The sequence below is a fragment of the Drosophila pseudoobscura genome, chromosome X, assembly GCF_009870125.1.
Source record: "Drosophila pseudoobscura strain MV-25-SWS-2005 chromosome X, UCI_Dpse_MV25, whole genome shotgun sequence".
Taxonomy (NCBI): domain Eukaryota; kingdom Metazoa; phylum Arthropoda; class Insecta; order Diptera; family Drosophilidae; genus Drosophila; species Drosophila pseudoobscura.
Window position 1 is genome coordinate 10,077,645 of NC_046683.1, and position 113,713 is coordinate 10,191,357.

The 113,713-nt window shown below is 45.8% G+C and overlaps 1 protein-coding gene and 3 long non-coding RNA genes across 5 annotated transcripts; 2 read left to right on the plus strand and 2 right to left on the minus strand.

Annotated features, from left to right (window-relative positions):
- Positions 1-4,335: 4,335 nt before the first annotated feature.
- LOC26533051 (uncharacterized) lies at positions 4,336-5,775 on the minus strand. The gene is made up of 3 exons (XR_001452856.2): positions 5,597-5,775; positions 5,261-5,530; positions 4,336-4,350 (listed from the first exon to the last, which is right to left on the minus strand). It is a non-coding gene; the product is annotated as an uncharacterized lncRNA (long non-coding RNA).
- On the plus strand, positions 5,288-7,167 carry LOC117184931 (uncharacterized). The gene is made up of 2 exons (XR_004470402.1): positions 5,288-5,417; positions 6,792-7,167. It is a non-coding gene; the product is annotated as an uncharacterized lncRNA (long non-coding RNA).
- Positions 7,168-15,544: 8,377 nt separating this feature from the next.
- LOC26532033 (uncharacterized) lies at positions 15,545-16,045 on the minus strand. The gene is made up of 2 exons (XR_001452854.2): positions 15,882-16,045; positions 15,545-15,817 (listed from the first exon to the last, which is right to left on the minus strand). It is a non-coding gene; the product is annotated as an uncharacterized lncRNA (long non-coding RNA).
- Positions 16,046-27,995: 11,950 nt separating this feature from the next.
- On the plus strand, positions 27,996-78,025 carry Lim1 (LIM homeobox 1). Of its 2 annotated transcripts, XM_001354948.4 has the most exons (7): positions 27,996-29,145; positions 45,388-45,583; positions 46,957-47,183; positions 66,088-66,278; positions 66,439-66,657; positions 76,536-76,797; positions 77,394-78,025. In XM_001354948.4, the coding sequence occupies exons 1-7, from the start codon at positions 29,103-29,105 to the stop codon at positions 77,741-77,743; spliced, it is 1,488 nt and encodes a 495-aa protein (XP_001354984.4). In that variant the 5' UTR covers positions 27,996-29,102; the 3' UTR covers positions 77,744-78,025. The 2 variants fall into 2 exon arrangements, with proteins under 2 accessions (XP_001354984.4, XP_015041855.2); XM_015186369.2 differs by lacking the exons at positions 27,996-29,145; positions 45,388-45,583; positions 46,957-47,183 and adding an exon at positions 49,611-49,699.
- Positions 78,026-113,713: the final 35,688 nt, after the last annotated feature.

Below are 113,713 nucleotides of genomic sequence, written 5' to 3' on the forward strand. Positions count from 1 at the left end.
GGGGGGCATTACAGCAGAAACCCATCGGAGGAGAAGGTGGCAAAAAAAAAGAGCTGTATATAGGAACTGACAAGCCGTCAAACTGACAAACTGACAAACTGACGAAACAGAAGCCCCCACCCCTGACTTGCAGCCGCCTAGTTTAACATATTTGCACGGGTCATGGGTCATGGCTGGATGGCATGGGGATCGAATGTGGGCTGTCAATCGAACGGGGACGTTCTTTGGTTATCGGTTATATCTGTTTTTTTTTTTTGTTGGCGGTACATACATTTTTTAGCTAAAAACAGGAAATATATTCAAAGAACTACCTAATAGGGGCATTTCCAGCGAAAAGGTCCACCATGCCAACATATATTTTTTCTCTATTATTAAGAGTTAACTAATTTCACCAAATGACATATCATTTCCTTAACTTTGATCTAAAAACCTTTTAAAATAAGCAAAAGTTTGCTATTTCGGTATTTTTAAGCCCCTTCATGGACATGTTTTCCTTTACTATGATCTCCTATAAGAAAGTTGATACTTGATTAAAGTTTTTCCTCTAAGTCTTGATAAGATATTGCAACTTCTAAAAACAAACCCAGAAAATTGGCACAGTCTCGGCTAATGGTAGATTTTTCAACTTTAATTACCATGGAATTCGGAAAAAAACAGGAAAGGTTTTTGCATTTAACAACTTAGAAAAATTAAGGCTCAATACTTCAGATATTATCAGAAAAAATGTATTACAGATAGTCCTAAGCAATTCGCAGAGTTTTACAATTTTGTACCCCAACCTCAGAAACCACTTCTGTTTTTTGTCAGGTCAAATTTTGGCTTATAAAAGATGGTATTACTGTAATTTTTTGGATGAACATAGGGCTATCTAATTACTAATGAACTAGGATAATATTTATTCCGAAATTCGACTTGTTTGCGCCTTTTGAATTGGGATTGGAAGTGCTTGTATCTGTTATTCCTTTGGTACAGAGAACCGTTGTGTCGCGGCACGTTTCGCGGCTCGACTTCAAACGTTTCGAGAGCATTGAAAAGTCATCTATATCCGGATCCGGTGTATAGCACTCTTTTATCTGTCCAATAAAATGCATTTGATGTGTGTATAAATATTTTTGACCTGTGAATCTGTTTGGTTCGGGGTTCGGGGTTCGGCGTTGTAGGGCCTTGGGGGATTGTGAGATTTTGAACGCGGACTAAACTGTCAACTGCAGTTTTTTGCAGGGTTTCGACGAGGCTTTCAGGCATTTTGGGACGGGGTGTTCGAACATACATACAGGAAATTATCAAAATGCAATTTTCAATTAAATGCCAAGAAAAACACGCAAAGGAAAAACAAAAGCGGAAACGGAAACAAACAAAAATCGTTAAAAAAAGGAAGAGGATATTTGTATGAAAAAATACATTTAAATGGAATTATATTCCATTGTGGCCTCTGCCTTTGACCCCCGAGGTATATGTATCTACATATATTGAAAAGATATATGTACATTACAAACAGATCAGACAGTAAGAGCATTGAAATGACCAAGGAATCGATGGTACAGCTTTTGTTAAACTATTAAAAGTCATACCTTAAAGATTTGCGATGACAGAAGCCAAGGAATATCATGGGCTTTGAAAGAGAATTATTATACTCGAATGAAAGAAGTGTAAGCCAATAAAAGTGTTCAAAAAATTGCATATCTGTATCTGACGAAGCACCTGACAGTACATTTCATTGACCTGCAAAAATAAGGCTGCAAAAGGGGACTTTTAAGTACTCCTCCTCCTCCTCCCTGAAACACATGCGTATAGGTACGACTCGTACGATCCAAAAAAAAGGCATGAACAAAGGGCGTAAGCCAAAGCCGTAGATGAAAGACAGAACTGAAGCCGAAACGCGGACAAAGAAAACGCTGAATCCGCGCCAGAGTGGATTTTGGGTGGCAAAGCCGACAGCTTATAGGCCCAGATGTTGCACTTTGTACCTGTGCCCCGGTGACGACTGTAGGTGCAACTGCAACAGCAACGACAACTGAAAGTGTGAACGACACAGTGTGTCCCCTTTATTGTTGTTGATTCTGAAGGTGCGCGTGCGGTCGGTCGGTCATCATCATTTGTCGTCAGGCAAAACGGATCCGATCCGATCTGATCCGATCCGATGGGTATCTTAAATCACAACTGATGCCGCCCTCGGCCTCACTTTCATTATGTTTTTCAGCGGGGGATTCTCATTTTGACTCTTGGGCTGCCGCAGTGCCACAGTCAACTGGTTGCATGCCGCATTCAAATTCCTATAAATGATAGATCATTTTTTGCAGGTGCCTTCAATGGGTATTTTTTTCTGAGAGACGTGCGAGTTGAAGCTTTTTATTTGGTCTTCTTTCCCAGTGCTAAAATATTTATTTATATTCAAGGCTTTATGCTCATTACCTAGGCCTTCCATTCACAAGAAAATGATATAATATCTTGAAGAATTCGCCTCATTTCAAGCCCAATCTTTAGTTGGCAGATGCAGACCTTCTCTCTGAGAAGTTAATCACATTTCGAATATTCCATATGCCGGAGATATCTGAATCCCCACCCTCATCGCGCTCTATCTCGTAGGTATATCTCGTGTATCTGTATCTATCTTGCTCAAGAAATTGTGTTGCAAGAGCCAGAGCCGCGCATCAATGCACTTGGGAGTGTTGCCGCCGGAAGCGAGACAGAGGACCCAGGACCTTTGGCAGTGGCTGTGGCTGTGGCTGTGGCAACGGGGGATGGCGAGTCCGGGCTCCCGGGGGGAAGCCAGTGTCAAGTGTCAAGTGTCGACATCTGACGGACGCAAGTGTCAGCCATTCTGTAGAGGAAGGGCAAATGTCGTCGTCTGAAGCGTCTTCTGCTTTCCACTTTGCTGTTTCTGCTGTCTCCTGGCGATGTTACAGGTCACCGCCCACTCCCGGGCGGGGGGGAAGGGGGGGGATGGTAGGGCTGGAGTCCTGCGGCTCCTCCTTGGCTACTGACCATGGCAACGCACGCACACGAGCGCAAGTAATCATAATAAAGGACCAGAGAGGACCTCTCTTGCCGCTAGGAAAATCTTATTTCACGCTGCAAAACCACAAGGGAACGTGCCACACGCACACACACACACCGCAACAGCAGCAGCAACAGAAAAATTGCCACAGAGATATATAGAGAGAGAGAGAGAGAGAACGATAGACAGGACAACGACAAGGACAACGACGACGACGACAGGCGAAACATGGTGACATTGTAATAATTATGCCAAAGATTATCCTTAGACCCTGCGACCCTCCTTCACACACACACACACACCCACCCACACACCCACACACATACACAGCACAGCAGGAGGAAGGCAGAGGTGTGAGGGCGGCGACTGTTTGTGCCGCAGGACAACGACAACGACAAGGATGACGACAACGATACGATGTTGCCTGCCTGCCTGCCTGCCTGCCAGCCGCCGCGAGCAAGCGCGTTAAGTAGATGAGCTTCAATTTGTGTGTGCCTCCCGTACCTCCTTCCAACCATCCATCCAGCCATCCATCCATCCATCCCTGTCCCTACCTATCCACCCACACCCACACCCACACCCATGTACCTTCCGTTCCTTGAGGTGGTCCCTGTGGATGGGGCGGATATCCTGTAACCAGATTTGCCCTATGTGATTAAGTAAGTCATTGAGATGGTCTCGTCCTCGATAAGCCCCTAACCATTTCTATCTTCTGTTCTTCTACACCCCCCCTCTCTCTCTCTCTCTCTCCCTCTCTCTATGTGGCAGAGCGAGTCGCTTGGTTTTCATTAGGTGTTGGTCATACCCCCAAAGAGGACCAAGCCTGTGAAGACAGGTGTACGAGGCTTAATTAGTGACTGGACTCCACCATCGTGTGGCTTGAGTCCACCATCCACTATAGTTTCAGGATCTTTCCATAGAAGTCACCATCTTTACCCTTACTCCCCATTTGGCACCACCATTTCCATCAGAAAGTACGATCAGACCTACCTTCAAGTATTCAGAAGACTCTGAGCATCTCTGAGTATGTGTCTTGAGTCCACCATAAAATATATTCCAATTCCAATCTTCCCTCCTTCTTCTCTCGGATATCCCTCATGCAAGTAGCTTCCGTTGGCAGCTCTTTGAGTCCCTCCTCTGTTCTGCCTTATGGGAAGAACACTTTGATATCTAGGGTATCCAAAACGTCGGCTTCTGCCCCCTCTCCAAGAACTATCTCCACTTTCTTGCTCCTTGTTGTTGTCATGCTTGTAAATTGCTGTTGTGGTTGTTGTTTCTGTTGTTGCATGTTTCATGATGACGATGACGATGATGTTGCCTCCTTTTGGGGCCTGTTATCGCCTCTGCTGCATCTTCAGGTTCACGAAAAACAAATGGTAAAAAACAAAATATACAAAAAAATAAACGGCAATAGATTTTTCTTGTGATTTTGGTTGGTACCGTTTTTAGGGCCACGTTTTGTTGCCAAGGCTAATTAACAAGCGGAAAACGCAACAGCAACGGTGGAACAGTGGAGCCACACCACAGCTGTACTGTCACAGCTGTACTTGGTCGATTGCCCCCTCTTTTTGTGCGGTTTGTCCCACTGTGCACTGTGCGCATTTCCGCAACGACCGACGACCGACGAAACCAATTTCGCGACATTGTGGGCGTGTCACAGGAGGCATTGCCTTTGCTCTCGTGACAAAAAGATGGACAGCCCCGGCAAACAAATGTCGAGGAGACAGGACAGACACGGCCGTAGTGCGGAGAGTCCCAATGGGGGGAGAGTGTCAACGGTTATGCCAGGGCCCGCTTTTTGTGTTTGTTTTAGATCGCAATCCCCAATCGCAATGCCCTCCATGCCACAGAAACACACTGAAAAAAGACCGAAGTACAGGGCCAACTGATGGCGCTGCTTGAGTGACACGGACACGAAACTAAACTGACACTTCAAACGACAGCCTGCAGCATTGGAAAATGGGTAAAAACCCAGAGAGAAAATGAAGCGGAAAAACTCATCAAAATCAAAATCAAATCCAAATTCAAAACTCAAACCAAAAGTCAAAACGATGGCCAAGCTGCCACACATTCTTTTCTGTCATTTTGCTGCCTCATTTTTGGGGAATACTAGAATATTTCGTTGGATAATTGAATTTTCCTCGGAAGAGCCGCCTAATCAAGCGCCATCTGACATTCAACTAATTTGACAGGCACACAAATTATGTGTTTGATATTTTTGGAATATGTTTCGGTAGGAAATTTCGGAATTTATATTGTTACCTTTGAATGTCCTTTGCAGCGAATCTTATTCCATTATCACTCTAGAATCAATGGCTTTAGATTTAGGCATTAAGAAAAAACAACTCCTCAAAACTAATTTGATGAGAAAATTCCTTTATTTTGGTATCATATTAGTTGTGTCTGCCAAAGTCTTCTGGTAAGTGGAGATCCTGCTGTTCATTCGTTGGGTCTATGGTGGGGTCTTCATTCATGATTCGTGAATCACATTCGAAACTGCTTTGTGGCCGTGGGAAGCTCCAGGAAAATCAGCTGGCCACATGGGGGAAATCAAATTAGAATGAGAACTAGAGTGAGTCCTTACAGTGCTGTGCATACCCGAGCAATGCTCAAATTTAAGCGCCTCAAGAAGGAACCCACATCGCGCACCAATGAAACCAATTTATGAAATTTAGCCATATTTTTGGTTCAAAAATTTAGAGGGGTTTCCAAAAGGCAATGTTTTTGTAGATTGACGAATGTATAGAGTCCTATAATGACATTGCAATCGTGGGTATTTTTATTACTATTTTGTACTTTTTACGACTCAGCATCAGATATGTAGTATCTTATCTAACAGATTGGAGAAACTCGTGGCGATCGGCTCTTTGAACACCTGGCCTTAAAGTAGGGCCGTGGAGTAGGGATACTTCTATGGATTGTGATTGTGCATCTTCATTGAAAGCCTGTCTTTCCACTCTTTGGTTTTCCATTTTATATGTCTGTATGTCTGTATATTTAGTGGTTTCTTACTCCCAATTTGACATATTTCATGGTGAAGTGAAACGCCTCCTCGGTGCCGCTGTTACGTCTGGCAGTGTTTGGCTTCTGTTTTCGTTTTCGTCTCTTCGCTTGCTCTTTCGCCTGCGCCTCTTTGGCATTTAATTACAGGGTACCCTATACGGTATGCTGCTGCTGCTACTGCCTGGCATCGGTTCGCGTGCCCCAGCCAGCGATTAGATGTGGCCAAAAGATACGCGCACGTTTATTAGATTCCATTAACTGATTGCCAGAGTCCGAGAGAGGCATATGCACGGCCATATCCCGTATGCATATCCCACAACACATGACACGCCCCATTGTTGTACGGCTGCTTGTTAACGCCCCCCCCGCAAAGGGGGGCACAGGGGGAAACGAGGGGGGTTGGGGGATAGGTCCCCGCTATCCGAAATCTATTCAATTAAAATGCAAAAGTCATAAATCTCATAAATTATTGCATTTTAAATGGCCTTCCATTTAGATATTGTCGTTGCTTTGGCGCTGCGTTGTGTTGTGTTTTGACATTTTGTTGCTTAGGCGTTTAATTTATGGAACCAATCGATTGGCAGATAGGCCCATCTATCGGCATCTATCGATTGAACGCCGTCACATCACGAGTGATGTTTCAATGCTGTTTGACAGCCTTTCCTTGAAGTGGAATATTTTTTGAATGATTTATAAATGAAATATTGTCCCATTTGTTAAAAATGAACATTTTAATGGAATGCTATGATTTAGACGCTATTTTTTTGTTGCTATTTTATCTCTCTCACAGTCGAATAAAGAAGAATGAAGAATTCATGATGCAACGTTGACATGTGACTGGCAAAAACAGACAGATGATAGCCTGCCCAAGGCAAAAAATTAATGGAAAAATGTACGAGTATAACTGGAATGTAGACCGTCTTTCCCGCATTCGGAAACACTTTTTGAAATTTGATTGAGGGATTTTCCATAGAACTTTCCACAACGAATCGATTGGCAATTGCCATTCCGCTTCATTTATAATCGGGAATAATTTAAATATGGAAAATCATATTCGAAATTAAAGTAATGGCAACAGCAGCAAAAACAATATAAAAATGAAACACTTAATAACTTTAGCAGCATGAATGGTTTTGTTATTAAGTAATAAAGTAATTACAATTTAATCCCAAAAGCGCACGAAACTACCAGCTACAGCAGCACATATTATGTATGTATGTACCAGTATATACCAGTATATGTACATACGTTCTAGATATATTATTGAGTTGTGTGTGTGCGTTGCCACATACCACATTTACATGGCCAAAAGCCTCCCGAACCGAACTGCAATCGCATATGGAAATCACATAATCGCGTCCGTAGAGAAGCAGCATTTAAGGGCATAATCCTAGGCAGACAGATGTATGAAAAAACTCTGATCCGCTCTGTTTCTTAGAGGAAGTTTAGATCTACAGAAGAGTGCTCAATAGATTCTATGATCTTTAAAGGAAATCATACAGCCAAAAAGGCTTTTAGACAGGTTTTTCTTGTTGGAATAATGGATCGATAAATAATGTCTTCAGGCTTGAATACTTGGATATGGCATATACACAAAAGAGCTTACAAATTTCGGGGTTTTTCGAGCTTCATACGATCTTTAGCTTGGGTATTCGAAAGTCAAGTCAAAGCCTTAATTCAAGGTAGAAAAAGATTGGGAAAAGTGTGCAAAATCTATATGTATGTTTTCGAGGGAATGTTCAGATGTTTTCGTATATGGCATATGCTTAAAAATTCAAATATTTACTGAACGGAAAGGAAAGGCAGCGCAAAATATTTATATTATTATTATTATTGTAAATGTAAAAAAACAATTGCAGCTGGAAAAAAAAAACGCTGAATAAAAAGTAATTGCAAAAATGGGAACAAAATGAATGGCTCGACATCGGTGTTACCCAGCAAAATATACATGGTATGGCGATTGGAATGAAGGGAATCCCGATGGATGAAGCCGTTCAGTGAGTGAAAGAGGCCATATCTATGGCCAATTCGTGCTTATCCTCGGGGCCGTGACAGCCACGTAGCTTGTAGTCCAGGGTAACAACAACAGCAACAAGATTGCATTGAAAAAACATGGCACAAAAAAACATGTAACATGCATAAATATGTTTTTCTTTGCCCCTACCCTACCCCACCACACACACACACACACCCACCGTATTCGTATTATTATTATTATTATAATACTCGTAATTGTTGTTGTAGTTGTCGTCGGGTCTGGGTCTCCCATCAACAACGAGTGTCCTCCCCATTGTCGCCAGTTGTCGTTAATTCAAATATTTTCATATTGCTTTTCTTTTTTTTTTTTTTTTTTTTGCTGTGTTGTGTGTGTGTGTTTTTTTTATGGGAATAATGACAAAATACACTTTTTGCCCATCGACACGATGGCGAAAAAAAGACGGGTAGGGGGGGCAGTGGGATGTATGGGAAAATCTATGTATGGATGGAACATCATAAATATTGCATATAATCGACAGAATGGATCCAATGGATATGAGGAAAATGTAAATATTTTATACAGCAAAAAAGTAAACATGCCACAAATTATTATTGCAATTATTTATGTTTTTTTGATGAGGATATAGAAACGGATAGAAATAGGTGGAATCACCTCCACTAGGTAATCATTAAAGGAAACTTTAAAGACAGAATTTAGATATAATTTACTTTCGTTCTTCTAATCCTCAGTCCTCAATTTTCGATCTCAATCTCAATCTATCCCTTGATGCCCCCATCAATTTCGAAGGGGTGGGGATTGTCGCTCGATTTGTACAAATGGCAGTTGACTTCCTCCCCACAATTCCCACATCGAGCGGAACAGGTCTCTGCCCCATTGCATGAATGAATGGATCATGTTTCTACAGCAGCAGCAGCAGCATCTCAACATCAAAGAGGAGGCAACACTCCTCGACTGACATAATCGAGAGACAACAACACAGGGCAGAGCAGGCCAGAGCAGGCCAGGCCATGCCAGGAGTTGGCTCCAACTACAGCTACAGCTCCAGCTCCAGCTCCAGCTCCTGCCTTTGCTGGATGATGCTCCATTGCAATTTCATTTTAAAAGAAAAATTAACGTGAATTATAAAAAATAACTTGAAAACGTAGCAGCAGCAGTGGCAGTGGAGGCCAAGGAGGTTGTGCCGCATAGTGCAACCGGCAACAACAAATAATTGGTAATCTTGCAGATATAATGATAATCACAACAACAACAATAACAACAACAAAAGCAAAAGCAACAACCAGCAGCAGCAACAATCCACAGTATTACCAGTTTTCGAAGCGAACCCAAAGCTTGAACTTAACGTGCGCCTGAATGTCCTCATTGAAGTGATGGTAAAACAGAGAGAGAGAGATAGGGTGAGAGAGGAAAAACAACAGAAACAGCAACAGCATGAAAATGCAACAGAAGAAAACAACAACAACAAATGGCAATGGCCACGGCAACGGCAACGGCAGCCAAACGGCAACGTGCCTCTTGGATTGGACCTGGACCTGGACCTCTCCGACCGAGTCTCTGTCTGGTGCTGCTGCTTGGCTTTTGCCTGCACCTCCACCTCCGCCAGCGCCTCAGCCTGCAGCTCGACCTGCCATCGCCATGCCCCATGCCCCATGTCCCATCTCCCATCTCCCTTTCCGACCGCGAATGCTGCTGCTGCTGCTGCTGCTGCCGCTGCTACGTGAGCAGCACACGCGGTGGCGGCAGCGGTGTGATTACCAGCGGCGACCGGGCGGCGGTTGCGGTTACACCTGAAATGCTGAAAGCTTGAACAGCAAAAAACAAAAATAAAACTAAAAAAACTAAAAACAAGAGATACAAAAAGCAGCAACGGAGAAACAAAGGTACAAATACTCGTAACTAAAATCTGAAAACTGAAACTCAAGCTGTGGCAGAGCACAAATGGTTTTTAGCTGCCCATTTCGAAGGCGTATCGACCGGTGGGATTACCTTTAAATTTGTGCACGAAATTTGATTTGAAAGTCAGTTTTTCGGGGCATAAATTTTATTTATTTTTCATCTTTATGTACTTACATATTAGATATTTTTAGTTTTTTTTTATTTTCTTTAATATTTATTCGTTATTTTTACCTTTTTTTTAGTATTTAGTATTTTTAGTATTTTCGACTATATTTTATTTTAGTATTTGCATTTGTTGTGTTTTTTTAATTGGTTTGGTGCAAGTTTTTTTTTAATATCCTTATAGTATTATCCTTTTTGAGCATTTAGTATTTTTGTGGTATTTTTTAAATGGTTGATTATTTCAGTATTTTTAGTTTTTTGCATAGTTGCATTTTTAGTATTTTTCAGTATATGCATTATTATTTTTTATAAATTAGCATTTTATTTGCAGATTTTTCTATATATGTATGCTTTTTATTTGTTTTAAATTAGTATTTTTTAAATGCACTATTTTCTATAACTATAACTGTATAATGGTGCCCTCAATATTCCAATTACTAAATCAAATAAAATCCCTCTCCAACCGAGGACATCCCTTGGGTTCAATCCTCAAACTGATATACCCTTCGATTGGCTCGGAATGGCGATTGAGTTGAAGCTGGTGCCCCGTACAACTGCAGCAATTGCAACTTTTTGTGGCGCGGATATAAGAAGTGCCATTCAAATTCCCCCTCCTGCAACTCCTGGCAAAGTCCTTTGTGCCGCACTTGGTGGCACAGCCACAGGCTCAGCCTCAGCCCCATTGAGGCGGCAACCAGCATCACAGCCATAAACATAATTCTGGCAAACCGGGCAGCATATAAACTATATATATATATATATATATATATATATAGTATATACCTGATTCAACCTCTTGCGTATCCTCCAGTGGCTGGTGGGGGGAGTGGCGCGAAATCAAAATAAAACGATGGGCGTTTATCGTTATGCGAACTGAATAACTTCTGGAAGTTTGCTTTTTTTTCCTATCCCTCCAGTGGAGCACCTCTCTGAACATTGGAGCATTGGGCATACAAGATTGGCTGTGGCTTTGGCTTTGGCTTTGGCTCTGGTCATCCTCCGCCCTTCATCTGCCTCGACGACTGCTTTGGTTGCCTTAGAGATTCTTGAAGGTATATTCGTTGACTCCATGGCAAGTTCTTCCTCTGAGAAGATCTCCTGTTTCTATTACTATGCGTATGCGTAGCTCTCAATCCTTTGGTGCTGTTTCCACAATTAAGTTCTTATGTCGTGTTAAGCTTCTTCTCCAAAAAAAAACGATAACCGAACGACAGAGCAGTGCGTTTCGAATCTTCAATTAGTTTGCTTCGTTTTTTATGGGTAGGGGAACAAAAGGGGAGCCCTCTCTCTCCGTGTTGCTGCCTCTGGGGTACCTCTTTTCATTGCCTTTTTTGGTCTGTCGTCGGTCGTCAGTCGTCAGTCGTAAGTCCTGGGCTTTGAGCGTTTTGCCTAATTAGCTTTTCGGTGCGTGCGCCGTGCGGTGGCAGCAGCACAAGCAGAAGCAGCAGCAGGTTGCAAGTAGCAGTAGGTTCTCTTTTATATTTCTTACTGCCGTTTGGTCGTCTAATGAATTTTCAATTGTTAGTGCCTCGTTTACGAGGTGTCCCGTCGCGTCGACGAGCACTTTGTTGCGCAACGACGGCCCTCTCTCCTCCGCTCGTTCGAGGCACTCGTGGAGGGACAGAACTCTAATTACAAATCACAAATGGCCAAAACGCTCCGAAATGGCCCATAAAAACGGTAGCCATTGGAGCGCATTACGCAAAACGTTGCCGCCAATGCGACATGCAATATCAGCGCAAGGAAACCGGGTGAGGCATGGGGCAACGGGGCAACAGGGCACCGGGACGACAGCGTGAGCGGGGGGAGTGAGAGTGGGAGGAGGTAGGGGCACAACGGACTGTAGAACATTAGCGGAAAATTGAAAAACCCACGGGCGATCGACAGTCGCACAGCAGTTCCATCATAAAAACCAAAAACTCAAACATTCAGGGAAATCTCCTCAAACATCTGATGTACAACGAACTGCTATATACTCTATAGTATTTCAAGCTTTTTAAGTTTATTTTTTGGATCAACAAATGATCCTCTAAACAATATATCGAATATGTGCTTGCCATAGGAATTCTTTCGAATTAAACTACTAAAAATACTAGAAAATATTAAACACTTAATTATAATTATTAGTAAAATAATGCAGTATATTGAATGCTTAAGATACTAGAAAATACCAAAAACAAAAACATAATTAATTAAAAAAATACTTAAATAAAAACTAGCTGCAAAATACTATACATAAAATACCAGAAAATACTAAAAAAATTAAATTACATACTAGTAAAATGATGGTTTAGTAGAACTCTCTCTGTAGCGAATGTACCCACCGCCTTCGGGTTTGGGATTAACAGATGGTTTTTTCTGCGTCACATTGTTGTTTACCCTTATTACGCATACGCCATGGTGTTATTGTTGTTGCAAGTGTTGTTTCTGGTGTTGCTTCGGCTTCTGCTGCTGATGTTGCCGTTGCCCCCGACACAACGACGTCCACGACGATGACGATGACGATGAGGCGTCGGCATCAAATCACAAATGGCGCCAGTCCGACACAGCAGCAGCTGTTCTCAGAGAGAGAGAGAGAGACAGGATAAGAGGGAGAGAGTTGGTTAAGAAATGAAAGAAAGAAAGACAGAAAGAGAGGCAGACAACATCGCATCGCAGCCGCACGTGACCAAGAGATTGGGGCGCAGCTTTTGGTCAAGTTGCAAATGCAAATTGCAACTTCCGTTAAATTGCAGGCAGCTGCAGAACCTAGAGAGAGGTCTGGGTGTCTGGCTCTGGATCTGGGATTTTTTCTGGTACTCGTACTGGTTCTGGTTTCGGTTTCAGAATCTCATTCCCTGCATCTGTGAATCCTCTCGGTAGCCGCCCCATTTTGTTGTTGCAGCCTCAACCTTTTGCCCCCTCAACTACACAGTGGAAACCACAGTGCACTCCTGGATGCGCTCTTGTTTCACTACCACTCCTCCCGCCCCCCCTAGCATTTGTGGCAGTCAATCACACGTAGGCAGCTTCTGCTCGTCAGGCGGCCCCCACGTTGATGAATTATGGGGCTATCCAGCAGCTCTTGGAGCCTTCATCTCTCTGTCTACCTCCTGGGATTATAGATTGCTTCTATACCCTGTTTTCATGCCCCTTTGTGGCATCTTTTCATAGTGTAATGAAATCGAGGAGGGACGAGGGAGTTGGGCGGAGGCACCTAAGCGGGGAAACCAATTTCTGGAGCTACCGATTCGAATGGATTATGCGAATGCTCTGGAAGGAAAAAAAAGGGTATTTCCTCGACTCAATGACCCCTACAGATCCGATATCTAAGTTGATTTATGGACTTGCTGAGATTTTTAATGGCACGTAACGCTATTAATGTCCGTGCCCCCGATCCGTGTATGGTTTGCCGCTTGATTTATAGAAAAAGTTGCAGCCAATAAATGTCAACATAAACTTTGGTCTATCCCGTGTGTGGCCCCCTTGGATCCTGGACCCTAAACTTTACACCCCATAACCCCATGCGCCATGCCACATGCCTCCGCCGCCCTCTCTCTCTGTCTCTCTCCTCGTTCGCTCCCTCTCTGGTTTCAGTGGCAAGCTACATTTTCTAATTACAAAACTAACATTTACAATGTTGAAGGAACCGAGAAGGAAGGACGACTGGACGAAGCGGTTTGTGTGCAACAAGTTGCATACACAATTAGCACAGGGATACAACGAGTGGGATATATGTATGTACTTGCCACACAGCTTGCCACACACATGCCACACACTGCCACAGAGCAGCAACAGCAACAGCAACAAGCCCTTTCGGCCATGGAAGCGTCTGTTTAACTTTCAAGTGCCGCCGCCTCTCTACCGCTCCACCGATACTCATAAAATTTCCTCCAGGTAATTTTCTGTCATGTTTCGACTTCTGTGTGGTTCCACTGGACTTCCAGAAAGACCGAGAGAAAGAGATAGAGACCCAGAGAGATTGAGAGAGAGAGTGAGAGAGAGCTGTGTGCTTCCTTTTGACTCTTGACAATCCTTTGGGGCCCCCTCTGTGGACCCCAAACTTCAATCACATTGCACTTTTGGGCCACTTAAAGCTCCTCCTCCGTCTCGTTGTTGCTATTTGGTTATACATACCCTGTCCCCAGCTATAAAGGCAGGACATTTGGGGACTTGCATACGTTTTGGAACCACAAGCTTCTCTGCAAACAACACCCTCTAAAGATCCCCTAAGAAAGCAAGGGCTAGTGCCGCTCTTTATATACTACCCAACACTGGTAGGCAAAGAGCGCGTCATACAGCAGCTCCTCTCGGTTTCTGCCTGAGATCCGCGCATGTGAGCGCTTGGATAATCTTCCCTTTTTCCAACACTACGGCTCCAAATTAGCTCCCCAATTAAAGGGCATCCCATCTTCGCTTCATCCCCCGAAAAACAATAGCCCCGGGGCTCTGGCAAGCATCAAGCATTGTCCTTGTCCTTGCCGCGTGGGTTGTTTGTTGTTGATTCTGTTGCATCTCCTTGCCTCCGCTGCTGCTGCTCCTTGGCACATGCTCCATGCTCCTGCTGCATCCCCCCGTTTTCCAGCTGCATTTAATGAATACTGTCCGCCTGGGCCTGGCGTTGCCTGCCGTCCGGAAAATTTTGTCAAACGCATTAAAACATTATTAAGAGCAGGCTTCTGAACCCCGGAACCCTGGAACCCTGAAGGCCCCTCTGGCGGGAAAATACTCTCGTCCTGCTGCGTATCCTGTGTGTGTGTGTGTGTGAGCTTGTTGCTTTTAAATATTTAATTATATTTAGCTGCCCAAAGTACTTACAGTTCTGCGCTCTCATTGACAGATGTAGAGATACATTCCGTACAAATACAGATGCAGATACATTTACGGTGTATCTGTGTGTAGCCTTTGCCTCCTCTGCTTTTGCCTCCGCCTCTTGCCTGTCGGCAACAATTTCTTCTGGCCTGCTTATCTCTTACGCAAGAATGCCTTTCATAATGGCCAAAAGACAAATTGCAAATTCGAAAACCAAAGACCAAAAGATACAGATACAATATCCACGTAGATACGTACATATCTGGGTATCTCTGAGAGAGGAGGAGCCTCTCTCCTCTACTGCATTTTTCCATAAATAATTTTCATAAAAACTTGTTAAAGTTCCAAGACAAGTAAGTAAATAAATCGAGAGAGAGAAAAATCCATATGTTTTTTTTTTTGTGGCAACGGAGTCCATGCAACCGACTTTATGCCCCCAAGCGCACAAAGTAAACACTTTTCGGTGTCTCCTCCTTCTCCTGCTGGCACCATCTCTTTCTCGCTGCCACAAGTGATGTCTCCGTGGTGCTGTCTCTCTCTTTGGTACCCTGCAGAGCAACCTTTTCTTGAGGTATATCGGCATTTGGCAACGAGATCTGTGAAATTTGTGTTTCCATTGAAGGACCTTCTTCTATTGAAGGACCTTATTGCCTAAGAGCCTGGGAATGAGTTCAATATAGACGTATTCTTTGATGTCTATTTATTTTTAGATAATTTATTTCTATTTCTATTTAGTTGTTCTCCTGTCGGTGCGCCATCGCTGTTTGGCAACAATCCCCATGGCCATAGTAAAGACACGAATGTAAGGCCAGGAACTTATCAAATATATGAGCATCTTTGGGCTGTGTCAGATCCTTCTTTCCCTCCAAAGAACTGGCTGTGGTTTTCCTCAAATTTGGGCTATTACAATCATGATCTACGATTCAATCATGGTATTGCTGGATGCTTATGCTTGGTTTGGCTTGAACCTTTGCAAAAAATAAAAATAAAGAAAAACATTAACATGGCCAAAAATTATAGAAAAATACTAACAGATATTGAACCTTCGAATAGTTAATGTACATCTTGAGACTGTTGTATTTGAATGAACATAGTAAATGTGGTGATTTTTGGTTATTGTTTTAGACAGAAGAATTTAGAGAAAATAATTTTGATGTTGTTGCGGCCAGATGTGAGATATGACTGAATGTTTCCCAGTAGATTCCATGACATTAAAATTCTCGGTCTACTTCAACTGAACAATTTCGTCAAATATTCGATTTGGTGTAACTATTGTTTTAGTATTTTTAAGGAATTCTTGCGCAGAATTTTCGTACTCAAATTTAGTTTAATTTGCAGGAGTTTTTTGTAATTTTTAATGGTATTTTTCCAGTAAAAAAGTTTGAATTTTAACAGTAGTTTTGTATACTTTCTACCCAAATCGGAGATATGGATCTTGGACCCTCTGGCAGAACGATGCACTCTCTTATGCTCTGTCTCTATCAGTGTACTGTATATGTATCTCCTTCTCTTTGGCTCTCTATAGGCCCCTGTCTCTCTCCTCGAATATCCTTGGCTCTCCCCTGACTTGTGCTCCTCCAGTGGAATATCCTGTCGAGCGACTGTGTCCTGTGCTCCTTATGCTTCCTGATGCTTGGCTCCATTTCATCCTGGCTCACATATTTCCTTGCCCACTCTCCTGCGGCTGGGGCCTGCCACTGAGTGCCTGCCATGCGGGATACTCAGAATCTAAAATTTTGTTTGGTATTTTTTTTTTAAATGTTGGCTATTTTTTGCCTTTTAGTTTTCGGTATTTTTTGACTTCTTTTTGGTTGCTTCTGTTGCATTTGTCCGCTGTGTTCCGTTCCGTTTTGTTTGGCAACTTTTCGTGGCCATAAACACGTACGACGCGTTGCCATCGCAGTTTCAGCTTTTTGGTATTTTATCTCTTTCCCGCATACACACACACACACACACACACACACATACACATGGAAGAGGATCGTTGTTGTTGGGAAAACTCAATTTAGCTTTTTGCAACCTTCACACACACACGAATGCGGAAAATAAAGGGAAATGGGGGCCACAGCAGAGGCACCAGCAGAAGAAAAAAAAAAAAATAGAGCCAAAGATGAAGGGAAAAATGAAGCGAAAATCGTATTTTTCTCTCTCTCTGTCTCTGTCTCTTTCCCTTTTTCCCACCATGTCATTTTAGTTGGAGTTTTCCTTGGTTTTCCACGCCAAAAACGAGAAAAATCCACTTGGATCCAGGAGGCACATACTCTCGAATCCTCGCACATATATACACACACTCACACACACAAAGGGAGATGGGGATGCGATACCTTCCATGCATGCGAACACAACAACAACAACGCCATCAAGGCCCCCTGTCAACGTTGGGGCTGGCTGGGGGGAGCATCAGCAACCCCTCTTTTGGCACACCATTCGAGAAACCAGAGACAGGGACACAACGAGAGAGATAGCGAGAGAGAAAGAGAGAAACAGAGGCTTTCTTTCATAGTCGAGGCAGGTGATACGCTTAAAGATATTTTTCATTTATTTTTTTTAAGCTTTCTTTGGTTCTCTTCATTCAGTTTTTGGGTTTTTATACTTAGTCAATATTTTTTGCAAATTTTAGCCATTTTTCTAAAATTTAATATTTTGTGGTATTTTTTCCAACGAATTTTATTATTATATTGGTTTTTTAAGCTTTTTTTGTAAGCTGGTATTTGATAGTGTTTTTTGGTATTTTGTTAGTATATTTTTTGTGATCTCATTTCATTTACATGTATTCGCTTCAGCCTCAAATGAAGAGACCTTTTAGAAAGGGTATATACAAAAAAAAAAAAACAAGAGCCTCCAAAAATGGAGAGAATTCTTTTGACTAGAAATGGACTGCATTGCCCCCACACACATGCCTCTGCCACTTTCTCGCCCTGTGTGTGTGCCCCTCTCTACGTGCTGCTGGGTGTGTGTCGTACGTGCCTCGCTTGCCGCTTATTAGAAATCAAATCCCATAAAAGCCACACTGAGCCACAGAGCCAGCACCAGTAAGAGGTGGGTCCTTTGGTTCCAGAGAGAGAGAGAGAGAGAGAGATGTGACATTTGGCTGTGGAGAGGGAGTATAAAGTAGAGACCAGTACCAGGACCACGACCAGGACCAGGAGCATGCAATAACGTTTAACGGGCACTGGGAAACTCCCAAACCAGTGAAAAATACTGCAAATAGCCCGAAAATACTACATTCGTTCATATTTTTGAGAATTTTTAGAATAAACAATATATCCTGAAGCGTATAAATATATTTTAAAGTGTCTCAAAGGTGCAGCTAAGAATTTTAACATTTTTTTAAGGGAGAAATAAGAGCTGGCCCTTCATAAACTTTTTTTCTACAATTCCCAAATAGCATTCCACTGTCCCCATTGATGCAACAAAAGGTGGAGCTGTAAAAGGCCAGCAGAAAAGCAGAAATAGTTAGTCAGGCCGTTTATCTGCGGGCAGAAAACAAAACCCATCCATACATATAAATATATTCAACTGAATTTTCGGTTGGATTACCATTATTTCTGGGACAAAGACTTCCTTTCGGTTGGGGATTGGGGATAATAAACCTATAGATCAAGCCGAATAGTGTCCATAGCAGATGTTGTTGCCATATATGCATCTTATGTTCTTAAAAAAAGAGAGTAAATTTATAAGAGTCAGGACTCTGTAGAATATTGAGAAATGGGAGAAAAGATTCCCCCCTTAAGGTGTATTACAAAGTTTTTGGTTGTGCCTCAATCTTTAAAGTATCTCAAGCTCTAAGAAAACAGCCTTGACATAAACGATTCTCAATAAATGTAAGACCATAAGTATCTCTAAAGGTCAAGAATATTTATTTTTTCCTAATTGGATTAATATTTGCACTTAGGTTTGTATGACACGTTTTTATGTAAAATTTATGAAGGTACGTATCTTCTATCCTTCCGTTGTTACTTCCATTTTGATTTTAGTATTTTCTGAAATTGATCAGCTGGGATACATAAAAAACAATGCCTAAAAATCAATAGTTTCTTCATCGCCACTATCCATTAGAGTATTTTTTCTGTATTTTTGTTGTATTCAAAAGTATTTTTTTGGTATAGAATTTGTTTAGTTATATATTTTTGTTTTTTCTCCGTTATTTTGTAGATACCTTTTTCTGTATATTGTTGCGGTTTTTAAAGTATTTTTTTTGGTATTTTTCTGTTGTAATCTTTGGAATTTTCATTGTATTTTTTAGTTTTTCCAATATAGTTTGATTTCTCGACTTCGAAACGCTTTGTAAATCGGAAATATTATGTGTGTGTTTCCCGTCCGAAAACTGTGGCATGATACGCAACCACAAAAAAGAAAGAACAATGCTGACGCTGCACAGAGTTGTTGCCACTTAATACCGAAACCGACGCACACCGTGGTGCGGATGGGGGTGATGCTCGGGGCAAGGGGACAAAACTGACAGACAATCCGCACTCAGCATGTTGACTACAGGACCCCTACAACCCCCGCCAGCCGGACCTACATACGTACGTACCGAATAGGGAGCAGATCCTCTCTCTTTCAACCGCCTGGAGCCTCCCAATGGAGTTGCCTTTCACCCCGCCGCTCCTGTATTCCTTTGATGGCCCCCTCTCTACTGGTGCCCCGCTCTGTGGCCCCCATTTATGCCTCCCATTCTCTGTGGCTCCGTTTCTACCTCCTGGCTGCCAGTCGTCCATCGGCCTTCGTTTTCTGTGTCTGTGAATCCCACAAATCCCCAATGCCCCCAATGCCCGCCCGCCCCCGGCGGCCCCTCGGCTGCCGCTCTGCTGCCTGTGCGGCAAGAGGCAGCAGCAGAACGAGAGACGACAGTTGCCATTGCCTTTGGTCTCTGCTTGATATTTTGTCATTTGTGTCACGTTCGCCATTCATGATGATTCCTCGTTTGCGTTTTGTTCGGTTTCATTCGCTTCGTGTCTCTGCCTCTGCCTCTGCCTCTCCCTCTCCCTCTCCTTTGCTCTTTCGGTCTTTGTGTGCTCCTCTCGCTTGCACACGCTCAGAGGTCCGGGTCCAGGTCCTTCTGTCTTCTTTCATCTCACTCTCACAGTATCTGTGTGGCATTTTGTGCGCCATTTTGCCGTTTTTATTTATGGAATGCAGCCACTCCAGCGTCCTGCCAGCCCCCCCCCCCCCCCCCCTGTGTGTCCAGTGTGTCCTGTTTCCCTCTGTGCGGTACGTGTGTTATCCTTTGGCGCTCATCCATTCCTAGAGCGCCATTCCGCCTGCCACAATAATTCCCACGTACTCGCCCCACAGCTCTCCCCGCCGCTGCATCCACTTCTTTCTCTCTGTATTTTTTCCTGAAGCATAAATTTCAAGCATTTTTCTGTTTGCCAAAAGACCGAGAAGCAGGGGAGAGCGAGAGGGGTAGGCAGGGATTTGGATAAGCTCAGATAACGTCCGGCAATTTTCTATAACATGCCAAGTGCTCAGGGGTTCGATCAATGAGTTCTAACAGAACCAATATTTATATATATGAAAAACGGATAAAGTTGAAAGGAACCGAAGGAGTTTTTACGGAAATTCTATAAAGATAATAGTTATCCATCGTTTTTGGGGATGTAAACTGAAATAAACAATGTATATTGGCTGTAAAAAAAGAAGATAAACAAAATGTTCCCATAAGGGAAAGGATACTAATAAAAATTTCAACCTTAACTTAACTTAATATATTAATATACAACCCAAATGGATATGAAAAGAAGAATCTTAGATTATAAATATTCCCATAAGCGAACGGATACATAATCAGAAATGCTTGGCCTAAAAATCCAAGGAAGCACTCCACAAGCTATGAAACTTTTACGATTTTTGAGAGGAATACTGGGAAAATATAAGACGAAATGAAATAACGAAATTAGCCATTCACATGGAACGTAAGGCCTGAACATTCCCCTGGCTGTACCGTCATCCACGAATATGAATATTGTTTGAATGGATCTATGATATTTCTTTGGAATTTCTCGGGGGAAAAATTATATTTATTTGCCTAAGGATTATATTTTGAAGGATGTTCCTTACTTTCATGTGCCTCATGGGTTATATTTGTGCGCTATTCATGGACTTTCTGGTGGAAACACTGTTCAAAAGAAAGGTATCCAGAGCCATAACTATTCGAATGATTCACAACAGAAGTGGGAGACCATTTGCGTCATGGAAGAACTTTTCGGACATCTCTCGCTCTTGCCATTTTCCATTGCCATAGTTTTGCTCTGTTTTCGCAGCTTTTCTTTATTTTTCAAGAGGTACTTGTGGGCTCTACTCGATTCGTGCTCCAGTATCCAGCTCCTGGTGCGACTCCGAGGATGTTGTCAAGTTTTTTGGAAGGGATTTGCATTGGGACAGTCGAAATTTATGAAACAAAAAACCCGAACGGCAGTCACAGCGGCGTAAGGATGAAAGGACGAAATATTTGACAAAATATTTCAGTTATTTACATTCTGTTTTTCTCTCTTTAGACAACTTTTAGGCTAACAAGCAGACAAAAACCAGCAGCAAAACATAAATCTTGGCCACATTTATGCTCTCCGGCTGTAACACCTTCCATTCCACTATTCAGCCGGGGCTCCACCGTCTCTGTGTACCCCCCCTTAGCCCTGTTACGGTGTTGTTTTAGCCCCATTTGCTGTTGGTCCGGGAGTCCGTCCCCAGCGTAAAACCCAATGAAACTTTATGCATATTAAACTTTTTACATTATTTTTTGTGTTGGTCAGAAAAGTTGAAAACAACCGACAAAACAAAACAACGAAGAAAATTTTGCAAAAAAAGAATTGAAATAAAATGAAAATTATGTGAAATTCGGATACAACTTTTTCGTAACTCTGTATGTGAAAATGAACGTGGAATATGACCATAGATTGTGTGGAAACAAATCAATGGGGATTTCAGAGGGATTATCGATAGAAGGACATTGTTTTCGTGGCAGGAATTCTAAAAAAAAGTTACAAGCTTAGCGCCTTTTCTTCTTTACGCACCCTTTGCTGCTAAGCCACGCTGTGAGTGGAAAGCAATTAGGCACTTAACCATTTCTAGATTCCTCGCCTTTTTATCAACCTTTGCTGCTAAGCTACACTGTAAAAGAGGCTTCCTTTGCTCTTGGAAAGAATTTCAAATAATTAATCGAAATGTATCTTAAAAATCACATCCTTAAAAGCCAGAAGTAAGCGGTTTGCCGTCGTCATAAGGGGAATTTTATGGAATATTTAAGCAGAAGATAGATCTGTTGTCAGAGTCAGGGCTACTAGTGCTGCGATATGTGTGTATGTGTATCCAGGAGATGCAAAGAGATACAAAGTAGGAGGACCTTTTGGGAAAATCATTTACCACATTTCATATTTTCATTTAAAATCTGGATGGAACCACAAATCACGAGGCAGTGGCAGTGGCAGAGCACCGGCAGAGATGCAGGAGGCATGTTCGCAGTTTAATTTCAACAAAGCAGATGCAAAACCAAAAGATACAACGATACAGATACACATATGAGCAGAAGGAGGAGGAGGTGGCGTTGCGGTTGGAGGTGGAGGTGGAGGCGAAGGGGCCACAGCAGCAGTTTGCGAATGTAAATGATATGAAAGATGAGAAAGATACTCAAGACAGCTACTCGTAAACCAGAAATGCATATATTCTCTTATGTAAACCTCGTACATAACACAAAAGATACAAGATACAAGTGCATTTTGGTATCTTTTGGGTATGCATGTGCATGTGGCATGTCATAACTATCTTAAATGTCCAGAAACAACAGTTCCGGCACACAATCCCAAAGCTCTGAAACTTTTTCAGATACTATTTTCTCTTGCGGTTGCAACGCAAATCAGGGGCAACAAAAAAATCTAACTGGAAAAACGGAAAACCATACGAAAATCAATCATGAATCTCGACTAAAAGATACCTTGGGAAATATCTAAGAAATCAAAGGATAACAGTTCACCGATTCATTTGATTTCTGGTTTTGGAGTTGTTTCTGGAGTTCTTATGCTTTGAAAACTCCGCATATGTTTATTCCCAAAAGGAATCAAAAGAAACTGTTTCGAATTTCCATTAGATTCCCATGATTTTTGGTAAATCGATAGATAATGCTCTCATATATATTGCCACAAAAATTAGAGTTCTTAGCTTTGAAATTGTGGCCACTAACACAGAATGCATCCTCCCTGTCTGCTCTATAAAATAGGGTCTGAAAGGGGAACAGTGACATGGTAAAGGGGAGGGCGGTAGGGGGTCTTCACATGCATGTCACAAAGAGACAACGAGAAAAACTTGAAACTTGCTTCTGACATTCCGTGAAGTTGACAACATGTCAGAAATAGAAAAGATATCCCTGAAAGATTGGATTGGATGGTTGGCAGAGGAGGGGCAAGGGTAGGAGGTAGGCGATAGACAGAAGAAAGAAGAAACGTTGGCAAAAACCAAGTGACAAAACATTCATGTTGCCAAAGCAAACAAGCAACAGAAAAGAGAAGAGAAGAATGAGGGGAAGGAGGCAGAAGAAGGGGCTGCACAGAGGGTGAGAGGGTGCACGAAACGGTAGCGTTGTAGAGGGCTTCTGCATGGAGGGTGGCCTCCATTTTTTGGTTAAATCAGAAATCGCATAATATTTGAATAAATGTAAAGGAAAAAAGTAGTTTTCCCACCAGAAAGTAGTCCCCCCCCCCCCCAAGTGAGAGAGAGAGAGAGAGCAAGAGAGGTAGAAGGGCCCTAAAAGCTCCTTCTCTCTCGTGTAGCCCCCTTAAACGGGAAAACAAACAAATAAGAAAAGGAAATCACGAAAAATTTCTTTCAACAATGCAATGGGGAAAAAGTTTTTCTAGATGGTAGAGCAGGGTATCATTATGGGTATATGCATAAGTACACATGTTATACATAGGTAGGGTCTTGGAAGGATGCAAAGGCAATGTAAAAGAGGGGCTGAAGATGAAGAAAATACCAAAAAGGCATGAAGAATAAAGTATCTAGAGACTTAATGGCAGCACGTCATGCAGCACTGCCCATCGGTCTGGGAATCGCAGGGGATAGGGAATGGAAAACACTTGTAAAACTACAGTCCACTAAAATCGTTTGAAAACTGAAGGTAATCAGTATCGACATAGATTTTTCTATCGGTTTTCCAATCGATTAATTGTGATTCTTTCAAAAGTCTTCAATTTTTCCTCTCATTCTACCCTCTTGATACCCCGTATTTCCCCGCCTGACACCCTGTACTCCCTCCAACCTGCTGTGTGTGCACTTTCTACATACAGACACACACTGCTTGCAAAAAGTATTCTCCCAGCAGCAACAAACAAGCAAAAGTGACACCGAAACACAGCAGAGATTTCTGTGCTGTGCTTTGGCTTCGTGCCACTCCCCCTCAACCCCCTTGTTGTTGTTGCATGCAGCAGTTGTTTTTGTTGTTAGTGTTGCATGCAGCACCACCGCCCGCATTAAGGCGTGGCCACCCAGCGAGCATCGACCGCCCACATGGCGGCATAGCATTTTTTTTCCTTTCGTTTTTTTCTTAGATTTTTTTTAAAACTTTTTCTTGTGTGTTTTCATGGGTGTAGTGGTGCGAGGACGGGGGATATGGGGGTTTTGCTAACGCGTGTGTTTGCATATCAGAGCCCTGCGATCGACCCCACTTCCCACATCTCTCTCTTCCTCTGTCTTTCGTGCCCCTCCTTGTGGCATGTTGGCGACGTCCGTTTGCTGTTTGTTCAGTTCGTGACTGGTCGCAAGGGGGGGGGTCCATCGCCATCGCCTCCCCCTCCCCTTCAGGACTGTACATGGGGCGGGGTGTAGTGTAGTAGGGGGCTGGGGGGGTGTGTGTACAACCACTTGACTCCCAAGGACTCCCGAATATCCTTTGTTTTGGTGGAAGGAGGCCATACAGCTCCCTACCCCTCCCTCCTCTCCTCTCCTCGCTTCTCCACCATAGTGCCTGCCAAAAGTTTATGGCGCGTCGCAAAGTTCGTCGCGCTTTTCTCTTTGTGTTTGTTTTTGTTGCTATTGTGGCCATCGACCCCCCAACCCCTAACAACACCTTGCACCCCATCTCGCCGTTCCCAAATACTGAGACAGTGGGCGTGGCACTTTACCCCACTTGTGTGTCTGCAAATACCCTGTCGAAGAAGGGTATTGCGGGGTTTCGTTGAGATAGAAGATATAGAAAACGAACCCCGATGATCTTAAATGATATGGCTACCATTCTGTTTTGTTTTTGGAATATATCTTTTGTCGAAAGCACAATTCCTGTCATGACATTCTAATGCCACAGCATACTTTTGACTCTCTATAACAAATTCCCCCGTAAATACTAGTCCTGGAAACATACGCAACATCAAAGTCAGTGTAAAATCAGTCATTATATTCAAAATTCAGTCACATTGATACGCTAGATACGGGCAGGAGTCTGGATACTATTATATTATACTTATCCCCAAAATATTTCAGCGGTGCGTATTGGAATTTCACTGGCAATGCATAACTCCTACATATAGATATTGATCCATCCAATAGCAGAAAAATAAACTCAAGATGAAGACATCCCCTTTCCTAACGCGCATTCGTCCGATCTGGATCATGACCGGATGGTTGCGTCACGAGGCGGCGGCCGCCGGTTGCATGATGGTGGTGCGTCGCCAGGAGGAACAGTCGTCGGAGCACAAGGCGGCGGCAACGGCTGCGGCTGCGGCTGCGGCTGCCGCTGAGGCGCTTCAGCCCCAAGTGAGTGTCGATACCGAGGGAAAGCAACGCATAGTGCGCATTCTTGACGACTACATAGTGCCCTTCGAGTGCGGTTTTTGATCTGACTGTACTTTTTCTTGCGTTTGGTGTCAATTATTATTTTTCCCCTTTTGATTGATGGTGTGCACACACCGCTCAGAAACTGGTTCGAGTGCCTTTCGATATCAATAACCGCACATCATTAAAACCCGACAACCAGTATCACAGCCGAGCCAATTAAAATTAAATGTTGATGAAAGTTAATGCAAATTTTAGACAAATTAAATGTTATTAAAGAAAGTTTTCAAAACAAACATTTTTTGGGTTTCTATATCTCGTTTTGTATTGAGAATATCCTGGAGGGCATCCTCGTGTATCATTTAGTCAAGGATTAGTGGTGGATCTCTAACGATAGTGCTGGTGAACGGGAACGGACCTGACTAGTATTTCCAAACTTCTGTTTTGTGAAGAATTATTCCAATTTGACGTGACGATAGGCTCTTCATAATGTGTGATACATTTTGCTGATGAAGGCGTCCATTAAGACCTCTCAAAACGAATTTTTGCCTAAAAGCTTTGAATAATTATCATTAGTTTACCCACAATTTTGGCAATTTGTGTGGTAAACACCCTTTCAGAAGAGGATCCATCACTTGGTCAATAGTTCCGTTGCTTGGTTGATGAAACTTCTTAAGATTTACACTCTTAAAATGTGTATATTTCCATTAAAAGAGTAAAGAGTTTTCGGACCCCCTTCGCCGATGATTTCGGTGAACTTTTGCACCCTCCAGAAAGTCAACCCCCCATAAACCCCTTGGAATAATGAAGCCCAAAAAATTGCATCCTCATAAAAGTTTGTTTCACAAAAATAAAAAGTTTCCTTCAAAATGTTTGCCACCTCTGTGTCTCTCGCTCTCTCACACCGACTCTGTTTGAATTTGGGGCAAACTGTTTTCAAGGCCACAGGGCTACACCCTTCCTCCCACGTAGCCCCCTGCACCACCACGCCACAGAACGGCGTAGATCAACTGATTTCGATAGCTTTTCGATAACAAACATAGACAGCACGTGTCACAGGGGCGTAGTGGGACAAGAAGGGGAGGCAGCGGCAGCGGCAGAGACAGTGACAAGTGAAACGTCAGACAAATGAGAGGGCCCTCCCCCACACAGCCACACAGAACGACAGACAGGAAGAGAGACAGTGCCGTAGAGGGTGTGTGTGTGTGTGTGTGTGCGTGGGGGGAGGGGGGTCACAAGCACTTCACAGCTTAACACCCTAATGTGCAATACTTTTGGACCCCACCCCCCTGCCATCCACCGATACAACCCCCTCAGCCCCTCCAAAGCACACCCTTGTCGGCAGAAGATGCTGCCAGCGAGAGAGAGCGTGAGAGAGACAGAAGTCGAAAGCATTGAGAGGGCGCCACCCACTGCCCACACTCTGTCTCTCGCGCTATCTATCTCTCTCTCTCTCTCTCTCTGTCTCTCTCAGCTGCTCACTCCTTCTGTTTTGTTCGCCTTCTTTCTTTCTTTCCTTTCGTTCCTTCGTTCATTTTTATTGCGCTTGATCTTTGGCTTATTACCATGTCCCGTTTGAATGCGAAATGCGAACGACGCAGCCGGCATACAAAATGCACACATAAAAGCAGAGCAGTAGGCAGCAGCACCAGCGGCAGCAGCAGCAGCAGAGGCCGTAACAGAGCAGAGGCTCAAAATCGCCAAAGGGGCGTGCGTCCCTCGCAGCCGTGTCGACGCTCTGCCAACGACGCTGCTAACGACAAGTGGCCCCAGCAACAATTGCAGGCTGTCAGCAGAGGCTGGGCAGCATCAGCAGTGGCGGGCAGCAAAAGTTTTTCTAAGGATAACAACACCAAAAAAAAAAGAAAACTTTTTTTTGCGACCAACAGTTGACAGTCGAAAAGCATTTGACATTTTACCTTGAGAGAGTGTGAGAGAGAGGGGTGAAGGGAGCGAGAGAGAGCCGAGAGCGAGATAGAAACTGTAACAAAAACAACACAAACAAAAAAAAGAAAAACAGAAAACACACAGAAAAAGCAAAAGCAAAAAGCGGACAAATGTCACTTTGAAAAATGCCATTGGTTCCTCCTGCCAGAGCCCGACCCCCGAAGTAAAAAAGTTCTCTACCGTCGTCGCCGCCGCCGCCGCTGCGCATCGTCTCGTCGATGCGACCGAAAAACCAGTTGCTTAGCAACGCCCCCTCTAACCGCAGCCCAAAGTCAACTGCGACTGCGACAAATGTCAGCAACTGCTCTTCTGACTCCATTGCTATTTCGTGTAGGCAGCGGCATTGAGTGGCAGCAGCAGCACCAGCACCAGAGCACGGCAGAGCAGAGCAGCGCAGCAGAGCGCGCTGTCAGCAGATGGCAGCAGACAGTCGGCACCAGCTAGTGGTCTCGCTCTGGCGCGAGTGTTTGCCTTGGAGAGCGAGAGCGCGCGTGTGAGTGCGCGCATGCGATCTCACTCTTCGGTTGGACTGCCATTCGTCGTTGCTTCGTCGCTCGTTTCGCTCGTCCGATGCGAGGGCCGAGTCGGTCGTCTGAAGAGCCGACGACGACCTGCGTGCGTTTCGCCTGGCAGCAGCAGCAGCGCGTAGCACTGCTCTGCCTCTGCAGTGCCGTCGCCGTTTACAGTTTTTGTTTGGAGTTCGCGTGAAGCGCACGAACCGCCGCACATTGAAACGCAGCAGCAGCAGCAGCAGTTAGCAGCCGCCGCCGCAGCAGCCGCCAACAAAAAGCGAGAAACAGAGTCGCCAAGTCCGTTAGCTCCCAGAGAATTCTCGCGTCAGCTGTTTTCTGTTTTCGTCGCGATCGGATCACCGTGTACCGTTTACCGTTGGTTCTTCTCTTCTTTTTTTTGATCGACGCGCCAGAGAGAATCCAAATAGTTTTTTTCAAGTGTGAAGCGAATGAAAAAGGAATAAAAAAAGGAAGGAGAAGGCCGAAGAAGTGTCAAGTGGATAACACCAACAACAACAAATACGAATACGAATACCAAAAGAGAGCAACAAAAAGAAATACAAAAAGTTAATTAAACAAACAAAAAACAAAACAAAATAACGCAAAAGCAAAAAAGGCAATCGGCGGCCGCTAAATTTTTGTTTTTGTTTTTGTTTTTTGCCGCCGGCACCGCACAGCCCCTCCATACACGTGCTCTCTCTTGTTCTCTCTCTCTCTCTCTCTCTCGCTCGTTGCTGTGTGTGTGTGTGTGTTTGTGTGTGTGTGTGTGTGCGTGTACCGTTAATCGTTGTCCGCGGAATATCGTTCCTCGCCGATAGAAAGGGGCCAAGCAGGAGGCTCCTCCCAACCACCAGAAACACCCCCCACCACCACCAACACCACCTCCTCCTCCTCCCACACGGACAAGATATTCAACAACAAAATTCTCACCGAAGCCTCCAAAGCGCCCCTCAGGGCTGTCGCGCTGGCGTCATTTCTGGGCGACGGTTTTGCCGCCCTCGGTAGTAGCCGAGCACCGCCGGTCAAGGATCTAATGGCATTCGGTGCGGTACTACACACAAATCAGCACAGTATCGGTAAGTGTCCTACCATCTATAGATCGTATAGGGGGAGATCTTTCATCTCGTCTATAGAGCGGTATCCTATCCCCTTATATTGGGTTCTTAAAGCGTTTCCACATGTTTGCCCTGGGTCCATCACCATAATCCTTGGGATCTTGCTACTTTAAGACTACTGAAATCTCCAGCAACACCACCGGTTTCATTGGGTTCTTTTCCTTCCTTGGATGGTTCTCGGTTCTTCCTCATTGGTTTTTTGGGGACAATATCATCTTTTCTCATTGAAGATTGTCTATGTAGATATCTACGGAGATGTTTGAAAGGCAACCATATGATAGGATTGGTTTTTGTAGGGATTCCCAGTGTACCCAAAGTTTCCTATGAGTTCGAAGGAGTTTTTTTTAGGTGTTGAGAAAGTGTTTCGGAGATGTACTATTCCTGCGTTTAACTTTCATTGGAATACATTGGAATACAATTGTTTGGGGTTCCTAGGAGTTCCTTCTATATTTTCTTGATTTTTGTTAGCTTTTCTGTAAATAGACGCATATTTTCCTTGATGGGTCCCACAGGGTTCTCTAATAATATGAGGGTTCTATGAGGCTCTTCAGAGAGTCCTCTCCGCGTCTGTTGAGGTGCTCTTTCATTCTTGGGGCTCTGTTAAGGTTTCCCATGAGTTTTGAAAAAACTGCAACCTGTTTGGGGTGCTCCAATTGGAGCATTCGATCAAATGTCTTTCGTTTGATTTCAAAGAGGCTCTCCACAGGTTTTTGGATTATATGCATTTTCCACAATAATTATCCCTTATATTAATCCTTTTAAAAGATATTAACCATTAATATATATTTTTTATTAATTTTTCAATGGAAATTGACTCGGATCTTCATCGGTGGGTTTGGGTTGAAAGGCTCTCATGGGTTAAGCGGCTGTGTGACAGTAGCGGGTTAATGGGAACGGGCTACGTTTTTGGGGCAGCAACACCAACAGAAAAAAGTTTTTTCTGCACTTTATGAACTTTAGTTTTCCTTTTAAAAGGGGGGTTCCCTCTATCGTTCCAATGGCGTGGGGCGTGCGAGGGGTCTATCTCTCTCTCTCTGTCTGTATGGCCCTGTCTCTTTTCCGCGCGAGACCATTTTGTATGCTTTTTGAAAGTTCCTTTTTTGCACTTGTTTTTCTCTCTTTTTCTCTCAATTTTTCCCTTTGTTTTTGTTCTTTTTCTTCTTTACTGCTTCTTTATCTGTTCTTTATTTTTTGTGTTTTGTTTTTTGCCTTTTTTTTTTTTTTGGTCGACAGAAAGTTTTGCGCAGTTGTCAAAGTTTTTCTTCCGCTCCTTCTGCTTCTCCTCCTTCCTCTTCTTTCTGTCCCTGTTCTTGCTTCCCCTCTTTCTGCTTCTTTTTCTCTTTCGTGTTTTTCCTTTTGACTTTTGTTTTATTTTCATTTGCTCTCATGTCAAATTTTCACTTTTGCTGACGAAAAAGTTGATCAAAATAAAAGAAAACTTTAATTTCTAACAAAAAAAAAAGAATCAGCAAAAGAAGGGGTATTTATAAGCTCGAATCGCCGAATACCCTTGAAACTCAAGGATTGAGAAAGAGAATCATGTAAAAATATAAATTTTTAAAGGATTTTTAACAATGCGGCTTTTCAGTTACATTTTGTCATGTTTTTTGGATGAAAGGATATTTTATTCTCTATTTGTTCCTGTTTTCCTGTACTTTTCCAAGTGTTTGATCCATCAGAACGATGTGGCATTAATATGAAATATTTCTGGAATACTTCTTCTTTTAAATATATGATATCTTGGGACGAGTTTCAGACTAATTTATGAAAAATTTAGTTAGAAATTTGTAATCGAAATATGATCGCCTGGGAAACAAGTGTCTCTCTTGTCTCCCTAAGAAGCGGCTCTACCAGCACCACTTGCCCCAGAGAAGTGGGAGACACCAGGGCAGGAGGCTCTGCGTTCTCCTCCGCCTCATTTTTCTCCTCATTCTCCCACGTCTTTTCCCCCATAAATTGCCAACCCAAAGACCAGGAACAAAAGGCGGAGTCGGTGGCTGTCAACATTTGGCCACAGAAATGGATGTTCAGGAAGCCATAAGTCCTCCTCCTCTTGTCTTTCCACTCCCGGGGAAAACCCATGAAAATCTCCGACAATATGCTCTTTGAGTAAAGATACTTTTTGGAAGGATCATGCAATATTATGCCTTATAGATTCTATGACTCTTATCTGCCCAAGTGGCATCGGATTTTCGTGTATTTTTTTTGTGGTTGTTTTTTCTTATTTTATTAGAAAAAAATAGAAATTATTTTTGTTTTGATTTTTATTCAAATTTCGTTCGATTTTCCTTCATATTCAAAGGGTAACCTCTGTTCGAACCTCTTTCTAGAGTGTTTTCGCTGACCATTTGCTCATGTTTCTGTCTCTCTGTCTCTGTGGCACATATCTTGTGGCAAGCATCTTTTCAATTTTTATGAACCTTCGGGATGGATGCCACATGCAACAAAAGCTCTCAGAGGCAACGCCTTTAACAAAAGTTCACGCTGCTGTTCATCAACATTTATGACTGCCACAAACAGCAGCAGCAGCAGCAGCAGCAAGCGGCATGCAACAGCAGGAGCAGTGGAGGAGGCATGATCATCGACTGTGCAACAATATTTCCGTTGCAACTGCCTCCTTCTGATGCTGCTGGTGCTGGTGCTGGTTCTGCTTCTGCTCCTGCCTCCTCCTTTTGCTGTTCCTTTGAACATGAAATGTGATTTTCTTGCCATTTTTTAAGCATTTTCTTTCAAGGTTTTTATGATCTGCCTGCCACAAGAAGCATAGAAGGTGCATGCCTCCTTCATCATCATCAGTCGTCGTCCGCGTCGTCTCTCGCTGGTTCGTTTTTGGAGGATCCTTTCATTGATTTATGGAGCAGAAAGCGTAGACACACGGCAGCTGCTGCCGCATTTAGCACTGCTGCTGCCCCATCCACAAAATGCTGCGTTGGGGCTTTGTCTAGGCTCTCTGCGAAGGGGGGGCGGGGGGGCAGGGAGGGCGGTTCCTGCCCTATAAATTGCCATGCATAATGAGGCGTTGAGTTGTCGCGGGGCTCTCTCCGGTGGCCCACAGAAAGATCCGACGGGGGACATCTTTGAAACCAAACCAACAAAAGATGCCCTTAAAAATCACTCGAATCAGAAGGGAAGATACAGATATGTACAGAGATCTGAGAGGTTCGTTCCAGGAGGAGGACCACAAAAATCTCTTGAAGGGAAAACTAAATGTGCCACCTATTCCGCGTTGACATGTGAATGGCAGTAGAATTTGCGTGCTCCTCTCAAAAATCTTTAAAGTTTCAAGAATTGTGGGAGTTTTTGAAAGCAAAACATTTCGGATTGTCCTTTCGCCGATGGGAACATTTTCGTTTGGGAATAGAGTTTTTGATTCCGTGAACTCTTTAGTGTACCATTTCGCTTATGGGAACATTTGCACAGCAAGTAGACGTGACGTGGCGTCTGTCCCTCTCCCTCTCCCCCTCTCTCTCCCGCTGTCTTGCTGTCTCTGGCTCTCTCATGGCGGCTCCAGTGGCCCCCCAACTGTTGGGAACTTTTCAATTTCTGTTGCAAAATTCTGGGGCTTGGCTTTTGGCTTTCTGCTTCGGGTTTGGGTTTGGGTTTGGGGGCAACGTCGTCGCCTGTCTGACAGTGGAGCCGACCTCTCCCTACTGCCCCTGCCTCTGCCTCTGCCTTTGCCTCTACCTCTGGGTCTACCCCCCCTCTCTCTTCTGCTCATTTTGTAGCCGCTTTTAGGTCGAAAACTGAAATAGTAATTCACATTCATGGCCTCTGTCTCTGGTGTCTCTCGCGTCTGGTTCTGGTTCTCGCTTCGGTTTACTTTTTCCCTTAGTTTCAGTTTCAGTTGTTGGTTTTTTTTGCTTATTTTTCTTCTGCTGCTTTTTGCTGTCTTTTTTTTATGATTTCTTGGCCATTTTTACGATTATTTTAAAGCTGTCAATAGTCCGGCGAACGTGTGAGATAATTTATATGCCATAAATTTCATTTGGCAAAAACTCTCGAGTGGCGGGGGAACCCTGCCTCTGCCTCCGCCTCCGCCTGCGCCTCCGCCTGCGCCTCTCCTTCCACTCCTGCAGTAGTTTCTCCAGAGAATTCTCTCTGTCCGTTTGTGTCTAGTATTTTTCGGTGGCTTATCGCCTTCTTTGGGCTTTTGATTTACTGCCGAGGAACTCAACAGGTTAAAGACTCGAAAGCCTTAACCCTAACCTAGTCCCCACTCCTGCACTCTCCCACTACCCCTCCCTCTCACCACCCTCTCCCCTCTTTGCTCTTTGGTCTTTTCTAATTATAATTTACTATTACACCGAAATTCTCTTCTCTTCCACACACATTCTCCTCCCTCTCGCTGTCTGTGTGTGCGCCTCTGCTTTTCATCCCGAAACAGAAACCCAAGAAAAACGGTAGCCAAAGCCTCGGGGATTGATTTATAACCGAAAGATTGGCAAAAAGCGCTTCCAAAACATTGAAGAGCGGAGGAAAAGATGAGAGCTGGAAGCCCCGACTGAAGCGGCTAGTACTTCTAGCTGGAATGGGAATGGATAGAACCCAGGCATACCCATTAATCGATTTATAGGCCACTTTTTAGGGGTTTTCTGACTTTTAAACATTTTCTATTCTAAGGAAGAGTTTCCGAACAATATTTGGATATGTATTTTTATTTTTACACCATATTCTTACGGTAAAATATCTGAAATTGCAATGATTTTGAATTTCATTGGAATATGTTCCTCCACTTCATTTATTTATCGGTATAGCACCTCCGATTGCTATGATATTGGGCATTTGGGCAGACCCAGCCATTATCTAGGCATCTACCAAAGATCATTCGTTAGACACCAAAGCCTTCCAGCCTTCCGACAGAAAAAACCCACAAAATTATTCAGAAATGTATATACCCCATTGATGGGTACTGTAACGAGTGGGAATCCATCCTCCTCCTCCTCCTTTGAGCAGCAGCAGCAGCCACTTGATGCTCTCTCACGCGCAGTGGAAGAAGTAGGTGGGGCACAGACGGACGGACGGACAGACGGACGGACGCTGATGCCTGATGCTGCGGCTGACCTTTAACCCAAAATCTCAAAGTCAAAGCATGAACTCGCACGCGAGAGAGACAGAGAGAGAGAGAGAGGGAGCTGGAGAGACTCTGGTGCCCGTTCGCCTGGAAACAAAGGCCCCGATCGCGGAGCAGATGACCGCAGCCAAACGTCGATTCGTTCCGAGTGCTCCAGCAGCAGCAGCAGCAGAGGCAGAGGCAGCGACTGCAGCGACGTCGCTGTGTCAAGTGAAGCGTTACCCCCAGACGGTGGTTGCACCTCCGCTCCACCGTCGGCGGCAGCGGCAGCGGCGGCGATCTGTGGCCACGGTTCACGTGGAGGTTAGGGTCCATGTCTCCATATCATCAATAACCGAAGCGGAGAGAGAGACAGCAAAAAGATACGAAGAGAGAGAGAGAGAGAGAGAGAGAGATCGGAGAAAGAACAGAGAAACGTCGTTTCAACATAATGATGCGTGTAATGTGGCTGCTGTCGGCTGCTGCTTCAACAATTTCTTACACTCTGAAAATAGAAGAAAACGTCGGGAAAATTTAGAAGACTAAATAAGAGTTTTGGGAGAGAAATGAATTCGTTTTCCGGCAGGAAAGCCTCTTCGAAGGTCTTGATTGAAGAAAGACACTTTTTATAGACATTTTCCCAGTAATTTTGAGCTTTTTTGATTCGCGCAAAGATTGAATGGAATAAAAGTTGGAAAGTAATGGGAATCTATCAGTTCTAACTATGAGAAAACCCTTAAATAACTCGAGCCTAGGCTGTTCCTCTCACGCAACGAATGTGGCCTTTCATTTATGGGAAATTTTGTAGAACAATTCCATGCCATCGCATCTCTCTCTGTCATTCTCTACGCTCTCTTTTCATGCCCCATTCCTGGGCTCTCATCTCCCTTTTGTGCCACCAATTTGTTATGCATTTTTATTGTTCTGCTGCATTTAGGGGGGAGGGGGGTGGAGGGGTGGGGCCCTCTTCTGCTACTCTCTTTCGAGGGCGCCAAGAAATTAACGCAGCTTTTACTTTTTATACCCGTATGCAAATTAATTAATCAAAATCTTCAGCATTTACTCTTCCACGTCTCCACATCTCCACATCTCCACGTCTCCACTTCGCCACTTGATGATGGCTTTTGTGGCGCGGTGTTTGGCAAATCATTTGCGGCAAACATCAAAACGCTGCGGGAGCCAAGCATCGGTGGGGGCTGTGTGTAACGATCTCTGGAATTGGCGCTCAGCCGCCGTCGTCGAACCATGACCAATCGAAACTAAGGCCAAGGAAGCGGCCAAGAAAGCGGCCAAGGGCTGAGAAAGCGACTTAAATCGATGCATCTACATGTATCTTGTAGATACAGATTAAGTCTTTCCTTTATAAAAAGGAGCTCCTTCACCACTTAAACGATTCGGAGCTTGAAATCCTTTAGAGCTTCATCGAATACTCTCAGAGTCTACACTGGTTTGCTTTCGGCGGGGAGTTTGGAGGAGATACTTGTTTCAAAACTCTATTGAAGCCACTTTGAAATACAATTTAGACCTCTTTAAGCACTTTTTACCTCATTTTAAAGGGCTATAATGATTGGAAATTCGCTGAAAGTCTGCGAGCGTCACTCTGGGGAAAATCTTCTGCCAGCCATGAAATACCATTCAAAATGCTCAAAGTTTTACCCAAAAATGTCAACCATTTCGAAAGCATAAAAGTCATAAAACTCCACAGAGGAAAAGTCGCAAGAGCAACAGAAGGAAAAAAAAAGGAAAACATATCCTGCCCTGGAGAGGGGGGTGGTGGGCGGAGGGAGGGTACTTCCGTTTGCTCGGTTTTTCTTATCGCAGAAACAGACGCTGGCTGCTGGCTGCTGGCTGCTGGCTGCTGCATCCCCTGCTCCTGCCTGATGCTGGTCCACTGATAAGAGTCCTTGTGTCAGAGTTGACTTCCTCCCATTCGAAAGGACGACGAGGGTTGCCGTGCCAGGACTACGTGCATTCGCATTCAAGGTTAAACGGGAGAAAAAGAGAGATTTTCCCGATAAAAGCGAAATTTTATGTTTATGTTGCCATCAGAGGGGTGGCGAGGGGGGAAAACGGGGCATAAATTCTAGCTTATCGCATGAGCCAGTGGCAAGGGGCACGGCAGTGGCAGGAGGAGGTGTGTAAGCCCTAAAACCCTAACCGCAAACAGCAGCAGCAGCTGGCAACTCTGGCAATCCGAGTGCCAAGAGATTGTTTATTATTAATTGCATTTGCCGAATGCTGCCACTGCCACACAAATGTGCAAGTTGCAACTTGCAGTTGCACAGCACAACACACAAAGTGCAATAAATTGTGCAAAATTAATGCGCAAAACCAATTAAAGGACAATTTCGCCTTCGATAGGCAAAGGGTCCCTTCTGCTGCTGCTGCTCCTTCTGCTCCTTCGGCTGCTGCTGCTGATCATTATAATATGCATAATATTATGCTTGTCTTGGGCCCAAAACTCTTGTCCCGTCTCGTAAATGCATCAAAAGTTTCCCATCTTCGGCTTCGGCTTGAAGCTAAATTTTGCCAATCAAAGCAGAATATTTAGTGGCAAACGAGGAAGAGGACACGAGGGATACGAAGGATGAAGGGGACACGCAGGATGAAACCGCCTCGGTTTGGGGTTTTCCCAAGTAGTTTCAGGGTTGCTGCACGCTCTACGCCGTTCGCTTTATTTGGCACACATCTTTAAACCTTTAATCGCATTAAACGCTGACCGAAGAGTCATTCAGATGGTGAGAGATAGACGGCGAGAAAGGAGACAAAGGGGAGGGCGCCATTTTAATAGATGAAGGGAAACGAGTGAGAAGAGGGGAAGGGCATGCTGAAGAGGGGAACGTTAATGTAGATAGAGAAAAGAACGAGGATATCTTTTAAAAAAATACTAAAAATACTAAGGAAACTGAAAATACTAGAAATACCAAAGATACTAGACATACTAAAGAGACTCGAAATACTAAAGATATTAAAAATAGTACACATACTAGAAATACTAAAGATACCACAAACACTAAAGATACTAGAAATACTAAAGATAAAAGAAATACAAAAGCTACTATAAATACTGAAGATACTAGAAATAGTAAAGATACTAGAAATACTACAGAGACAAAAATCATACTAAAAATACCAAATATACTTATAATACCAAAAAATAATTAATTACAAATAAACCAAAATACTAAAATATATACTGAACTTGAAATACCAAATATGTTTACTAAAATAATAATTACATAAAAAACCACTAGACGGAAAATTAAAAAACAAAAGTATTACAAATTTAATACCACTAAAACTTGCCACTAAACCACTAAAATAAAGTACCCAAATCATAATAAAAACTATAAATATAATAGGATATATTAATAAAACAGCGATATGGGTACAGAGAACCCAGCAAAGTGTTGCGCGTCATGCGGCAGCGCCACTCGGGTCGGTTTTTGGCCTGGGCGACATCCCAATTGGAGATTAAGAAAGTGTAATAGCTGTACATACATATATGACACGCACCTTTTAGCCCACTCTCTCTCGCGGCGATTAACTATCGCATGGGAGAAGTCGAACCATCTCTCGCTTCATCAAATATTGAAAAATGCAAAATTTACAAATACACATAAATTTTGAATGAATCGCCAACACCAAAAGCATTTAAAATCAATCAATGGCTCAAAACCAGGGCTGCCATCAGACGCACACACAAGTGGTGGAGAGAGGGATAGGGGCGAAGGAGGTAAGGGAGGGGAGACCACATCAAATGAGGCCAAGAGTGGGAGCGTAGGGGGAGTGTCGCAATATTAACAAAATAAACAGAGACCCGAGACCCCCGAAACCTCCGAACAAAACATGAAACGATAAATCCCCACAGCCAAAACAGGGAACGGGGGGAGCACAGGGATGCACAGGGATGTCCTTCCATCCATCCATCCATCCAGGAGGGGGCTCCTCTGTGGGGAAATGTGTTTTTTTGGGAGGTGTTCGTTTTTTCCCCTATTATCGACTGTCTATTATGAGATTTATCGATCAAATCGATATTTAATATGAAAATAATCGATACAAAACCCCAATTAAAACAGTTTCCCTTGTGTTCTGTAGCAATTCTTTGCCTTTGATCATCTAATACGGGAGGTTTCGGATATTTTTGCATATTTTCATCATTTGATTGAGACAAATGGGAATTGGACGCTTGTCCCAATCCTCGCCATCCTTTTTCGATGACTCTTTCTGTCTGCAAAGGAAATCAGAATTCAAACAGACCCCTTGAGAGGTCCTGTGGGGGGTTGGAACCGGGTTGGCCGTGGCCGCACATCGAATGGGAAGCCTGCCACAGAAAAACAAAAAAAAAAGTATGCAAAAGAAAAGCCAAGAAAATGCAGAGTGGGGAAGGTGGGTGCGGTGCGCCTCCTGGGAGGGTGGTTCTGGGTTCTGGGGTTGCGTGGGCGGGTGGGCCGTAGCCGTAGCCATAGCCCAGGGGGAGGTTGTTGTCCTGTTGTTGGCTCTCGTGTTTGTGTGTCCATGCCACATGCCACATCACTCATACGCTAAGGCTTATCATTGGCTATCTGTCTGCTGACAAGCGGCGCAACCCAGAGACCGAGGCAGTGGCAGTGGAGATGGTGGCGCCCCAACCCCCATGACGACGAAGGAAGAGCCACTCGAGAGTCGAGAGACATTTCCATCCACCCGAAACGAGGCGAAAGCGAGCAAGTGAGTGAGCGAGAGCTTCGCTGTGCCCTGGCCCTAGCCCTAGCCCTCGCCTCCGCCCCCGCCCTCGCCATCGCCCTGGCCCTGTGTGCCCCATGTTGGGGCAGAAGTGTGATTTTTATGGGGCGACAAAAGCGAAAGAAAACGAGAGAAAAACGAAGTACTGCGGACGGGGGCTCCATAAAAATCTCTGCAACTGACGACAATGTTGATGATGACGACTATGGAAAATGGAGATGAGAAATGAAGAGGCATGGGGAATGTCACGGGCAGGACGGAGCATGGAAGATGGAAGATGGAGATGGAGATGGAGATGACTATGAAAATGGTTGATGAGATTGAAATTGAGATTGAGGGAATCTCCAGAGCCGGAACCATTACCGAAACGGGTCTCGATGGGGAAGAGCAGGCCTTAGAAGGACCTCTCGTTTGGGGGCTACGTCTTCAAAGCGATTGTTGTCTGTTGCATGTTTAATCCATGGCACCGCCATTCGTGTGTGTTGCATCGTTTTCTCAGCCATTTTTGTCATGTAAATTTTTCGTTTTTATTTTATTTATATTTTTGCAACAGAAAGGGAGGAAAAAAAAGAGAGATACGCCTCCTTTTTGCTGTAACCTCATGCATATAAAGTATCTGGTAGATACACAGATACACAGCAGTGGCAGCGGCAGTGGCAGTGGCAGTGGCAGTGGCATGGACTGGATACGGATGGCAGATAGGCGGCAGCCCAGAAGCCATCGACGCCGATCCGTTGCCATCGTCTCGCATCATGAAATTGTTGTTTACTTTGCCATTATATTCTTTTCCCAAAAAAATACAAGAAAATAAAAGGCAAAAACCAGAGGCGGCTGCCAGAACCTCCTCTCTCTCTCTCTCTGTGCCTCTATCTGCCCCTGCCAGCCCCTCAATCCCTCATCATCATCGAATCCTGGCCAATATCGCTTTTTGCCTATCAGAGGAGCCTCTTCTCATCTTCATTTTGGTATTTTTTTTTGTGTTGTATTTTATGGTTGGCCTCTTTCATATCTGCCTGTGTCCATCGGGACTTTGTTTCTTGTTTCCAATGTAGCTTCTTGGGCCCAAGAACGGTGAAAAGAGGGGCAAAGCGGAAGAGCAAGAAGTGGTGTAACGAATGGCAATGGGATATGCCAGACGGAAGAAGGGAGAAGCGGAGACCTCTTGTTGATACCAAACGCATTATTCAACACTGTTTGTGGGCCACAGTGTTGGTTAAGAGAAATATTTTATGGAGCTTTTGAATGGTTGCTGTTTTCCTCCACTCTCTCCTCACCATGCCGGCGACTCTCCACCACTCTTTTCGCCCTCTGCGAACTCTCTCCTCCACTCTTTTCGCCCTCTGCGACCTCTCTTATCCACTCTTCTCGCCTTCTGCGACCTCTCTTCTCCGCTCTCCCCTCGATTTTTGTGGATGCTTCACTCCAGAAATAGTTGGTTACTATTTTTAATGCAATTCGTTGCGCCTGATTTGACAATTTTGATTGCATTTCCCCAACCAGAAGGCAGAAGCCAGAAGCCAGAGTCTGCCCCTTCCCCCGAATGAATGGGAAATGCTTGGGGCCAAAGTTCAGCGCTGTCGCTGTCGTCGATCTGCCTGAAATATTTAATATAAACTTTAACACCTATTTCTGGTTTTGCTCGCGTTCAAAACTTGTTAACATTTTAATTACACAAATTAGCGGCAAAAAGAAAAAAAAAAAAGAAAAAAAAGAGAAGAAAAAGAGAAAAAAAGAGAGAAAAAAAGAAAAAAATTAAGAAAAAAAAACGAAACAAAATTTAAATAAAATGAAACACAAAAAAAAAGGCATAAAAAACTGGAATATTAATGAGATGTCGACACAGAAGAAAAAAATTATGAAAGAACAGAAATATTTGGTGGAAGGATGAAAAAAAAACACTTGATAAATACAGAGAAAATTAACTGAAATATATAGGGAAAACCCGGCCAGAGATTTCTTTGGGATCTAAAGATTTTCTCAACATTTTCCCCTTTAATCCCTTTTCGGTCTGCCTGGCAGAAAGTTTTCCTTCTGTGGGCCATAAGTTTTTCTGGTCTTCTTTTTCTGTATTTTTTTTTGTAGCCATTTGTTTGGCTTTTTCCTACTGCATTTCCATCTGGATTTTTGCATAAGATTTGCAACAAAAAAAAAACCCCACAAGAAGCAGCAAAATAGAGGAAAAGCCTGGAAAAAGAAAAGGAAGAAGCAGCTGCAAAAAAAAAGAAAGAAAGAAAAGAAAAAATGATTGCGCGGCGGTTGTACTGGGGCTGGGGCTGGTGCTTTTCTTTTGCTTTGTGGCTTTAACATTTTAGTCACGTTTTCAGTTCAGGGGCGTGCCCCGAGAGGCGGGCTGGGGTGTGGGGCAAGGGGAGGCGTAACCAACATGGCGCAGCAGCAGGCAGCAGCAAGTGCTTTGGTTCGAAGCTCAGTTTTTATTATTTCCCATTTTTTGTTCGCTTTGCTTCTCGTTTTTTTTTTGTTGCTGTTGTTGTTGTAGTATTTTTTTGTGGCGTGTACGATGTCGAACGAATTTTTCACAGTTTCTGCCACAGACGGAACGACAATGGTCAGAAGTTTGCCCCTGCCACCGCCCCTGCCCCATAGCTGCTTGCTTCTGTTGCACAGACAGGACTCACGATGAAGGATGCCAGTGTTGCCCCCCCGAATCATGCTGCAACTAAATCATCTATGAGATTTACCGAGTGGTGCCCCAGTGTCTGGGCTGTCCACCAACTGGCTGGCCTCACTGTACTGCTGTGGGGACTGCCGGCCGGGCTGCTTGCAGAACAGAGTTTCAGTTCATTTGTTATATTTTTTTTTTCCTCTCTACTTTTTGTGGGGCTGGTCTTTGGGGTGTTGCCCGGGGACCAGCCCATCGAGCCATGAAGAAGCTGCTGCTTGCTGCTGGCTGCTGGTTGCATTATAAATGCAGTTAGTCCATGGATTGTCCAGAGGAGCTCTCTGTGCTCTGTGGAACACAATTATAATGCTTTGTCCGAGAGAGAGACAGCAGACAGAGAGAGAGAGAGAGAGAGAGCGAGGCTGAGAGACTGAGAGCGCGGAAAATGTTGTGCAAAATGCTTTGTACGTGCCTCGGTTGCAACTTTGCACTTTTCTCCGGACTCGCAGCTTCCATTCGCGCGGTCAATGGCTGCCACAGATACAGCGGAAAAACTGCAACAGCGACACAGAAAGGGGCACAGATGGGGGCACAGAGAGGGGCAGAGAGAGCTTGCCCAGAGCCTTGGCTTGGCCTGGCCTGGCTCTTGGCTCTTTGGCTTTGGCTTCAGCTTCAGTTCGTTCCAGTAGCCGGGCAATTTTTCACATCGTTACATAAATTTCAGCGCAAAATAAATGGCCAACGGTAGCCAAAAGTGCACTCAACAATATTTAAATTGCGACACTTAAGCGGCAGCAACAACAAACGGCCACATCAGCATCAGCAACAACGTTGTCGGCGTCTGCAAACAACAATTTGTCGCTTTTTAAAAACGCGCCAGAAGGCACAAAAATAAAGTCCACGAAGGTCCCACCGCGAAGCGAAGGTGCCTGACTGACAGCCCAAAAAGAAGAGGCGCACGAGGCAGAAGAGCTCGCCAGTAAAGCCCCGAAAAACAGTCGAGGAAACGGAGAAGACACAGGAGCCACCGGAGCCAGCAGTAATCGCTGATGGGCCCAGCGGGCATGGCTGCGTTGGCGACACCGAATGAGAGATGCTCTTGCTCTTGCAAACATTACCACATCTCCTTTGCGACTTCAACAACTGCATTTCGTAGACATTTTGAGAAAAAAAACATCAACAGTAGGAACATTTCAACAAAAATACGAAAAACTACAACAGGAGTTTACAACAAATAATCCAACAGTGTAAACATACTTCACCAACACGATTGAATGTTATACCAATAGTAAACAACTACACCAACAGTTAATAAAACAACACCAACAGTGTATACAGCTGCTACAATTTCCAAAATTACACCAACAGTATATAGTCCAACACCAGCTGTATAAAAACTTCACCAATAGTTTCAACAATTTCACCAACGGTATGAAAAACTACAAAAATAGCCACCATTTTTCACCATAATTATAAGTAGCAGAGAAAACAGTTTCAACAACCACATCAAATGCCACACCAACGAAATAACCAACAAATTTAGCAACGACATCATCAACTACTCGAAAAACATGAACAATTACAACAATCAATCATGAATATGTACACCAACGGCAGCAGCCACATCACAAGGAGCAAAACAGCAACACGAACAGCGTTTAACCCGACTTGAAAATGCTTTTGCTTTTGCTTTTGTTGTGTAGTTCATTGAGCCTCAGCTTCAGAGCCAGAGCCAGAGCCAGGCCCCAAACTAAAGGCAGAGAGGAGTCGTCGCAGTCTCCTTCCACTGGCAGCACTCCCTGCGATTCGGTTCCGTTCCGTTCCGTCTATAAACGTCTATAACCTTCATTAAAAATTGTCTGCAGCGGCATGAAATGATTGATAACATCCGTCAATTTTGACATATGCGGCAGAGGCACAGGCAGAGGCAGAGGCAGGGGCAGGGGCAGGGTCTGGACTTGAGACTTGCAACTTTGCCACTTGCGATGATGTTGCCTCTGCCCTGCCTGATGTTGTTGGGTGTCTGCTGTTGCTGTTGCTGGTTCCTGTACTTCTCTCTCTGTGGAGGATGTTCGTTCGTTATAATTCCTTGCAGTCTTGGGCCTTGTTTTTTTTGTTCTTTGTATTTTCTGTTAGCGAAAATGAGTCAATTCGTCAATCAATCAGTGTGTCAGTTGCTCATTTATAATGGCCAAGAAGCACGGCCCCACTCTGCCGCCCGCACTCTTTCGAGGGGCGGTTCATTCATTCATTCATTTATTCGTTCGCTCGTTCGTTGGGGATTCGCTTGGGGCTGCGGCTACTGTCCATCGGGAGCCAGTAGATAGGGGAGGAATTGGGGGGGAGCATTATTAATGTGGGTCACTGTGGAGGAGCAGGAAGGATGTATGACAGGAGGTTAAGACACAACATATATGATCCTCTTTCTGCTCTTCTATCCTCGCTTTCTACTCTGCTCTTCTCTCTCATTCTTCTCCCACACCTTTTTTCTCTCAATCTAAAATCATACAATCCTCCTGCCTCCTACCGCTGCTCCTTCTTCCCATTAATCCACCTCCTCTGCTTCCACTGCTCCCCCTTGTGCCTCCTTCTCACCTTCATCCTCGCCCCCGCTTCCCCTCTGGCTCTTCCACATGCCACAAAAATGTGCACAGAAACTTTTTGAATGAAAATAAATTTTCACACACAAAAGTTTACTTTTTATTTCGAACATCCTCCACCTCCACCTCCGCCTCCGCCTCCACCTCCTTTTGTGTTCTGTTTTCTGTGGCTTCTCCTTCTTTTTATGGTATTTATATTTTGTACCTGAGACACGCCCCCAAAAACAACCATGCAACCGACGCCCCCCGCCCCCCTGCACCTGCCCCAAAAGAACGAAGCACAAAAGAGGCGAAGGCGGAGGCGAAGACAAAAGTTTGGTTCTTGTTTTTTTTCTTTATGTTTGGTTTCATGCCACAACTCCATTGACTGATTGACTGCGAAAGGAGGAACCTTCTTCCTACTGCCCCCTGTCGCTTCTTGCTCCTCTTTCTCCTCCCTTTTGTGGCCCTCCCCCCTCCTCCTGCTGGCGGTGGTGGTGGTTGCTGCTTCTCAAGTTTCAGTCTCAGGCCCCGAGGGCTCTCCATTTTGGGTTGTGGCCTCTATCATTATTCGGTTGCAGTTGCCCCATCTGCCTTTGCCTGCTCACACATCTCCTCTAACATGAAAAAAACCCTCTATATATCCATATATCCATATATATATATATATAGATATGCCACGCCTTCTTGCAACGCCTTCTTCGTCTTGTGGCAGTGGAGAAGAACTACTAACAAGGTGGAAAGGAGAGCGCTCTCCAGCAATCATTGAAAAAGGTGGCTACCACATGTGGCATACGGCAAGAAAGTGAGCTGCGGTGGGGCCAGGGGTGCATGCCCCCACAGGGCGTATGCGTAGTGCAAAACGTGCAACGTGCAAATTGTAATTCTCAAATGTTTACCATCCGTCCAGTCCGGTCCGGTCCGGTCCCAAGGCCACGCATTGCTCATTGCTCATTTATCTGCCCCAGCAACAGCCCCACCCAGCCATCCTGCCATCCTGCCACACCACCTGCCACTCTGCCACACACACACACATGTGCAAACTTAATGAGGCAACCAAAAGCGAGGTGCTAATTTGCGCCTCGAAGGATTTTCGACGGGCACACATCACACACACATCACATAACACAGACACACACGAGTCCCCTTCTCTCCCTGCTGCTCCCCCACTCCTGGCGAATCTTTTACCCATGAACTCTCTTTAATCTCTGTATATCTCTGTTTTGTAGGTCGCAGTGAACCGCCTGTCGGCGTGGGCGATCCCTGTGCTGGGTGCAATAAACCGATCCTGGACAAGTTCCTGCTGAATGTCCTCGAACGCGCCTGGCACGCCTCCTGCGTGCGATGCTGTGAATGCCTCCAACCGCTCACCGACAAATGCTTCAGCCGCGAATCGAAGCTCTACTGTCGCAACGATTTCTTCAGGTGAGAAAACACACATTTTGTTCACATAATGTTCCCATAAGTGAGCGGATACATTCGTCAAGGATCCAATATCAATTCCCAATCTGTCTTCCAGTCCCCATTCAGAGAGAAGAGAAGGAACTTTCAATCAAAAGTCGCTGACCGAAGAGCGAACTGAAAAACGAAAGAAAAAAAGAAACCAAAGCAATTAAGAGCCAAGTTTTCAATCGGAGCTTTGACTCTTTGGCTTTTGTTTTGCTGCTGTCCGCGCGCGTGGTTTTCATTTGATTTCACTTTGGATTCCGCATTCAGTTCTATTAATTGAAAAAACAAAAAAACAAAAAGCAAAAACCTGAGGGAATCAAAGGAGTAGAGGAGGAAAAAATGCCAGGACGAAAGCAATTAACATGCAAAATACCTGAGCAAATCAAAATGAAATCAATTCCTGCACACAAGATTCTCCCTGTCCTTCGGTTCCTTCGATTCTGAAGAGTGCCAGAGCGGATGGATGGGTGTCCTATCAATCAGCGACAGGATGATGGGAGTGTGGGGCCAACAAAGGCATTCCATAAACGGAAAACGGAGGCTTCCACTGATGTGTGTGTGTGTGTGCGCATACTTGTGGTAGTCACTGCCAGTCCCTGGGCCATTGGCAATCAATTGAAGGAACTACTTAGAATACGAGTGGTAGAGGGTTTCAATGGGAGGCTTCCATAGATTGATCTTTTGTTTGCAATTTTCTAATAAAGAATGTTCCAGGAATAGAAACTGAATTTAGAACGGGATTTCATTTCCTTGGCAGTGCTTTTGAGGTCTTGCCAACATAATTTCTCTTGGAATTTCAGTGTTGGAATATCGGTTTCGAGTATTTTTCACGTTGTTATAAGTTTCAAGAGCTGTTCATCACTAATAGTAAAGTAATGGTATGAAAGAGTTTCATCCCAACAAAGTTCCCTTGAAGTTGCAGTGTTGTAATGGCAATTTTGAGTGTTTTCTTTGGTGGAACAGTGCTTGAATAATACTTTTGAGTGATTTCCGTATTGGAATAGTAGTTCTGAGTGTTTCCAACTCTTATTACAAACGTATATTTCCCATGAGAGAAAGTAAATAGTAAACAGTAAAGTAATGGTATGAAAGAGTGCATTCCAACAAAGTTCCTTTGAAGTTGCAATGTTGTAATGGCAATTTTGAGTGTTTTTTTTGATGGAACAGTGCTTGAATAATACTTTTGAGTGATTTCCGTATTGGAATAGTAGTTCTGAGTGTTTCCAACTCTTATTACAAACGTATATTTCCCATGAGGGCTTTCCAACATAGAACTCTTGAAGTTTAAGTGTTGGCATAACTGTGGATAGGTCATAAAAATGATCCTCGTTTCTTTTCTTGTGTTGCAGACGCTATGGAACCAAGTGCAGTGGCTGTGGCCAGGGTATTGCGCCATCGGATCTGGTGCGTAAGCCGCGGGACAAGGTTTTCCACCTAAATTGCTTCACATGTTGCATATGCCGCAAACAGTTGAGCACCGGGGAGCAGCTGTACGTTTTGGATGACAATAAGTTTATCTGCAAGGACGATTATCTGCTGGGCAAGGCGCCATCCTGCGGCCACAATTCACTGAGCGGTAAGTACCATCCCAAACAATCCATTCACACGACACTAATCGGGGTGGGGCTGGGGCTGGGGCTTGGACTGGGCAAGTCATAAATTCTGGGCGGCACAGCTCTGGGGCTCATCTTTGCTCATTAGAGGAGAGCACTCAGAAGAGGAGATTGCTGGTCTGCTGGCTGTGGTATCTGCAATTTCCATCAGCAATAAATACACAATTACGCACATGCTTTTGGGTATATTTAGGCACAAATTTGTGCCCGGTTGCCCTGGTCACACCACCCGAACCAGCACCTTCACCAGAACCAGCACCAGCACCAGGCCAGACCATACCCACACATCACGCACGCAGCCAGAAGAATAACAATAACATGGCATTTTTTCTACAAATATTTTAATTTCTAACGCAGTTGTTTGCACTAATTGTTTATCGTTTGCGATAGAAATATTTGCCATTCAAATTACCGTGGGAATAAAAGAAGCACCGGACCGGCCATTCTTGCCTGCCATTCGCTTCGCCTTCTCTCTCTCTCCCTCTCTATCTCCCTGTGGATTCTCTCTTTATTTGTTGTTGCTGATAATATGCCCATTGTTGATTTTTGGCAAAGTTTTTCCTATCATTCTCTGTCTCTCTGGCCGCTGCCTCTCTTTCGCTGTTTTCTTTTGTAATCCTAAAAAATATTTGCTACATTTTTGGGTTTCCGGCAAGCGAGGAGTCGCTTTTACAAACCCACACACACACGCACAATTTAAAGACAAAAGTCAGAGGCTAAATGCTTGGCAAATATTTACACAAAACGCATAAATAAAACACGAGTCGCATGCATAAGAAAATAGAACACGCACACACACAGTCAGAGAGAGTAAAAGGGGGAGAGGCAGTGAAACGGTAATCTTGAGCTCAAGTTGTAGAATCGCTAAGAAGTTCAAGAATTGATCTAAGCGCCACACAAACTGTGGAAATTGCCATAGAGGCGACTTGCCCTCTCAAACATTACATTTTACCAACACTGGACATTTGATTCATTAACCAACACTGGTTAAAGGCACTAAGTGGTTAACCAACACTGGCAGAAGTTTTCCTTAGTGGTCTCTAATAAACATTGACGATTCATACACAATGTTCCCTTTTTTTTTTTTTTGGTTATTGTGCCCCACAGTTAAAGCTTTAGTGGCGTCCATTTCCCTTTTCCACACACATTCCTCCCGAAAAATTCAACACACAAATGAAATGAAAGAATGAGAAGGAAGAGGAGCAATAGGAGCAGGAGCAGGAGCGGGAGCTGGAGCAATCGGAGGAGGCCGACTGATGGAAAAACGCATTAAAGCCAAAAGCAGCTGCAAAATGCAAAAACCCCAAAGCACATTCCCTCCATCCACCGCTTGACGGCTTTTGTTTACCCTTTTTCCATTTTTTTTTGTGTGTTGTTTTTGTTGCACTCGACGGGCAAAAAGTTTTAAAGGATATACCACGTACGCGCGTACCAGAGGCCAAAGGATGTGCCAGTGGATGCCAGTCTGCCTGTATCTGTACCTGTGTCGGTGTCTGTGTCTGTGTGAGGGATGTGGATTAAGCTTTAAAGTTGGCGCTGTGTGGCGCATAATTATTTCAAGTTTTCAAGCAATTAAAGAGCTTTAAATGGCGGCATGCATGATGGGTGTACCATGTGCATGACATTCCTGTCGTCGTATGGTGGCTGTCATACGCAGCAACGCCTCGTCTCGCCACGCCGCTTGTTGTGTGGCTTCTATTTCCACTTTTTGGGATGCCATTTCCCTTCTGCTTTCTCAGTTTTCTCAGTTTTGGGGACGAAAAGATACCGAAATGCGGCAAAATATTTTCGTAGCATACTTAGCGGCGTTAAATATTTCAACGCTGCCATTTTTTTTCCTGCTCCTTCCTCCCACACGAAGACAGAGAGAGAGAGCGAGAGAGAAATAACAAGAGAGACAGGGAGACAGAGAGCGGGCAAGCGACTGAGAGCGAGAGAGAGAGAGAGAGAGAGACTCTCTGCAGCTGCGCAGACTGCCGACTGAGACAGCGGCAGCGACAGAGACAGCGACAGCGGCAGCGGCAGAACAAAATGGCAGCCGAAGAGAGCAGCCAGTCAGGCCCTTCCCCTGCCCAAAAAAGTAGGCAATACTTTTGCCAGCTAGCTTTTGCGGCTCTTCGGGCCTTTCCACCAATAATTATTAATAATAATTATTATTACCATTTATTTACCATAATTTTTCGCACACAAAGAAGGAGAAACCCAAAGAAAAATCTACGGCCGGGTCTGCTGCCGCTGCTCCTCCGCCGTCGCTGCCGCAGCGGCACGGCAGCACGGCAGCACGGCAGCACAGCAGCGTCTCGGCCGCTGTTGCTGTCGACGACGACGACGCCTGGCGACGCAGCCGAGCAGCGCAGGTCATTAATGTTTTGATTTTAATTGCGTTAATTACGTGCAACGGATTTTTCACTCGTGCCCCAAAAAGACACCGCTCGGAAAAAAAGTGAAAATCCCCCAGGAAAAACGCGTCGGCAAAAGTGTTAGTGGGCCCCACGGCATCGGCGGGGCGGGGGGTGGCGAAACAAAAAAAAAAACAGAAACCCTACAAATTATGATGGAAAATAACTCAACGCAACGAGAATTTTCCATAAGAAAACACACACAATTTTCTTTGGCATTTTGTTGTTGTTTTGTTGCTGTTTTGCTGTTGTGTGGCGAGGCTTCAATTTATGGCTTGTCAAATAAATTAAACTGTTTGCCGTGCGATAAAAAGACGCAACAATGAAGTGGCGGAGCGTGGGGGCACCGGGTACCAGGGCAGAAATGGAGCTTACAAAATGCGACATAAATCATGCCGGAGGCCATGGCAAAAAGTGCAATGAAGTACAACATTTCCGATAAATGAAGGAAGCCAGCAAATAGAGGAGTAAATATAGAGAGAGGGAGAGATAGAGTGAGCGGGAGAGAGTAGAGAGAGAGAGAGAGCGACAGTATAGAGAGTGTGAAAATCTCTTAAAGACGCTTGTACTTTGGACTCTCGAGAGCCATACCATTGAAATCACATAGAATTTACTTGAAATACATAAAATGTGCATGGAAACCCACCCTTTTTCATTGCTAAGTCACACTGGGAGAGAGAGAAGCAATGCAATTGACAGCACATATCCATATGTACTTCATTCCTTTCCCTTCCACGCTTACATGTGAATGGCAAACAGCTGTTTTTCTGTCTACAGGGAGGAACACAAACGAATGCCAATGATTCATAGGAGCGTAAAGAGTTTTGACCACGAGGAAAGGACTGATTACTGGAGGGAAGAGACCTCCTTCTATGCTCTGATATCCATTTCCTTATCCGACATTCAAATGTATCCCTCCTTGCTTCGGCTCTCACTCTCTCTTTGGGTCCTAAACTTTCCTGAGTTATCATCAACACTTGAAATGACTTACAGCCTCTGGCCTCTCCTTCTCCATTTTAGGGATAAACACTTATTATAATCGTGCGAGTGTTCTCTGTTTCTGTTCCCCTACAATTGGGGGGGCACATAATGACCCTTAAACGACCTTAACTCTTCGAGTTTCCTTTATTTTGGAAGGGATACTCATTTTCTGTTGTTATTTTTATGATGCCCAAAATTTTTATGAACCACAAGGGCTGCTCTTTCTCTTTCTCCTGCTCCTGCTCCATATTCATTTTCTCTATCCTGTTCTTTCTGTTGCTTTATTGCTCTTTTATCGTGCGTAGTCCTGTGTTTCATTTTTGTGGCTCTTACGCCTACTTTTTTTTTGCCTTAACAACAATAAAGGCTCCCAACGCTCTCTCTCTCTGGCAAAAGTTTACTTCTTTCGAGTGGCGAAAAGATAAACAGATGTTCCATTCCGACATTAAAGACGGCTTTCAGAGGCAGGCCTCTCGTGGGCCTTTGATTTTTTGATCGAAAATGCCTTTATTAATCGATTTTTAATCGATTTACAGGCCTCTTCCTGATGCGGTGTGCCATCATCAAAAGTACTATCTGTTTGAACTCCACTACCCCTTCGCCCCGCTCCAGAGGGGCACTGTTTGTGGCTGCCACATGTAGCATATATGCCACAGATTTACGGTTGTCATTTTGTCGGCTGGTCACGTAATATAGTACTCTCCTCTTCAATGCCCTACACCGTAAATCGGTGTGGTTTTGCTGCTACGCCCTTGGCCACACGGTCATGCCTCATGCCTCATGCCACATGCCACATGAAACCTCCTCCTCCTCCTACCGCTGCTGCTGCCTTGCGGTTGCCCATTTCTTCTTCCCTTCTAGGAGTTTTTATTATTTTTTATTTTTATTTTTATTTGCAGTTTCTGTGTGTATTTTTTTTTCTTTTTCTGCAGCGATGGCAGTTTTTCCCTTCTGTTTTTCCTCTGTTTTCTGGTCGAGTTTTTCGTTGTGTCTATGATTATATACATATTTATATATATACATATATACCAGATCCGTGTATATATATTTTTATTTTGTTTTATTTTCCTGTTTTTTTTTTCTTGTTTTCTTTTGTCAGAAAAGTTTATGGCAACTGGCTGCTGGCTTGTGGGGCCTCTGGGGTGGGGGGCTGGTGGCTGTGGTCCAATCTGAACCTCTCTCCACGCCCCTGGGTGTGTGTGTGTGTGTGCGTGTTGACCAGGCCAAAACAAAATCAAAAAAAAAAATAGGAAAAAAAAAGCGAAAACCGTTAAAGTTTATTTGACATTTACTTGGGCTATTTTTTATTTTTATGACTCTTTGGGTCTCGCTTTTTTTTCCCCGAGACGCACATTGACTGACCACAATGCCACACATGCCCCCTGCCACATGTACCGCCTGCCCCCCACCCCCCCGCTGCTCTGCAGCCTCATTTTTTATGATTTCTCTCTCTTTGGATCATAAATTTGCGGCTATTTTGGGGCCACGAATTTAATACCCTACCAACCGTTGGCTGGGGCAAGGGGGGCGGGGGGCAAGGTGCATGCCTCACAGAGAGCTTTTCGGCTTCTAACGCCTTTTCAACGCATTCGTAAATCATTCGGTCAACTATTTTCCATGATTTGTAGAGGTGGACAGGGCGCCGAACTTTTGGCTATGAGTGTGGCAGAGACTCTCGTCTGGGAGTGTGTGTGTGGCAGAGACTCTCGGCCGTGGCAGAGACGGCGGAAGTGTCGCCATTTTCGGCTACCGGAAGTAAAGGGCAAAGAGGAGCAGGAAGGATGCCCATAAATCAAGTGAATAATCGAATGCGTACGAGTGAGTGTGTGTTGAATACCAAATACCAAATGAATGCCCAGCGAAGAAAAGGAGAAGGCCAAAGAAAGCTGTTTCCAACGATTCCTCAGAGTGGAAATATATTTTTTTCACCTCCAAGATCGATTGAATTAAATACCTTTGCTTTTGGCATTCATTCTTTTCGATTCATTTCGCGCATTCAAAGAACATTTCGAAGAAAAAAATAAATTCCAATCATCATCACCAATCGACAACAACCTGTCTCGTGCCCCTGCCCCATATCCCCTATCCCCTGCCACTGCCACTGCCACACTTGTCGCTGGGATATGGTTTATGGGGCATTTGCCGAAGCGAACGACTGGCGGGTCTTAATGACAAAACTCGTAACCAAAACACAAAACAAACAACACAAAAAAAAAGGGTCTCTCCCCAAAAACATTTTAATGTCTAACTAAAACGAGGGACAGAGGAGGCGGGTGTGTGGGGGGAGGGGGGGGGGGGCAACGTGTGTTTTGATGATGTGTTGGGGCACAAATTACGACGAGCGACGAGAGGCGTTAAAACTAGAGCAAAGAGCGACTCTTGAGTGACTCTTGACTCTCGGAATGAACTCTCGTAACTCCCCGCCATAAATCTCCAATCAAAAATTGAGTGCCCCGTAAACTGTTACAATGGCAAACGGGCTGGTGGGCATGGGGCATGGGGCATGCGGCAGGGACAACTTTTTGATGAGCAAACAAAACACGCCGAAGAAGTCTTTGATAATGAGAGAAGAAAAGAGAGGGAGAGTCTGGGAGGGGCGGGTGGGGGTGGGATATCCTCATAAAAATAACCTTTAAGTGCCGCCACTTTAAGGAGTTTTCGGGAGACAGAGAGAGAGATTTATGGGTACTCCCAGCCCCCCGTCCACCCGCGGAAAATCGTGTCATATTTCAAGCTTGGTCAAACATTTTTCACCAATAAAACAAGAGCGAGGGAAAACCCCAAAGAAAGCGAAAGAAAAAGCGATGCCAGCGGGAAAGAGGAGCAGGAACAAAGTAGCCGCCTTTGGATACTCTTTTTGGATGCGATCTATGGCTACTTTTCCTACTCCGCGTCGTGCAGCAGTGCCCCTCGGTCGAAGGAATGGAAACGAATTTGTGGCCTTTCCAATAGGAACATCCTCCACGAAGAGGGTATCCGAAAAGCGTATCAAACGACAGACAGAATGAAAAGCGAAAAGAAAAGCCCCACCGCGAGGCGTGGATGCCACCTCCAGAGATGTCGCTGACAAACATGGCGCACCAAAAAACAGAAACGGTGGCAAGTGGGGCGGCAGAACAACCCCTCCTCGAGGGCTCCATCGAGAGATAAGCAGAGAGACAGCGACAGCGACTGCGACAGCGGCAGCAGGCACTCGAAAAAAAAGGCGGGCCAGAGGCAAAAAAGCAAGCGAGATGGCAACAATCGAAGCCAAAAGAGAGACAAACAGAGAGCGAAAGAGAGAGTTGGTCTGTGAGAGAGAGGGGGGCACCATCATTCTGGGGGATGGCTTCCTTTTTTGGCGAAGGATTTGGCGGCGTTGGCGGCTCACTGAGAAAACAAAAGCCCCACAGAAAAAAAAACCAAGAAAAGCAAACAGAAGAAAAACCAGAAAAGCAGAAGAGGCGAAAAACGAAACAAAAGAAAAGAAGTGGATGCTGAAGTACAGCGGGGGGGATGTCAGAGGGTTGTGGTTGCCGGCTGGGGGTGGGGGAGCGGGGGGGTTTTCGGGGGAAGGCACAAATCCAACTGTCGAAACCAAAAGCACGCAAAAACTGCTGCTGCTGCAGGTGGCATTTGCCCCAAAGGGTGTGGGGGGAGGGGGAATGCCACATTTTTCGGGGGTTGGCTCTGTGACTCTTAAGGGTGCGACGTCGACTGTGAATTGAGGTTATGTATACAAAACGGAAACGGAAATGTGGCAGAGAGTGTGGAGGGCTTTGTGTGTCTGTGTGTGTGCAAAATGATGTCTGCGAAAATGCCAGAAGGCAGAAGTATAGATGCCAGGGGATGGCAGGGGGTGTGAAGCAGACGGGGGGGCGGCGGAGAGAGAGGAGTGTAGGAAGCAGGCTTTTCCTGACTGTCGAGGGACTGGCTTAAGGCTCTCTCTCTGTCTCTCTCTCGGCCTCAAAAAGCTTAGAAATACTGAAATCGATTTCGATTCTCTTATTGTTGCCCCAGCCCCCCAACTCCCCGCCCCTCTTTGGCTTTTCTTCTGGCTTTCCTTTTGGTTTCCCCCCCTTCTCTGTCCCCCTCTCTGCCATAAATAACACAACAAACAGTGGGGAAAATGGCGAAAAATGGAATCTCTCTCCCGCTCGCTCTTTAAGTTTTTTTTGTTGTTGTTTTTGTATATTCTGTGGCAACTTTAAGTTTCGCTTTTGGGGTGGATTCCGCCTCCTCCTCCTCCTCCTGCTCCTGCTCGTTCCCTTTTCTGTTTTTTCTTATCGCCTGCGTGGAGATCTTTGCCATTGGCTCACAGACACATAATTCATATATAAATAGGATGTATACTGGCACTGAGGGGAAAAGGACTGCGGAGATGGATGGAAGAACTCAATCCCTTGGAAAACTTGGGATTTGTTGATGATTTCGTTGAGGATTGCAGTGGCTTTTGGTTTTGGTGCTTGTATTGGACGGTGTTTCACTCCACGAATAGGTATCCCAATGCTGAGGTACGTGAACTTCAACGCAAATGGAGGATCTAGTGATTTGCGGGTGTCGGGGTCACCACTTCAGAGACACGATGGAAACTTTCTTTAGCCAAAAGCGAATTGAACCCATCGAATATCTGAGTATCTGTTCGTATCACCTGCCACAGCCAGCAGTCAAGCGCAACACCGAAAGACCGAAGCGCACTTGTTGGTTGGCTGTGGGGGGTGGGGAGGGTGGGGTCACCAAATGGTGCAGCAAATATGTGGCACTGACACTGGCACCCCCGCCCCCACCAGCGGCGCGTCTCTTAACCTGTTCCACTCGCAAAGTTTACGACTATCGCGGCGTACACTCGTAGTACTCCAAATTCGAGGGGTTTTGCTGTCGTCTGTTGTTGTCTTGAAAGCCCGCACTTGGTCGAGCATTTAATGTTTATTTTATTTTTAGTTTGGCTTTATTTTTTTACAGCCACTTCAAAGCTATTTTTAATGGGCTTTTACCCAACAACCGCCGACCAGCGACGGCAACGACGACTGCAGTTGGGTTTTTGGAACGGAATGGAGGATGGCGGATGGGGTTTCGGAAGGGGGTCGGTGTACGGGAGACGAGGCCAAGACGAAACACACACACTTTTTTTTTCTTCTTTTTGTTCAGGGCTGACTTTGGTTGTCGTGGCACCTCTCTCAAAAGGTTTGCGTAATGCGCGTGAAAATAAAGTTTTTTTTCGCTTGAAAAATACGTTAAACAGGCGGCTATAAATGACATAACAACGCAAGCAACAAACACCTTCAGGACCCGAGATGCGAGAACGGCGAGAGAGAACTTTTCCACGCATGAATCACATTGGAAACCGAAGCCGTAGCTGAAATGTGACTCAAAGATCCATTGCATCGCTGACTCAGACACAGACTCAGAGCCAGAGCCGGAGCCAGACGACTCCATGGTCTCCACGATAAGGTCTCGTCTCTCTGAAAACCTCTCAAACGATCTGGGCGGGGCGGGACTGGGCGGGGCAGGGCAGTGGGCCAAATGGCGAAAATGAAAACTGGGTCAGGCCTCAAATGAATTTTCATGCCACAACGAAACACGAAACACAAAACTGCGACAGAGTTCTGTTCTGAGGAGAGATCGAATGATGATTACTGCGGTCGCAGTCGGTGGCTGGGAACTACGTGAATCATCTGATGTTTTCTGATCTTAGAGAATAAACACAAGAAAAAGGTTATCCACAGGCAGGGTGAGTGGTGACCCCGATGCAGTAAATACTTTAAATGATGTTCCACTGCACTTTCGATTGGGATTGAGTTAATGTTTAATCTTTTCAATGAAATGAAGTAGGCAGAACTTGTTATATAAGTTACGACGATGTGTTGTATGGCAAAAAGTAAGAAAATCATGGGGAAAACTCCGGAAATACCATTCTGTCTTGTCTTTCTGTGTTCCGGCAAGTCGAAAAGTCTCTGGCTCCACTCCATTGCCCACTCCTTTTGCAAGTGGCAGCCACTTGCTGTTGCTGCTGCTGTATCCCCTCTCTGCCGTTGGGGCACAGCCACAACTCCCCATCAAATGCACAATTCATTCGCGCATAAATTTGCGCAGAGATTTTTACAGCTGCAGTCGTAAAAATCACGAAGCTGTGACAATTTCACGGGCGTTTCAGTGCGCCATTCCCTGTCCCAGTCGCAGTCCGTGTCCAAGCGTTCCCCGTTCCAATGCCAAAGCGTTTCGTTTCCTTTCGGTGCCCACGGGCCGGCGCTATGCAAATGTCACAAATGATAAACGCAATAAACATAAATAAATAAAAGCTTCAGGAGAAGAAAAACGAAAAGAGGGAGCCGCACCGCACCGGCCATAAAGTGTTCGGAGGAAGATGAAGTTGAAGTCGGGGAATTATGAGGAGGAACAGCCTTTTGTTGCTGCCTTATTTATTAGTGTCACAAATCGTTGGAGTTAATGCCCCTTCCCCAGTCCCCAGTTCGCCAATCCCCAGCCCTTTCCCTTTCATCTCTGGAGGAGGCTCCACTGAGGAGGCTCTACCCTTTTTTCGGGCAGTTTTTGCCCTACAAAAAGAGTCTGAGCCGAGGAGTGCTGCTGCATGACAAGCGCAACGTATAAATGAAGGGAATCCCAAATGAGCTGTGGTCTCAGGGGCCACCAGTTTGCTCAGAATAGTCGTAGAAAATATCGCGCATCTTTGAAGCGATGCCATCCGTCCCCAGTGGCTTTGGCGAGGGTATCTGTGTCCTCTCGTTCCGTGAAAGGTAAATGCACTGCTCATTTTTGTTCCTCTCTCCGTGTGGGTCTGCACGAGTCTTATGTGTTAATCGATTTTGTTGTCGCTGTTGTTTGTGTGCCGGTTATTGTGGCTGTTATTTGTTGCTGCTGGTCAAGTTGTTGTTACCCCGTTGTTTATGGCCCCAACAATAAATTGTTTGTGGCCCCTTTGTGCGTTTTCTTCCGCTAACAAATTTGGACTGTGATTTATAATTTTGAACTTTGCCTCTCGTTCTTTTTTGGAATTTTTTGCATGCAATCCATCAACAAAAAAAAAGAACAAAAATATGTCAGAAATCTAGCAAAAGAAAACACAAAACAGGCTGACAGACACACAATTTATGGGGCAAACAAAGAGAGGGACACCACGGCAGTGGGAAAAGGTCGGAAAATTCGCTTTGAAATTGATATTTTTTTGACAGCAAACCCAAAATATCACAAAAAGAACACAAGAAGGCAAAGAAAAATCAATGGAAAAAAGAAAGGGGAATGGGAACGGCAACCGAGGAGCACTGCTGCATGATGCGCAGCAAGTATTAGGGAAGGAAATCTATTTAGTCTTGAATATTAGCGAATATTATGATGGGAGTTCATTCAAAAGATCATTTTCATGGGGGAGCATTCGCTGAAGATCTATTAACTCTCCAATACTAAGTATCGTATAGGCTATGCCTCTGACAACTAATTTACTTTCACTTTTCACCCACACACCGCACCGCAGAGCGGCACCGCACATTGCAAAGGCAAACGCGTGGCGGATACTACATATTTGGATAATCCCTAGGCCCCGCTTTTGCGGAAGATCAGTGACAGACAGATCCCGAGCCCGTTCCCGAGCCCGAGCCCGTTCCCGATCCCGTCACTGGGTTTGGTCTTCTGGCTCGGCTCTCAATAATCAGGGCCCTTTGTCATGACCACAAAATCCAACCTCAAGAGTGGCTGCTGCTGCCGCTCGTTCGGTTTCTGTTTATAATCCGTAAAAAGATCTGTTTTACAAATCCCCTGACGGTATGGCTGCCTCGCTGGATGGATGGATGGATGGCTGGATGGCTGGATGGATGCATAATCTAGGCGCGCTGATCTCTGATCTCCCTCCGATCGCGTGGGCAGGTAGACAACGAAAATTGTGTCGTTCGTCTTGGGTCTTGTGGGTCTTGCGGGTTTTCTGGTTTTCTTGTTTTCTTTTTTTTTGGGTTCGATGTTCGGCTTAGGCTCGCTTTTCGACACTTTGTTTGGCACGGTTTAAGCCAATTGTTAATCGCGGAATGGCAATGGCATTGCCAATGGCTGGAAAGAGCAGAGCAGCCCGGTTTCAGACTCACAATTCAGCATTCAGATCCAGAGGCAGTGACAGGGGCAGAGGTAGGGGCAGTGACAGGGGCAGAGGCAGGGGCAGGGGCTATAATCCCGATTGACAAAAGTCAACAAAGCGCATCAATTCATTTGCAATTCATGCAGATGCCACACTGTGCGTCGCTGGGCCCGGCTGTGTGTGTGTGTGGTCGTCGCGGTGTCAACATATTTGTCAGGAACATGACATGTCCCATATAGGATAGGGATTGCTGGGACTGCTTCTTGAGGCCTTGGGCTCTGATTTTGGTCATTTAACTATAAATTGGCTATTAAGATGAGGCCGAAACATCTTCGTTGCTAATGGAAAGTATTTTCAAGGCTTCCAACTTGATTCTGGCAAAAATTCATCACAATTACACGAGAGTTTACCATTGAAGAAACTCAAAGATGACGCAAACTGCTCCTTTATGGTGCATTCTTAAGGTGCATGCCTCCCCTAGGGTCTAACTTTTCCGCAATAGAAGCAACGACACTTGTAAGTTCTTTAAGGAATAGATTTCTAAAGACTTTAAATTGAAACTGTGTAAAACTCATCCATATCGTATGAGAGTTTACCATTGTAGAAACGCATAAATGAAGCCAATGGCTCTTTTGGACTGGATTCTTAAGGTTAAAGAGTCAAAATGTTGATGTTTAATAAAATATCCCTTAAATTTGTGTACAAATTGTGGTCTTGGGAGTTCTTTAGTTGAAATTTGTATAGCTCCTTCCTGCAAATTCCTGCCATTGAGGAAATAAACCAAAATGAGGTAAAACCAGCGGCCTTCTTGTTTCATTTGTTGCCCTTTGCCTGTCTGTCTTTTTCCATTCATTTGTGGCCTTTCCATTCGTTCTTTTTCTTATCATTTCTACTTCCTTCTGCTTCTGCTTCTCCTTCTCTTTCTATTCATTTCTTCGTTCCTTCTTTAACGACGCCATTTTGTTGATGCCCTGCCTCCTTCTCCTGCTCCTCCTCCTCTACTCTGTACTGTTGTTGTTCCTGTCAGTTGGTTCGTCGCTCAGCAAAGGAGTTCCACCTTTTGGCTCCTGTGTTGCACGGGGTCCTGGTCCTCGTCCTGGTCCTGGTTGTTGTTGCTGCTGCTTTTTGTGTGGCAGGCGCGTTGAAATGAAAGAATAACACAACAACACAGAGAGCCACAGAGCCCGAGAGAGAGAGGGAGAAAGAGAGCTACAAAACACAATAAAAATAAAAATAACAAAACGCTTTTCGAAAAGGAGCCCCTGAAAAGGAGGCAGGGTGTAGGCCTTTCGGGAAAAGGCGCAACTTTGGTATCAATTTCAGGCGCAAAGGAAAAAGGATATTGTGTGTGTATTTTTATATATAAGAAGCAACAACAACAACAACAGCAGCAGGGAACACAGTTTTAAATATAAAACAGGAGCAGGAGCAGGAGTCGGGCAATGGCAATGGAAATGGAAATGGAAAACAGTGATCCCCGGATCCAGGAGGCGAAATCCTTTTTGGCACAGCTCAACGCGTTCGACGGTGGTGTGCGGCCGCCTCTCCGCCCGGCAATCCTGTTGCTTTAGGCAGGAGATACAACAACAACAACAACAACACCAAAAGGACCAAAGAACAAGAGAAAGGGTCCTTGCCGTGGGTTCTGGATTCCTGTGTTCCTGTAAAACCAACAACACAACAAAAAAAAAAAGGATCACTTTACAAATGCCCACAAAATGCGGCCGGTTTTACTTGTCGCTTGTGGCAATGGCCCCTGCCCGCCGCTTGTGGCATGCAACATCCACACAACACAGGCGGCGAGGTAACAGAGCGTACTCTCCGTTTATCCAACAACAGAAAACCAGCCAACCAACCAACCCCTTGGATGCCCATTCGCTCGTTTGAGGCTGAGGCTGGGCCATTCATAAGATATTCAGTTTTTTGTTGTTGATATTTCTGCGATGGTTGGAATGTTTTTGTAGCCGTTGTCTTCCGTAATGCCAATCAAAACAAAGAGTTTCTGTGGCATTATGGCAGGGGCAGGGGCAGAGGCAATGTCTTCCATTCGATACTTTTGGCGGCGGAAGGTTTATTCGCCAAAAGGACCATGAAAACGATGAAGGGAAAACCCAAAGCAAAAGTGTCTGAAAAACTTATGGAAATTCCCTGAACAGTTCACATTGTAAAACCTTGCCGACTCCATAAAGCGTCTTTCCCTCTCTCCCAGTGTGGCTGAGCAGTTGAGGCCCTGTACCGGGTATCCAGATGTCGCGGTACGTGTGCCTCTACTCGTTGTTTTTTGTACATTTCAAAGTCCATCAATGCTTTGGAGCGTCGTATGTCTGTGGCATTTAGTGGCACCGCATGTCAAGGTCACAGGGAGAGGGAGAGTGGGAGTGGAAGCGGGAGTAGGAGTAGGAGACGCCCCTCGGGTCATTGGTAATGAGTGTCCGAAAGCTGTCCAAAAGTTGCTGTGTTCAAGTTTCTGCCTCATCGTCGTCGTCGTCGTCGTCTTTTGTGGCAGTTTGCACTTAATTTCTATTTGTGTGTGTTGCGTGCACAGACATTTAAAATTTATAGACAAACACACCCTCCCACCCGGAAACCCCTCCCCCCCCCCCCCTACCTTCATTCTTGCCGCAACTCCTTCTGCTCCCCGTGCCCTGATTTCGTGCTGCTTCATTCAGTGGAACTCTTGCCCCTTCGGTTTGAGACTCTCTGGCCACTTGGCATACTGCTCAGTCAAGTGGAAACACACAACCCCCTGGCTGCCTCAAGCCACAGACCACCCCGCCCCCGCCCCCCTTCCCCCCCAAAAATGGGGCTCGGTTCCTGCCACTGCCTCAAGCTGGAGTTGAACGAGGACAGAGGGTGGGACGACTCGCTCTTCATGCTTTGATGCGGCATTACAAATTGTTGTGGCATTTGCTGTTGTTGCACCCTCGCAAATAGTTGCACACACACACACTGTCACACACACACACACACCCACACAGGCAAAACATTTGTTTAATTCATTTGTCGTTGCCTTGGCTTTGGCTTTGGGCTCCCAAAAGTTTCCAGAACCTCTCCTCACGGGATATCTGTCTCAGGGGATTCCGTCGGGGTCCGCTGCCACCGCCGCCGCCGTCGCCACCGCCGCCGCTCAAAGTGTCAGAAACAGTTTTTGAGTTGAGTTTTTGTGACTTTGACTTTTGATGATGTTTTCAGTGGATGGAAGGAGTGGCAGGGGCCGTAGCAGGGTCTGGAACTTCTTATTGTTTGGCACTTTTGAACTAAACAATAAACTTCGTGAAGTTCCTACAGTTTAAAGAAGGCAAATCCTTGGGCAACACAAGAGGTGAAGCGAAAAGGGATAAACTTTTCATATCCGAATACTAAAGATCAATTTTTAAATGCCCTATATCTCAAGTACTGGACCCCTTAAAGAGTTGAACTCTTTTTGGTTATGGTTTTTATCAAATCCAGTTTTATTCGAGGCCTTTTTCGTATAGATCTATAGTCGTTTAACCATTTAAACAATTCTCAAATGAGGTTAAGAATGTTTCAAGTATAAATGATCAAGGGAATATTTGTCAGACCATAAAAATAAAAGTACGGATAAAGAGTACGGTTGAAAGAAGGCAACACCTTTTGGCTGCGGAATACTTAAAGTATAGTTTTCGCAATTCCATATTTTGTTTTTTAGATATCTTCATGAGTTGTACACCCTATAAATGGGATTCTAACATCCTTTTGTTTGATTATAGAAATTTTCACTAGAATCTATGGAGATTTAACCGTTGCCAAAAGCATAACATGCTGTTTAGATAGGGCTTTTGCTATAGATCTATAGAATCGTTGGAATCGCTGAGGATTTAAGCACTCCCCCACTTCCTTTAGCCGCTGAAACACTTGTCAATCGGTTATGGGATGTCCAGAGATGGAATTGCATAACATTTTTGCAGCCGATGACACTTTTTGCTTGCATAACTGTCATGTGTGGCAAAAAGCAGGCGAGAGAAGAGCTGCAGACAACGCTCAGATATTCACGAATACTCGCACATGAATGTGGGATGAGAGACAGGCAGTCAGGGGATTAGAGTCGTCGTCCACTAAGCCGCGAGATCGGGGTGCGGCAGCCTGCATCTGGTGGATGGGAGACTTGTGGCAGCGGCAGAAACGTCAGCGAACGTCAATGCGGATGGCATTCAATGTAAATCCCACAGCCAAGACGGAGACCAAGAGTATCTCTATCTGTATCTGTATCTGTATCTGTATCTGTATCTGCATGTGTATCTGTGGCTCTCCTCCTCCTCGCTCTCTCCCTCTCAATGGCTCTCATGCATCGCGTCTGTCCCGTGTGTGTGACAATTCAAATCAGCAACGCACTGACAGGAATTAACCTAATTTTACAGCCAACAAACTCGAAGAACTCCTCTCCGGCTTCCACTCCACTCCACACACTCCCCACACTCCCCGCACTCCACGCGCGTTGCATGAATGGAAGAGGCAGGAACGATGCGACGGCAAACGACTTTCAGAATGCGCTCATGTAGAAAATCCAGCGATCTGTTCCACGTCCCATGCCGCATTTTTCATGCCGCACTACGTTGTGCACTTAATAGTTGCCCATAAACACGAAGGAATCCCATTGCCTGGCTGGCTGCCTGCCTGCCTGCCTCCTTGTGGCATGCTACTCTGTGGAGCAGTCGCCAGAGTTTTCTTTTCTTTTCTGTTTTGGGGGAGAAGCAAGGTTCGCAGTGGAGTCGATTTTTCTGCATCGTGAACCACATGATGCAAAACTAATTCGAAATTAATGTGTGTGCGCTTTGTCTCTGTCGATTGGGGGGTGGAAAGCAGGGTGGCTGTGCCAGTGGCAGTGGCACCCTCTTCACCCTCACTGCCGCACCCAGAGGAAGCTGTTCCTGCCGCAATGACAGGTAGATTCGATTCACGTGACACAACTATTTCCGCGTGGGTGGAAGAGCGGGTGCCATCCTCGGAAGCCAATTGGATACGAGCCCCAGGACTGCCCCATGGGACACAAAAGGGAGTCAAAGCAAGACCTCTTCTAGAGGCTCCCATCGAAGCTTAGACCTCCCCTCCTCAAAGAGAGAGAGAGGCATTGCCGCCGAAAACTGTTGTGTCGCACTTGCGGCTATGCAAACAGCGAGGATGCCAGCCAAAGGATTCCCAGGGCTTCCGCGGGGGATTCCATGGGTCAAAGTGATGGATTCATGCCACCAGGCCCTGGCAGGCGCCTTTGTTTACTTAACTGCCTGTCTGTTTGCTCAACTGTCAGTCAGAAATGAGGCTGGGACTGGGACTGGGACTGACGCTGAGGCTAAGGATGCTGCTGCACTTGTTCGTCTTCCTGTCGCTGGCTGGGATGTTTGTCTAGGACAAACAGGACAACAGCACGGTACGGGGCGCCCCCGCAGAGGTTACTGAAATATTTTTCTAAGCGGAAAAATGAGTGTTTGAACTTTTGTATGGCTGCCACTGCCACCCCCTTTTCGGCGAGGGTTGCTGCTTCGAATGGCATAATTGCTATTGCTACAACAACAATTACAAACAACAACTGCTTGTGGCACAAGGCACAGGAGGGGCAGAAGGGGCTGAAGGGCGGGTGTGGCAGGAAGGCAGGAAGGTCTCTCTTGCCGCGCCGTTCCTGTGGCAGGAACGGTTTTTGTGGCAATCAAATGAAGTGTTCCTGAATGGTTTTCAAAGTTAATTTGAGTGATGCTCTCGAGAGCGACGAGCCGCTGCTTGTTGCAAGCTGTTGTTGTTGCTGCCGCTGCTGCTGCTGGTAGTGACAACCCTCCACCACCCCCCGCCACCCCCCGCTCTGGTCTCTGGGTCGCTGGTCCGCGTGTTTATTAACATGTGTTTACAACACAACTTGAAGCGTCCTGCCCCCTCCCATATGGAATCGAATCGAAGAGCACCAGTGGCAGTGGCAGTGGCAGTGGCAGACGCACCATTTGGGGTTGGGTGGGTTGTGCGGCATGTGGCACACGCGAGCAAAGCTAAAGCGATGCTGGTAAACACTTGAAATTTCCGTTTCGTTTGTTCCATCGGTGGTTGTCGGTCGTCTGGTCTCTCTGCGGGTCAATTGTCCCAACACAAAAAGCGAGGACTAAGGGACTTGTGGCAAGTGGCCACAGAGCCGCCATCTGATGCACAACTCATGCAAATGATTTGCCACAAGACGGGGGCACCCAAAAGGAGTTTAGGAATGGAACTGGGATTGATCCAAGGTTTTCTTGGGGAAATTTTTGGAACGTTAAAGCTCGCCAAGCCAAGCCTCTGCTGGAGACTCTGGAGATGATGCCCCAGCTGCCAGCCTCAACGGATGATGATGGTGATGGTGACTGCCAGGCAGGATGATGACTGTGCCTCATCATCATTACGATTATGGCCATGGTCATCATAGCTCTCGACTCGACTCGACTCGTCTCGTCTCACATCAGCCTCATCCTCATCCTCTCATCTGTGAAGCTCAGAATGCGTTAAGCTTTGGATCTCCTGGCGCTAGTTTGACAGGTGGCAGGAATAGGAATAGGAACTGGAATAGGAATGGAGAGAGGCACCTGGGTCTCAGTTTAATGGGTTTCTGTTTCTGTTTCTGTTTCTGTTTCTGTTGCTTGCAACCTAATTCGCGGCATATGCCCCTTCAGAGCAAGCAACCCCCTGGTGGATGGATGGATGGATGGGATGCACATCGGTCTGTCGCTTGGTCGCGTCTGGTGCGGATTAGATTATGCATAATAAAGTGTAATTTATTTTTGGCAAGTGCCTGCCAGAGAACTGTCCCAAGGGGTCTCTCGGTCTCTTGGTCTCTGGGGCTGTCTGTCAGGTGTCCCCCCGGGGACCAGTTGCGTGTGGCTGAGATTCGAGGGTTGTGTGCTTCGATGTCTGTGACGCAAGATAAAGACAATCGAATCGAGCGATTTCTATGAGTGACACGTTTCAACACACAACGCAACGCGTATCTTCTGGCTGGTGGCAGGTCTCGTGGCGCTTATCTGGAGCAGAGAATGCAGCAGGCCGGAGCCGGACGGAGACGCGTGTCAGCATTTTGCATGGCCCACAGATCAGAGACCAGGCCCAGGCCCAGGCCCAGGCCCAGTCGAGTCGAGGCCCTAATCAACTTATATAGGCATCAGCAGTTGACACGTGCCCCAGTGGCAGCAGTGGCAAGAATGGCTGTGTGGCAGTCAGCTACTTAGACCATGAAATGGCGACACGTGACCAAAAAAAAGAGAAGAATCTGAGCGTCGTTTACGGCTTATACCCGCACAAATATTATTTATTGCAATTGTATTTTAAGTGCCTCTCAATGGGTGGAACATGGAACAACCAGAACCAGAACTAGGAGGACGACCTACATAGTCCTCCATCTGCCATTTGTTAAGCCAATTTGTACTCATCCTCTCCTCTCTCTGTGCTCGCTTCTTACAGATTCATTAATGGGCTCGGCGAGCGAAGACGATGACGATGATGATCCGCCGCATTTGCGGGCCACGGCACTGGGATTGGGCGTACTCGGACCGAATGGCCCAGACTCAGCGGGTGGACCGCTGGGCACATCGGATATATCAGTACAAAGCATGAGCACCGATAGCAAAAATACCCATGACGACTCCGATCAGGTAAGAACGAACGGATCAGAGCAGATCTGATCAGTCGATCATTAACTTGTTGCTGAATGGGCTATGGGCTATGGGCTATGGGCTATGGCCTCTTGGGGCTCTCGCTCTCTTGATTAATGATTGCCAAATGATTATGAGCTTCACTCTCTCTCTCTTGTAGGGCTCCTTGGATGGGGATCCGGATGGACGCGGCGATTCACAGGCGGAGAACAAAAGTCCCGACGATGCCAATGGCTCGAAGCGTCGCGGTCCCCGCACCACCATCAAGGCCAAACAGCTGGAGGTACTGAAAACGGCATTCAATCAGACACCGAAACCGACACGCCACATTAGGGAGCAACTGGCCAAGGAAACGGGACTGCCCATGCGCGTCATACAGGTGAGCAGTCCAACAGTACTGAGAGCACGGCGGACTAGACCGGAGTCCAGCGAAATCCCATTCGCTGGTGTTAACAGGGAAGGGCCTGTCAGCTGCAGTTCAAAGCGATTTGTTCTGCTCGAGAAGGAGTGAGGCCTCAACCGAAAATCAAATGGAATCAGGAGTCCATCCAACAAAGGGATGCCTGGAATGGAGAATCTAGGGCTAACTCACATTTCAAACCATTGAACCTCCTCTAAGTGTCCGAATAAAGATCTGTCTTTTCTGTTTTTGTTAGTAAACAATTTTCGCTTTCAGTTTGAGAAAGTTTTCCGTTTACAAACGATATTTGTGGTATATTTTGGGCTTTGATTCCATTGAAATACCACAAGATAAACCCTTTTTTGGAGACAGGAAGACACAGAAATGGGTTAGACATTGCTTTAACGACGACGACGACGACGACTATGTTTTAGTCCACTATGCGGCCCCTAAGTGGTGTACCCGGGTTCGCTCTGAGTCGGGGTTTCATCAGCATAAAAAAGGCATAAATTAAACGCGCTTTGACTGGCAAATGTTTAAACTAAAGCAAACGTGGTCACCGCTCCACTGCTATACCAAGTAAAACAAACAAAAAACCAACAACAACAACAAGAATAAAATCATAAAAAATAGTCGGACGCGATTTTTCAACGTTGTGCCGCCTTGCAACGCTTCATTGCTTTGGCCTTTTCGATGGGCGACCAAAAACCAAAACCAAATACAATAAAAATAAAATTAATGTCTGTCCGAAAACAGAGCGAAAAGCGAACGGAACGAGTGGGGCGGTGGCAGTTGCGGCAGCGTGGGCGTGGCAGAGCATTAAAAACGGAAGTTCAATGCTCGGAGAGTGAAACCTTTTTCTTTTCTTTTTTTTTGCCAAAAAGATTGAAATTCCATACAAAAAATCCGACATGGTGAAGGAAAAGGAGAAGGAGCCTACCCTCCCTCGTAACAGTGAGAAGCGCAAAGAAGGGCGGCAAAATGTTAGCTAACATGCAATGTTAGGTAACTGTTAGCTAACATGCAATGTTAGGTAACTGTTAGCTAACATGCAATGTTAAGTGCATGTGCGAGGCGATTAATCGCATGGAAATGAGTCTTTCGTCGGCGGCTTAGGCGCATGTATGTGATTAAGCCTCGCGGAGAAGCTAACAAATTGTGCATAATCCAAAGTGGATATCATAATCATTATCCAAGGCAGTCGACTAATTGCGGAAGTGTTTTTAATTGGAGGCAAAAGACAGCGATTCCCAGACAAAACTCTGGATCTCTGGATCTATCCATCATCTGGTCGGAGGTGGGAACCATCGACAGCTAGCAAACTAGCGAGCACCTCCTACACGGCCTGAATCCTAATCAAGTCCTTGCCCCCCTCCCCCGCCCCACCCAGATGGTGTGCTGCTGGGCTGGGCTGTCAAGGATATCCGCAGCATATGTTCTGGATCGCTCAACAACATCATTAGGATCGTGTTTGCCAGAACAATGGGAACAGTGGTTGGAATGTAGGAATGCACCTTGCACCTTGCACCATAACCATAACCACAGCCGTGCAACAGGTTATCCCCCTCTGCTTGCCACACAGCTGTTTCAACCAAAAAAAAAAAAAGAAACCGATTCGAATTCGAATTCTAGTGCTTAACGGGGATTACGCATGTGCAACGAGCCATTGGGATGCTGTCTGCCCCGTAAGTCTCTTGGCTTCGGTGTTCGGTGCTCGGTGTTCGGTGTCTGGCCCTTTGATGTGTCATTGGTTACAGTTAAAGGATATTTAGGCGGCATTCGTTTCTTCTGCCGTGTGTCCGATTCTTTGGGTTCTGTTCTTCTCGAAAAGGCGACAAGTGTGACACAATCAACACCTCTTTACAGCATCTCTCTCTCTCTCTCTCTCTCTGTCGTGGAACGGGTGCCTGTGCTGTGTGCTGTGTGGTGTCCCTCTTCAGATCTAAACGAAAGTGACAAATGCCAACAAGTTGAAGAGGAGGCAACAGGCAACAGGCAACACCAAACAGCATCAGATCTTAATCGTCTCACCAGACGATGATCGGTGCAGAGCGAGAGCGAGAGCGAGAGGGAGGGAGAGGGACATCTGGGAGCTGTCAGCGGCAGGGGAGAAAACATTTGCATCTTCATTAAAGATGTGTTGCTGCACACTGCATATTTCAAGCATATCGAATGTCCCCCCCAATATATGTGCACTCGAATAGGGAGCTTCCAGCTGATTTCCATGGAAAGTAGCACCCACTTTCGGCGGCCGAAAACTCTCTACTTGTCTTTGAGTAACCCGATCCCGTGGTGTCATCAAAGAGTTTTCTGAGGAGTTCGTCAGCAGCTCATCAAGTGAGCAGCAGGGGATGGACCGAGCGGGAGAGAGGTCCCAAAGATGTCAACAGGGAAATTTGTACAGCTCAACAGCCCCCTTACCCCCAGTCCACCAGTCCCCCGATCCCCCCCCATTCGAGTCGAGTCAAGTCGAGTGCCCGCCTGCTGTGAGTTTTATAATAAATTTTACAACAACAGAAGAGCCACAGAAGAGCGGGGCAGGGCAGGGGGGGGCAGAAGCAGCAACAGCAGCCACGAGGGGGCATGACACAGAAAGAAAAAAAGAACTTCTTAAGAACTTTTGCCGACGTCCCGCGCCACGGGACAGAAGTTTAGTTGCACGGGGGCCCCACGTTGGGCGCCAACACAAACAATATTCCTCCCTCCTCCTCCAACCCATCCTCTTGCTCCTGCTCCACCTTTCGGTCTTCCCTTTACTTCGATTTCGTTCGCCTTGCCTCGAACTTTGACATGGAAGAGGTTGAACGGTCTGTGGCACTTCAAAGGTAGTCATAGATCAAAAAACTTGACCAGACTCCAACGACCCGCAACAACAATGTGGCGGGCTACAGTGCGGGGCAGTGCTGTAGAACAGATCTAAGAGATTGAATACGAATTTAAAGCCAATAAAGGTTTTCTATTCAATATCGAAAGGGTTTATTTAGGTATTTTTTCAGTATTTTTTATAAGTAGTTTCCTGAATATTTTTTATGTTTACTAAAGTCTTTCTTTAGACAAGTTTTTTCATTAATTTCGGTATTTTTTAAGGTATTTTTTCAATATTTTCAGTATGTCATAGTTCTAGTCCGACCGAAGGGCGCTGTTGCATAACGCGCGAATATTTTGTGATTATTCATAGACGGAGAAGGAATTGTAAATGCGAATGAATTGCGAATGAATTATATTACTGCCACGCACTGTCGCAGACGCTCACTCATGGGGCCGCTTCATTGTCATTCATTGCTTTGGGGCCCAAATAAAACAAAGAGAACAAAGAGCGGGTACCCCATTTGGATAATTGATAGATAGATAGTGCCACTGCCATATAGATATGCTGCTGCTGCTCTCGAATCGATCCATTCAATCCATTCAAATGATGAACGTTCTCAAGATTCAAGAAAGACAACCAACCTGTTGTCCCCCACTATACTCGTAGCACTGCCGTGGTTTCTTTTTTGTGCGGTGCTTACGCTCCATTTAAGCTTTGAAAAATTATAAACAAATAAAAACAAATGGGATATGGGAGATCGGGGCTCCTCCGTCCGCTGGGGGGGGGAAATCACACAGTCGACGAAGCGGCTCAACAAATTTTTAATGTGGCATGCGCGATGCCTGGCGCCACAGTCTCAGATTTAGAGCCAGATTCCAGATTCAGAGACAAAGCCAGCCCCCAAAGCGTAGCAGCGTTTGAGCCGCAGATACAAAGATACACAGATACACAGATACACATGCGATGCGGATGCGAGTCGTCGGACATTTGTCAAGTGCCGCAGACAATGCAGAGGCGTTTATTTGTCAACCGAATAAAAACACATATTCGAGAGCATTTCCAGCCCATGATTTACATACAGTCGCTCGTCGTTTTCCCCCCTTTTTTTTATCAGAGCCAAGATTTATAATAATTTTTATTTGGACTTGGCTTTTTTTTCTTTTCGGGTCGGAAGTTGACAAATTTGTTCAACTTTATTTTCGTGTAGAGTTTTCGTTTCAGTTTTCAGTTTCTGTTTCTGTTTTATGGCTCTTTGATAGCCGAACTAATTAGTCAACAGAATATGTATCTTCAGACGATGGTAGTCCCCCCATTAATTGAGCGGAAACTGTTTTGATTGCATTGACATTTGGGGGGGGCACCACACAAAAGACCGCAACTGCCCAACGAAATGGTGACCGCAAAACTTGAAAGGAGCCCACAAATGTCCGAGTATGCGTACCTCTTTCCTCAGGTTGTTGCCGATTGAACCATTCACAAAAGGGCCACAAAAGCCGCTAATTTAACGCATTTACTTCGGATTGGTAGATTGTTAGAGCCCAAGGGGAGGGCAGGGGATAAATGTATGTATATAGTGGTTGCGGCGCCTGTCCGTACAACATGACATGGCAAATGCCCCGCGAGAGGATGGATGGATGGATGGATGGCGGCTGGAACATTATAATTTCAACAACTCATCAACTTGCTATTAATTTCAGTTTGAGGCGCCAGCTACCAAATACAGAAAAAACAAACCAAACAAAACCAAAAACAAAAAAAAACAAAAAGTAATTCGGAATCGAAACCCGCAGCATTTTTGTGCCGCCTCATGCAAGGAGCTCTCTTCGGAAGAGTAACACCTACTAAACTATGGGCACCAGCAGCAGCAGCAGCAGCAGCCGCCGCCTGAGATACAGATACAAAGATACACTTTGTGGCCCGAACAGAGCAGAAGTTAATTATCTGTTAACTCTTACTTGAGGCCAATTCACGCCTCAAAAGAAGGAATGAAAAAGAAGGCACAGGGCTCAGGGCCCAGGGATAGAGATGCGGTAGTCATCAATGTACGATAGGGCGTGACAGCAGTATTTTTTTTTTTTTTTGTTTTTTCATTCGATAAATGCAAATCATCTACCGAATACGCCGCTTGAGGTCATCCTCTCATCGGAGGTCTCCGCTGTCCGCTCTTCTTGGTCTTTGCAACAAAAGGATTGTCCGCACCTTTCTTCTCGAGTATCTTCTCTTCTCCATTACATGGTACTTGAATTGTTAATAAGCCATACATCATTATTCTTCTTCCTCTTTGGGCCTGGGACAGAGTGATGAATGGACTAATTTGTTTGGGGCAATACTAATGATAGTTGTGTGTGCTCGGCATGATATGTAGTACTTTCGTAGTTTGGGCAGACACTCATGAGGATACATATGTATCCCATAGATGTAGTTTCTTATATCAAAAACCCTTCTTATTGGAAGCTTAGTATCCAGCAAGTATTGCCTTGAGGGGTGGCCGATCCATAAAAAGGCATCCTAATTTTTGGTATTTAATCGGCAGCAGTATTTTGTTGTATTAAAGGTCTTTTCTAAGATTTTTTCCATTTCCCAAAGCTTTATATGTGGTATGTTTTGTTTTGTGTGTGTGTGTTTTTCAGTATTTTTTCGGTTTAACCAAGCTTTTTCTCTTGGTATATATTGATTTGTGTGTTTCGGTTTTTTTTCAGTATTTTTTGTTGGTGTCTTTGGTTGTTCTTTTGGTTTTTCTAAAATATTTTCTTAAGCGGATATTCATAGATATTTGTCAGTATTTTTTCAGCATTTTTTGCAGTATTTTTTCGGTTTTCGAAGGTCTGTCCTTGGGCTTTTATAAGGATAAACCTTATTGATGTGTAAACCCCATTGATACCAAAAATGTGAGCTCCTTTTGTTGACCAAAAGTTCCAACCGCTTCTTGGAAATTCTCTACCAACTATTTTTGGGGGTGCTGGGGGGGGGTTTCGGTGTCGGTTTCGGTTTCGGTTGCTCTATGAATGCCGTCGTTGATTAGCCTTTTAAAAATTGTTATTGCCACAACACACAACTCGTTTGGGGCACCATTGTGGTGGGGTCTAAAGACAAAAAAATTAAGTAAACTTTGTTGCTTTTGGTTTTTGTTTTGTTTTTGTTTTTGTTGTTGTTGCTCTCTCGGTTTTTTGGCAATTAAGCGGCGAGTAGCAACAAACAATAAAGGCAACGTGAAAAGGCAACAATTCGAAGCAAACTAACAAACAAATCTTGCCGCATCATAGCAAACTAATTTAACAAATGGTAGCCAAAGCAATCGTGCCACAACAATGGGGCACATAGCAGAAATACGCGTATGCGTACGCGTACGAGTACGACTAGCATTCGGAATGGAACCAAATCCCAAATCTCGATTCGAATCCCCCGAAATCGAACCACATCAAATCATATCAATCAAGGGGGTGAAGCAGAACGTGACACACATTTGGTGGAGCCCCTTGGTCGAACGAAAGAACGAACGAACGACCTCTTTGTGGCAAGCAAGCAAAATGAGCAGCCAGCCGGCAGCTTGCAGCCGCCCCCACCCCCGCCCCCGCCTCCGCCCTCTGATGTCAGGAGGAGTCGAAGGTGGGCAATGAGGGAGGGGCAAGTAGGAGGCCAAACGCGCTGCCGTTTAACATAATTTGCTATAATTTTCAACACAATGGATGGATGGATGGAGTGGAGATGGGCATGGGCATGGGCATGGGGATGGAGAGACCCCAGAGGCCTTTAAAGCCGAGAGTCGGGATTGGGTAACCCTTGGGGCTCCCGGTGGCTCCTCCGCGTCCACCCCCCCGCTCCCACCCAAAAGCTCGCGCAATAATCATTTTGTCGAATGAACGGCACGGGAGATGGGGGAGCCCTCTGATTGCTACCATGCCCCATGCCCCATGCCCCATTATGCTACGTTGTTTGCCCTTTTATGTCAGAGCACTAACCTATAATTTAACTAAATGTTCAAATGTTCAGATGTTCGGATGTTTGGATGTTCTGCCTTGCCGCGTGTTCAACTTAGTTGCCCCTCACCGGCTCTGGCTCTTGCTGCTGTTGAAAGCTCGAAAATTGGAAACAAATTTCGGCTCAAGTGCGGAAATAAAATATTAGCCTCACATTTTTCAAAATTGCCAGACAATTTAAAGCCCAGAAAGAGCCAGCAAGAACCAGAGAATCACCAGAGGAAGATGTTATGATGATAACCGTACAATAAATGATGCGATTTTGATATATCATAATATCGTATATCCTTATAATAAGCCCCCAAGGAACATGGTGGAGGAGGAGGAGGAGGAGGGCAAACACTGCGAAAAAACTGGCGGGGAGAGGGGAAAACGAAGGGATATCTTCTATATACCTACCTAGATTGAAATGTACAAATATTTCTGATTGGAAAACCTCCCGAAATTGCATACAAAATAGGGAATTCCAAATATTGGAGAAACATGGGATTTGGTGATGGAAAATTGTAGAGAAAAAGGGGAAAAATATCTAAGGAATGGTAAAATAAAGCTGAAAATCCGAAACACTTGAATTCTGTAACGTTTGACGTTAACCACAGCCGATAATGTCGCGAACAGAAGAGACCTCAATCCAACGGCCCACCCACAGGAGGTGGCAGGTGGCACGAGGCAGGAGGCAGGAGGCGCGGCTTAGCTGCCACCGCATTTCAATTACACGTAACGTTGCAACGTAATAAATAAAGGGTGTCCCGCCGCCCTGCCACCACCCACCTGCACCTCCGGCCGTCGATGTTCGTTCGCGATACAAAAATTGTTGGCAATATTTTTCCGTATGCCATAGAGGGCCCTGCGGTCACATAATTTTTCATTTTCCTATGCGAAAAACCAAACAAAAGAAACAACAATAAAAGCCCAAAGAACATCCTAGCCGAAGCATTGGATGCCCTGCTCTATCCATCGCATAGATGTGGCGTGAAGGAGTGTCTGGAAGCAGTCATCCTGCGAGGGTAATACCCTCTGGAAAGGGTACACCACACCTGAGAGTAGGAGGCGAGGCGAAAAACTGCAACTAGAATATGCATTTACAATAGTTTTGCATTTGTTTTGCTTTTTGCTTGTGTTTTTTCGACTCTTTTTTTTGTGCTTTTTGGTTTCCACTATTTCTTTGTGCTTTTGTTCGGGGCAGAGCGGTTTTTGCCCCCCCATTGTTTTGTTGCATCGACAAAGAAAAACAGCAACAAATGGCCGAATGGCAAATGGAGTGCAACAAAAAGTTGCAAGAAAAAGCAAACAACAGGAACAAAAATACCAATTGCATGTGGGGGCGGGGTTTTCCACTCCCCGTTGGACTCCCATATCTCCGAAGGGGAATGAAAAATACCTACGGCTATTTCGAGGGATACTCGTCATTTTATAGAGGAGATCTTCGAAGGGAAAAGCCAAGCCAGAAAGCGATAATGCTCATTAGATCCCCCACGGGATCACATGTCTCCTCTGTCTCTCTCTAGGAAACAGCCTGCAAATCCCCATCCAAGTCGCTGGTGGGGCCTGTCATAAAGTCACACGCTTCATCTGGAACCTGCAGCGTGGAACGGAACGGAACGGAACGGTGGGGAGGGTACAGCAGCCGTGGAGCCGTATTAAGCATTAACCGTTTGTCCATCCATTTGGATTGGGGATGGACTCGCGCATGGGGGCATGGGGCATGGAGCGTTGAGCTTGGAGCTTGGAGCACACAGCATGTTACTTCCTTTTGTGTGCATCCTGTGTGCCGACGACGCGCTCCGTTCTCAGGCCCCCCGAAAAAGAGAGGTTTTCTAGCGAAATTCGCTGCGCCACAAAATGTGTCAGTTTATAAATGTGAAGGGCCCCAGCACCAGCGATGGGATTGGATCGGATTGGATCCTATATGCATGTCTAGCCGCCAGAGTTTTAGGCAGACGACCCACAGCAATCCCTTTGGCTCTGGCCTCAGTTCAAGTTCATAAAACGCTCTGTTCTGCGCTGCTCTGCTCTGCTATCCTGTCCAACCGAATTCAAATGAACTTCAGAACGGCGCTCATCATTAAAATTCACGCTTAAATTGCCTCCTAAGAGGGCACGGGATACCCGGTGCAGGGGGGCAACAACAGCTGCAGCAAAATCAGTCTGAATGCCCAAAATCTAAGCAAAATTCATTGGAAACTATTTGCCAAAAAAAAACAAACGAGCCAGCGAGCCAGTCTGTCCGTTCCGTTCCGGGGGCGGCCGTGTGGAACGGAACGGGCAAAGACATAAATCACAAAAATTTCATTGAGAAAACTTTGAGAAATCGAAAAAGCACCGAAAAATAAAAGAAAATCAAAATGTTTCGTTGACCGCAGAGCAGCGCAGCAGAAGAGATCATTAAAAAAGCGCGCATCCCAAAATATATGAATATTAAAAAAGCCAAAGAGAACGAAACAAAAAAAAAAAACAAGAAGGACCCCAGAGAACGAGCCCGAACCCAGGGAAAGAAGGTGCCACTAAAAACTTTTGAAATATGTTTTTATTTTATAACTTTGCATGCTGGGCACGGTGCTTCTGGAGCACCCGACGGACGCACTCTCGGATCCGAGATGCGATGCCCAGTGCCCTGATCGGTGGATCGGTGGATCGGTGGATCGGCGGATCTCCCGATCCGTTGCAGAACGTCGTAAAAATGAAAACTGAAACAGCAACTGCCCAGAAATGGGCACTGGAGATGGTGAATGGGGAATGGGGATCGGTTGGGTACTGCACTCGCTTTCTGGTTTCTTCTGGGTCTTCTTCTCTTTTAGCTGCTGGTGGAATGGGGAATGGGGGCTAATTTTGCAACGGCCGCCCGGTGCGGCGGTAGCATCAATGCAAAGGCAAAGCCAAAAGCCAAAGCCACAAGAACAACAATTAGACATGCGCCGCCACAGCAGCAGCAGCGAACTCCATAAACCGCGATACCAGTAGACAGTATAGACAGTATAGGAAGATACAATATACAATATACAATATACGATATATGTGTACCCAGAGATCGGTTACTAAATGCTCTCCTCTCTTTGTGTGTGTTTTCGCAGGTCTGGTTCCAGAACAAGCGCTCGAAGGAGAGACGCATGAAGCAGATCACCAGCATGGGTCGTCCCCCGTTCTTTGGCGGTGCACGCAAAATGCGCGGCTTTCCCATGAATCTCTCGCCGGGCGGCCTAGACGACGGGCCCGGATTTCCCTATTTTGCAGCAGACGCTAAGTTCGAGTTTGGCTACGGCGGGCCGTTCCATCCGCACGACGGACCCTATTTCCCAGGACATCCCGGCGGTCCGATGCCGTTCAATGCGCCAGGTGAGGATACCCCCATACCCCCCTAAGTAATACCCAAAGGTCCCTTTTAACCGATTTCCATGGCTTTAGCTTGAAATATAGGTCTATTTAGGAAGATTATGGGTATTTTTTGAGAAGATGAAATATTTGTAAAATTCTACAATAGAAAATGTTCCTATTGCTCAGCAGTTCCTAAATCTTGGAACCATTTAGTATTATGTGTAAATGAGGTTCATTCTAGGTAGTATTTGAGTACTAGGGGGCAAGAGTTGGTTAAAAAAAAAACCTTGGAGCTAGGGGATCTCTTTTGAAGATCATTGGAATGTATCAAATGATAAAAGATAGGTAAGTGGGAAGATTTGGAAGATATATGTAGGTCTGTTCTGAAACGCGAATTCCTTGTTTTTTGTGTGATATACATATATATGTCTCAGATCCTGCTCTCAAGATAACCGAAAGTTGATAGATCAAGCAATCATAGAACTCTCGCCACCAAATACTTCCCTCAGTAGTATTATTCCCAGATCAAGGATCTGTACACCCCATAGATATAATCCCCACAAAAGTAATCCCCAACTAAAACTTTCGTCCGTCTCTCCTTGTCTCGTCCTCCACAGGCGGACCCATGGACCACAGCGGACCCATTCCGATGGTGAACGAGTTCGGACTGACGCCGGAGTCGACCTTTCTGAGTCAGGCGGGAGCACCGCCGATGCAGCTGCAGACGGCCGTGGGGCCACCGCCGCCGCCGCCGCCACCGAGCGCCGAGCACTTGATGGCCGCCGCGCAGCAACAGGCGGCAGCGCAGCAGCAGGCTCAGCAGCAGGCGGCACAGAATGCGCAACAAGCAAGCCAAACGCAGCAGCAGCAACAACAAAATGGCCCCCGCACCGCATCGCCCGAGTTCTTGAGCTCCGCGAACTTCAGCGAACCGCAGAATATGCAAAATGAAGGGCTCGTTTGGTAATATACGAAACAGTTGGCAACGCGCCTGCTGTTCCTCCAGACCTACACGCAGGAGAGGGAGAGGGAGCGGGAGCGTGAGCGCGAGAGGGAGGTGGAGCGGCTGCGGCAGCGACAGCGACAGCGAGAGCGCGAAGAGCAGTGAGAGGAATAGCAGCCAGCAGCCAGCAGCAGCAACAACAGCCGCCGCCCACAGCCGAGGCACACACTATTGACATCTCGCTCTGGCGCACGGACCTCTGGCCAGAAACACGAACGAACGAGCAGCAGCCGAGAGAGAGAGAGAGAATGAGAAAGAGAGGGAGGGTGAAAGAGAAGACACTATTGAGAAGAGAGAGCTCGTCGTCGTGCCATTCGCGCTCTCTCGCTCTCAGTCGAATATTTGGAGTCGAAATTCTGCCCCAAAATAAAGAGCACCTCTCCTCTCCCCCTCCCCGCGCACTCTACCATTCAGCTGCTTTTGGTTTTGTTTTTGTTATATTTTATTATTATTATTTTTATTATTATTCAAATATGTATTTTTTTTTCGTGTATTTCTGCGCCAAAATATTTGTAAATTATTAAAAGCAAAACGCAAAAAAGGAAAAAAAAAAACAAAACACAACTAAGAAATAAATAAATTAATGAATTAAAGATAATTATAAAAATTGACAAAGAAAAATCTCTCTAAATGTAAAAAAAAAACAAAAAACAAATGGGCGCTGCACATAGAAAGGAAATTTTTTTAACAAAGAACAACAAATCCCAAAACGCTAAAAAATATTACACAAAAAACAAAAAATATAAAAAAAAAACACAAAAAATACAACCACTAAACGTCTTGTCTGTAATTTATAAACAAAATACAAAAAACTATTTATGTGTATCTGTGTAAAAAAACAAAACAAAAAAATGCAAATATGTAGTTTAAAAAAATGAAAAACAGAAAGGAAAACAAAGCGAGGAAAAAATAATGAAAGGAAAATGAAAGATGTTTTTGTAAATTAGCACATTTTATTCGTAAACTACTACAAACCGTTTAGTTCTTGCTGCATTTTTTTTTTAAACGAACCTTTTTTTGAATATTATTATATGAATATATTATATATATATATATAAATACAATATATTATAATCGTTGTCTAACAACATAAACGTAACTAGGCATGTACTTGTGTAGTTCACCCTAGATCTAAGTCTATATACACGAATATATATACATACAACCGGATCTATAAACGACAGGCACCACTTAGACACTTGGACACACACCACACACCACACCGTTTGACAGGAAGTTTAGGCGACAGCCCAACAGACAGATAGACGGAAGGACGGAACGACTGACGGAGGGACGGACATATAGCGCAACTAAACCTATTTTTTTTTTTTTTTTGTGGTCTTAGGATGTAAGGAAAAACGTAATTTATTATAAAGGAAATCTCTGGCAAGAAATGCTAAAAACCTAAATGTAAAACCTAGAAAAGGAGCAAAAGAAAAACTAAACGAAATATATATAGTATATATATGCAAATATATATTAATAAATATATGAATTTCCAATTATAAAGATATAGCAAGCTAAAAATCGAGAGGATGAAAGAAGGAGACCGGAAGGAACCCAGCTAACAATTTGCGTTTTCGATTGATATATGATTACTATGATTGGGAATTATTATATGATTATTATTATTGTAAAAAGTACTTAGTGTTAGCATAATGCGTAAGTCAAAGAACAGCCCGACCCCCAACCCCAAGCCCAACCCACCCCACCCCCCACAAGACACAAGAAGCCCCAAAAAAAACACCCAACACACACACACACAGACTATATCCCTATATTCATCAAGCGATAAATACGCGTAGTGGAGTGTGAAAGAAAAGATACTTACTCGTGCGATACGTATGTAGCTCTGCAAAGATACGATTCTCTTGGTAGATCCTCTTGGGAAAAGGACGAAAAACGAAGAACGATGGAGGGGGGCAAAGCGAATCAATAATGAATAAACACAAATTGTTAACAAAAAAAAAACAAAAACAAAAAAACTAAATCAAACAAACAACAAACAAACAAAAAAAAAAACGGCAGAGAAGAGCAACAAACAAAAATGGAAATGAACGAAAAATTTGATGAGAAAAAATATATATAAAATAAAAAAAAATTAACAAACTTTGTGTTTGTCATTTGTAATGATGGGACGGAGTGGATTTTCGGCAGAGTCCAGTGGGAATCGGTGGGTATATCATCATTGTACGGCTTGTACCAGATAATCCCAGAACCCCAGAGGTAAATCGATCAAAGACCTACAAGTGCCAGGGGATTCTGGAGTGGAAGTACAGTAGTAGAGTACAGATACATATACATATAATCGAGGTCCTTCTATAAAGCACATTAATCTGTAATTAATGGTTTCTTCTCATCCAGAAAGAGAGCATCAAAGATACAAATGGATCTCAGGAGAAGTAGTCAAGTATCTGGAATGCTTAAAGTTGAAGCCAAGGCAGAATTACGACCCTAAGCTCTGACCATAGATGACCGATGAACCGAGTATCTAAGCGTACTTGTAGCGGTGCTGCAACATCATCTGTGTGTTGCGGCAGCGTCTTTAATCGTTCTCGCACGCACACACACACACACACACACACACACACAGTGGGGGAGGGGGGGCGCAAGTTAATATGCGTGGCTAATATCGGGACAACACATTATTAATGTGGAGGACATGCACATGCGTGTCTGTAAACCAGGACAGACGGCGGTGGCGCGGGGGGAAGGTGCACAGAAGAGGGTGTTACAAGGTGGGGTGTTGTGCATGGGGGCGGCGGCTGGAAGGGGGAGGAAGTCAGTGCCTTTTGTTCGACACATGTGCGCGCATTCACACCTACGACCCAAAACACGACAGCGAACAATGAACGGAATGGACGTGGACCGAGGACCGACTACAGTGGACAGTGGACACTGGACCCATACTCAGGCTGTGGCTGTGGCTGAGAGGGGAGTGGACACGGCACTGTAGATAGCATTTAATGCAAAACAATGCTGCTGCAAGGAGGAGGCATGCCACACACAACAGGGATGGGGGGGGAGGAACAGCAACAACTGTAGCCATGACGAACGCAAACGCATACATTTGCAGGCGTTGCAAAACGAGGCGGCACGCACTCACTGCAACATGAACATGGATGCCCCCCGCCTTTGTGTGTATGTGTGTTGCACTTCACACAGATCCACACACACACATGCACGAATAACATCCACAGCTGCAATCTAAAACGCATATTAAATGTCCATCAGGCAGCAGTAGCCAGGCCTCCGTGCCTCTGTGCCTCCATGCGTGTGCGTGTGTGTGTGCAACGTTCAATCTGTCCAGGGCCATCAATCCACAAAAGCGTCGACCCAGGACGAGAGTTGAGTCTGCTGGCCCTGGACACTGGACCCTGGACAGTGGCCAGTGGACTCTGGACCCAAAGTCCTGACGTGTGACGTTCGTTTATCAGTTGGCAGCCGCCGCACGGCCAAAGGGAGGACACCGTCCGAATGATGGACGGTACGTGAGGAGACCAGAGGGACCAGAGACCAGAGACCAGAGACCATATGCATCCATCCATCCATCTATCCATTCATTCGCACTGTGGAATGAGCAAGGGGAAAACACTACTTTTCCCCATCCACTTTTGGGGGAATAAAATTCGTCGTATACTTACTCTTGGAATTTCGGAAACAAGGAAGGATGATCAAAAATATATAATCTGCTCCACTGTGCCCAGGATGTGTGTGAGAATTTGCTCTTTGCGTTGTTTCCGTTTCCGTTTGTCGCCAAAAATGAATTTGTTAACATTAAATGGCATTTAGACCGGTGAGAGAGAGAGAGAGAGACAGGGAGAGCATGGCTCTGGGATGGGAACGGAATCGGTTCGAAATGGCAATCCCAGAGTCATTCCCCCTTCCCCCTGCCTTCTGCCCCTCCTCCACTCACACCTCATCCATGGCTGCTGGCAGGGACAGGGACAGGGACAAGGACAGGGCAGGCCTTCATTCATCATCACTCATGTTGGCCGCCTGTCCAGTAGGTTGCACAAGAAGAAGGGGCAGGCAGCAGTGGCAGTGGCAGTGGCAGCAGTAACTGTAATTGTAACTGTAGTTGTGATAAATGCTTCTGGGCTTTGGCTTAGACACGCGCTACGGCCACGGCTACGGCTACCATCATCAGCAGCATCCCCAGCAACTATCCACTCCTGAGGGGCATCCAGAAACGCACAGGCGGACGGCAGAAGATCATTTATAAAAAGAGGCAAACATAAAACAGATACTAGGAAATATTGAAACCACAAAATTACCTTCAAGAGAGATCTCTTAAAGAGGCTCTTGATCGCTTAATGGGAACCTCCGCCTCCGAGCAGTCTCTGTTTGCTGTTTGCTCGATGGCTAATGACTCAATTTTGACTCAAAAACCGAGACAATTACCAGTCCACAATTATCAACATGTGAGTCACATCGACTGAGGAGAGTGGAGGGGAATGGTGGGGACTTGTGCCGTGGGCGAGCATGTGCGTGCCACGCAATGACAGCCAAAGCAACGATGTTTGATTTGAAGCTGTCGAAAAGCAGCTCAACAGCAACAAAAACGAGTTAGAAATTGAATTTATAAAAAGGTGCACCTCGGGGCATGATCGATGCGCGAATACCCTAAAGAATAACTTTGAAAAAGTGTCGAAAGATGGAGCAACAAAAGCGGACATTTCTTGAATGGATATCCCTTTGAAGACTACACGGAAATGTACCTATATCTCTAGGAATCAATTAGATATTCCAGGGTATATTCCAGACCGAAAAACCCCAAACAAAACCCAAAAGAATGAAGCAACTCGGGGGGGGCAAAGTGAAAAGTTCAAGTTGTGAAAACAGACAGGCAATGTAGACAGGAGACAGAGGATAGAACAGGAGTAGAGGGACCGTACCCTGGCCCAGGATCAAAGAACGTAGCGTAACGGAACATCGAATGGGTAACATCGACCAGTGTCTGTCCATCGTCCCATGTCCATGTCCGGAGGGGAGTCGAGAGCCAGAGAGTGCTACTGTTGCCACCGTCTACGTTTCTGCCGTGTCCCGTGTCCCGTGTCCGTGTGCCGTGTCCGTGGCTGCTGACACGCAAACCTACTCCAATTTCCAGGGCGCCGTGTGTCTGTCTGTCTGGCAAGTGTCAGGACGGGCAGAAAAGGATTTCACTTCGACACAGCGCTGACACTTTGCCGGCTGCAAAATGCGACCCGAGACCTGAGACCCTATGCTTGTGCCTGGGCCTGTGCCTGTGCCTTGTTCCGGTACTACTCTGGACAGAAAACAGAAAACGAAAAACAGAGGAAAGAGGCTCTGAGGTCTAGGGTCTGGTCTGTGGCATGCTCCGTGTTTTGTCATTAAAACGATGCAACTGCAAATGCCAAACAAAGGCAGGAGCCAGCAAAAGCAGGAGACATCAGTAGAGCAATTGTTTCGAGGCTTATTAGTTCAGTTAAGTGGTCGATTGCCCAAGGAGGTTCGACCGTAAACTTTGGGAATATGTCATATATAAAGTACAAAGCGAAATGGCAAGCGTCTTGCACATATCCGGACTGCAAAAGTATGCCATTAGAGGTCTGTAAAATGGTGAACCTTGAGAATGTGATGCATTTCCCTTTTTGTATAGAGAGCCATTTTCATTTATCGTACAATCCCTACAATCCATATACTTCATAAGGTTGTAGCAATCATTCACAAGTTCTATTCTGAATATTTTCATTTTCATCTGTTTATATTCTCAGCAATCCCATCTATCCTCTTTATTCCATGCCTATTCCAAGTGATTCCTGGATTTCGATGAAGTGAATTTCCAATTTCTTTGGTAGCACACCTCGTAGACCCCATAGAGCTTCTGGGAATGATGTATGCGAGCATGTCCCGTAGCCATTCAGTTCACCTTTTGGCATCCACAGCCACTCCACACAGATCCACACATGCAATGCTACTGTTCTGTATTTCTTAGCCATATCTCCCTGCCCCTGTTCCTGTCCCAGTCTCTGTCTCTTTCTTGCACTCTATTGGCATCTCTTTCTTGTGCTCAGTGTTACTTTTGGCCGCGATTTGGATTCAAGCACGCAATGTCATTTCACGCTAAGCTCCGCGACGCACAGAAGGAACATGGACATGGACATGGACATGTGTCCACGTCTGACTGATGATGGGAGCAGGAGCAGGAGGAGGAGGAGAATTGGGACTCGAAGGGGATTGGAAGGACATGCCACGTAACAGCGGAAGCCAGCGCATGCGTGGCTGGCATGGGGCATGGGGCATGCAGCAACGGGGACCCGCATATGTCAGCGCTTGAAAATGTGTTAATATTTGATAAGCTCAATATGTGGTCGCTGCAACTGGGGATCGGGAGGGCGGAGCAGAGCTTGCTTGCTGGCTTGCGTGTGGCATGCACCCCACTCGCACTGACCCCCACCCCACATACCCCTGATGGCCACGAACACTGAAATGACACCCAAAACCGAACGCTGGAAAATTGTTACGAAAAAGTATTAAGGCCCCGTGTCACTTTGACACCTTTCGCCTTTCCTTTCCTTTCCAGGCAGTACATCGGTGTGCGGCGCGAGAGGAAGTGGCAGCAGGAATGTGGCAGTAGCAGAGTGGCCAGCTGGGGGTGGCGGGGGGCCCTAACCGAAACAAAACGATGGCAACTTGCGCTCAACTGTCACTTTGTATTCGATATGGTTTGGAAGGGAATCGTCGGAGGGGAACAGGGAACAGAGGGGAAGTATGGCACAATGAAGCGCAAAGTTCTATGCATGGGAAAACTCCAAGAAAATCCCAAGGAAATGCAAATAAAATTATCAGAGATCTTTCATATATATTGTTTAATGAAAACTACCCACAGATCTACAAAAATTAGGTTGTATTCTTGGAGGAGTAGATGACGTCCTCATACCGGGAACTTGCAATATATCCCTGAAACCTTACTTTTTTATTCAAAACCCCCATTTTGGTGACTTTTTGAACTTTTATAAGTCGATATCCAAAACAATCGTTGGGTTGAAAAGAGAATTGTATGACCTTTTCGTGAGATTTTTGATAAGTACCGGCACAAGGGGTATTCCTGAAGATATACCGACCCAAAATCAAAACTTGTTAGTAAATCGTGTACCTTTTATTGCAGAGAATATTATCTGTAATGGAGAGGCTTCATATATCTCTTACACGCAGAGAAAACACTTGGGAGAACACACTGTGATCCGTGTGTCGGGTTTTGGAGGTGATCACCGTGGAAGGAAGTCAGCAGTACGGACTGTATAGCTTCCAATCCCAAACTTGTTGCATGATGCTGGGGGCCTTCAAAGCACTACTCGGGAATTGCGGGAATTGCGGGAAACTGTGGTGGAAACTCTTGAGCTAACAGAATTACGTTTGGAGAACTCAAAGCGTTTTTTTCTGAATCTGAATTGATTAAATTAGTTTAGTTGAATAAATGTCTTCGCCAACTCTCTGTCGCTTGTAGGATTGTGTCCAACGAAAGGTGTATAAATATATGTACATACATATATCCAAAAACAACATAGAATCTTAGAATGATATCAGGATTTGATAGGAGCCAACACGAGACATCAAATGATGTATTTTGCGTACTTTAAGGATTGCGTTTGGAGCCAGCCCAAATCGATACTTTAATTCGATGAATCCCTGAATCATTGTTGGGACTATGAAGTAGCATGTCAGCAAATAATAAAAAGCATTCGGGAACAGGAGGGAGAAACGGACACTGAAAGGTCATAGATGGAGCACGAGCAGGACGTGGAAGGAATACCGAATGAACAAGAATGGGAAATGGATGGTATGAGATGGGAATAGAGGGTACTCGTATCTGTATATATGTACATATGTATAGGGGGAATTACAGGAGACAGATACAAGAGGGCTACATGGTGGGAATACGAATGCATGTTCGAAGAAATGTGATGGATGATTGCCTAGAATAAATGGCAAACACTACACGAATGAAGCGTGCAAAACAATCATAGAAGAATTCAAGAATATAGAGGACAGTTCTAGGCTAAAATATCTATACAAAACCTGGGAGTATCACATATTCGAGGAGTTTTCCCTTAAACGGAGCGAAACGGTGCCAAACCACTTGCTCCTGCAGCTCCATCATACCTCCTACCTCCAGCCAGAGAGCAGGGGCTGTCCGATGTGTGGATGCTGGCTGCTGGCTGCTGCCGCATCTACTAATTGCCAGACCCCAGCGCCACGCTTAATTACACGATAATTTCGCATGATTTTAGTCGAGCATTCCATGCACCCATCCCCATACCATCGCATCGCATCCCATCCCATTCCGACCAACATCCCACAGATGGATGGATGGATGGATGGATGGATGTTGGTTGGGCGGTGGTGCTGATGCTGGTGCTGGTGCTGGTGCACTTGTTCCATGGAAATCTTCATCAGACAGTCAAGCAGGATGATTTTGATTGCTTCGACTGTGGATGGGTGCTCTGAGGAATGGGGAATGGGATTGACCGCAGAGAGCACATAAAGCCTTTAAATGAAGCGTGCCGCTGCTGAATTTCAGCTTATTTAATGCAAATGAAGCGACCCAATCCGACTCCGGCCACGACTCTACGACTCCAGGGGCCCCCAGAGCTCAGAGCCACATCATTGAAGGCCATTTCACTGTCAAGTCAAGGGATCTATCTCTGTCTCTGTGTATGTGTGTTCGTATCTATGTATCTGAATCTGTATCTGTATCTGTGCATGTGTGTGTGTGTGTGTGAGTGCGACAGGCATGTTGACGGCGCTTGATAGTCATTCCCATTCCCATGCCCCTCGCCCCTTGCCCCTTGCCATACCCCTATCCATGCTCCGCTTCATTCTGGTTCTTGTTCTGCTCATACCCTGTAGTCGTATGATTATGATACTCGGTTGATCCCATTCGACATCGACTTGGAGTTGAATAACAACTGAGGAGCGCTGCTGTATGACGCGGTATTTATCAAGCGCTCGTTTAGGGATACACTGAAGCTCATTCGGTAGAGGTTTTCGGTGCAAGTAAGTCCACATTACTAAAATGTTTTGTTAGCCGCCTTAACATTTGGCTTCTGGGTTACGGGGTACTCGCGTGGACGTAGCACTTGAGTGGTAATCCTTAGACATGTTTTTAGCTGCAATCTAGCTCAATCTATCTGCGTAGACATCTACATAGGTGGGGCTACGTGGGCTGCTGCTGCTGCTGCTGCTCTTCTGCTCTGCTGCTTTGGTGTCGACGACACGTGTTCGCCTTTTTCGGGGGGCGACAACAGACGGACAGACGGACAGGCGGACAGGCGGATGGACGGACAGGGAGACAGACAGCTTTATTACACGAGTTATGAGCGAGACACAGACGAAAGATTCATCTGCAGGATGCAGGACGGAGAGGTAGCCGTAGCCATAGCCGTAGCCGCACATTTACATGCATCAATATCTGTGCATCGCCATCGGGGCATCGCCATCGTATCGTAGGTGGCCCCGACGAATGGGTGGCTGGCGGGGATGAGGGCTGAATGGATGGATGAATGAATGAATGGGTGTGCGTGTGGGTGTATGGGTGCATGGGTGTGTGGGTGTGTGGGTGTGCGGATCCAGATTAATGTTTCGGGCCATTGCCGGCCTCGCTCTCGATTCGATCAATATTGTAATGAATGCAAATTACAACAAAAACATCTTATTGATGCCATAGCGAAAACAGATGCCGTTGCAGATACATATAGAAGTACTCGTCATGTGTTTGTCAGGGTTTGTTCTCCGCCCCTAAGCTCATTATGGAAATTATCGAAAGGTAAACCCATACAAAAGGGAATCATCATCATCGCCACCATCCCCTTTCAACCCACTGCTGCCAGAGGGAGTCCTAATAGTTTTAGAAAACTGTTTTCATTTTCGATAATCAAGTGGGAATTGCAATACCAACGAAAAAGGTGAAATACTGATTAACAAAAGTCCCAATAGGGTCTCTTGAGAGTCTTCATGCGGTTCATTCCAGTGATTTAAGAGCTTCCTGGATTGTTCTCCAACGTTCAACTTTATTCAGTGATCTGTGAGAGAAATGTTCTCTTTGAGCCACACCTTTAATAAATCTATGGCGAAAATTCAACTAAATTCTGATATCAAATCGCACATCCATTGCTTGGGAAAAGCAGGCGGTTGAGGGGGAGGGAGAGGGACAAAACAATCGCGGCAGCGGCAGCGACAAAATGAAATTTGTTATTATAATATTTTCATTCTGGTTGCGCGGGGCAACCCATCAATGTTGCATACACGGTGCAACGGATGATGCAACATGCATATGGATGCATCGATTTGTATGCTTTTTACGGGGAGATGAGAGTGGTCGAGTGGTCGAGTGTTTGGGGGGGATACCCGGACGGATCCACAAAATAAAATAGTCATTGATATGTTATTAAATATGGCGTCGGCTGTGCAAACAGTGAAACGCAGAGACAAACCCACAGGATACACAGGATACACACAGAGAGGGCCAGAAATTGAGGGAGAGGGGGACATATGTGCGAGTAAAATATATTTATGAATATGGCTCTCGTATCTAGATACATTTTGGCTTGTCTGCGTATCTGTGTGTGTGTGTGTGTGTGTGTGTGTGGCATTGTTTGCTTTGATTTTATTACGATTTTTGTGTTGATTTTGCTTTTATTACAATTCGAATTCAATGCCGAATACTCGTACTCTCGAAACGCCCGAGTCCGAATGCGAATGCCAGTGCGAATATGAATATTCATTGTGTTATTGCTGTTGCTGTTCGTTTTGTTCGTTTGATGGCGAATTTTTTTGGGAGAGGGGGCAGAAATCAGAGAACCGCAAACACAAAATGCGCTTAGATCGACAAGAAAAAACAATCAAAATCGAGCCAATAAAAATTCCATCATATATTTACACACACAGCCACAACAACAGCAACATCGTAAATATCGTAAATATGATGTCTCTTCGAACATACGAATGTATTCGTTCATAAAGATACGAATAGAAGTACTCTCCCACCAATCTGATCCACTTAATGGTGGGCTCTATCGATACGCTTAAGTGTCATCCATATTTGAGGAAGAGGTTTATTGACTCGGTTTCGATTTGGTTTCGATTTTCCGTAGAAAATTCCGCTATAATCGTCGTATGGTTTGAGTATCCTTTCAAGGAATAGGTAATGCTTTGAAGTATCTCTATTATCTGAGATTCTTTCAACATATACCACAATATTCTTATATGAGTCCATATTACCACTGTCGAATCCGATATTTCCTAAGACGAACTTAGGTGGAATCTTAGAGAAGAATAGGAATACGATTATTGCTCTTCTGCTCTTCCCTATATCATACCGTGTTCACAGATAACTGTGGCATAGCATTACCATTGATAAATATAGGTAATGCTCACAGCTACTTTATACTCTAGACATATGTAAGTACTTATGAACATTCAATTCACATCTTATGATACTCTCCTCCATCCATTCGATAGGCTCTTCTTAAGCGATTATCAATCAGATTCATCCCATCTGATCTTTGACATTCCCAGGACATCCTATAGATATTTCTGCTGCTTCTTCTGAAGTTCAATCCAATTTAAACTTAGTTTTCTGATCTTTAGTCATTATCTTTGCTATCCCTCTCCCTAGCACATCTTTTTCACATATTTATATCTTATTTCTAGCCTTTCTCCTGCAGTTTTCTTCTCATTTGCATCCCTTATCATATTTCAATTCCCTGCTCACATTTCCTCGATTAATATTTCGATAATTTTGCGCTTGAACTCCTCCGATTATTTGACTTTGCCTGCTGCCCTTCCCTGCCATTCCCCTCCTCCCCCACCCACACATGCCGCACATTTATTGCCGCGCGAGTCGGCCGGAAGGAAGGATATCCTTATTTGTGTTTATTTTGTGTTTAGCAGACAAACAGCAAAAATGAAAATCAACAAGAGATTCGTACCTTCTCCACCCGCCCCCTAAAAATTCATCTTTTGTCTCTTGCCAAAAAAAAAAGAAGAAAATATGTATTAAAAAACAAATAAATTTCTTGTTACAAATTTTTCATTTATTTACTTTATTTTTTGCCTCTGGTTTATTATTTGTTTTGCCATTTGCTCCATATCCACCGAAAAGAAGCAGGGCAAAGAAATGGAATAAGCGAAAGCAGGAAATAAAAAGAAGAAGGAGAAAGACAGAGAGAGAGAGAGAGGGAGGGAGAGGGAGAGAGCAAGTGGAAGTCGAAACAGAAGAGCAAAAATACTCGTCGTGTATGTGTGAAGCATTTAAAAGCTTTACAAATATTAAAATGTCTGTCTAACTGTGAGTGTGTGTGTGTGTGTGTGTTTGTGTTTGTGTGTGTCCCTATGTGTGTCTGCTTATCGGCATCCACAAATTGCACACGTGTATGGGTGCGTATCTGTGTGTGTGTGTGTTTGCGCAAATCGTTAGAGCGAAGAGTTGTGTAAATATTTGTGTGAAAAATTTTTCGAAACGTGGATTAAAAACTTTTACCATGTTGCTTTGGTTACAGTTCGAGTGAGATAGCCGCTGACGCCCCCTCCACCGCCACCGTCACCGCCCCTCCCTGATGGGAGGGATGCCACACTCTATATAGCTATGGGTTCCCGGTGTAACGGGAGGGGAAAGGTTGTTCCGGGGCTCCGGGGTTCTGGCAACTGCATTTAGTTGTCGTTTGTGTGTTAGTTTGTTGCCTCGAATATCTGCTATCTATTACAGATTTATTTTGAAAAATTTATTAGCATATTTATTTACTTTTTGCCCTCCCCGCCAACCCCCCCATAGACCCCTCTTGGCTCTTCGATATGCGTCTATTTGCACGTGTGTGCACGTGTGGGTTTATGTTTTGGTTATTTTTGGAATTACGCAATTTTTGGGCCATTGCTGCTCTGCCGCTGATAAGTTTTTGGCATTTGCATTGGCTAAATGATTACAAAAATGAAAAATGAATGAATGCCCAGACAGGAGGAGCAGGAGTCCTTAAAGGTATTTTCGTATCTTTAAAGGGGAGTTTTTCCGGGAAAACTGAGGGAAAAACATGGGGAAAATACTACGGTTATAGAGAGCCCAAAACTACGAGAGAGCACTCCTTGAAGTCCGTTGGAAAGCCGTCCGATGCCGGACTTCTGTTCCATTTCCGATTTGTTGGATGTATTTCCTTCACTGGAGCTCGTGGCAATCAGAGGATAACCCAACCCCCTTCGCAGGTGTTGCCACAGTGTTTGCTGTTTGTCAACGCACCACTCCGTCTATTGGGATGCTTCGCCAGAGTCCCCGACTGACCTGAAGGTCTCTGCGGTTGCAACCCGAGAGCTGTGGCGCCTCTATTTGCAGAGCCGCCCCTCCGCGCCTCCGTGCGTGGCCTGGCATGGAGTGGCGTGCAGAGGTGTACTCCTAAGCCCAACAAACAGGCGAGGGATTGGTAGCCAAGACCATACCAAAGTCCAGTTCCGATTTGATTTTATTCCCATTATGGATGTATCGAAGGAGGGTCTATTTAAACGCAGCCTCCGGACTGGTTATCCTACAGTTTTCAAGCCAAGCAATCACTAACGATGCCCTCTCCCTGCTCCGCCTTCATCCAGCCTCGAGGGTATTCCCATATATACTCTCGTATAGTACGCATATCTGAACAATGCCCAATCTAAACTTTACCTATTTCCACTCCCTGAAGAGTAGCACGAGGCAGAGGGGGCTGTGGGTTGGGTAATGCCGGAGAAAAGAGAAAAAATGTTGCACAACTTAAATTGCGGCAACTTTTTCCACTTTAAACAAGGCAAACAAGGAATGGGGATGGAGCTGCTCGGGAGCTGTAGGGGATGATGGGAAGAACGCAAAAAAAGTGTGAAATTTTAAGTACTTGAAGTGCCGCTGGGGCAAAGTCACTACCCCGGCCACCGCCACTGCCACTGCCACTGCCACACAGTCAGAGCTACCGCTCCTCCTCCTGCTCTTGGCTCTTGGTTCTCATTCTCTTCCAGAGAACACACACACACACACACAGCTGTATAGACACAAGCCCCGCAGACAGACAGACAGACGGACAGAAAACAAGCAATACGTATTCATAACGCGTATACGCCATGTTGTTGTTGACAGCCATTTTGTAGATGATGCGCGCGCGCCCCCACTTAACAGAACAGAGAAACAACAGGAGACAGGGTGGAGGAGGAGGGAGGGCGGTGGGAGTGGCATCCCCCATACCCCTATAGCAATCTGCATCTGCCTGATATTTCTCACTGTCTCTGTTTCTGTTCTCTGGTCTCTGGGCACCACTCCACTCCACCAGCTCCACTTCATGCCACATCCCCATGCCCCGTGCCCCCACGCCCTTCTGGGCACCACTCTGCCTGTGCTACAAAATCAACGAGGCGTTCGTTTATTTGAGCAGCGCCACCTTTGCGTGGCAAAAGCTCATTTCAGGCTGGACCTACTCCATCCTCCGACGTCCACCTACACCGCCACCTCCAGAGAGAGGCATGGGAAGGGCACGTAAATAAACACAGCTCAAGCGAAATATATTGACGATGTTGAAGCGGAAGAGCATCATCATAGCGGTAATCATGTTACCTCAATTCGAAATGAATTCATAACTGAATTTTCGCATTTTCCTCACACTCAGCCGCACACAAACCACCCAGTAACCCCCCACCCACCGAGCCAACGAGCCACCGAGTCAGCCATCCATCCATCCATCCATCCAAGCAGGGAATGTCACTGGCTAACCCCAAAAAAGCAACACAAACTGATGGCAAAAACCTGGGCTACGGATGCGGAGGGGGTTGGGCGGATGACGGGGATGGGGATGGGGGGATGAGTTCTGATGGAGTTCCGAGATAGAACCGTTTCCAGGATGTCATGTTGATGATGACGATGTGGCTGTGGCTGTGGAAGGGACTGAGTCTGAGACTCCTTCAACCGTTTGCCAGGGTTTCAGGGGCTCGTTCTCGCTGCTCAAATCATATTTTTAAAGCGGGCAAGCGCGAGGCGTAGCCGGGAAAAACAACAGCAACAAATATGAAATGAGTAGGAAAATGTATAGCCAAAAGCAAGACAAACATTAAAATACACTTGAATTTTCAAGGAAATAGAGCACATATTTCTATGGAAAAAAGAGTCTTGGAAAAGGATTCATTGATTATTATCTGCTAAAATGGAATTACTAAAAATATAGGAGAGGAAAGAAAGAAAAAAATTCCAGTTATATGAATATTAATTGCTATAATTTTGGGGAATATTTCGGGGGATATATGAAGTATAGAACACTTAAAGGTTAATGCGATATTTACGCTCTGAACAGATATATTTCTCTAATTTTCTAAGCATATCAATATCATACTTCTGCCTAGTATTCCAGCGATAATTGTGGTTCTTTTTTGTCTGAGTTGCGAGGACAATACTCAATCTTATTCGAAGTAATCCCCGTAGCGTCTCTACAAATGGCAAACGTAATCCCACAGCTGTGTGACCTTTTGAGGAGCTTCAGTGGAGAAAAAATGGAGAAAACTCGTTAACTGGCATTCCATTGCCGCTGCGCTGGATTGGCAGCCTCGTCCTCGCCCGCCTCCACTGGCTACTGGCGGACTCTGTCCGGGATTTGCAACTGCTGCTGTTGGGACATAACGTATACGTATAGGTGAACGTGTACGTGGTGTATCCGTGGTGAGGGTGCAACATGATGAGCGTCTGATGGGCAGATGGTGGCCTTCTATTTGCTACCGTTTCATGGCCTCGCTCTCGGTTCTCGGTTGTCGGTCCATCCCCCCCATCCCCCATCGTATAATGTATTTTGTCTCGTGTCTCCATCCGATCCCTGGCCTCCTTCTAGGCATGCATTTTATCTTGTTGTCGTCATCCTTGTTGCAAGCCCCCACCCCCCCTCCCCACTGCCCCCCATTATGGTCTTGGTCCTGGTGCCCTGTGTCCTGTGCCCCGTGCACAGGATGTTGCTCGTTAAATTTTCTTTATGAAGTTAACTGTAAATGTCCCTACTCGTATATCCAAGCTCCTGCTGCTCCTCCTGCTGCTCCTGCACTTCAATTTCATTCCGCGCAAAAATAAAATGGCGATAGAGGGAGACAGTCAACGGGGAGAGAGGCAGAGGCAGAGGCAGAGGCAGCAGCAGCAGCTGGGAGTAAAAAAATTACCCTGTAATGCAATTTTTGCAGCTGCCTCGCAAATGTCGCGACCTCTTAAAGCTTTAAGGCAGATTCGGGCTCGGAGATGATTCGCCCCAGCAGCCCCTTTCAACTTTCACCAGAAAAAAAGGAAAGCAGCGGAAAAGTTCGGCGGAGCGGCCAGGGGTAGGGTAGTAGGAAGGGGAGGGGGCGCACTGCGTTTTACACGTGCCATGAATTTCCGTCAATTTCCACCGACCGTCCGGAAAGCAAACGAAACAAAAACAACGAAATGCAAATATTTAAATTGCATTCGCGACAGTCGTGTGCCACACTGTGTCCCAGCCCCCCGTCCCCCCCTCAGTGGCACAACATGCACCTTAAATCATTCGTTCTACAAACAGATAAATTATGTTCTACAAGAAAATGCGCTCCACAAAAGAAAAAGAAAAAGAAAAGCGAAGTGAAATGGGGAATAGAAAGAAAGTCAGGGGCGTGGAATGGCGGTTGGGAATTGGGGGGTGGGAATGGGGGGAGATGGGGGGAAAACCTACTCGAAAAAGTAGCTTTTGAAGTTGATTTCACTGTGGGCTCTGGCAACCCTAGGGAACCGCAGAACCGAAGCAGCAGCCGAAGCCGAACTAGTTCCCTCCCCGAGCCACAGACCATGGAGATGGAAGGCAGACAAAGAAGCTAACGAAATTTGCCAAGTGGAAAGCGGAGAACTCTCATTGAAGGAGCAATGAAAGGAGCACAAGTTGTGCGAGGAGCAGGAGCAGTAGCCAAAAGAGTCCGACGAGGAGAAGGAGTCGTTGGATGAACTAGAAGAAGTAGCACTGCCCGACGAAGAACTAGAAGGGTAGCCATGGAAAAATTGAATGAAAAAAGTAGACTATCATCAAAAAGAGGAACTAAACACGCAAACCGAATCATAAGATACACTTGCAGAACCAATATTCGGATGTGTTTGTCGGAGGCTGGCTAGAGTTGTATGTAGGAGTGCTCCAAAGATGATTCACTATGTTTTTCCCCTCCGCTCACAATGGTGGTTGGGGATTAGGGGCTGCTAGACCGATCTCCAAGCGCTCTCAGCGGAGTCGTACCAGGCACAATAACTGGCTCTTAACAGAGAGCGGTAACAGGCAATTGGCTTAGAGAATCCAAGAATATTTACCATTTCTAAGCGAAATGAGTGTATTACTATACCCTTCGAGAGGGTATCAACAACAAACATGGCGTAAGAAGAAAAATGTTCACAAAGGCGTCTTAGCGAGGGCGTAGGAGGACGGTGAATGGGGGATGGGGGATGGAGGATGGGGGATGGAGGATGGGGAATGTTGAATGAGATGGGGATTCAGATGGTGAATCGGTGGCGGGCGGCACTGCAAGTTTGTGTAGGCGAACGATGTTAAATGGGACAAAGAAAGACGCACAGACAGCACACAGCCAGCCCCGCGCTGTGGAGTGGAAAACAGTTGGAGTCGAGGGATCGGGGAGCGGGGAACGGGAACGGTGAACGGGGGGTAGGAAGGAAGGAAGGAGCCTGGACCCACAGACGGGTATGGGTATGGAATGGAGCCATGACACACTGCACAGTGGGATGAATCGAAGGAACAAGGAGAAAACTCCTTGACAAAAAAATCTGGTATTTGAAGGTGTGTATTTTCCCTTTTTCCATTCGATTGTATCGAAATTTCTTGAGATTTACCCAAAAGATGGGCATAAAATTTGCATTTAATCTTTAGGCTGATCCTTTAGGTTATCCGATTCCTAGTGGAATGAACCTAGTTCATAATCTCGTGAGTTTGAGTTAAATTCTTTTTGGTTAAGGCTCTTCCAATCTCTTCCACTGTGTGGCAGTGTGGCGTGGCACGCTGTGTGGCACTGTCGAATGCTTATTCTCAATGAAGGCGCCAAAAGAGGAAAATACGAAAAACACACACACAAAAAGGAAAAACGAATCGAAAAACGGCAAAAGGAAATGAAGCAAGAAAAATTACAATTCCCCGACATGGATGGTTGTTGTTGTTGCTGTTGTTGTTGTTCTTGTTGCTGTATGTTGCACGGATGAGGATGGGTGGGGGACGATCTGGGATCTGGGATCTGAAGATGGAGATTGGTTCTGGGTTCTGGGTTCTGTGGGATGTTAAGGGGGGTTGGAATTGAGTTTTGGTGCGCAACGACGACGACGACGACGACGACGGCGACGACGACGAGGACAAGGATGAACAAGTGGCGAATGGGCAGGAGTACAGTGGAGAGGGCGGGGGGCGGTGGGCGACGCCATTTTGTATGCAGGTGAATTGGCAACGCAGCTGCCTTTCCTATCTCTCTCTCTCTCTCTCGCTCTCTCTCGCACTCTGTGTGTCGGTGTGTATCTGTGCCTGCGTGTGTAATTTTTATCTGCCAACTTTTATCATTTTTTATTTTTATACACATTTCGTTTGCCTTTTACCCTGGGAGTGTGGCGGAGGGAGGCGGAGAGAGTGTGAGGAGGGGCGTCAAGGTAAACGACGAAGGAAATGAATGCTGTAAGAAAGGTGGCAGTGTGGAGAGGCACAACACACACACACACACAGACACATATGTTTTCTCCCGTGCGTGTGTGAAAAGAAAAATTGCGTTCAACTTTGAATGAGTTTTCCCCACGCAAAAGCGAACGGAGCCCAGGAGGAGGAGCAGGAGCAGGAGGAGCAGTAGATTGAAGGACGCACTGCCTCTCAAGGCTACAGCAGCACTACTCCACCTCCATCCCCATCTTCTACCCCATCATTCCCCCTTCTCTTCTCTCATCTCCTCTCCGCATCTGATGGCAAACAAACAGCAACAAAAAAGTGGCATTGTCATCGTTTTTATTGTTGTTTTTCTACTGGAGAAAACTGGAGAGAGAAACACAATTACCTGTCGCTATCGGGGTGAAAAATACACACCCACACACATGATGTGTACAAAACGGTCTGGCAACTCTGGCAAGCGTTTAATAGTCGCTTTAAGAGTTGCCGAACGAAAGAAGCCTGTGAAGGAAGGCCCTGCTTTCGAAGGACATCGAAGGGTATGCTGTTCCACGCACATTTCTGCTGCAAAATCCATTGAGTCTAGTCGAATAGTTCTGTCGAATACGATACCACCTTCTCCGGGAACATGGCCTCTCTTCCAGGGGCTCTGCTCAGGCCAGCAGCTGTAACAGAGCAACAGGCCTGTTACCGCCCGCTGTTAAGAGCCTGTTAATGCTCGTACGATCTACCATCGACCTCTCCGTAACCACCCCCAGAAAGAAAATACATAATGAACTCATCGTTGGAGCACTCCTCCATACAACACTACCCAACCTGCTCCAATCACCCACCAAGAGACAAAGCCCCATCTCAGACTCCCCCCAAACAGAAAAGAATGCGCTCAATCGTGGGTTTAAACGTTTATTTACGATCTCTAGAGCAAAGCGTTACATTAGGAAGGTATTCTTTATGTCTATTATCTTCCCGGGCAATACGCTGTAATCATATTAGAATAAGCTGCAGTACAGTGGACTACCACCTCAGAAACTGTGCTTAAAGATGGAGGCACACCATATCTCCGATCTCATCTAGGAGATAAATCATTGCATACTATTCTGCAGCTTCCAAGCTATGCTGAATCGTGGAGGCTTGCCTCGCAACTCTCTGGAGATCCTCAGGATGTGGACTACGTGCTACACCACCCAGAGACTCCAACAACGTCCCAGGAAAACTGAGTAGTAGTAGTTAAACTGTAGTTCCTTCGGAAGCGTCTCTTCGGTGGAATGCAAGGGACGACCTCTTGGCTGCAGTGGGCCCGCTGCTTATAGATGGGCCTTGTGTGGCGGCACTCTTGAGCATTTTCTTCTGTCTAAGCGGAGAATGAAACTTTTCCAGTGAGAGTCTAAACTAATAAATGTCAGAAATAAAGTGCATGGCACTGAAGCGTTAGCAGCACTGGTTGTTAGAGCTGACATGTCGCCATAAGAATCAGTGTTCCACACTTGCTACTCAAGCAAGCCAAAAGCCATTCCTTCCCTCGGGCGGCCACAGGTAGGAGGAGATGCCCGATGCCCCATGCCCGAATGTCTCCAAGGATCTGGGCTTCCACTTCATTTGTGGTCTAGCCCCCTCCCACGCCCCAGTCGCCTTCGGACCACCTCTTCAGCTCTTTTTCTGTCGTCTCTCGAATCACTTTTGCAACTTTGCGCACACATAGAACCCACAGGGAGGAGAGGCAGGAAAGGGAAGAGTTTGCGAATTAATTTTTGGAAAATCGCCTGCGGTGGAGAAAATGGAAATTCTCTTTCCTCACCGCCGCCACACCTCAACACCAACACAGTCATCCTCCCATTCTTGATTTACTTAACCTTCAAACAGTGAACCCCCAGAATAATAGCAGCCTCCAATTCAGAGCCAGAACCAAAAGAGAGTTGGGCGAAAGAGTTGGTTCTTTGGGGCCGATATACATCCGAGTGATTATCAGATATTACAACTGATTTGCTTCTCGGTCTCGAGTACGAGCCAAGTAATGAATATTCCGCTCATCCGAAAGTGGAGGACTTAGTACAAGTAATAATGAACCATCGTCAAGAATCCAAAGAAGAATCCTAATTCGATGGAATCAGAGGACATCCCATCCACAGTGTTTACTGTTTGTCAACGCACCACCCCGTCTATTGACCGTTGAGCTTTGAGCGGGACGCAACCACGTGTCGGGAGGCCTCTAATGGGTCCCCGACTGACCCAAGGGTCTCTGCGGGTGCATTTCGCAAGCTGTGACGGGTGGCAAAGGGCAAACGGCCTGCTGCTGAGCCTCTATGCGCAGAGTCGCCCCTCCGTGCGTGGCATGGCATGGAATGGAGTGGAATGGAATGGAGTGGAAGTGCTCCTAGGGCCAAGTGAAGTGTGTTGCCACAGCAGCTGCAGTAAAGAACATCCCGGACTCGGGCATTCCATGGCAGTAAAAGCTTGACTCCTTAGCGCATCTCAATGACGATGATGATGCCCCAAAGATACGAGAACTTGTTACAACTATCTGTTCGACTTATTAGATAGTACGAAACCAGATAGTTTCCATCAATCCATTGGGTTGTCGAAGGTCCTCCATCAAGAGACTTTCCATTTATTGTTGCGATTTGATTTTGTTGTTGGGATAATTGGCTTATCAGAAATGTTTTATAGTCCTCGCCCTTGCCAGAGACCAATTGCCTCTGCCACTTGTCGTAGCCACTGGAACTTGCTCTGGCCGTGGCCCTGGCCCTGGCCCTAGAGTTTTCCGATTTCCAGCATCCCGCTTTCCGTTTTCCGTTTTCCCGCATTCCCTGCCTCCTTGGCCCGATTCCCGTTTGCCGTTTGCCGTTTCCGTTTCCCGTTCATCCCATTCATCGTTTCTGCGTTCATCGTCGCGTTATCCCCGGTTTCCGTCGCTCCGTTGACTTTGGCATTTGGCAATTGCATTTAGCGCCAAATCAAATCGTCTGATAATCACGTTACAAAAGCCAAATGCGCTGAAATTAAAGACAAGAACCCGTCCCGTCCCGTCGAGTGGCTGGCAACACGGCGGGAGGCAGGCAGAAGGCGTGCCATGGCGGTGGAGGTGGAGGTATTTGCAACAGTATTACAGTGCTGCGAATGCGAGGACATCGAGTCCGTCCTCGCGAGTTGTCGATGGCAGGCGGTTGACGGTGACGGTGACAGGTCAACCCTAAAACAGCTCAAAACACCAGTCACGACCACGAACCACGACTCTCGCGTATAATCGTATCCCTCATGGCCCTGGCTTTGGGCTTTGGGCATTGGGCTTTGGGTACTGGGTTTTGGGCCTGCTGTGATTTTCGGGCCAACCTCCCGCTGGGATCAGAGAGATGCGCCGCTAAAGTCGCATCCCAGCAGCAGCAGCAGCATCCTTCGCATCCTTCGGCTGTCGCCTGTCGCTTGGCTTTGACATGGTGGCTGGCCCCTTCCTTTACACAGTCCTCATACCAATCCTCATCCAGTCGAGAGTTACTGTAGTCCCCGCCATTCGCCAGTCGGCAGTCGGCAGTCCGTTGTTTGTTTTGCCGCACAGGGACATGTGCAACACTCCGGGGCATACATACTCCGACTCCGACTACGACTACGACTACGAGTTTATGTGTACATATGCCATTCACTTTTTCGAGTGTGTATTTCACGGCCCGTCGAGCCGAGTTCCCATTTCCCATTTCCCACTTTCCCATCCATCCACCACCCCACAAAAGTCCGCACAGCCAACCTTGAGCCGCCTTCCCGCAGTCCACCCCTGAAAATGTGGATCTGTGAAAAAAGGGAACTATTTTGTTTGTATTTAGATTGCATTACTAAGCAAATTGCGGAAAAATTAGCGGCTGATTTGGGGATCATCTAATTACACACCAAGTGAAACCCAGAGAGAGAAAAGGGAGAGGGAGAGGGAGAGAGCAGACCAGATGCACGGTCCATGAGGCATGAGGACAGAGGGTGGACGATTGAAACAGAGACTATATATCACATTACTTTGATTCCGTTTTTGGTCTGCCACGGACCACGGGACTGTGACCAGAAACTGCCATATGTGCCCTTAAATGCATCTGTATCTTTTTTTCCTTTCTTCTTTCACCTCCTCAACCCTCCCCCCACCACCTCTTGTTCGCCCAGCGCACTGGAGTGGGATCTCATCTGATAAAGAAGATTCAATGAAACAACTTATAGCTCCTTCCGGATTCTTTGGAATTCACTTGGCACGAGACAAAAATTAGGTTGTATTCCTGGAGGAATAGATCACATCCTCATACCGGGAACTTGCAATATATCCCCGAAACCTCCATAATTTTTACTCCGCATTTTCCACCGTCGATATTCAAAACAATTAATAGGTTGAAAAGATAATTATATAACCTTTTTGTAAGATTTTTGATAAGAACCGGTACAAGGGGTTTTCCTGAAGATATATTGACCCAAAATCAAAACTTGTTAGTAAATCGTGTACCTTTTTATTGCAGAGAATATTATCTGTAATGGAGAGGATTCATATATCTCGTACACGCAGAGAAAACACTTGGGAGAACACACTGTGATCCGTGTGTCGGGTTTTGGAGTTCCGAAACTTGTTGCATGATGCTGGGGTCCTTCAAAGCACTACTCGGGAATTGCGGGAAACTGTGGTGGAATGGTGGCGTCCTGTATGGCGACATCTTGGTCAACTCCAGTTACAGTTTGCTGCCCCATTCCCCATTGGATCATTGGTCTCCTCTTGATGATATGTATGATCTCTGATGTATTTTTAGGGATACATGTGTAGTGAGGCCATCAGTAATTGCAACAGTGCAACGTTCATATCACGACAAGTGTGTGGCCCTTCAGTGAGAAGAGTTCTAGTTGAATATGCCACGAATTTAATGAGCTTCCTGCCGGCTTTGGGGCTGTGGTGCAGGGGTGCTGCTTCGATCTGAGAGCCCATGAGTGCAACTGTGATCCGATCCCAACGCTTGCTGCAATCGAAAACTCATCGTTGTGCCATTGAAAGTCATTTCAATTGATTGATCGCTTCGGCTTCAGCGTTTCAGCCGAAGAAGCATGGCCCAGAGGTGGGATCATGCAGCAGGGGGTGCCGTCATCAGAATCAGCATCATCGTTTTGGGCAACCGTTTTTCCTCCTTTCTGTCTTCTGCGTACGTATTTATCTTAACAGATGCTAACTGGCTGCCAACTGGGGCTCTCCTCGGCTTGGTTTGGTTTGGGTCTCAGTCTCCCAGGGGAGGTGTTACAGCAGCAACAGTAGTAGCAAGTAGCAAGTAGCAGCAACACCTTAATGCCACACACACACACACACACACACACACGCACATAGGTCATCTATATGTAGCAGCATTCCACTCCCTCATTGGCGGCCAACCCCTGCCTGGCGTTGTACTCCGTATCTGTCCTCTATCTCTATACCCAAAGCACATAAATACTAGTAAGGAGAAAGGAGAAAGGAATGGAAAAATGCAAATCACTGAAGCTCAAAAGCCCAAAGCGAGTACGAGGGGAAGGACTCTGCCTCAAGGGGAAGGGCATGGGGCACTCGCTTTGCCGGGTGGTTTGCGTTTGCCAGCAGCAAAGTCAAGCCATGCAAAAGTATTACAATAATTATGATAATCTATGCCATAAAAAAACGACAGAGAGAGCCCAGGCCCAGTCCCAGTCCCAGGCCCAGTCCATGGCCAGAACCGAAACGAACCGAACCGAAAGTCGCATTTGTGGCTTGACTTTCCTCTGGGTGTGAGTGTGAGTGTGGGTGTGGGTGTCGGTGGAGCTGCTGCGGGTGGTGGTGGTGGCTCAAAAGGAATTACCATACTTTAAGCTACCGCTGGCAGAGGCAGAGCCAGAGAGGCGGCAGCACCAGAGAAATGTGCACGAAAATCCCAAAGTTCTGCCAACTTGGATATTTCTCGATTTTATGCTAAATACACAAACGGGGGACTGTGCTCTGTCGAAAGAAGGGAGCCCTCGAATGGGATCTTTTCTGGGAGTTGGAGGACTCTGGAATGATATGGAATAGAATGGACGAAACCATCATGAGATTATGAACAGGAAAATCGGTGAAGCAGGATTGTGGTCCCATGGCCATACAGGTGTCGACTTGGCTACACATCCTCCGGTCTCCGGTCTCCGGTCTCTGGTCTCTGGTCACTGGTCACTGGTCACTGGTCTCTCCTGCCTCGTCTATCCTCTGCTCCCCTTTTTCGATGCTGTTTTTCGGACATTGTATGCTTGATTTTTATCTGTGTACGTGGCGTGGACTGCAGCCCCCACGTGCCCCGACATCCCCGTTCTCAGCAAGATGCCTAATGGCCATTGGCATCCAGACATCGTATCGACAGCAACATTGTCCCCAGAGAGTGCCGCGTTGGCAACGTTTGCCAGTTTGCCAGTTTGTCCCCATCGCATTTGCGATGACGCCTACATATCCTTGTGGCCTACCAAAGGGGATGTCAGTCCAGTCCCGGTCCCTGTCCCTGTCCCTGTCCCTCTCGCTGCTGTTGCTGTTGCTGTTGTTGGAGCCTGTGTTTGTTGTTGTCGACAGGCCGTCAAAATCAGGCAACGCTGCCACTGCCTCCCAGAACGCTCGTATTTCGTTTACAATTTGACCCTTGAAAGGCACAGACAACAAAACAAACAAACAACTGAACGAACGACGAAGCGCCCAGCCCCAGCGAGGGGTGCCACAGCACCATTCCATATGAACATTGACAAACATATCTTTGGTGCCCGATTTTTTGAAGCTAGCTTTTCACCTGGCTCCAGGCTCGGCCTCAAAAGCCACTCCAACTCGGCTGCTCTCTCGTATGACTCGTGAGGAAGCCGACGACTCTCGGATTCCCATGCATTCCCATTACAAGTGTATGGTGTTTGATAGAACCCACTCGTAGAGCCTACTCTCTCGCAGAGGGCCATAGTAATACGACTTCGGCTGCCATTCTCTTCGCTTTCGGTTGGCGATGCCCATCTATAAGTGTTCAATCCGCCTTCGCTCTGCCATTGGTCCTGTTCGTCCTGCTGCTACTGCTCCTGCTGTTCGATGGGAGTGCAGTGGACGACAGGTTGCTGTTCTATGGCTTTTCTACATTCTTCTTTTTCTGTTTTTTTTTTTTTGTTATGTGTGTGTCCTTTTCATCCCGTAGCTTTCCATGGCTTCAGTTGCCGCACAGCTCCACAGAGTCGATGCTGCCTCCTCTGGACTATGGGCTCTGGGTTCTGGGTTCTCTGGGTTCGCTGTGTTCTGGGGCCGTGGGTAGTTTTGATAAAACGTTTCAATGGCTGAGCACATAACAGTTGACTGGCTGCCAGCCTCGCCTGCCTGCCCCTGCCCCTGCCCCAGCGACTGTGGGGATGTATGTGTGTGTGTGTGACAAAGACCATAAACTCCAAAAAGAAAAGAAAGAAAAAAGAAAAACTGAGCACACAACCGAGGACAAACGTTAGTGCCCCAGGCTGATGCTTCCAGCTCCTCCGTTCGCCGTCCTTCGTCCTCCATCCTGCCTCCTGCCTCCTGGTTTTGCTGCTGCTGATTCTGATTCCGATTCCTGCTGTTGACGATGCAACGCTGACTGGCATTTTGGGGGGTGGCAGCGGTGATAAAAAGTTGTGCTTGTTGTAATAACAACAGCAGCATCGAGAACTGACGCTCGATGCCAATGCCGAAGCCAATGCCAATGCCGATGCCGATACTCGGGCTACAGCCACAGAGCTCCCCTGTTCCCTTTCCCTGCTTCTGTGCTCTTGCTCCTGGGGCTTCTGCTCCAGCTGCTTTACCATTGAACTGCACTGAAAGAAACTCCTGCTCAATATCGATATGGATCTTTAGAACCTATCTGTATATTAAACTCAAATTTAGTTCCTGTCTGCAGGAAAATTCGGGCTGCGATGTACGTACATATATATTTTTTATACCCGCTCGAGGGACGTGTGGATCGTGACAGCGAGGGGTAACAGTGCGCTGTAACTGGTAGCGGTAACAGGCTGTTAACCTGAGCTCGTAACAGCGCTCTGTTGCTCTGTAAGAGCTACGTCCTAGCAACAGTGCACTGTAACCGGCAGCGGTAACAGGCTGTTAGCCTGAGCTGGTAACAGCGCTCTGTTGCTCTGTAGGAGCTAGGTCCTAGCAACAGTGCACTGTAACCGCCAGCGGTAACAGGCAGTTAACCTGAGCTGGTAACAGCGTTCTGGTGCTCTGTAGGAGCTAGGTCCTAGCAACAGTGCACTGTAACCGGCAGCGGTAACAGGCTGTTAGCCTGAGCTGGTAACAGCGCTCTGTTGCTCTGTAGGAGCTAGGTCCTAGCAACAGTGCGCTGTAACCGGCAGCGGTAACAGGCTGTTAACCTACCTAAGAGCTAGGTCCTAGCAACAGTGCACTGTAACCGGCAGCCGTAACAGGCTGTTAACCTGAGCTAGTAACAGCGCTTTGTTGCTCTGTAAGAGCTAGGTCCTAGCAACAGTGCGCTGTAACCGGTAGCGGTAACAGGCTGTTAACCTATGTAAGAGCTAGGTCCTAGCAACAGTGCACTGTAACCGGCAGCAGTAACAGGCTGTTAGCCTGAGCTGGTAACAGCGCTCTGTTGCCCTGTAAGAGCTATGTAGGTCCTTTATCCGCTTGACTTTAAGCTACATATATATTCCTCTGCTGATCAGAGCATGATCCTCATGCTGTTTCTGGCTTTATCCTTCGATTAAATTTTGCTGTAATTTCAAACTAAAAGAACAACTCTATATGTGTCTTTTCTTTCAGTGCTCCAAACAAGCCTCGATTTTTGGAGAGCCATAAGAGCATGATGGTGGAGGCGGAGGTGAAGCTCTCTGATGAGAGCTGGGAGCGAATTCCCGCCCGACTCAATGAGGCTATTTGGAACACAACGATTTCGCGACGACGACAACGGCAACGACAACGACAACGACAGTGCTCCTGATGCTGATAGTACTCATGGAGATGGAGATGGAGATGAGGATGAGGATGGGAATGACGATGAGGATGAGGATGACGATGATGATTACACGTTGAGGATGACGACTGTGTCGCTGCGTGCGTGGGGGCCGGGGGCGGGGGGAGAGATACTCATCGAAAGGAAAATGACAGCCCAGAGACACATTCAAGGCACAGGCACACCAGATAAGAAATGAATGACAGGCGCAAGACGAGAGGCAACAAAACAACAGCAGCAGAAGAGCTGGGAGCAGAAGAGCTGTGAGCTTGGAGCGGGGAGCAGGAGCTAGCCATCAAGCCAGGAGGAGCATATCAGTCAGTGTCAGTGTGAATGCGAAATTGCGTTGCTTTTACGAGTCCTTGGGCTGGCTGGAGATGGGTATGGCGATGGGCATGGGGATGCCCTTGCTGGCAGCCATTGCTTGCCACATAAAAGTAATGCCTGATGGATATGCCTGCCCCCAGCCTCCTAGCGATAGGAAGGTAAACCAGAGCCAGAGCGGGTGTGCGAATCCTTGTCGAATGGATGCTGGCTCTCCCCCAAAAACATACACGTATTCGGGGCCATGGCATGGTATCTGTGAGGAGCATAAATCACAGCTGCAGTCCCCAGAAAACCATTTTGGGGGGCCATACGATAGAAATCTGTCTCGGAATTAAAACGAATATTTATATGCTAATGCTGGAAAATCTGGAGAACTATTTCCAGTATTAAGTGCAGGGATATCTACGGATCTAAATGGAAATGGAAGCCTTGGGAAACCATTCAGGTTCCTTCAAGATTATGGCTAATATTTTTGGATGCTCTCTGGAAAAGTAGCAACCATCTAGCTTTCCACATTTCCACAGCACAATATTCTGCCATCAGATAACAAAAATGTCAATCAGGAGACCACCTGCACCTCTGGAGAGCCCGTTCCAAATCGAACTTTGCTCTGGGAATTATGCTTATATAAAGGAGTGCCACACAAATCAACTGTGGCAACAGCAAATACGTGCAACAGCGCTCCAGTCACGTACCCCAGAGAGAGAGAGAGAGAGAACGAGAGAGTGAGCTTCTTATGGCTGTACGGCAGTAAAACAGAGAAAAAGCTAAAATTCCGTACGGATATAAACAAAATATAGTTCGGGGCCAAACGGGACCCACTCGATACACACAGCCAGATACACAGAAATGCAGATATATGTGTGTGTGTATCGTGTATTTCTATATCGTATATATTTGTACGTGTATTCTCCAGGTCCTTCCTTCCTTCTATATAGTAGTGGGCGTAGCATGTCAACTCTGATGCTTGTGATGGCTCTGATGGTGGGCGCCTCTGGTGTGAGGCTTTTGGGGCGCACTCTGGTGGTTGCCACGCTTTGGCGACCATGCCACCACAGCCGCCATCCCCCCGTCAGTCAGTCAGTCAGTCATTCGTTCGGCCTGGGCCTATCTCCCCTGCATATCCAAGGCCCGGATGTAGTCCTCCTCCTCCTTCTGCTGCTTCCTTTCGCTATATACATACATATGTATGTATGTATCTGTGTAGCTATGGGTGTATCTATGCCCAGACCGTAGCCATTGTTGCACAATGGAATAGAGATACAAAAATCACTGCAAGAATATTTATAAACAGAGTAGAATGGACCATTTACAGGAAGTTGTTTCGGTGTTTCTTTAGGTATTCTTTTAAGGAATACGATACTTGATAAAAGCTCTTACCCAAAGTCTCTCGATACCCGATACTCATTCAGTTTGGCTCCCCTCCGCCAGAGGACGCAGCACACTGCACGATGAAAAGTGTGTGAAAAATTGTACGCGATCTACTAGATAGGGTTCTTCTCTATGATTCTGAAAGTAGCCGTATATATCACAGGAGTCTGGATACAAAATCGGGTTGCTCTAGCTCTTATAGTCTCGCAGATCTAGGGCTATTGATGCTGATACTTTACGGGTTCGAAAACACTTCCTTCTGGGTGTTACACACATCTACTTCCACCGCAAATCTTTATTTGTGGAACTTGTGGAAATCCGAAAATTATAAATTAAAAGTATTTTCCCATGGGAAAACGACTGCGAAAGGAAAAGAGAGTTCTCTTTGCATAGTATTTTCCATGCATAATTTTCCATTTGGCATCCATAGTACTACCAAAGTTTTTGTATGGCGTGGCATGGCTGCGGAAGAAGAGGAGGAGGAGGAGGAGTAGGCCAAAGGCAGATGCCAGGCCAAGCATGATGATGCGCCCATCAACGAGGAGACATCGAGAGAGACACCCAAACTCGTTTGTTCCGCTCCAACTCCGACTCTCCCGTCTCCTGTCTCCCGTTTACTGACTACCGACTACCGACTACGGACGGTAACAGCACGAGCACCAGTTCCGGACCGGGACCCGGACCCAACCACGACCACGATACCGACACTGACACCATCATCTAGCGATGGACTCCTGCTCCCGCATTGTTTTTCCGGCTTGGGGTATATTTTTCCTGCTATTTGTAATCCTACTGCTGTTCCCTCTTTCGGCATAGAATATTGTTACCTATGGGGCGCCCATGGTAGCCCTTCTCCTTCCTCCTTCCTTTCTTCTCGATGCTTTTGCGAGTAATAACTTTATGCGAGGGTAACACGGGGGTCGGAGGGGGCCAAAAACCAAACCAAAATCGGGCTCAAACAAGCATAAAACTTGCCAAACGCCCAATGATGATGTCGGTGTGTGTGCCAGTATCTGTGTGTAGCTGTGGGTGGCTGTCTATGTGTATCTGTATCAGTGTGTGTGTGCAACCCTCAGACAGCACGAGAACGAGAGACGAACCAACGATGAAGCTCCTCCTGTCCTCCGTTTGTACGCTGCTCATTCGTGTTCCCTCTGAATCGCTCTCGTCTCATCCGTCGTTATATCAGCGCAGTCATCATCGATATAAACTCCTCGACTTGCGGCCCAGCAGACTGACAAACTGACAAACTGACAGACCATGCCCATGGCCCCATGGCCCCTTGGTTGGATTTCAGCTCCACTGACAGAAAAGATACCCAAAAAACCCCCCCAAAAAACACGCAAAAAGGAAACTTTATTAACTTCTGGAACATCTTCAAAGGAACCCCTTGTTTTATTACCCCTTTATTTCTCTCACTGTTTGGTGACCTCTTCTTATATTAGCTCTGATTTTTCGTTCAGTGTTGGTGGCATTCCCAGGGACTCACTCTATCAGAAGACTCCTTCGCTGCGGCCGCCTCCTGAGCTCATTCATCCATTCATTCATGCCATATCTCGGTCTCAGCCTCCCAGCAGGAAAGGGGGCTTGGGGCCAGGGGGCCAGGGGGCGTGGCAACACACACCACAGATAGAGATAGAAAGAGAGAGAGAGATAGGGAGATAGAGAGTCCAAAGAGAGTCCAAAGTTTGTGGGTCTCGCCATGCGTATACGTAATCTGGTATTAGATTACTGATCCATGTCAAATCTTTGGCTTAGGTCCGTCCTTCCGTCCTCTCCATGCGTCCGGCTGTGTGTTCGCCTGTCCGTCCTGCTTTCCTGCTGTCCGCTCGGTTGTCCGTTCACTTGGCTGGGCCTTTAGTCGCGTTGTTGTGATTGATACGAGAGGAGAGAGTGGCTGGGGCTGGGACTGGACCTGGGCGAAGACTGGGTATCCTTATCTTCCCTGGTCTCTTGGTGTCGACAACCTCCTTACCCCTCCTCCATCTCTGCCTCCTCCTGCAACTGCTGCTGCTGCGGCTGCTGCTCATGCCGCTTCCATACGCGCCGCTGATTTTATGCGCATCGTTTCCACATCACAAAGCAGCAGCGGCAAAAACGCTCCCAATCCCCTTTCCCCCTTCCGAAGGTGGATCTGAGGCGTGGAGGCTGGTGAGGAGGCATCCGAGGGAAAAGGCGAATTACTTATAATATTAAACAGTGGCCAAAACGATGGACACGCCGAGTAGCAGGTGAATGATTGGACGGATCCAGAGTCCGAGTATCCAGAGTTGGAAAAACTTCAGTTGATTGAACTTTTCACAGAGCGAGACCGAGTGGGATGGCCATGTGGCATGTGGGGCATGGTGGCATGGTGGCATGGGAATGGCCGGCGTAAGCCAAAATCCAATCTCGCACTTCAGTTCCTCGAAAAACAAAAACCAAAAAAAAAAACCAGTGACCATTGTAATCAGTGGGAGATTATAACCAGATTGCGACTGCTATTCCATTCGAGGCTTTCTTCCGATTAGGTGGCCATAATCCCCGGTGTGCTCTAAGCACTTAATTCTATTAGCCAGCAAAAAAAAAGGAGTTTGCTAGAAGTACTAGAGCCCACGGAGGAGATTCATCAATTGAAAAACATTCTTCTATAAATACTTGCAGTCTTTCAGCCACGAAAAGTGAAAGCACATTTTGTTTTTGCTTTCTTGGGACCGACTTTTGCGCCTCGCCATGGACTGTGTACATTGTGGTTGGATTCTGGGACCGATGCAGTAGCCCGAGGAGTGTGGAAATGTGTCTATTCGTGCATGTGGCTCGAGGAAGCATTCAACTTACTTATCATTAGGTGGCCCTCTGATCTTATGTCCCTCCAAATGGGCTTTTCATCATAATAAAACTAGAATGAGAATAATGTATGGTATAGATTGTAGTCCTCAGAAATTGCGAAGTACTGCCTCACACCCAGATAATGATGAGTGCTTCTTTTGTGGATAAAACATATTCTGATTCAATCTTTACTTTATGTCATATAAATCCTAAGTAATGTTCATTTATGAAGGAAAACGGGAACGGTCCCCCCTGTAAGTCCTCTAATATTCCTTGTTTTTATGGCAGCCTTAGATCCTAGACATCTTCTATAGATACATATATCCCTCGATATTGTTTTAACCTTTTGATTGTTTTAACCCTTTGACCCCAAAGAAAAGGGAAAAGGGATGGCACTGGAATAATAACAGCAGCAAAAGTTTACAGGGTTCCCATGGCCCCTTAGCCCCGTGGCCCCGCATGTCCCCTTTCCCTTTTTTGCTGGCTGTTCGTCCTCCTTTTCATCCCCATCCTCATTCTCCACCTCCACCGTCTCCTTCTCCTCCACTTCATTAATAATGCACAGTTTACCTTAAGAGGATTTTCAACGCCTCCTCTGCTAATAATAAGGACACACAAAAGCACACAACACACTCCCCGCTCCGCCCACTTCTCGTATCCTCCCTCTACCCCTCTACCTGCCCCCCCACGCCCCCTTGCAATCCCCGCCCACGACAGAGACAAATATGAAACAAGAAAGAAATACACGAATTTTTTGGAGGAAAGACTCGAAATCTTGATACCCTTTGCGGCGATTGATTATAAATACTTGATCCTCTACAGAGTTTTTTATGTACAAAAACGCAGACACACAACAATAGATAATTAATAAATAGAAATTTCAATGTATATGTACAGGATTTAAATAATTTGTGTGACTATTGCCTAAAAATAACTAAATCTTGTGGCACTAGGATAGAAGATCAAATAAATAAAATTCATATGGGAATGTTAGCCATTATGTTTAGGGTCCTAGCATGTTATAGGTATATTATTTATTTGTCAAAAAGAATGCAATAAACTATGGTTCCTATGATAGATATATTGTAAGGTTTAGCTTAATTAAGTAGTGTACTAAAGTACTGTCTTTTGTAGCATTTGAGGAATTGATGAATGTCTTCAGAAGCAACAAATGCATTTGTTTCCAAACAATATGATGACTCGATCATATCGAGTATAATTTACCTATAAGAATATGTTTGCAGCACAAGTAAATCAAAGAAATCCCATATCTATCGTCAAGTCATCATACCCTGTCCTTTCGCAGGGTATTCCAATATGAAAATATGTGGGAATATGACGTGCTGGCGGCTGGAAGATCTCTTTCTCTTCTCTTGGCCAGCAAACTGAAAGAAGGAAAGGGCTGGGGAGGGGTGGGCAGGAGAGGGGAGGGGAGAGCGACCAAAGCACGCCCTAATTTTGGCTTATTATTAACCAGCTCGCTTGGGTTCCGTTCCCTCGTGTTCCTTCGTCCCTTTTTGCCATGGGGTTCCGCTCCTCTACTCTGAACCGTCCTTCTCCCGTGGAGCGGCACGAAATGGGATGGGGGGTTGCTGTGTGTGTGGGGGGGCGTGGCCCAGAGTTAACGGCAACAACATCTGTGAAGATGCTGCCAAAAACGCCAGCATAATTATAATAATCATTTCATAATCATATTTTATTTTTATGTTAGTTCTACCCCCGATCACCCCCTCACTCCTCACCCCATGGCGGCCGCGAGTCCCCCGCGGGTTTTTCGCTACGAACTTTTTTCGAAACAGTTGCCAAAAAAAAAATAAAAATAGCGCAGGAGGAGGACCAGGACCAGCATCATGGCCCAAAAAAGGAGAGAGAGGGCGACAGAGAGGGCGACAGAGAGGGCGACAGAGAGGGCGAGAGAGAGGGTGCAACATCGACAGATGTGTTTCTCATTCGATTTTTAATATGCGGCCAATCTAACAGTAATTGGTTTGTTATTGTCTCCCCCGGCAAGGACATGCCAGTGGAACAGAGACAGCACTAGCCTCCAGAGACCAGACCTCCGAAGAGCATCCCCTGTTCCATGCTCGAGCAGTCCCGTCCGCAGTTCCGTCCGTACTCCCTGCTGCGGTAAATATCTATCGTTTATTGTTATTGCTCTTGTTCGCTCTATTGTCCTCTATTGTTCTCGAAGGAGAACAGAACAGAACTCCCCGTCCCCGTCCACATGGCGTACCCCCCTGTTGGTCGGTCGACCTGTTTGGTTAAATTTATGAAAAATGTTGTTCACACTTTCCGTTTTTACGTACAAAAGGAAGCACAAGGAAAGAAACGAAACGAAACCGACCTGAAACCGCCTGCTGCTCCGGGGTGAGAGCTTGAAGCGGCGGGTACGGGGCAGTGGGCAGGGGGTAGGGGGCACGAGGCAGGCGGACAGACAGGTTGCCCTCAGGGGGAGTCGACCTTTTGTTGGTGTACCAAATGGGTTACATGGTTGCACATGTTGTGCCTCAGTCCGCAGTCCTGTTTACCCATTTGCCCAGGATTCTACCAGCACAATAAAAAAAAAAAACTAACACCCCCCACATACAGACACACACAAAAAGATAGATGGAACTTTGGAGGAGGGATGGATAGATGGATGGATGGATGGATGGATGCTGGAACAGCAGATATTTTACAAATCCTTAACCAGATTTTAAGAGGATCAACATGAGGATATCTGACGGAGCTTTTGGGGAGAGAAAAACCTTGAAGAGAAAAGTTATATGTAGGAGATTAATGTTTAAAAATGCACAGAATGCGTGTCATGCAACAGCGCTCATCGGTTGGAGGCGTTTCTGTGTTGGGATGGTGCCAGCGTTCTAATACATTGAAAAATGTGAAATATGATGGAACGTCCACAGGGTTATGCTATATACACCAAAAGGTGTATATCTAGAAGGACAAGATTGATAAAGATATAGACGATTGATAAAGATACTCCAGGATACACTCAGGAAAGGCCACTCGAAGGAATTGTAGAAATGTAGGATCGAAATACGGAAGGCCTTCTTCTGCCTCACACCCATTAAGCCCCACCCGGAATCCACTTGCCATTCCATCACTCCACTCCCCTCCCCTCCTCTCCACTCCACTCTACTCCCCAACCGCAATGACATTCGTACGAGGCACGTCGAATGGGTTAAAGTGTTGCCAAAACTTGCCATGCCTCGATGGTCCAAGTGGTCCAGGGGTTCAGGCATTGTGGATTGTGGAAGGGGGGGTAGATTTTTGTGGGTGTGCGCTTTACACGCACTTAAGCCTCGTCTCGGGACGCATCTGATATCAGATTTGTCGCTATCGCTATCGCCCTGGCACTGGGTCTGGGTCTGAGTCTGGGTCTCCGGCTGGATTGCCGTACGGCTTGCGCTGCTCCTCTCTAAACGATTGATGGCAGGCGGCAGTCGTCTGCCCTGTCAAAAATCCGTATCCGTATCCGCATACGCATTCGCATCTACTCGTACCATCTCGCAGACCCAACCCCCCTCCTCATCCCAACAAAAAAAAAAACAAGAGCGGATGAACAATCCCTTTGCGATGGGTTGTGTTAGGGGTTTTCCTGGTGAGGAAATGATAAATTGCGCATTTGGGAGTTTTAAAGGTCAATTTAGGGGTTAGTCCTCTCAGTCCTGTCGTTTCTCGACAGAAAGACAGAACGCCACAACGACTGACTGACAGATGAACGCACGGAAGGGAATGGACGGGTTTTAGCTCTGGCTCTGGATCTGGCACTTCCGCAGCCCATAAACAGCGACACTTCAAAGTTAACTCGCACAATAAAAAATCCGTGTACGAGTTCGAGTTCGAGT

Coding starts and splice junctions, on each gene's coding strand:
- Lim1 (XM_001354948.4), top strand. CDS start 29,103: ATGGCATTCGGTGCGGTACTACACACAAATCAGCACAGTATCG. Junction 66,279..66,438: donor CCCATGACGACTCCGATCAG/GTAAGAACGAAC, acceptor TCTCTCTTGTAG/GGCTCCTTGGATGGGGATCC. Junction 66,658..76,535: donor TGCCCATGCGCGTCATACAG/GTGAGCAGTCCA, acceptor GTGTTTTCGCAG/GTCTGGTTCCAGAACAAGCG.